At 37.6% G+C, this 144,179-nt stretch overlaps 3 protein-coding genes and 1 long non-coding RNA gene across 4 annotated transcripts; 3 read left to right on the top strand and 1 right to left on the bottom strand.

The window, feature by feature from the left end:
• Positions 1 to 23,853: 23,853 nt before the first annotated feature.
• Positions 23,854 to 27,826, bottom strand: LOC139136255 (beta-galactoside alpha-2,6-sialyltransferase 2-like). The gene is made up of 3 exons (XM_070703983.1): positions 26,641 to 27,826; positions 26,013 to 26,184; positions 23,854 to 25,542 (listed from the first exon to the last, which is right to left on the bottom strand). Exons 1-3 carry the CDS (start codon positions 26,707 to 26,709, stop codon positions 25,298 to 25,300), a joined length of 486 nt encoding a protein of 161 aa, XP_070560084.1. The 5' UTR covers positions 26,710 to 27,826; the 3' UTR covers positions 23,854 to 25,297.
• Positions 27,827 to 55,641: 27,815 nt separating this feature from the next.
• On the top strand, positions 55,642 to 96,381 carry LOC139137755 (condensin complex subunit 1-like). The gene is given in 34 exon segments (XM_070706020.1): positions 55,642 to 55,765; positions 56,058 to 56,202; positions 57,372 to 57,447; positions 57,761 to 57,819; positions 61,028 to 61,203; positions 61,520 to 61,665; positions 62,533 to 62,654; positions 63,467 to 63,590; positions 65,068 to 65,215; positions 65,772 to 65,894; positions 66,104 to 66,313; positions 66,870 to 66,960; positions 67,663 to 67,789; positions 68,515 to 68,729; positions 69,580 to 69,586; positions 70,108 to 70,193; positions 70,783 to 70,952; positions 71,532 to 71,785; positions 76,110 to 76,331; positions 81,994 to 82,126; positions 85,388 to 85,472; positions 85,928 to 86,074; positions 86,837 to 87,057; positions 87,623 to 87,722; positions 88,481 to 88,656; positions 90,015 to 90,069; positions 90,072 to 90,117; positions 90,793 to 90,970; positions 91,540 to 91,634; positions 92,307 to 92,387; positions 92,873 to 93,055; positions 93,579 to 93,711; positions 94,421 to 94,690; positions 95,167 to 96,381. Coding segments are annotated over 30 exon segments (3,966 nt in total). The 5' UTR covers positions 55,642 to 55,765; positions 56,058 to 56,078; the 3' UTR covers positions 93,042 to 93,055; positions 93,579 to 93,711; positions 94,421 to 94,690; positions 95,167 to 96,381.
• Positions 96,382 to 101,769: 5,388 nt separating this feature from the next.
• On the top strand, positions 101,770 to 106,281 carry LOC139137646 (uncharacterized). Its single transcript, XR_011553431.1, has 2 exons — positions 101,770 to 101,955; positions 104,272 to 106,281. It is a non-coding gene; the product is annotated as an uncharacterized lncRNA (long non-coding RNA).
• Positions 106,282 to 107,679: 1,398 nt separating this feature from the next.
• LOC139137754 (beta-lactamase domain-containing protein 2-like) lies at positions 107,680 to 115,604 on the top strand. The gene is made up of 6 exons (XM_070706019.1): positions 107,680 to 107,926; positions 108,859 to 109,150; positions 109,473 to 109,698; positions 110,374 to 110,543; positions 113,233 to 113,487; positions 115,255 to 115,604. The coding sequence occupies exons 1-6, from the start codon at positions 107,790 to 107,792 to the stop codon at positions 115,432 to 115,434; spliced, it is 1,260 nt and encodes a 419-aa protein (XP_070562120.1). The 5' UTR covers positions 107,680 to 107,789; the 3' UTR covers positions 115,435 to 115,604.
• The last annotated feature ends 28,575 nt before the right edge of the window (positions 115,605 to 144,179 follow it).

Raw genomic sequence — 144,179 nt, 5'->3', positions numbered from 1 at the left:
ACAATATCATGATTCTGCAGATGAAGAAGAAGAGGCAAGCTCGACCATGGCCAAGGATCCGCAGGAGATTCCGTCTCATGATGGAGAAGGCACTAGCAATATGGATAAAAAATGTGGACAAGTGCAAGAATCAGGAACACCAGAGGATAGCGTTCCAGTGGCAACCAGTGTAAGCTGTAAAAAAGAAAGACGTGACTCAAAAAATATCGGACAGTTTTTTGTTCAGGACGCCTCATCGTTACAATGCCTCGTCGATAAGGTGATTGCAAAGGGGCCAGAATCACCAGAAAGTGTATCGGCATCGAATTAATGGATGAGAAATGTTGTCAAATATACAAACCATTGGTACTCAACAACACAGGTGGAAAGAAAGAAATTTATGCACTTCAAGTTATATTTCTAATTTAACTTAAAGTTGTCCCGTTCATGTTTTTGAAAAGTGTTAGTTTTAGCGTGAACTTGCTAACTAATTGTAAGATTCATATATTACATTTTATATTTCTCGTAATGTGATGAATTTGTACCTTTTTTCCGATTAAGACTAAGACTAACTTGGGCGTAAATATGTATTGTCGCTATAGGATTGAATTTCTAAGTTTATACTTTATTTCGTTGATAAAACATAATAATCATAATAATTTATTGCACTTTAATTGTATTTTTGTCACGGTTAATATAAATATGCTGTTTGAGCTGTTATGGTTTTACAAGAAAACAATCAGCTGATAAATTGGATTTATTATACGAGCTGTATCTTGTAAACGATACAAAACTGAGTATTGTTGACTCAATAATTTTTGAGTTGTGACATTATTTAATCTATCTCACTGTTAATATCGAAAGAATCGAGATATAGTAATTTTCAGTCAGCAAAGTGTTCAGTAAAGCATTTGTCAGTCAATTATGTATTATTTGAAAAGCTTTGTTTGCTATGCAGATCTTATTGATCTTGTTTCAAAGGAGTTGTATTGTATCGTCAAAGGCGAAATAAACGCAGATGCATCCATTTCTTTGAAAAAATCGCCTAATTGAGCGTCATTATTTGTACATAAATCATTTTGCTTATGATTACGCTCATCATCATTTATTACCGTATTTATCTAATTTGTAAGAATTTTAACAGTCAATCCTGATATAATCACTGACATGCACAACTATCAAGCTCAATGTCAGACTAAAATCTGAGGTAAACAACACCAATTTTTATGACCAAGAGCAGGTGTATTAACCATGATCCGCTACTACCTACTTCACCGCGTGATCGATTACAGTAATCAGCTAAACTTCTCAAAGAAGAAAATGTCTAATGTATGCGATCGATTTGTTTTGAGATGTTAATCACCTTCGTTAGGACTTTTAGAAAGACTGTTCTTTAACATCCTTTACTCCAAATAAGAAGAAAGAAACTGTCAGGTGAAATTAGTATTGAAACTTCAAGGATTCTTCCTTTTAAATTACGGAATAGAAACACTTTTCTGTGACATTTGGTCTGTCTGACCTTGGCACAGTCTTCCGAAACATTAAGATGTAGAAAGGTATCACATATTTGTTTCATTTTACGATTTATCTTGAAACACTCACTCAGAAAACACCACATAGTCGTTCCTGACATTGCAATTACTACCGTGTGAAAGGTTTTGAAACTGGAGCACTGAACGCAAGAAACACCCAGCCGTATAACCATATGAAAATAAATACTAAAAATTTCAAAGTTTATACACCTTCAAAATAGGTTTATGGTTTGGATATTTTGCTATATTATTTCCCTTAGCAGTATATTTGTAAATCTATTTGAATTTTAATATTTATTTGTTGAAACCCAGCTACGTGTTGATTTATTCTGCTACCTATATAAGTTTTCATTTCCTCAATGTAAGAAATATTGCAAAATAGCTGGCTAGAAAATGGAGCTCTTCTTTTTTGAAAACGTACGTATGTATTTTGCCATTTTGAAAGGGCAAATAGTTCCATGTTTCGGCCATAATATATAATATTGGCGCCAAGTTGATATTTTGTTTTATATTTTCTATGTCTAAAGCTGTACCGAAGACATGCCTTAACTGTTCTATTTCAATGTCAGTACAAGTGCGTATCCCTATGGTGTACATGTGCATGTTGATTTGTCTTGCTTGACGATGCAACAGGGCCGCCAGCGCGGCCGATTTATTATATTTTCTTCATACCTCTAGCTACAAGTAAGAAATTCGTGTACCAAGTACTATGACGCACATAAGAATATCAATTTGGCCTTGATACAATCAAATATTGAGCGGTTTTGACCGCGATGTCTCCGCTAGGTGACTGGGTGCCGTACATTGTGATTTTAGATCCCTTAGAGAATTTACTGATTTGCTGCAAGATGGCTATTTTATACGGTTATTACCAAATATTCCATAACGGCTCTGGTTCAAAGTTGACAAATTTATGATGACAATGACAATGAATGTCAATTTGTTTAACGTTACTCTCCACTGTGGATGCCCGATGGACATTATGTGACGCCTTTTCATGTCCACTGCTAGTAGTTAGACTTGTTTCAACGATTGGATTCAAACTTGGTACAGGAACAATGTACTGTGACTTGTATACACATATCAGTATGGATTGCAGTACTTAAGGTTTTGAAATTTGTGTGACAAAATCTGCTACGGTCAAAACGGGATAAGAAAGTAAAAAAATCATCCGGCGGAGGACTGCATTATCAGTGATGACTTATTTATAATTCCCTAACAGTACAAACAGATGGTCGACTGTCGTCCGTCCTCTTAATTTTATCTCGGTTTTATTTTCTGTCGCCAGCAAGACTTTAGCCTCTCAGTAATATTGTCAGTGAGAGGGCTTAGTGAGGAAATTCTGGCAATCTGTTATGTACAGATGGTTATCATACCTACAATTAATTCCTTTGGACTTGTCTTCAATCATATTTGCTTATAACTGTGCTGCTTTAACTCTTAAGGGCAAATTATCAATAAGCTGCACATGTCATACTTTTAATATGAGTGGGAATAGGAAGTGGAAATGTATCAGCTTTCTATAATTATCACATCATTTTCTCATTTTTGAGGTTTTGTCAGAATTTTCATTTTTCGACGTACATGCTGAATCAATATTAGAATAGAGCAACAGCAACTGATTTACTTCATTTAATACTCTAAAAAATAAATAAAGGTCAATTACGAAACTGTAAGTATACAAGGAAGGTTTACTTGAAAATTCTTGTTTATCTGTCAGTCTTCAATAAGTGAAATCAGTAGTCATGCCTTTTTTATTTTAGTTCTACTTAGAGCGCTTCATCAGTTTTTACTTAAGCACATGCGTTGGGCGTTTGTACAAAGCAGCTTAGAAAGAAGATCAAATCTTTTGGAACTTGTTCGAGATAACTCATTGTTGAACTTCATTTTCAAATTGGGCTACTACTTTTTTCATTACAAGTGACCCTCCAATGAACAATCGAAAATTAACAATGACTCTTGGGAGACCGGTGTCGTGGGAGCTGATTAGCTATGATCAGATCATACAAACCCCGACCCTTTGACACTTTGACCATACAGCACATAAAGATTAGCTGACGTGACTACTTTTCTTCATAAATTACAGCAACATTTCTGTCCAATCAGCCGGCATCGAAAAACTCCTACTTATTCATAATATAAGCGGCGAGAGTGTTTTAATCCACGACTGTGACTAGTCTCAATGTTAGTATGCACTTAAGATTCGATGAGAGGATATTTTACAAAATTTCAATGATGTCCTTCCCTGTGAGTGTCATTGACTCAACGTTGGGGATTCACTATCTTACCCGTTTATTGGCATTACTTCATATTACGAGCACATTAGCGTATTCCTCAGATGAAATAAACATTTTACTATAACCCAAACAGGATTCGAACCCCCACACACTCACGGCAACATCGTCTAGCTGCTAGGCCTCACACAAAACCAGTCGGCTACCGTTTCCAACCCAAAAGAGTTGGTCACAGCAACCGACTAAGATGTTACAATCCTTTGCGCGACCGAGCAACACAGTGTGCATGGAGCAGACGACATACAGACACAGTACAAATACACATATAGAAATCGGAAAAGCACGAAGCTTTCTACTGAGCTATCAGACAGACTCGGGGACAAGTAAATATCCACCAGCAGAAACTGTCCACTCAGGTTAAAGAAATAATTTTTTACCATAACCCAAACGGGATTCGAACCCCCACACAATCACGGCAACATCGCCTAGCTGCTAGGCCTCACACAAAACCAGTCTGCTACCGTTTCCAACCCAAAAGAGTTGGTCACAGCAGCCGACTTAGATGTTACAATCCTGTGTGCGACCGAGCAAAACAGTGTGCATGGAGCAGACGACATACAGACACAGTACAAATACACATTTTTCGGGTGTTGTGTGTTGCAGTGTACGACAGCAGACTAACATATTGTATAGAGGTATAGGATTAACCAATTGCATTGATTTGCATGAAAAAGTGCAAGAAACCACCTTAAGTTTGTAATATTGTCTTTACTTGAAAGTTTCACAAATGACGCCCACCGAGAAGAAAATTGACCGAGCTGAATTTTTCAATAAAATGGCATGATTATTTTTGTACAGTAGAACCGGCGAAAAACACTTAAACAGGTCTGGAGTTAATCTTAGTGTTTTTGATATATTTGTCATTGTCTAACTTTACACATATTTCTTCATGTAGTCTAAAACATTGTAACTGAATGTTTAACCACTCGGCGCCACAGGATATATATCAAAGCTTATGTCTTGAACAGTTCTCTACATCTTGAAAATGCTAAATATTTACGCGAAGTGCACAAAATCCGAGGGTATGGTGGATTCCCATAGAATGTATCTAAAAAAACGTGAATACAACTGAATGAGGGTATATAGTGCTGGATACAAAAGCACAGAGCCGTGTAAATATATAAAATGCAAACATGGAATTTAAAGAAGCGTTGTTGTCTACAACTCGACTTTCAAACATTTGTGATTACTAGCTGTTCATATAGGGTCTGTTCACTTTGATTGGTCTAAGGGTTGTTAGATTAGGAGTTCGATCACCTTATTTTTGAAAATTTGAAGTTGTGAACCACTATTTATGATTCACCTTAGTGGCCAGGTCCAAGTTTTTAGCTGTTAGGAGGAAGTGATCATCGCCTCTACAGTATTACCTTCGGGAGTCCATTACTTATTATAAGATGAAGTTAGAGTAGAAAGATAAGCCTTTATTAGTTGTCTCTCGAGGGAATTTTTAGGTAACTAAAGACAAAAAATACAACAAACAGCTGAATAAATAAATAAATAAACAATCAAACATAGATTGATATTGAAAGAATCAACAAAACGAAATGCTTTGTTTATTATGATACAAAAAAAAATTACGATTTTGAATAAGTTAACCTGGTGCTTATACGAGCTCTTCGGTGTTTTTTACTGCCGTAAACTCAGGCAATAATTAGCGGCCGAAAAGTGCACCCTTTCCCGAGTGAAGGTATTCTGACAAGGAAGCCTTCGGTGTTACTGTACAAAATGTAGCACCTCATGTATACTATGACTGAAATAATTTTCAAAAACCGCAGGGTTTTTACCCTAAATTTTGACTTAGGAAAACTTTTGAGCCACAAATAACCACTTTTGATGAATCACATTGTAGAAAATACAGTTTTTAGCTTAATATTAAGCTAAAAATGTACAGTTTTAAACCTTTTTACCATTTAGCGGAAACTTGTAGAGATTTGTGCTTTGTAGATGGACTTGTTCAGGATACACCTGTATCCTATTCGAGGGTAAGCTTCCCTCTGGGACTCACGCTTTAGAGTCTGAAAAAAAATATATATAATATTCCTCAATGTTACCCCGTAATCTCAGCCCCATTTATATTTTGCTTGCTGTGTAAGTAAGGTCACAGTGGTGCTGCTCATTTCAAGTGGTCGTGAATGAACAAATATGATACGATGTGTATTTTTTATTCATAAGATTTTTTATTCGAGTCATATATAAGCAACAACAGGCGTATTACTCATTACTGGCAGAAGTGTAAATAGAGTAACATTATAATATGATCAATGTATCAGTGTTTTGGACAAGTTGTTTGTGAATGTTTTCCTCATTTTTCTATGGAAAAAAGCAAACTACGATGTGTATTTGAACGAGCGAAGTCATCGTTGTTTAATGCTCACAGTAAATGTACGTAAATTAATACGCTCAACTCGAAGTACAAATTGGTGAGATTTATATGTGTATATCGACTACAGGACGTGCAATGCGTTCGCCGCAGTATGAAACCTTATGCCACTATGGAAGTGCGAACAGTGTGCACCTCTGTCTGAACTAATAATAATGATGCACACTCCTGGAATTTGTTGGAGTGGCTAATATTTGTATCGTCATGAAAGCCAAGATATTGTGAACATGAATAACGTAACAAATGAAGTATGTGATGTTTTAACTCGTTAATACTCAGACGCAAAGTGCTACATAGCACCTGCGAAGAGGCAACCTTAAAAAATATCAGAAGATACCGAGGAAAAGTGCAATATTACAAACTGTTGCTCGGATAAACATGATGGTACATGTTATTCGAAGAAAGAGAATGGTAAGTAAACTATCGGCATTTACCATGCCAACGTATGTAATCAGAGCATATGAATGTATATTTGTTGATTTAGCTTTCGATATAAAGTATAGGAAAAAGAGCATTTATACAATTTGGAGTAATTCCTGAAGATAAAGTGCTATAATGTGACGAACAGACGTTTCAGATTTACACAATGATGGATCTGCAGCAGGAAGCTTGGCCGCAACTACATCATTAACTTTATTTTGCAAGAACTGTTCCGTCAAATTTCGTTGTGGGACCGTCGGTGTGAAACGCCGCACACATGTTCTAAGATGGTTTTATAACATATTCATGGAGCCAACCCAAGATACGATTGATTTAGTAAACATGATCTGTGTTGAATTCAATACTTGTAAGGTTAGCAAAATATGTAATAACACATCTTTCGACACACTTTACTACATATTGGGTTAGCATATTTGGGTTAATACCATACGTAATAGACCACATATTCTTCGTACAGTTTACTACATAGTCAGAGTACCAAATACTGTCACTGTATTAAATAAAACTTAAATGCACATTCATGTATACTTAATTTCGTATTCTGTTCCAGCAAAATGTAACAAAACTTAACCATATCACGTATGCAAACTTCATTTCATATTAATTTGGGGATCTGTAATAATATATTAAAATGTGTCGTTTAATGTGCCTGCATAAATACGTACGGTAAGAAAATGACGAAACGAAATGTGCAAAGCTACAGAAACGATGAGCAAAGAGATGGCACACCATCCGAAGTTGTAAGGTAGACTTTTATTGCATGCCCTAACCCATCAACCCAGATGTTCTATTATCTGAATTGGTGGATCAATCGAAACTAAAGATGGTATTCCATGTTCTGACGATGTACACTTCATCCTCTCTCTTCATAAAAGGGTTGCTACATTAATTATTAGTATGGTGAGTAATAACAGTGACAGAAAATCTCAGTGAAGAAAATCATCACCTATACCTGTTTGACCCGTGCATCTTATATGGATTCACCAGGGGTCACTAACGCCTACAATCGAGAATTGAGGGTTTGGCTGTCTAAGTTAACATCATAGCGAGCTTGGTATTACAACGTTGTCCCTACTTACGTCTCTTCCAGCGGGTCAAAACGTAGCACTTGAATGCTCCATGGAGGCTTTCTGTAACAATGTATGGGCACTCAATTACGGCAGGACTCCGAAAACTACGTAAGCCAATCTTTTGTATGGCTCTTCTTCTCGATGTTTTGCAGGACAAGTTATTTTACACGACTTCGTGACGAGAACATTTATTCATGACATAAGGAAGGACTGTAAGAGGGCGTCTTATATGGTGAAATTTATGTTTACAAGGCAATATAGCATAGCTAATGTAAGAATCATTCTGAAATCGACAAAAGGTGAGTTCTACTTACATATCGTAAATCTACGTAAGTCTTTTTAAATAGCTATTAAGTTGCCATTGCAACCAGGTAGGACAATGCAACCGAGGTATATGGAGTATATTACCCGATGAACTTTGTGGTGAATAAACATAGACATTGTTTTTTACGATAGTTTTAATGTCCTCAATATGATATGAAAACTTCCGTTGGGTAATAATTCTGTCGCTTGTATTGCCAAGGTTTCTGTTCCGGCCCTCATATCAGATTGAAATTGTCGATATATATATATTATATATTATATATTTGCATTTTTATTGTTTTTTATTGTTTCTGAGCTGTTAGTATAGTAAATGCAATTTTATTTCATAAAAATTGTTTAATATGCTTACTTTAAAATGTAAATATTTTTTTCTGGAAAATATCTACTTTCTGCAACTTTAAAATCTTCCTAGGGTGTTTACGATGTATTTGAAATTACATTCTATACTGAAACATAAATGGGAAAGTAAGAAAACAAATAGGTTAAGGCCAAAGTTTCTGTATGACTTGCTGCTGTTGGCGAAGGACGGGAAGTGATTTAAGTAACTCTTTCATGCCATGATGAAAAAGGGGTCATTATATCCTTGACTTCAAAACCAGTGTAAGAGTTACTAACAGTGAAACGCGGGGGTAGTGGCGTCTAATCGCTGACGAATCAATGAATGAACCAGCAGATATCAAAAATAAGTATGATGAAAGAGAAGAACGGCTTTGTTTGATCAGTGGTACATATGTCAATCGATGTTGTTGACATCAAGTAATAGAAAGGGACGGATACTCGCGGAAGTTTTTAAGCCATGAGTCACTGTGGAAATCACAGCGGATTATGTATCAAGCAATACGGTCAAAAATTGACTAAACTTTCGTCAACTACTTTGCTGTTTTACATTCTAACAGATAAAATATGATTAATGTTGACATATTCTGAAAGAGTAGTTATCACTCATCATAACAAACACCATGTCCTAAAGAAAATGATTTGACGTAACTTATAAAAGTAAATAATTTGAAATTAGTGGTTGTTACACGAGTTTTTATGCGATGCCTCATTGTGTCCCAACGTGATTTTTGCAGGAAAATAAAGGCTGTTAGTCATGTGACATGGTCGAACTCTAAAGATTTACAAAAAAATAGTTCATATTTATAGAGAATATATTGTTGCCAATTTCAAGTCATTTCGATTAGTACTTTGTTAAAGTTGATCCTTAGCTACTCTGAAATATTAAAGTCTCAAACCCGTGGCTTAACTTACATGCGTGTCGAAAAGTGTGTAACAAACCTTCAGCCACATAGCCTGATCAGTACGTTATCGTTATCCGTTCAAGGAAATTTGGTCAGTTTCAAGAACGCTCGCCCTTGTATCACCCCTATTTGTAACAATCAACCCTATTTGTAACAAAATTTAATTTTCAAAAAAACTTTGCCGTATATGTTGAAATATTAATAAAATATGCAAAATTGTATGTTTGAGGGCAATTGACGTGTCAACCCTTTTTGTATCAATCAACCCTATTTGTAACAAAATAATCGCAATCATACCAATCCATAATCCAATAACACTAGGTCAGAATTTGTAAGACAATAGTTGTAAACATAGACACAAAACAGCACAGAACAGACAGTAAATAGACAGTACGCAAACAAAGTCAAATTCATGAAAGAAAGATATATGGACCTCTGGCTAAAAGACCAAGAAGTGATAACAGGTGTTTCGAAAATAGTAAGCGCATCCTGCCCCACATGTGGCACACGCCATATATCAATCTGTAAGTCAGATAGGTAGTGGTCACTAACTAAGGCCCCATGTCACCGATGCCATCAGTGATCATTTGTCGAAGAGAGATATTGTATTTATCTACCAGCTTGCGATACCTGCGAAAAAAGCGTTTGAATGTAGATACGAGTCTTGCTCTGGTGTAACCTTGATTTAACAGTTTGTAAGAGAGATGGCCATGTCTCTCTACAAAATCACCATATGAACTGCATGCTCTTGCATATCGAATAAGCTGAGAAATGTATACCCCATAAGCAGGTGAGAGTGGAATATTACTGATGAGGTGTGGAAAATTGATTATACTAAAGTTGAAATCATCTCTCTTGTCATATAGCGTAGTAGAAAGGTGACCATTGGAGTCAAATTCAAGTAAAATGTCCAGATATGAAGCAGAAGAGGCCGTTTCTGTAGTTTCTTTAATCTCCAATTCTGGAGGATAAAAAAGTTAACCCAATGTAGGTTTAGTATGATTTCGGTCAGAAAACAAGATTTTTAACATTTTTGACCGAAATTGGTGAAAATTGCCCCGAAACAAACCTATCTGCACAACTCGATTATATCTTACGAGTAGGCCTCTCATACTAGGCAACCTGCACAACGAAAGTTAATCTAACGAGCATTTTCGGAAAAAATGAGTTTCGACAAGGAAAAAATAAAAATTGCCCCAAAACATACTAATATGTACATTTCATCAAGATTTCATCAAATACGGCCAAGTTTTGTAGAAAATTAGGTTTTGTTTCAAGTTGGTTAAATTTTGTTACAAATTGGGTTGATTGTTACAAATAGGGTTGACTTATAGGTTTGGTACGATTTCGGTCAGAAAACAAGATTTTTAACATTTTTGACCGAAAATGGTGAAAATTGCCCCGAAACAAACCTTTGGCATGTATCTGCACGACTTGATTATATCTTACGAGTAGGGCTCTTATCCCTAGGAACCTGCACAACGAAATTTAATCTCACGAGCATTTTCGGAAAAATGAGTTTCAACAAGGAAAACAAGAAATTGCCCCCGAACATACTAATATGTATATTTCATCAAGATTTCATCAAATACGGCCAAGTTTCTTTGAAATTTAGGTTTTGTTACAAATAGGGTTGATTGTTACAAATAGGGTTGACACGTCAACCCTATTTGTAACAATCAACTCAATTTGTAACAAAAGTTAACCCAATATAGGTTTAGTATGATTTCGGTCAGAAAACAAGATTTTTAACATTTTTGACCGAAATTGGTGAAAATTGCCCCGAAACAAAACTATCTGCACAACTCGATTATATCTTACAAGTAGGCCTCTTATACTAGGCAACCTGCACAACGAAAGTTAATCTAACGAGCATTTTCGGAAAAAATGAGTTTCGACAAGGAAAAAATAAAAATTGCCCCAAAACATACTAATATGTACATTTCATCAAGATTTCATCAAATACGGCCAAGTTTTGTAGAAAATTAGGTTTTGTTTCAAGTTGGTTAAATTTTGTTACAAATAGGGTTGATTGTTACAAATAGGGTTGACACGTCAACCCTATTTGTAACAATCAACCCAATTTGTAACAAAAGTTAACCCCATGTAGGTTTAGTATGATTTCGGTCAGAAAACAAGATTTTTAACATTTTTGACCGAAAATGGTGAAAATTGCCCCGAAACAAACCTTTGGCATGTATCTGCACGACTTGATTATATCTTACGAGTAGGGCTCTTATCCCTAGGAACCTGCACAACGAAATTTAATCTCGTGAGCATTTTCGGAAAAATGAATTTCAACAAGGAAAACAAGAAATTGCCCCCGAACATACTAATATGTATATTTCATCAAGATTACATCAAATACGGCCAAGTTTTGTAGAAAATTAGGTTTTGTTTCAAGTTGGTTAAATTTTGTTACAAATAGGGTTGATTGTTACAAATAGGGTTGACACGTCAACCCTATTTGTAACAATCAACCCAATTTGTAACAAAAGTTAACCCCATATAGGTTTAGTATGATTTCGGTCAGAAAACAAGATTTTTAACATTTTTGACCGAAAATGGTGAAAATTGCCCCGAAACAAACCTTTGGCATGTATCTGCACGACTTTATTATATCTTACGAGTAGGGCTCTTATCCCTAGGAACCTGCACTACGAATTCAATCTCACGAGCATTTTCGGAAAAATGAGTTTCAACAAGGAAAACAAAGAAAATTGCCCCCGAACATACTAATATGTATATTTCATCAAGATTTCATCAAATACGGCCAAGTTTCTTTGAAATTTAGGTTTTGTTACAAATAGGGTTGATTGTTACAAATAGGGTTGACACATGTCACCCCTATTTGTAACAATCAACCCAATTTGTAACAAAAGCAGTTTCGGAAAAATGAGTTTTGACAAGGAAAAGAAAAGAAAGTTGCCCTCAAACATACAAATATTCATATTTTATTAATATTTCAACATATACGGCAAAGTTTTTTTGAAAATTAAATTTTGTTACAAATAGGGTTGATTGTTACAAATAGGGGTGATACAGCCCTGTCCTCGTAACTACGAACGGCAGCTCCGTATGTCTGACAACCATGAAGTCATCAGCAAGGGGGTAGACTTATGATTGTTTTATTTGTTTGAGGGAGGAGTTAACAAAAGACTCGATTGTGCATAATACTGGCAATATATTTTTTTAAATTTTACAGATTTAGGTTTTTTTTTGTATTTACTAATGACATGAAAAATCATGACAGCTTCAATATGAAAATCTGTTGAGCACCAGTGTGAACAACGCCTGAAAGCTCTCGTTACGCAAGTGCAACCATAGACAACGATGAAAACTCTCGAGTTACGACAATGCACCTGTTCTGCGAAAACAAAAGTGAATACACTAGTGACATGCTGCATCTGTTGGTTTTGGTGACGGGCGCGGGACAGAAGATGGCGTTCTTATCTTGTACGAAGTAGAAGTTTATGCTAATGGCAGTAAGTACATCTTCTTCGCTCTACATCACACATTTATAAAACACCTAGCTCCAGGAAGCTCATATTTGACAAGCTTTTTATGTCTAGGAAAAAAGAAATCGGAATATTTCTTACTTAGCCCCTTCGTTTAGAAGAAAGTAGTTGGACTTCATTTCGTTTCATCCTCGTTTGAGAAAATATTATTTGTCGAAGGCAGAAATAAACCCTGTGTAGTGCGGATGTCAGGTGGCTCTGCCCATGGGTGAATTGTAGATAAAAGAATGTAATGTACTCGCTTACTAATGCGCTTGCTAAATTAAATATCGAAGCGTTTTGCTAAAAAAACAACATTTTCAGTTGTGTTTAATTACTTACGGTACGCATACGTATGTAAATATGCCGCTTATGGTCGCCCTTTGCGATGTCAAGATGTGAACTAGTAACTCGACAGGGTGCTAACGAATAAATCTTTTACTGCAATCATGATATTACTCGCTATTCATTTAGACAAAAGTGCAAATATTTCAAATTACGAGTGTTACTTTTTAATTAACCCTTTTAGTGCAACATTTTACCAGTTGTAATGGATTTTTCTGTATTTGTTTTTGTAATTTTGAAACAAATAGGCATCACATTTCAATGGCTACAGTTTTTTATCAAGATTTAGGCGAAATCTAAAAATACTTTGACAGGAGTATATTTTGTAAAGGCAACAAAAATGACTTTGGCGCTAAAAGGGTTAATCAAAACACTTGTTTCTTTCATTTCTAATTGTAAAATAGAGGTCTAACCATTGTGTGAAAGTATTTATACAAAAATAAAAAAATTTTTGTTTTAGAATGTCGAAATTCAATAATATTCAAAAACATGTGTGTCGACATGGCGTGAAAAGGTATGTTACTTGAAGTTGGAGGATTTTAGGTTACCAGTAAGCAAGGACTCGACTGCTTCTTGACAATATTGCATAGCTATGCACTGATACAAATTGTCATTTTTTGAATCTTATGTTTACCAACAAAGGATTCATCTTCCGTGTGCCAATAAGGGAATTCATCCCGTTGATAGCAACAAGATATTACAAACTAAGAAAGTTATACGAACGATTCCTTCAACGAGTAATAACGCCGATAGAATTGCCCCTTATGCGTCCCAGTGAAAAACATAATTACGCCACGTATTTGTTTTCCCAAAGGGCAGGACAATTGGCTGGAACCACGTAGTTGTCATGTTATGGTTTTCCACGAAGTGGTTTGAAAAGACCTTAATGAAAGTGTCAATGGATGTGAATTATTTAAATAATGGCATCTTTGCAAAGCACACATTTTGTTAGGCACTACAACATCTAGTGGTCAAGCTCAGCATACGTCTGTAAAACTCTATATCAATAATATCAATAATACACAAGTCTTATGTAAAATATGCTACAGTGAGGCATTGTAACACTTTCATTTCGATAAAACTTTACAAACACTAATATCTTGTCACTGATCTTCATCTCGATATTCATGTACCTGCGTCAGACCTATTATCATATTAGTAAGAAACAGAAATTGCCTGGAAAATGATTCGATAACATAACTTCTCGAGTCTCAATATTTGCTTCCTAAGACAAATACTACATATTTTTACAGAGAAAAAACGACTGCATCAATTTCATTTGTTTTTAACTGTCACCGGCTCCTAATGCTTTTTTTACAAATTTATATATAATATGTTCAGCACTAGAAGCAGTATACATTCACTCGTTTCATAATCACCATAACATGAAATAAAGCAAGCAAGACCCATTGTGTACATCAGTTCGGTAGGAAGGCATTTATCAAAGCTATAACACTACAATAGGTATTTATTATGTTTGAAACATTACTCTCTGTCACACAGTGTCATTAGACAGAACGAACGTCGCTCGAAGGTGCTCTCTAAGAGGAGCGTATAGATGCCCTCGAGCGACGGATCTTTCTGTCTAACGATGCCATATGATTTTTTTGTTTTGTTTTAGAAATCGCATACGTGATACATGGAGAACTTTTCAGCTTCGAGGGAAACACTGTTTGTTCAAACATCTATGGAACTTTGGCGACGATTGAAAATGCATGAAATGCCTGGTACTTGTGCGTAGAATATTGCGATTTTCTTCATATATCTGGTGAACAACGCGTACTAATCTTTCCTGATATGCTCTATTATATTCTTCTGTGCACCAATGCATTACAAAGATGAGCAACGTTTTTATAAAACGAGACATATTTTGAAAGAACTTCGGTATTGTGTGCTTCAAGAAACGGAGGTATGTATGTATGTATGTATGTATGTATGTATGTATGTATGTATGTATGTATGTATGTATGTATGTATGTATGTATGTATGTATGTATGTATGTATGTATGTATGTATGTATGTATGTACATGTATGTGTGAAACATAGTGAAAACAAGTTACATTTTTCAAATTAACTGCGAGTTCATTGCACACGTCTTTGACAGACAAAGCCTTGACCTCGTTTTCTCATGTTTGATTTAGCTATTATATGAAGAAAGGCATGAAATAATAAACTGCTCAAGACTGTTAGCATCATAACGTTTGCTGACCTCTATTCACGTTTCATTGCAAAATGCCATTTTTTAGTATGCAGGATCAGAATGAAAGATAAGTAAAGGAATGTATAACTTTAAAAACAACTTTGAATATCGCATTCGTCTTTATAGGCTAATCTTACTTCTGTTTGTAGAAAAGCACAAACAAGTCCTAATTGCTGCTAATATAAAACTAGAAAATTTCCCATTCCTTCGTTTAGTACTGCATTGTTTGGTTTTCTTGTTAATTTACAAAGTTAATGGTTTATATGTTTTATTATTAATCTGCCAGAACAACGCAATATGAATACTTGCACAGTGATATCAACCATCGATCTTTGGTTTGCTATTAGCATTTCCACAGACATGTGCGAAGCACATTGATGACAATTAATATACATCTTAAGCCCTTTCGTGCTTTTGTAATAGCCAATATTGCAACTATATGGGTGTGTCAGTATTCATCTATTGTTTATGCAAACATTCTGTCAATCCAGTCAAAATGCCTGAACACCTGTACCAACTGAGGTAAAGTAATAAATAAAGTTGCTTTCCTATGTTGCTACAGACAGTAATGAGTGCATGACGCTTACGGAAAAGGATAAGTAATGAAAAAGCCCCTTAGTACCTTATTTTGGAACTCCACGGTTTTTTCAAGAGTCCCGTTACTATAAATGTATAATATGTGAATAGAAAGTTTGCAGAGACATCATTTCTAGCAGAATAAATTTCCTTTTTATATCTATCGTATCCCAGGTCAAAAGGATGCAAAGAAGTGGTCTTTTCTACCTATCGGTATATCGAAATACAACTTGGGAGTGAAATATAACATTATTCCAGCAGAAGATTATAGACCAGAATTGGATACCTACGTGTTTGGTTCATTTTTCGCGTCCCTTGGCACGAATTGTGAACTACACGATAACCACAACAGATGCTTATGGCAATTTAATAGCTGGGCGTCTCGAGGATCAGAAACGCATTCTTTCATTCACATTATTCTGCCTAAAACGTACGCTATTAATGGTATTGAAAACACACAGTTGATTGAAACCCACCAAGACATTCACTTTGTCCTCGCTATCTTTAGAGTAGGCTTCGGTACAGCAGAATTGTACAGTTTCATCACAAACGGAAATGGGCCACAGGTACGTTTTCTGTATCATCCCTTTTTAAAAACAAGTTGTTTACTTTTTCGGTTGTGTTAAGTCCTCCCTGCATTGCCGGTGCTAAATCTTCTACCAGCAAGTCATACAATGAATCCTCTTTTTTGTGTCGATGAGGACACCAATGATGTAGGTATCGTGATCAATAACTATAAAAACATTTAAACGGAAAGCCATTTGATGGAAAGGGAATATAATGCATTTCTAATTTAATGATAAAGACTTTGTGAGAAATCTTGAGTTCTTCGCTTATTTTGCTGGTCATTTTCAAGTACAACTTCGGATCTAGACCAAGCTTTCAATCCATCCATCCAGCAATAGTCGCTTCGCGTGTTATAATCTCTGGACAAAATGTGCATCGAAACCTAGCAGGTGGTAAAATAGAACTTTGTACATCTGGGTTCTTTGACAGAGGAACTTTAAGTAATACACGTCAAGGTATTTTTGATTACTTATATCACTTGGCGACAAAATATGGCGAATGATGGTCAGTTTTAAACATCATAACCTTAGAAAATAATCATTCTGATTAAAATAGTATAAGGGTGCTTTGGGATACTTGCCATCAAAAACTACCAGTGATTGACCACTCACTCATGAAAGGGTGCAATTTTAACGTAGTGAACGATATCAGTAATATTTATATATCGTGTTGTTTCCGAAGAGGCATCGTTAACAAAGTCACTCTTTAGAACTATAATTTCTTTTTCATGTACACACAATTTGTCAAGAAAGTGTATATATATATATTTATATATATATATATATATATATATATATATATATATATATATATATATATATATATATATATATATATATATATAATTATATATATATATATAATATATATATATATATATATATATATATATATATATATATATATATATATATATATATATATATATATATATATATATATATATATATATATATGAAACTTGGGTTTACACACACTACCACACCTGGTTGTTAGGTTCCAAACGTATTTATTATACCTCAAACACAATGTTTCGTTTAGAGCTTCTTCAGGTGTTTTCTACAATAAAAGGTACGAACATAAAAATTACACAGGTTGAATTGTATAGGAAAACGAGCAATGTTGAGTTATAAGTCTATGAAAATCTGTAAATGTACATAAATGACAGGAGAGAGACTAAAAAATTACAATGGTTGAATTGTATAGGAAAACGAGCAATGTGAAGTTACAAGTATCTGAAAATCTGTAAATGTACAAAAATGACAGGAGGGAGACTAACCTCGAGGTTGTGAGTACGGTCAAAACTGTCTGGATCTACGCCGAGAGCTGGAAATTGGCGCGCTGAAGTCCAGGGGGGTCCCTTTAAATACTCAAAAGCTGTATGTGGGGGCGCTGTCGAAGGCTATGTAAATTTTGGGCGAATATTTAGGCCATCTGGGGACAGTGTATCAAGTTTTTTGATCCATTGTGATTCTAAATGTTTGCGTAGTTTGTCATCCAGTTTGTTGACTTGTATAATGCCAATTATTGAAATATCAAAAATTAAAATGTATGGCGACCGGGGTATCTTTTTTGTGACGCATTGAGGAGAGGTGGTTATTGAAACGAAGTCGGAGAGATATTTTTGTTTCCCCGACATATTGTTTATGGCAGCGTTGGCATGTGAGTAGGTATACGACGTTTTTGCTGTTGCAGCTGATGGCATTTCTGATTGTTTATGGTTTGTTGTTGACCGTGCTTTGGAACTGTGATGTATTGAGGGTATATTTGCAAATGTTGCAACCCCTCGTAGATTGACATTTGGTGAAACCGGGGCTGGATTCACCGGCGTTGTTAATATTCGAGCGGACAAGGAGGTCTTTGAGGTTAACATTGCGTCGATATGATATAATTGGCATGTTAGGGATGGTTTCTTTATATCTTGATGACTTATGGAGTGTTGGGAGGTTCGAGGACATGATGAATTTCAAGTTAGGGTGACGTGGATTATATGTCGTGACTAGTGGGATGCGACAGTCTCCCTGTTTGTTTTTGTACTGGAGGAGAGCCGGCCTGGGGATTGATTTTGCTATATTTATTTGTTCTCTGACGAGGTCATGAGGGTAATCCCGTTCGATCAGCGATTGTTGTAAAATATTAAGGCGTGTATCACGCCATTCTGGCTCCGAACAAATGCTACAAATGCGTATTGCCAGGCCGTAGGGGACACCTAGTTTCATATGTCTTGGGTGTGATGACTGAAAATGTAAATATTGGTGGGTATCAGTTGGTTTTTTGTACAAGTCTGTCTTGATTTTGCCATTGTCATCGGCGTGGACTCTAACATCTAAGAATGGAATGGAAGTTTGAGAGTACTCCATGGTGAATTGTATTGTTTTGTGGAATGAATTGATGTGATTAAAGAATTCTATGATGAAATTCAAATTTGCCGTAAACAAACTGTAAATGTCATCAATAAATCTATGCCAAAACCAGGGTGACACAGTACTGGATGCCTCCTTAAGTAGTTTGCTCTCCAGGTCACCCATGAAAATGATTGCATAACTGGGGCCATTTTCTGGCCCATGGCTGTGCCGTGAATCTGCAAATAATGTTGATTGTTGAACTCAAAGTTGTTGTTATATAGAACAAGTTTCAAAAAGCGTATTATACTTGAAGTTGGTGGAGTTTTGTTTTCTCTCTGATCTAGTGCTCTTTGACATGCCGCAATATCTTCCTCGATAGGAATGTTCGGGTACAGCGATACAACATCGAAAGTAACCATGGTACTACCGGGAGGGATTTGTTCCAAATTTTGAAGTAACTGTAAAAAGTGGGTAGTATCTTTGACATATGATGGTAATTTAGCAGCTAATGGTTGCAAATGGTAATCGATGTACTCAGAAATACCTTGTGTAGGATGGTTTATTGTAGATATAATCGGCCGAAATGGAATACCCTTTTTATAAATTTTAGGTAGCATATAAAATTTTCCTGGGCGAGGGTCACTACAAATGAGGAAATCACGAGTCTGTTTGGTGATATTACCTTGTTGATACTCGTCATGTATAGCAGCTTTGATAGCAGTGTTGATCTTATTTGTTGGGTCCGATTTGAGTCTCTTATAGTGTTCTTTATTGTCCAGAATCTATTGGCTTCTGTGATGTAATGCTCTTTATCCATGATCACTATGGCTGAACCCTTGTCGGCCGGTTTTATTACCCAGTCATTTCTGCTTGTGATGGATTTGAGGGCTGTTCGTTCAGATTTGGTGAGATTGTCCTTCACTTTGGTTTTATAGTTAGAGTGATCCGAGATTGCTTCGTTTGTAGTGGTGATGAACATTTCCAGAAACTGGTCCCGATTAGGTGGTGGCATGAAAGAACTTCTTTTGCGAAATGAATTATCATCATAGGTAGGTGTTTCATCACCTCCGTCGCTATGGAAAAACTCTGCCAGACGAAGGCGACGATGAAAAGTGTTCATATCAGTTTCCAGTAAAGTCTTGTTTATCTTTGTAGGGGTGGGAGAGAAGGACAGGCCTTTTTCTAGCAAACTCTTTACATAGTCTGTAAGTTGGGTTTGGGTGAAGTTGACAACGGTAGAGGCGTTGCGTTGCGCGGTTGTCGTATTGGTCGAGCAAGAATCATCTCTGATTGCTGTGATACTGACGTATCGTCTGCCTGGGGGAATTTGTACGATGAGGTACTGGACGATCAACAAAGCAGAGGCTCACAAGGAGTTAGACTGGTATGAGGAGGGTTTATTGGCTTGATTTCACCATACAATGACGTGCCCAGCAGGATCGTGTTCTGTTCTTTCTCATAAAATTCTCCCTTAAATGAGCGAAACTACAATCTAATCATATTGATTTACTAAAATGGTGGTCCATTGGGCACAGATTGAAATATATTTCCATACAATGTTAAGGTCTCAAATTTACATCGAGTGATTGGTTCGCACTTAATTAAAGCCGGTTTTGTAACAGTCCTTGATTGTTTCTTAAGATATACTTTCTATTTAAAGCAAGATATCTCCAACAAGATAAATGTTTTGCTGAATCACTGATACGCCTTGAACTTTGTTCATTTCGAAGTCCGTTAAAGTGCAAGGTGATTGACCTATAACAATGACTAATAAGATTCCGTAGTCATTCGATACATAAGAATAAATAAATATGAATATATCGATACATAAGTGTAAATAAGTATGAATATAATAACTACATAATTCTTGCCTTGTAACAGCTGTAGTGTTTGCCAGCTGTTTGCCGATTAGTTTGTGCACGCAGTCAGAATTGTAACATCCTTAGCTCGGTCATTGAACCAATCTTTTTTGAGATTGGGGATTTAGTCGAGCGGTTTGTCTGTTGTCCTCTGCGCTAGGTGATTGGGTGCCGTGCGTTGTGGGTTCGAGTCCCGGTTGATACCATCGTATTTGATACCAGTCAACTTATGGTGGAAAAATTGAACATTTTAGTAATATGTGATTGTGAAATGGGACATTTAATATTGGGTGGAAATGGTGTCTTTGATTTCTATGTAATATCTATATTAAATCCACTGACCATATGAATGTTTAAATTACTGGCTTAATACAACGTGGCTGAACGACCGAAGAAGAACGCAATACAATGCAACAAACTAAAGAATAAACGACAATGTCCGTGTTAACACGATTGGAACTAGTTTGGGATAATTTGATCTTCACATTTTTCAAATTTCTCAAAAGTGTTAGGTGCCATATAGCTGAGTGTTGCAATATTACAAATCATCATAAAAACAAGTGTGTAACTTAAAAAGAAAAGCAGATGAGCGTACATTTGCAGGTTAAAACGACCTTACTTCACCATCCAATTATCCCAAATTATTTCCAATCGTGTTGTATATAGAAACATACAAATGGCTTTGAAAGAGAGTTCAATTTGAACATATTCTATCACACCTCTTCTTCCAGTTAGCTTCTTCTAACGCAGCTGGTTGTCACAATGTATTCCTTGTGCCATGCTTGCGGTTTGCCAATCTTCTGGTATGACCTCAACTCTCGATTTGATTCAGACTGTTCCTTGATAATTCTGTTTGCTGATTGTTTCTTGCGTTATCTGGCTAATGTATCTGCGGGTTCTGAATTAGCAGATCTTGTGTCTGGTTTTGGCAGATTGATTTCTGTCTTCTCAGCAGTTTTATTCACCATTTTCCTTTTTTATTCATCAGTTGCCTGCTACAATCTCTCCTTGGTTGGTTGTGACCACAAAGCTTTTGGGTGTGGAATACTTCTTATTGACGGCAGCCGGTATCCACTTTCTGTACTATTTTGCTTTTTGGCGACAAATAAATCTGACGTCTACACGACCACAGAATTAATCACTCGTGAAAAGCTTTTTGGACAGAATGCTTCGTTGGCTAACCAGTTTACAAAAAATGCAAATTGTGCAATAAACAAAATCCAAATTCTTCACAAAGTTTTTTAAAAGCAAAATGTATATGTTTTAGTATGTTCATGTGAGAGTTCTTGCTTTTTACTGTGCTTACTCTCGTTCTATCTAACAGTTTTCAACCGAATGGCGGAGTATATGAAACTTGCGTCGCCATGTTCCTTACAAATATCCATTCGACTGATCACTGGCACGATGTACTATGTGATTCGAGATTGACTGACATGTATATCTGCAAAAAGCCGGTAATTAATGAGATGGGAATTGATTAGGTAAAAGAAATAATCAGCAAGTTAATCGGTGCTTTTTTCAAAATTACGTCACACAGTTACACAAAACGTTCTTTATATGCTGTATAATGTATTTGTCCCGCAATACATAATGTGCTGATTAGAAGTCTGGGGTAACACGTATGTTATATATTTTCATATTATATTCCTTATTCAAAAGAAATTGGTCACAATAATTACATTTAGTCACTGGAATGCCTCTAGAGAGCCATCGTTCAGAAAGCTGGGTATCTTAGACATTTATCAACAACATAAACTACAGCTTGGTGTATCTGTCCACGATGAATTGCATGCAAGCTTACCGCATATTTTAATGGGCCTTCTCACATTAGTCAGCCATTCATATAAACAAGACAAAACATTAGAAATGACTTTTGTATTCGGGCGTAAAGCAGGTGAACTCATTATGAAGTACCCTGGTACAAAGGCTTGGAATAGCATCCCAGTCGGCATGAGAAATCTTGACAGCAGAATTCTTTCAAACGCGAATACAAGCGATATCTATTGACATGCACACTTACATTGAAACTGCATAAATTACACTGTCTTTATAGCCTTTTGATTCATTCATTTCAAAGTATCGATTCGTATTTTTGTATTTCTTTCTTTTTGCTTTTCTCGGTTTGTTTATTGTTTTTTCATATAATGTATTTATTCATTCATTTATACTTTCCGGTTGAGAAAAAACAAATATTTGTGAACAGCTTTGCCCAATTACTCAGTTCGAGACCGGGGCGGACTCGACTCGTTGCATGTTGACAACTTTTTTCCCGTCTCCCCTTTTCCCACTTTATTCATTGTTCTTCTATCTGTAAAAATCTGTAATATTTCCATAAAAGAAAAATAGACTGTTCTCATACCACTTCAATGGCTTTAGTCCCAATGCCGAATGGACATTTTCTGTAAGTATATTCCTAGTATAGCGAGATGCCTCAGCAATTTGTATCACTGACACAGTCGTATTATTCAATAGGTTTGAGACAGTCTAGCATTATGATGTCACGCGTTGAAAATAAATTCGACCAATTTCTCGACATCGTCAGCAATCATTGACCCTGTAACTACGTTTGCTATACACATACGTGTCTATATATATATATATATATATATATATATATATATATATATATATATATATATATATATGCTGACATCTATACACACATCAGTACAAATGTTCCTACCCCTATGCTAACGATTGTGTTGGTTTCCTATGATAATGGCATAAGAACAGATTGCGTGCTATTCATATACTGTTTCGTAGTTTTAATTCCTTGAGTCTAGCCTGAGAGAAAATTCGGGCAATTCTAATGCTGAAGGCACAACATCTGGTGTACAGTAATATACATCATATTCAGTGATTAATTGTTATTCTGGGTAAACAGAACGCACATTTCCCATCATTGTGGACAAGCATTAGAGTTACACTTTTCGCTTTCATTTATATTAAAATAAGGGTAGCTATTTGTGATGACAATGGTGTGTATACTGCTCGGAATCTTATGATCTTGTGCTCTTCTGATTAAAATTTGTTAAATGGTTAATCTTTCTCATAAATGCAGACATGTGCATGTGATATTAAAGATAACTTTACGTAAAATAACATCTGCATTGGTTCATATCTGGATTTATGAGCTAGCAGCTATCTGTTCTCGTAAGTGCTAAGAGTAACAGCACGTATATTATTTGACTCTGATTCGGAATGGGGTCGGCTCTTTTCACTCCGCTGGTAAGAACTTGAGTAATTGGATGATAAGCCAAACAGATACGTTTCTGTATTTCAAGATTTCTTTTATTGGAACATAGCTATAATTGTAGTGTTTACACAAAAGATTTAATTATTTGTTAATTGTATTTGTCCGCATAATGTTAGTCCATTTACAAAAGTATGGATAGAACACGATTGGAACTAATTTTGGATTATTGGATGGTGAAGTAATTTCAGTTTAATTTACAAACGTAAGCTTATCTGCTTTTCTTTGTTTTACGAGTAATTTGTAATGTTGCAACATTCAGCTATAGAGCCCCTAATATTATTGAGAAATGTGAAAATATGAACATCCGATTATCCCAAATTAGTTCTAATCGTGTTATGGTTTCTTAAGAGAAATTGCATACTTGAGATAATAGTTGTCTAAAACCTGACGCACATATACAGCGAATTAATAGTTTCCTGTTTTTCATATCCCAACAGGTCTATTAAAGGGCCTTTAGTTGTAATGCTTTTTTCACGAATTTTGCTTTGTATGTCAATTTACAGTTCTTGTTATACTCTCCCATTCATATTGAAACACCAACTGTCTACCTTGTCAACACAGCGTTTATACATGTTAAATGAACTGTTATTGTTTACGTTTGAATTGAAGTCCTGCACTAATTTACTTGTCAAAAGTTAAAATACAGTCTATACATGGGAGAGTGACAAATTCACCAAAATAAACGAGATGGTCCTTTTGTAAAAATTATCACAGTATCAATGACAGTTTTAAGAATTGAATTAAAACGAATGAAACGAATATCTTTAAAATTTGGGCGGAATAAGTGTTTCCATTGATTAGTGAATCCACCAAGTCACAATTATTAAATTTCTCTTTTCTTCGTATAACATGTTTTGAGATTACAAAGTCTTTAAATTGAGGACTGGTTTCAATGACATCTATAATCTAAAAAACCGCTAAACCGCGATATTTAACGTACTATATAACAAGAACTCGATTGGAACTAAATTGGGATAATTGGATGGTGAACTAATGTCGGTTCAGGCTGCAAATATAACCTCATCTGCTTTTCTTTTCAAGTTACACACTTGTTTTTATGAGTTATTTGTAATATTGCAACATTCAGCTATAGGGCACCTAACATTTTTGAGAAATTTGAAAAATATAAAGATCCAATTATCCCGAATTAGTTCCAATCGTGTTCAAAATAATCGCCTTCGCTTTGTTTGTAATGTGAACTGTGTTGATAACTTTGCTCAGTTGAGACTGTCACGTTTTATTTTTTTATTTATTTTTTTTATTTTAATAATATAACTTATCTTTTATTCTCAAATAATCAAGGCGAAATATTTTTTTTGTACAGAAAGTGAACCAGTACTTTAAGCACAATGTCTTCGTGTTTTAGAAAACGGGGGTAGCATATTTGACTCAAACACAAGTTACATTTGAAAAACCTGGTAAAGAAACTCGTCCCTTGTTCTTCACCTCGGCTAAATCTCCACTGTTCATCTTCAACAGAAGATGGCGCTCTGCTCTGACAGGATGATATGTCTGTTTGGGCTGAGGTGGGCACTTCTCAGCAAAGTAGTGACAAGTGATATGATCCTTCCAGTTCGGTCGTACGTAACCGTACACGTCAATTTCTTCGCATTGCGGTAGCATCAACAGCACTCCTTTAAGATGCATGGATAGGAAACAAGGCATACATTAGACGGAGACGACAGTGACAGATCGCATTAAGATGTCGCACACAGTCTCCACAGACAAATGTGCGCACACATAAATTACATAATATTTCTTATCATATAACGAATTGATAACTAAAAAGCCCATGAGATATACATACATACATACATACATACATACATACATACATACATACATACATACATACATACATATGCGCGCGCGCGTGTGTGTGTGGTATTTACACAAAAAGTCTATTTATTTACTTATGTATATAGTTTTTATTTATCTATCTATCTATCTATAAATCTATCTATATAGTTTTTATTTATTTATTTATTTATCTATCTATCTATCTATCTATTCATTCACTCATCTATTCCTTCATCCATCCATCCATCCATTCATTCATTCATCTATTTTATTCATTCGTTCATCTAGTTATTTATCAACTTACCAACAAATCCCGAGGATGGAGTGTGGGGTGGGAGAGGTTCGTTATAGAACTCCTGGATAACATCCCACCCACGCCATAGTGAAACCGGATTAACGACATACATTGGGTTGTTTGGGTGATCTGAAGTCCACTTTAAGTAAGCTGTTATGAAGGTTTTACTGCGTTTCATCCACTGTAGAAACGGGCATAGATTGGTTATATATCTCCCAAATGAATACATCAAATAGTGCAATGACATGTACATCAAACAGCGGAGCTGAACACCAATTCTAAATCTTGTATACGATTAAACATGAAAGTGAAAAGACTTATAGATTAAGATTTTTGCAACACTTTGCACATTTTTATGGACACACTGAGACCCTACACCCTGACACCCAACACCCTTACACCCTACACCTTACCCCCTGACACCCTAACCGTAACCCAAAAGCCTGTAACTGAAACAGTTCTGCAGAGATTCCTACTTATTGACTTACATACTTTCTATGCGGCAATTTTGTACATTTTTAAAACCCAAAATTGAAGTAGACCACTGCACTATCCACATGCTACTATCATTACAATTGCGTATTTAGTGACGTAGTTACGGGCGCTGATTGAATGCATCTTATGACGGCAATCTTACCTGATAAAGATTTCCATTGTAAATTCCACCCGTTGTCTTCCATATCACTAATGTGGTGTCTTTCAACATGTCTTTCCTTTTCGTAAGTTGCTCTGTGAACTCTTTTTTCTCAAGGAATTGATTATGATTATTCTTATTGTCGTTTTCGTTCCGACGTCTCGTTCGAAATTTTTTACCGGAGCGAAATTAAATCTCACGACGGCATCATGTAGATCTGCAATTGTTAAAGTGATAATATCGTTAAGAGAGACAAAATAAAATTGGCTGTGGGATATACCTGCAAATAGATAAACGTTTGGAGAAAACTTCAGTCGCCCTATTTTTCCATATAATAGGATCCACCCACTCTATTGGAATCACTGAAATTTTACCTAATAATGTTTTTTCTCACTCATAGAGAAAGACAGAAGATGTCTAATGACAGATCAAAGCTTGAATTTTTCCATTGTGTTCTGTCCATGTGTAAAATGAAGTTGCTTGTTCTAATGTTAATAGATGAAAACTAGGGGCATAGGCGGTAATGTCGTCATGCTATTCTCGTCATTTCTTCGTCACGTGACTGATTATTATACATTTATGCAGAATGCATAAATGAGTGTTGTTTCAGTATGCGTGACCGACCCTGGGAAGAAATATTCATATTTATTCTATTACGGATCATGCATCGTAATTATCTGTTGGTGGTGTATGCCATACATTTGATTATATTCAGTGTGGTTCTATTCTAAAAATCAAGCCAAAATGCCAGGTCCTTTATTATTCTGAGCGATCTGTTTAAATTTTTATGTCCATTTTTATCCGTAAGGTAGTACGTATACAAGTCTCGAAATTGAAAGACTTGAACTTTATGTCAAACTTTCCTCCGGGAAATTTTAAGCCTTTGGAAATCATGAGTAAACTTCAGTGGTCACTGTGCCAAACGTTGGAAATACTCTCAAAAGTTACACCTATAGTCTTTCAGAGTCGACGGGTTGTTGCAAATGCGACGTCCGAGTTTTGAATGAGTGTTGTGCATGATTTGAGAGAATCCTCTCTGTTTAAATCCAAAAATGTATTTTCAACAACCGAATTGACATTGTTGTATGTATACGTAGGCCTTTGTAGCGGAGTTGGAAGACGACCCTTTGACTTGAAAACAACACAATAATCATATCACGATTCGTAAACGCTGTAACTGCAAAAGATCATTGAATACGATTTACTCAGAGAAGACAGTTTACTCACCGATTTCAGCTCCAAGTTCAGAATTTTTCATGAAAGCTGAACTTCCGACGATCGCACAAGTTCTATACAAGGGAGTTTGCTGATGAGAGGGGCATTTTGAAAATATTTTCGAGTCCAAGTTCTCTAATTGGGCTTGTATTTCCATCAATAATCTTGATGTAGGCTTTAGTTTTCATTGTACAGAGGGCGTCCGATGCACTCGCCGTTGTCCAACTTTTGATCTTTTTTCGAACTTTTGAAAGTTTGACAAACCTTTGCTAAACATGCTCTCATATTGATTAAGGTAAGACCTGAGTATCGGGTTTGACATGTTGTATGCATAATTTATGTCTCTGATTACATCGCGAGTATCCATTCCGTCATCCCCCCCCCTCTCGCGATGCTGACCCCATCTCCTCCCCCTCGCGATGCTGATCCCAACTTATCTTTATTTGAAATATTGTTATATTTTAGGTCGCATGTTACAGAACTTTTATAATTTCCGCTTTCCCGGAATACAGTTGTTACTGTGAAAATACTGCTCACACAAATCACAAAGCATACTCGTTCCAAGTTTCGGTATTTTGTCATAATCGAGGAGAGATGCGTTTGGTAACTGATGATGGCAGTCCCGTTACAGTCTTGACAGCATATCCTGCAGAACAAAGATATGAAATATCTGTTAATAATTTGGGTGTGTTGAAAAGATGTGCTTCAAGTATATTAATATTTGTCAGTCTAACAAAGAAATAAAAATAAAATAAATGAAGCAAATAAATGAAAAAACAAACAAACAAAAGCAAATAAATAAATTGTTTTTAAGTTGTTAGATATGTGAGAACTGCTTACTATTATTACAATTTCTAGCGGTAGCTTCATAAAGCATATTGAAATTCTGATCCTGTCAACACATTAGTATGTGTGTGTACTCAAGTGTACTGTTATCGACCGGTGATTTTTACTCTCCAAATTAAACACTCACAAATCATTTTCCTCTTCAACAATGTACAATTATTTAGGTGTCAAATAAACTCTTTAAACTGAACATCTCATTCATGAGTAACATTGCTAACATTTGTGAGTAACATATTAACAAGGTGTCCTAAAGCCAGAAAACTGACCATAAAAGAGACTTCTCTGTGTGCTATCAATACTGACATCCCTTGTTATCTCATAGGAGACATGTCTATCTCGAAAGCTGGTCCAATGGCAGGCAAAATGGAAAAGTGTGGGCGGAGTTTTAACAACCAATCAAAACAAAAATTGAAAATATTTAAAAATCGTAAAAACAGGTGTTAACAGCCCTCGCCGGCTCGCTTCGCTTACAGTTATCCGTGGGCTAGGTAGTCTGCTGGATCAATAGAGTTTCTCACTATATCAGCCTTTGAAACACGTTTTGTGACGATTTTGTGAAATTGATGAAATTAACCAGTTACCTGATTTTCTGCTCGATCTATCGATCCCATACTCGATCTGCCCGCCACTGCAACCTAAATACCCATATGTTTCACACTTTGGGGTATTTAGGTTGCAGTGGCGGGCAGATCGATTATGGGATCGATAGATCGAGCAGAAAATCGATTGATCTATATAGCAGACTACCCAGCCCACGGGTGTCTGTGGATTCGCTCAGCTCAACTGCTGAGGCACAGTCCCTCCTGAGGCGGTATTATGGTCTGAGGCGTAGCCGGGAGGGGCTGTGAGAGAGTCCATACCTGGCTGAACAGCTATGTTATCAACGAAGGATACATGTACGTCAAGCCCTCTCAATAATTATCTCTATATTCAGACTTGAAAAAATAAACCTTGCCTTCTAACTATTCGAATTCCCGTGCCGCCCACTTGTACTTGATCCACCAACGAAATCAAAGGACCGAAGGGTCAAACACAAAAGACTGTCAGAAAGTCAATCGAATTCCATTGTCGTCTGAAGATCGGTGAAATCCATGAAAAGTCATGAGTTGTGACTATGGTTAGATCTGTACTCGATCTAATTATAGTATATACACACAGGATATCGATCAGGAGACATAAGGCCAAAGTAATTAAATTCTTTGTTTTGCGTCCACTCTAAATGGGAAAAGGTACGCGTCTAAGCGGCTGAAAAACACACAAGAAAATTAACACAAGGTAATTGATTGCAGCAAATAAAATATTGTAACAAAATTTTTAGTTCAGAAAAGCTAAGCGGTTATGTCCTAAAATTTCTTATTCAAATACACTGCGTGTGTTTTTCATGAAAAACCTTAAAAACCTAAGCGGGTGGGGACGCAAAACAAAGAATTTAATTACTTTGGCCTAATTCTGTAGTATCTGCCTCGCTTGATAATAGTGTCATTGCTTTTTGTGATAGTTACTTTTTCCTCGAGTTGATCAATTTAGGAAATATTCCTTCGGATTCGATATCGTAACCTGCAGTAACTCCCCCCACGTTTCAAAGAAGTTAGTTCAATAATCTGGTTAAGCTGTTTGCAAATTTGACTAACGGTAAGGAATTTTGATCTTTGCCCGCCTTTTCAATGATTATAGAGGGTTTTTGCAACGGAGTTTTTACAATCCTAGGGGTGAATAGTAAATAATACATCTGTGAATCCAACACTCCAATCACGGCGGAATAGAATGAGTAAATACATCGATGTTTGACATCATATAGTTCACAGCCGCGCCCTGGTTCAAACATAGCCACCGCCGGTAGTTGATAGCTATCAACTACGGCGGTACCTAATCCAAGTGAGTATGAAACGGCTGCTGTCACCTACAAGTTATTTGAACTCCTATAAAGCTGCTTTGGCCCAATGTCTGTAGCCATACAAATATCAAAAAAGAGTAAAGTTAAGTAGTGAACTTAAGTAGTAAACTTCGGCAGAGTGGTGAGATGACCGTACAATTGATCATGCAATATAATCTGGTAGGCTGTTGCATACATGTAGCTTGTACATGTATGCAGAGCATCCTTTTTTAGTTCCATGGTGAAAAGATGGCCGACAGCCAGTAAGGTCTAAAAACTAAGCGAATGGGACCAGTCTAGTCCTAAGTAAGTGTATTTATATTACAGTTTCTTACCTGTCCTGTGGATATTCCAGGTGTGACGTCTTCGAGAGTGTCTTACCTGCCGCCCTACACTGACAGATTTTATTCTAAGTTACTGCGCAAACGGCATCGGTGAGGTCTCACAAACGTGAAAAGTCGTTTCGAGGAATTTGTTGCGTAATTCGTCTATATAAACTGATATACAGTATTGCTATCGTTCACAATCAGTGTTGGGGTTTGCCAAATCTAATCTTGCGTCTTAAGTTATGAAAATTCCAGACACTATGTATACAAACGGCTGCTTTAAGGTGGAGCTGGATGTTGCCAACACAATTTTTTTTCCAAGCAATATTTATCATCAAAGATGACAAGGAAACCCGCTCATACTATTATTTTCAAAAAGCAGAGAGTCTAAAGTTTAGTATGGTAGCAAAAGTTTACTCGAAGGATAAATGGGTGTATATTTGGGGTAAAAAACCCAAAATTTTGGTATTAATGATAAATATTCATTAAAATCAAACACTTAACACTATTTCCTGAAATGTAATATTTTGCTTGAAAGAAAAGTATATATAGACAAAAACTACTATTTTATTTTGCATTATCTATCCTCATTCTAAAATGGCATAGGTTGAAATAATGACACTCAAAAAAGTGATAAAAAACATGATTAGATTAGCAAAATAAAAATGCCTCTTATTCAAAATGTAAGAACTTTATTGCCAAAAAAATATTCCTTTTGTTGAATAGCATTTAAAGAACATAATGTAAAAATTTCAGATAATTTGACCCAGCTAGAGTGGAGTTAAATTCTTTGAAAATTTTGAAATCGGGAGGAAAGAGAAGCCAGAAAATCGGATGATTTGCGTATATTTGCAAAATTAACACTTCTTTATCACGCAACGTACGACAGCTTAACAAGCTAAGAGATGAACCCAACCAATATTTTAATCTTTGGTTAACAAATTAATTGAAATTTAATAAATATTTGCAAAAAGGTGATTTATGAGTAAAATGCACTATGTTGGGTGCAGCGTCCCCTTAACGCTTCAAGGACAGTATACGCTCGGACTAGGTGTGCATATCATCAACGGTTCTGCGGAACTCAGTACGGTCTACACTTTGTGTCCTCGCAATGGAATGAGTTTTTGCGTGTTTCTATCCGAAAATATTGTTCTCTTAAAAGTCACGTCGAGGTCAAACTTCACAAGAAACGAAACCATAGAGATCTGACAAGAGCCTTAAATTTTAAAGGGAACAGAATATGTTTTATTTTCTGCATTACTTACGAATAATGCAGGATATGGCTATAGTACGCACGAAATGAAAATGTACCTCGCAGGGCGAAAATGTACAGTAGTACACATGACAGCAACGGTCCATACTACGAGATTTGACTTACGTCGAATACAAGTACAACAGATAAGGGAGCCTTCAGTAATTACAAGGGGGTGGGCCGGGGGAATTGGGGGAGGGTCACTTTTTAGAAAACAGTTCAAGGGGGAGGGTCACTTTTTTAAACCTATCTTGGGGGGAGGGTCACTTTTGACAGAAGCTGATATTATGGCTAAAACTTTGATTGTCCATGTGATATTTCCTGAATAGGAAATCACCAACAAAATACGCACACACTTATAGACCGCCATGCATAGTGAATTGACATTTTGGTGAAAATTCCAAAATCAAATTTCTTACACAAGCATAGCCTTGTAACCACTCTAGTCTAATCAAGAACAATAATCTTAATAATCAAGCATACATAAATGCACAGATTTATCTAATTTTGTCCTGAAAAAAATCCTTCATAGTTTCATCATAGGCCGCAATGCATATTGAATTGACATTTCGGTAAAATTCAAAAATCAAATTTCTTGCAAAACCATTGACTTGTAACCACTCTAGTCTAATCAACAACAATAATCTAAATAATCAAGCATGCATAAATGCACAGATTTATCTATTTTTGTATTGGAAAATACGATTCATAATTTCATCATAGACACCATGGATAGTGAACCAACTTTTTAGAAAAAATTCAGAAATCAATTTCTTTCACACAAATGTTCATTTTACTTCCCTATTCAAGTAAAGTACATATAAATACATTATCAAACATATAAAATACAGATATAGCATGTTTTGTGGGGGTAAATTGTCAATAATTTGCCTGATAGACTCCATGTATTATAATTTGATATTTTTGGATGAAGCACTAAATCAGCTACATCTTGCCTTCTTATAGTTGCACAAAATATGGTGACCCTCCCTAAACTGTATGAAATACCATATCACTTCAAAAATTCTTGCGTGATAAATTGTGACTGTCCCTCCAAAAACACCAGCCCTCCCCTCTGTAATTTGTCCCTAACATAACAATTGGTTGTAAATTAGCTGATACTGTTTTAGTTATTCCCGGGGAGAATACCGCAGATGTTTTTGTTTTTTTTTTTTGGGGGGGGGGTCAAGTTTTAGAATGTCGGACAAGGGGGAGGGTCACATTTTAGACAGGAGGATAGGGGGAGGGTCACATTTTACGGTACAGGTGTGCGCGAAATTCCCCCGCCCCCCTATAATTACTGAAAGCTCCCTAAGCTGGCACAAAGGAGTGGTGCCTGGCAGAGCACAGGGTATTGCAAGCACTATTCGTTTAGGAGTTATGACCAATCAAAATGCATGTATCATGTAACTGGATAAATACCGTGAAAATTCACTGAGGGAGAGGGTTGTCGGTTCTCTGCTCAAAGGTCGTCAGGAACTCCCACGACTGATGCAAACGCTGTATCTAGGGTACGTTGGTGATTGATGAAAGTTAAAACATGTTTTTCAAAATAAATATCGTAAAATTTAAATATTGCAGCTTTGTTGACGTGATGCATCTAGATATCATGCATGAAAGACATGTATGTACATGTGCACTTCGGACGAATCCTCCCCAGCGTGACTCTCTTGCTGTGACATTGTAGGGCTTCATGACGCGAACTTGTTAGCACCTATGACCCTATGATCTTTTGATCAAAACAAACTTGCTTGTTTCGAAATATCGGCAAGTATTGGACGAAAAATATCCCGCCTGCCAATAACCAACTTGGAGACTAAAGATCGGCTCCTGTCATGAGGAAGAAGTCCACTGATGATAGACGCCTGTCAACAGCTTCGGCCAAAGTTTAAAGTATTCTCATGGTCGTTTACCGATAAGTATCGCTAATATGTTGTTGACATTTTACTAGTGCTACAAAGCGCAACAGATATACGGCGAATGTACAAGCGGGTATGCACGTCTCTTCGGCCAACCGTTGTTATTAATTTTATCGGCCCTGTAGCTAAATCTATGGTTCTCTACGGCAGGACCTGCCAGTGATTTGAAAATGGCTGGTGAGCTGAAAATCGCTCTCTAGAAATCTGCGTGACTAGTTACAGTAGGAGAGTAACGAATAGCCCCTGAAAACATTAAGGGGTGCATGAATAAAAATGTTACAAACACATTCAGTCTTTCATTGTAATGTAACAGAGAAGGGAGGAAATACAGGACATGTATTCAGTTTTGATAAGATGTATGGAGTTATAGGATAAGCTGTGTTCTCCCACCGAAATTTTCATGGCATATTGGCTAAATTTCAATATTTTTCAAACAAGATTTATGCATGTAAATGTGGCCTGCTAGATTCTTGAAGAAATGGATGAAATTCTACTCTTAAAAGGATAAGTATCTCAACTTTTTTCATGATTTCTTCTCATACATGTCTTTTCAAAATAGTACATGGTATGCATATAAACTACTATGAAGAGAACAGTGCTGTCGACAAACATGTTTGGTTTTAAAAATGGAGGTCAGTGTTTTCAACTACCCCTAATTCGAGGATTAGTGTTTTTCACTCAATCGTTCAGGCAGCAGCAGCCCACAGTCAAGTTGATGTTTCGCTGTGTTTGTTTGAGGCCGACTAAAGCGTCATGTATGTTCGTTAGTCTTCAACAAGGCCGAACCGCGATATATCGTTCACATTTCATAAAGCAAAGCCAACTTATCATAACAGCAACTTCGAGTGCACTATCCATCTTGTATACTCTCGGAGAGAAGGGCTGCAAATAGTATCGTTTCGATAGGTACCAGTTTACGACAGACATCCAAAACCGGCCCACTGTCGTCATCTTGCAACGTAGCGCAAATGTCGCAAAAACACGTTACGTCTTTTAAGGTTTTACGGTACCAAAAGCTGATCCTACGCGATCTTTTCAGCAATATCGTGGATCTGTCGAACTTTTCAAAGTCTTTTAAGTATTTTAAGCTTTCAAAAGGGCCATGAAACCTAGCAATCGCTCAGGCTAAACTGTTCGATTGGAAAGTATGTATTCATTTCCGCTAGTGGCGACGTGAAGTGCCTTTGCGTCGTCGACATTTTCTCCACGCTCGATCTCGATAGCGATATGATCCGTGTCTGTCATGCGTATTTTTTCCTACGAAATCTTGCTGCGGTAGGATAACTGTTCGATGAACCGTTTGTGTTTTGAACGCAAAAAATGAAAATCAAAGTCAAGAAAAAGTCGGTTTGAAAAAGAAGGATGACGGGCTGTATTATATAATGCAATCTGATTAAAATCAGACGTAGAGTGCGGCGACGTCTACTTACGCGAGTAGTAAAATAAGGTGGTCAACTGTGATTAATAAGAATTTTTACACCCATTTTATTCATTTATCTACATGAAGCGAAGGAAAAATTAACCATCCATGTAACTAAAGTATGACCCTGACCTATATACGAACTCACTCACGCTGGCGCAGCAGTGCATTGTCCTGAACTAAGCGGGGAAATTCCCTGCTGAGTCACACAACATGTTTATACATGTACGGGAAATTCCGTGTGAGTCATCACCATCAAACTAGCCTATATAAAGGACCCCCGTTGTCAGTCAGTCGCGGAGTCTAGCTGATGTTGAACACGAAGTTCCTATCGGTACGAACTAAATTTCATATCCATTCAATCCATAATATCGTAGATATCGCTCCAGCGGCGGACTAAATCCTTCTTGTTTTTGAATTTCTAGCGCCTGATGAATATGTCCTGAATAAGTTCTGACCCCGGGGCCTCTGTTGTTGCACCTTTTTCTTGTATTTGTGTAAGCAGCTGTTTATTATTGAACATAATAATGTTTATATTTCTCTCGTCTCTTTGCTACACCCGTTTTCCCTTGTATTACATCAATAACAACACCTGGTATAGGAGTTAAAGCTAACAGTACCGGAACTGTTGGAATTGCCGCTATTACAGCAGAGCTTACAAGAATTCCCTTAGTAATATTAAGAGCCATATCAATTCGACCCATTAATTTATAACTTCGTCGATATGCAGCACTTGTTCTTTCTATATAGTCGGCCAATTGTTCAACGCTTTCAACAACTGAGATGTGCATTTTTTACTGTATATGTAATGGATGATAAAAATAATTGTAGTAATATAGAAATACAATATGGCAGAAGGAGGAGAAGATATACCATTCCAGGATTTCGTTGATGCAAATGTAAATGATGACGATGTTACTGCTGAAACATCTTTTACCGATGATACTTTTGCAAACCCAGATCCTTCAGTGGATAGCCCACAGGTGGATATTTTAATTAAACAGAGAAGAGAACTTACAAAAGATATGGCTGAAGGACTCTTAGACAAATATAGGATAACTAATCCGGATGCGCGAACCGAATTGATTTTAAATGCTGAGATTATTAATGGTGATCTGTATTATAAAAAAATCAGAGTTACAACAGATAAAGGAAGTAGATTTTTAGAGAAATCCACATTAAAAAAGAAGGCAGGAGGTTCTGAATTCGTAAATAAAGTATACGAATGGAGTGGAGTCGAATATCACTCAAGCGCAGAGCCCGAAAATGTGAGTCATACATCGCATTCTAAAGATGTGATAGCTGATAAAATACCGGCTGAGAAGATGACGCCAGAAGACATGGGTGTATACAAAGATGAACTGACAGAGTTACGGCAAGATGCTTCTGGTAATGCAGATAAAATACAAGCTTTTGAAAATAAAATCGATGAATGGAACAATCTAAACCCTGAATATAGAGCTTTTGTTGATGAATTAAAGATGGCAAATATGCGTCTTGATGAGCTTTACAGTGAAAGAGATAAAATTATGTCAGAGCAGACAGAACTTACACCTGAACTCAGAACAAGACTAGCTAAAATTAATAATCGAATTGAAGTACAACATGATATGATCAGTGGGGCACGTGAAAGACTGGCGTCGACTAGGTCTCTTCGTGATGTAATTTCTGATCCAGAATTATCACTGAGACTGAAGCTGACAGAGTTATTTAAACGAAATGGTATTACAATAGCTGCAATACTGACTGCCCTTGGAATGACAATATCAACAATTGCCCTGGCTGTGACTAGAGGAGGAGCGGGAGCAGGGGGAGGAGGAGCAAACGCAGGTGGTTCAGGTCCGCCCAAAGTATATACAAAAGCGAAAGAAATTGTAAAGCAATTTGGTGAATGGTTAAAAACCTTGGCCGCAAAAAGTGCTGCTGCAATACCAGGTTTAATCGGTTCATTTGTCAGTTTTCTATTAAAAACAGCAGGATCGGTGGTTGGATTTGTTGGAGAACAGCTATGGATATTTTAACTGGATTAACATTAGTCATTATAAATAAAATTATGTATTAATATATCACACTCCCCTACGGCATCAACATGTTTGGTGAAAAGAATATTGCAAAGTTTCTTTCTAAAAATAAAGACCTGTTTGGTTTCTCCGTCGAATTGGAATGGTGCAAACTCCGACGAGTAAATCGACATATACTTCGAGCAAATCCAGGTGTCCGACTCAAAGATGATAATCTATATCATAACATATTAGCTTTCGTGAAGGAATGTCAAAAGACTAACTTCTTTAAGCGACTAGAATTCATAGCTGTATTCCAGGATACTGAGGATGACCAAGAGGCTCATCATCTCCAAGAATATTGGGTTCTTCGATTGATTCGCGACACAGGTAATCGATTTATCTTTCAGGCAGACGGAAATATTTACGTAAAGATGTGATTTTTTCTTCTAAGTCATTATATACACGAAGTGAAACGTAAGATGTGATTAATTTTCTTTTTTTTCTTCTACTATATACATTACACGAAAAATGGGGTACGATAGAACATTATCACCGACTTTCACCAACCGAATACCGAATGGAACAAAGTCAGAAAGAACTCATCACGTGATTGCTCATAATCCAAGTGAGGCAGATCCAGGCCAGACACTTATCATACGATGTCCGAAGTTAGAAAGCGGAGTACTCTTAGTTCCAGATACTTTCGACCTGGTTTTTGATCTCGAAGTAATGGGAGATGAATATAACCGAGTAGTACAAAATGTTGCAAAAAATTTGGTGGAGCGTATGAAACTCACATTTGAGGGTCAGACACTTTCCGATTTGAGTAAATATAACTTTATTGAATGCTATCGTGATCTCTTCAAACATAAAAAGGAGAGAACGAACATGACACTGTACGGAATTCAGAACGAAATCTAAGAAAATTAAGAAGCGGTTCGACCGATGGAGATCAAAACGTTGTGGGCGATGAGTTACTTTTCGACACATATAAAACAAAATATGCTATTCGTCTCACTCATCCCCTCGTGACAGGTCATGGAGTTGCATATCCAAAAGCGTTAGGGAGTCATATTGAATGGGAAATTACGTTGGCACCGCCCCCCAATTACTTGTCAGTAATCAGGTTGTTACAACCAATTATAAATAAAAAACATTCAAATGGAATACGAGACAATTTCTGACCTCGATCTCGCGAGGTCAACTGCTGGTTATTACAACGGTGGAAAAAGTTACCTTTACGAGCATATACATTATTTTAGAACAATCCCATTCAAAGAATCGGACACGGTTATCAATGAAAATATAAATGTACCACGACGTAGCATTAGAGGTATTGCAATACTCTTCACTAAAAATCAGAATCAGACAGAACTGAACAGTGAACTTTTCTTTAACCCCTCCATTGAATCTGTGTCTGTATCAATCGAAGGCATTACAAATAAAGTGTACGCTCAGAAGATGATACCAAGACAATTTTGGCGAGAGGTGCGACGGTATTTTGCTGAAGATAAAGATTGGTGTGAAATTGATATAGATGAGGCCGATTATTTGAAGAATAAATTCTGTCTGTTTATCGATCTGCGTAGTTTTAAAGATATTGAGTTTCATGGAAATGGTTTAAAGTAATGAACACAAAGGACGGAATTCAACTTGAGATCTTGAAGAAAGATGCCTCGTGGGGTGGCGATGACGCTCACAATGATAATATATTTGCCCACATTTATGTTATCAGTGATGCCCTGGTCTCTATTGAAAATAGTAGATTAATGTCTTTACAATTTTAAACCATGACCCGTCATTCCTATCGGCCATGTTCTGCCAGCCATTCGCCCATGTCCAGATCGTATAACTGCACACGCTTGATATCATTTGGCGCCATCATGATTTTACTACGCTTTTCACTACGGATTTCTCCAGCCTTTTTCCGTACAAACTGTACAAACTGTGCCGGCTCCGGCTTCTTCCCAGTTTCAAACAGATCTTTATAATCTTCAAAGTTCAAATGTTTTCTAACACAAACGTCTTTCACCCCTTTATTTTTTTCGTCTCCGAAGTTGGAGTTCGAAAAGCATACACTTTCGAGCGTATGCCGACAAAATCAAGAATAGGTTCACCATTCAACTCATCTTTAAATTACCTATCACTTTTTTATTAATCTTCGGAAAGTTGGGGGCGGAACTCATCCCACTAGTATCATATATAGACTTCTCACCATTCTTTTCAACATCTTCTCGGACTATATCATTGAAAGTTACGTCCGGGTCCGGGATCGCACACTGTAAACAAAACTGTCAGTATCCATGTAGGCTAATCGTATTCCAGGGAACCGTGTTAGAAAGTAATTGTAATGTGTCTCATACATAAGCAGCTTAGAAAGTTCCAGTACTGCGGCGCCGATGAAAACTGGTTTTACATATCTATGCTCATCCGTTTTCAGTTCCAGTAGGGCACTGTCGCAGGAATCGCCATCCTCTTCGGAAGTTATGAAAGTTATATGTTTCATCTTTGGATTATACTTCTGAATCTTTTACGTCCACTATCCGTGCCGTTCCAGTCCGAAACAAATTTAAAGTCTCTGTACTTTCGAACATCTTCTATTGTCTTACCGAACATTGCATTATTCATCAGCTTATAGAAATTCTTTTCAAAATCTGTCCTCCCCTTTGTCCTCATTTTAGTGTTAAAGTCAATATATTTCGCGAGACATGGAGCCTCATCGAAAGCAAGCACCCGATAAATCTTTTTCAATCTCATTCCCATCCGAAGATAGAATTCCAGCAACTTGTAGTGTAAGACGTATCTCTCTCTATCCATCACACTTGTAATCAGTCGACCGCCCTGCCTCGGAAATTCATAGTGATGCGGCGCTAATGGCAAATCGCTGTGTTCTTCATGTAATTCGGGGGATATTCTAAGTCTACTTCTAGAAAACTTGGTGGAAAGGTGGAACCAGGTCCCCACGCTCCGGAACCCGCTCCCCCCTCGGCGGCCCATTCCTCCCACTCTTCCATCGTCATCCAATGAAGTCCGCCCGTAGGCATTGCCTGACTCATTGCCCAGCCGTAGAGATTGTTTGCATCGAGATATTTTATTTCGGTCACCGGCTTCTCCGGATCGTAATTCGCGCCAGCGTAAGCTGGATGATTTGTCTGTAAATAATGAATATTACACTGGCTGATACCGCCTCGAATTCCCCTCTGTACGAAATTCATCTGCTCGGCATCCTGAATGAGCCCAAATTTATTACCTGTGTAAAGTAACATAGCATCCCATGTCAAGCCGGGCGCTGACATGTAATGGGCCGGATCTAACTTATATGCTTCTAAACATGTGTCACGGAAATTTTCGAATATATTCGCAAGAAGGAGAACGTCAGTCTCACAATAGAATTCCATATAATCACGAATCGTCTTACACTCAACTTCGTCCCATACTCTTAATGCATGTTCGTAATCGGACTCAGTGATCCCCTCTTCCGTCAATTCGCTATAAAATTCCCCCCTCTCCGGGAGCTCACCCTCTTCTAATCTGTCAACCGAGTCTAAATATTCGTAGGGGAAGGGTGTTTCTTTCGCCCTTTGAATGTCCGGGTACGAAAGTGGGGCCGCCGTCCACCCATCCTCCGGCACAGTTTTTGCCAACTTCGCCAATGACCCCATCATCAGCTGAGCACTGTCCATAAACTTTATAGAAAAGAAACGTCTCTTTATCTCCCTCTTCCCATCGACAACAATTGAGCCACTAAAAATAAATGTTTTTGAGAGACCCATAATTCCACCATTACCCGTCTTAGCTATTAAATTTGGCTCTTGTCCGGGACCATCATCTATTTCATGTAATTCTTTCAAAATAAAAGAACCATCGTATCCCTTGAGGTTGTGAAAGTAGATAGGAATGGTTCTCGACGGCCGGCATCCTTCGCAATAGAAGGTCGCCTCCTCCTTCACTACTCGTATCCTGCCGGCTCTCCACATGCAATACAGACTGGATCACATCCGTCACGCTGGTAATTAGATCTATCTTTCATCGGTATTATTTTCCAATAATACGATTTCGAATAATACTCGGCCCGTTCTTTCATATCCTTTAGAAATTCTGTAACACAGGAGAGACCTGTGAATGTTCTTTTACCATAAACAGTGGGTGGTCGCCCCGTTCCGAAGGCGCCCCACCGTTCCACCATAACATACGAAAGACAAATTGGAATGTGTCGGCCGGTCCCCTTCTCAATAATTGCCTCAGTATCTGCATAGACGACGTAGGGGGCGGGGACCTTCTTCCGATGTCCTTCGAATTGACATACTTCCTTAGGAAAAACTGGCTGGGAGTCGTCTGTTCCACAGTACACCTGATGTATTTCTAATTCTTCTGTTGACTTAAAACCTCTTTTACAAACCAGGCAAATACACTTACGTCTGCGCTCATTCTTTCGATTAGTACGAGAATTACGAAGGCGATTTAACGCAGTAATTGGCACGAAGTGACCCACCCCCCTCTCCCTCTTCACCAACTATCAGTAATATATTGGCTATTTGATCCGTTCCGCCTTCGGCTCCGCCACTATATAACACAGTTATGTCGGACGGGGGAGTGGGATCATTTCGTAGATCTGAAATACTTGAAGTTTTACCCCTGGATTTTGCTGCTCGAAGCGCCTGAATACAGTCATATCGGCGGGTGTGGGCGTGGGTATTCCCTCCCAACAGTAGTCATGGCCATAAATGGGGCGTACGTATTCCATTTTCTCCTTACCTGACCACATTTCTTTTCACGAAACTCGGGATCGCTCAACTTTATACTTGCTACGACGGCATACTGAAAACAGTTCTCGCTGCCCGAAGGTAGCACCAGATCGCTAACACAATGCTTATTTTTTAACCATCCGGGAAGTTGGACTGCGCCAGCCCCCGGCCAGCCCCGAGTAAAACTTCTACTAGAATTACTTCAAAATTAAGTATCTCCTCGAGAACGAGACCAGAACCCTCAACATTTTCAATTGTATCAAGCATAAGGTCGTAGCGATCTATTAATTGTTGCCCCACATCCGCCCCTCTTACATCTTTTGTGTATGTATCTTTTAATTTAACATACAATGTACGCGGTTGTGTTATACCAGTTTTCGGATCCGATAATTTGACTTCCATTTCGGTATAACAGAATACATCTTTCGTTCTTTGACCATACCTTCAATATCCACCAGCTCCCCGATATCCTTGACTCGCTTGACTTCAGGAAATTCTTTTCGTAAAACTGCTCCCTTGAATGCTGTATGTAATTGACTGGCCATCTTTATGATATATACTATCCTAAAAATTTTTAAAATGAAAAAATAATTATTCTATGATAGGTCATCAAAATCCACTATAATATTTTTGTCAGCATTTATTTGTTTATATATCTCACCTAATCTTTCTAAGTCGACTATTTCTTCCGCATCTTGAATTTCTGGTTTATTAGGCGCAGCACAAAATAACCTCTCAACAGTGAAAGAAAGAGCACGCTTACTTAAGCGCGGTTTAAATGCTAAGAATTCTATCTTACTACCTTTTCGGATATTACGAGGTACAATAGCAGGATTTTCTCGGACTGGCAATGGACTCACTGTTTTAAAACCGCAGTCAATTTCTTGAACCATATCAATACATGTAGCGAAATCGTGAGCCCCTCTCCCTCTCCCTCTTTTAAACTGAAATTTAAAATACGCAACTGGCTGCGCCCCGCTACCTCGCTTCTGATAAACTTTAGATGGATTGTAAAATCCGGTAGTATTCTTGGAGTGAGCGGCCAGGCTTGCAGCATAACTTTTAGCAGTGCTTGCATCGAAACTTTCACCTAGGGTACGGAATATTATTAAATCAGTAAACTTTTGAAGACTCGGTTGCCAACGGACACACACCCCATCACATGTAGCAGGATCACCTCCCGAACCGTACTTAGGTCCGATGTTGAAAACCACTTCTAGCTCACTGTCTACGTATATGAAAGGATCTACCAAAGATTCACCAAATATGAGTTTGCCGTCACTGATTTGAATATTCTCTTCTCCGGTTTCAAGTATTTTTATTGCATCTGAAATAGAAAGGATTGTCATTGTCTTATCGTATATATCTTAATAAAAATAATTTAAAAAAATTTTTCTATGATATAGTATCCTAAAATGTCATACATATTCATAAATGGACCAACTGGAAGTGGTAAGAGTTACGATACAGTAAATTTGGATCCGTATCACGTACCAAATTTGACACTAGTTTTTCCAGCAACATTGCCGACTTTTATAATGGGCGTGTCGTTGTTTCGATTGCCGATTTTCAGAACCAGTTTATAGAACATACGCTTAGTTTACAATGTCAGGCTGGGAGGAGGAGGATCTCCCTCCCTTCAGAACAATACATTATTTGTGACTCTTCCATAATTCAACATCTGACTTTTTCTCGAATCCGGGGCGTTTCCACGGAGTGGGAAGAAAAAAAGATTGTTTCTAGAGCATTTGACCATTTACCCAGTTTCATTATCATATTCAAAGATATGCCTTGGGATTATTGCAGGCGGAATGTGTTGACTCGAGCCAGGTCGTACGAAATAGCCGCCTTAGAAGAACTAGAAGAGATTCACAACAAGTTCAAACAGACTTTCTTAGAAATTTGCCACGACTACAGACTTCCATGTTTGGTAATTCATCAATCTCTTACGCCTTCCCTTCTCAAGAATATACTTAATCCAACAATTGATACCGAGACAGTCGGACCAGTAGAATATCCACGAGCTTTTGACTTTGGAATTGCATGGAGCGGCGGCAGCCAGGGATTTTTAATAGACGGTTTCAAGGAGGAGGAACTTGAAAAAGCGTACTTCCCACCTGGTCAAGAACAACTAGAACAACCTCGAGTCTCACTAAAGAACCTACACAAACTTCTTAACGCTTGTGAATCTGTGTGTGCTTATAATACTTCGTTTGACCTACGAGCACTTGACATTATGAAACCCTACGGTTCTGAAAGGGACTTTGAAGTTACTTGTCTATGGCTCATGTCAGTTGTGTACATTATACTTCAACCAGAACTTATCGATAAAGCTGAAAAAGGGGGACTCGAAAGAACGGACTGTGGTAACATGAGAAGTCGTTTTGAAGATCTTGCAAACTTAATATGTTCAGGAACTGAGGGGGTACCACCTCATCCACATACTGCCGAAAAAGATGCAGTAAGTGAACATTACTTACGACAGTACATGATAAATACTTGGCCAGGTGGGGGGTGGAAGTGGGGTGGTAAACTGACACTTTCGGCTTTCAAGAAATTAAGACTTTTTCCATGGTACTTATTGAATAACTTTCGTAAATACTTACGTTAGTACTTACGTTAGTACTTGACAAGTACCATGGACAGGAACTTACGAAGTACTTACGTAGTACTAATAACATTTTCCTCTGGCTCCCAACTATTGAAACTTTCTGGATAACCTTTCCATTTTATCAGATAATATTTCTTTCCTCTAATTTTTTTCGTCTTCAAAATTCGTTCTACTCTGTACAGCTCGTCGGCTCCCCGGGCGCTCTGAAGTTCATCGGAGTAGAAAGTGCCGAGTATTTCCTCTCCATTCAGATCTTTTATTTTGTAAACTGGTGGAGTTCCCAAGCCAGCTGCGTACACAACTTTTGAAACTACGAAAATCTCCTCTGTCCAATTTGGTAAATATCCTTTCTTGAAAGTGGTCTTGTATTTTGTAATTCGGACTCGTTCTCCCGGCTTGAATTCAGGGTTGGCTCCCCCGGCTGCCAACTCAGGACCGAATAGTGTATAAAATGCCTGCCAATCGTTCTCCTCTGTTACGTCCCTGGGTTTCATTTTGATACTTCCGTGTACAGTGTTATTGTAATTCTCAAGAAGTTCTGGTAGAATAGAAAGCCATTCTCGTGTCTGTTTATATGTAAAGTATTTCCACATCATCGTCTTGAGGGTTCGATTAAAACGTTCAACAACGCTAGCTTTTTTGTCACTGTAGGTGTGAAACCAGTGAATTCCCACCTCCTCCAACCACCCCTGCATTTTTCGGTTCGTAAATTCCCGCCCCTCATCTGTCTGAAGTTTGTCGGGCCTTCTCCCAGATTTCTTAATCACGTCTTGTAGCGCCTGCAACGTATCATCAGCCGTTTTTGACTGTATCGGCCTGGCCCATGCGTATTTGCTTAGCACATCGATTACTGTTAGCATGTATCGAATGTTACGGTTCTCTTTTGCGAACGGGGGAGGGAATTCCACGAGATCCGCTTGCCATTGAGAGTCTATCGATGTTACAAAAACGCGCCGGCCGCCCGAACCACCCCCACGAGTACGAGGTACCGGTTTATGTAGATTATAAGTTAGCTGAGTTTTTAACCACTCCTGCACCTCTTTCTTGGTCACTTTCAGTCCGCTGGCCCGTGCTGCGTCATACAATTTTTGTACACCTCCAAAACCAGTTTTCGGGTTGTAATATAATTCTCTAAGAGTACCTTCGGCTTCAGCTTCCATAATTGCTATATTATACGAAAAATTTTATGCCGTACGGATGCTGTAAACGAAATACTAGTTTACTGAATTGTGTATTTTGCAATTGATTGATTAGTGAATCTGCCTTCTGTTTTGACATCCTCATTCCATATTGTTTTATAATAGAGTTGATGTCTAACTCGCTCGGTGTGAAAAATAGTACTAACATCTGTATGTTTTCCCTAAACGGTTTCTAATACTAGTATATTGTTGAGTCAGAACCAGACAGATAATCTGTCGTGTCTTGAGCTGAAAGCAATTTTGACTAAATTGTCACTGCGCTTCTTCATATCTTTGCAGGCGCAGTCGTCGAGTACTATTAAAGTGTTTGTACCGGCCCATTCCTTATGTACGAAGGCTAGTGTATCTTCCACAGCATCGTGTTCGACCGGAAGCACGAATACGTTGTCATCTGTGAAAATGAATCTTTTATTGTACGTTTCATTGTTCATGAATGTCGGACAAATGAAAACTATATATTCGAATTTCCTTAAGTACGGACCGGTGAGGAGGTCCATTACAAATTCTGTTTTGCCAGAACCTATCGGTCCAGTTATAATCATGTTGAATGGTGGGGTTGCGAACATTTCCATCGGATCGGATCTATATACTGTAAATAAATGTAATTAATATTGCTAAAGATAACAACCCAATTTTACCATATTCGTGAATAGGGTCTGCGCCGGTCACGGCTGCTGCCTTCCGTTCCGAAGCGTTCCGAAGGGGGGGAGGGCCTTCGGGGACCGAATCCGAGTCGTGTCATTGTGAGGTGACTCTCCGGGCTCGTCCTGCCACTTCACAGGATCTCCCCCCTCCCCTCCTCCTTCCATCTCGTGTACAGCACTTTCTCGAACTTCTGTGTTTATATCACCGTTCACTCCGAAGGACATAGATTCTGTTGCGTATTGCAATTCATTATTATAACCTGAGATCGCCGGGCCCGAAAGAATGACCATCTCAGACGGTAAGAGAAGTAAATTGGGCGAAACTGCCATATCAAGTTTGACACCAGTATTCATTATTGTGTCTTGATATCGCCTATAACTGATTACTTTGTCTGTATTACGAATTTCATCTTCGAGGAGAACGCCGAATTCTTTTCGGACTTGCTCTGCGCTGCCAGTATCACCCACTATGGTACTACGAATATTCGCTTGTGCGCCAAGTATGCAATATACGTAGGCTTCAAGGCTTTCATTGAGGCGAGCGAGACCGGCCTTTGTTAGTCCGGAGTCTCCTGTCAGAGGGATGAAACTATTATATTGTCCCTCCGATCCATCATTTCGGAAGAAATAGTAGTGCGGTCGTTCTTTGTCGGACAGTACATGTTTTTTCTTTCCAAAAATGGTATGTGTATAGAAAACGCCTCCGTCGGCGGAGAGGAAAAAGTCCCGACCGTTGTATATCGCTTTTGGCTGTCGAACAGGCCCACGATTAGTGTAATATTCATATCCATAACAAGACCCTTATTTTGACCTTTTCGATAACGAAAGTCGGACTTCGTTGGACTTATATTTCCAAATTCAGTACATAGAAGTTCATATTGGACGAGATTGTACGGATTGTCGCCCGCTTTGAAGGTGGGGGTATCGTCTGGAAGTGCAACGCCCATTTCGTGAAGGATACGACGTATTGTAAAGTATACATGGAAACGGCAGAATGATCGTATTTGGGGCGGAAAATCCCCCCCTTCGGAACCAAAGAGATGGGCGAATGATATACCACAACCAGTAGTGCTACACCATACAGCGAAATTCAGTTGCTGGTCCCAATATTTCATCTTTGGGCTGCCCAGCCAGACATTACTTTCTTTAGCTGATCGATGAGTGATTACGTTATCTTTGAACACATCCCGAGGATGAAAAGTAAATTTATCTGTCGGCGTTACATATATTTCTAAGTCCATGAGAATAGGTTTTATTCCTCCATTCGGTTTGGAAGGAATATCAGCATGCTGTACTGTTGGTATGCTCGTCTTATTCATTGAAAAGCAACTGGGAATAAGTCTGTACTCATTATTCGTGTTTCTATATACATATAGATTTAAATGGAGGAGAATTTTCCCGGAATCCCTGTCGGAATCCCTATCGGAACGTTAGGGGTACTAACATTCCAGACTATGTTAATACTTTATTTCGGATTCAGGTTTAAACGAATTTTTTATTTTTAGTAAGAATAGATAACATACTGCAAACAATGGAGAATTTAATAAAGTCATCAGCAGCGGCAAATATGGCAGCGCATTCCGAAGGGGCTTCGGCGCCTTTGGTGCCTTCGGACGCTCAATCCATAATAGAGACAAACGTGAAAAAATACTCTGTGTCATCGCAAGTGGTCAAAGTAAGTTATTTTTTGGTAAGGAGTTTACAGTTAGAGAAGTGGAAACGTGGAAAGATGAATTCATAACACGAGCCTTTAAAGTCTATGAAGCGAAATACAGTTCTCTTATAAGTGATACCATCACTCAAAGTTTCATAGATCTAGGAGCCCGTGCAATAAGTCAGGTAGTTCCAATCGATGATCGAGATAACTATGCCACTGATCTTAAAAAGGATTTTATTCTAAACAGTGAAATAAAACGATTATCAGGACAGATAGCGTACACGTGGGGGCCCCTGATTGCTCTAATTTCCACCGGTTTAATTACGGGTAAACATTTAAATTTTAAAAAAATCGGGTTTAATATAGTACCTGAAATAAATGGATTCAACTTCGCCGACTCAGCAAACGACTCCGTCAGAAGCCCCGCCGACGGAGCCCACACCGCAAACGGAAACGATTCCGACACAGCGCAACATAGAGAAAGTGTCGTTACCGACGAAGCATCCAGGGAGAGTTGCTGCGGGCAAGAAATTAGCGGAATGGAACAGGAAAAACAAGGAGAAGAAACTAAAAGCAATGGAGGGGAATGGGGGGAGCGATGCGGTAGCAGACCTACCGCCTACAATGAAAGAACAGTGTGATAATAATTCACGCTGGTATAATAAATGTTATCTTGTTTTAGGAATTGTGGGAGTTTCATTGACTGCATTAGGACTATATTGGGGGCGTGCTCGACATATTTGTCCCGTTCGGCCTCCCCAGAAAGCGAAAAAAACAGAGCACGTAGCAGCTCCCTCCGGAACAGTTCCGACAGGGGAGGGGAGGGGGAGGGAGGACCCAGCTCCTCTACATTGTATGAGATGGATTAACTCCCCATATTTTTTATTTTTTATTTTTCTATTTTATATACTAGTCAGCAATCATGGATATTAAAACAGTTGTAAACACAATGTACGATGGAATTGTAATCGCAGACTTGCGATGGGATATCTTATGATCTCCAGCAAATTTCTGAAAATAGAGGTTGGCGATCCAAGTCGACCAAATTTAACTCGATTGGCAAAATTAGGCGGTGCTACTGCTGCTGCGGTTGCGACCAAAGATCTCCTTGAACAGAAAAATATTATTCCTGCAGAACCTTATACTTCGTAATGGGCACCTTCGGAATATTATTCATCGAACATTTATACTTAGTAATATATACAACGTACAACGATGATCATTTGGATTGAAAGCAAAACAGGTGAACCTGTTACTGTTAATTTTACCCTTGTATTGACACGACACAGTTTACGAAGATAAGACTGTTAGAGTGCGGACTATATAATTCATGGCATAACATAACATCGACGAATAATGTAATAAAATATCAAGAAGGTGACCAACCGAAGAAGACTAAATCAATACGTCCAGGTAACTACAATATCGATACGTTAAACAAAGCAATCGGGTTGAAGCAAAAAATTAATTTTGAAAAACATCTGCCGACAAACCATGTTTATCTAACTTTGGCTAAGATATTAAAGTCTATTTCAATGCCACAGGTAGCTTCGCCAACGTCGTCGGCTTTTCAGATAAACCTGAGAACAACCCAGTTATAAAAAGTACTATGAGTCCGAAGAAAGTGGATTTCTTAACAGTCACTAAATATATAGTTCATTCAGATGTAGTCGATGTTACTGGAAATTATGTTTCATTTGGTTCGGGTGAATACATACAGGGGAAAGTATCGAACTGTTTACAAATACTTCCCATCCGGGATACGAGAGAAATAAGTGAAAAGGTTACTTACGATTTAAAAACGGAGCAATTTCTATGCCATTGAGAAAAGGGGGAGATTACATGAATTCAATTCGTATCTGGATAACGGATCAGGATGGAAACATGATCGATTTCAATAACTGGCCAATTAGCTTTTGTATTGAATTATTGTAGTCCCGAAGCGGGGCCGGTGTAACCCTATCGGAAGATAAACCATCCCACGACCAATCCTCCAGCAATATATATCATTTCATATTTCTTTTGCTCAGGACTGGGTTGATAATAATCTGAGAATTGAACTGCCCCTTCGGAACGACCTGATGCATAGTTGGCTTGCGCCGCTGCTTCTTCAAGGATTTCTGCATCTGTATCTCTTAACTCAGCTGCAGCATGTGCGTCCTTTGCTTGATTTTCTCTTTCCCAATCAGCCTGTAGTAATCTTTTTTCTGACCAGACGTTGCGATCATGTTCAAATTTTTCTAATGCTTTATCATGTCGGACCTTTTCTTCAATAAGAGCGTCACCATTACCGGAAAGCTTTTGTCCGATAATATTTCCTCCTGTGAATGCCGTTGCATTTAATACAGCACCGAGAACTGTCATTCCTATTGCTGAAGCCATGGTTGTGTATATTACAAAGGTATTATTTTAATTTTCACTGTATATAGGTCCCTACGGAGTATGTCTGATCCAAGTGGCTTCGGTCTAGGTACAATTCGTATGCAAAATCTTGAGCTTGAAGATCTGAGTGATGTTAAAGTTAACAATAATACTAAGATGGCTGCTAATCATAATAAGGATTACGTCCTTCGTTATAAAGACCGCGAAAAATATTTCGTTTTAGCCAATGCCGCGGTGCAATCCCACGAGCATGCTGTAGAATTTTCCGAACTTAAAGACATTGATGAAACTGTAATTGACGCCACAAAGGCTTCGAATGATCCTACTCCTTTTGCTCTGACATGGGATTCGGCTAGTCAGAAATTCATGCCTTATAATGTGCCGCGTAACATCTTAGATATATTGGATAGTGAAATTGCAGGAGGTGTTGCTGAACCACCAGGAACTCCGAATGTGATTTATTTTGATAGCAATGTAAACAAATATAAATTGTTAGATTTTCGTAGTTGGCTTACTCCTACGAATCCATACATTGCACTTCTTGGTATACCGATTCATCTTAAAATTAGTCCTCTTAATACAATAATGAAGGCAGATAATACACTAAGAAGGTGGATAAACGAGGGGGAGAATTATTGCTCGTATACAGCTAGCGGAGTTCCAGTTAGATTATTTTGGGACACAACTTTAAAGAAACTGGGTCTTAAAAGTGTTGGTGATGAGGCAGCTGAATTAACTTTACAGACTGTAAATCAACAGATGACTGATAATATGAAAATACTTCAACATGGTACAGTTCTCATTAGATGTGTAAAGTTAGCTACGGGAGATGAATTTGACGATTTGGTTGGATATTATGCTATGAAAACAGATAACAGAACAACTTGTGATATTATCATAAGTATCGATAAAGATCGGGGAGGGGAAATGAGTATTGAATGTTTTGTTGGTGGGAATAGAATAGAGAACGACTTAGGAACTACATTTGTACGTAGAGATAAAAGAGTGAACACTTTAGATATCAGTACCATTCATCTGAAACGACTCATTTTGTTTGAAGTAATGGTCTTTCGTCATATTTTAAGTTCAGAGGAAATTACTAAAATTTTATCTATCGGGTGAACAAGTTAACTAGAGTCGTTCAGAAAAAATTCCACAGAAAATGTTTCTGAAAACTGTAGAATAACAGACATTGAACATGACATCACAAGTTACTAAGCAACTGGAACGGTATTGCGAAAGCGGTATTGCGAAATTCCCTACCGGAAAGTTCCTGCTGCGTCCTGATAGGGGTATTGCGCAACAGTGTTCCGGTAGGGTAGGGGAAAATCTCGTTCCGACGACTCCAACATAGTGAAAATGGACCAGCCAGCAGATAAAATTCACATCCAGAAACGAGACCCGCACCTTCGGAACTGTTCCGGTACGGGTTGAAGAGCAGACCGGCTCCGGTACGGCTCAGTCAGAATCTATCTAACAAATGAGAGAGAGAATAGAATGTCGTTCCGTTTTGCCCAGTGGGGGTGAATCATAGCTACTGTATTGCGCAAGTCCAGGACCTGACTCAGCAGGGAATTTCCCTGCTTAGTTCAGGACAATGCACTGCTGCGCAACAGCGTGAGTGAGTTCATATATAGGTCAGGGTCATACTTTAGTTACATGGATGGTTAATTTTTCCTTCGCTCATGTAGATAAATGAATAAAATGGTGTAAAAATTCTTATTAATCACAGTTGACCACCTTTATTTTACTACTTACGCGTACTGTGAATTCTCTTGCTGTCGCCTCTCACTACAGCAAGAGAATACCGCGTACGCTAAGCAAAGGGGATTCAATCTCCGATGATGACGATGATGATGATTAAATATTTAAAAATGAAGATAAATAAACATATATTTGGACTCAGTAAATTTGTTGTTATTGTTGTTGTTATTGTTGTTGTCGTTGTTGATACTATTTGCAGAAAAGAACAAGGATGCGCTGCAAATTTCAACACAAGCTAACTATACTTGTGCGTCGCAAATTCAATACAGCCTAACTATACATGTGCGTTGCAAATTCAATACAGCCTAACTATACATGTGCGTTGCTGCCTAACTATACATGTGCGTTGCAAATTCAATACAGCCTAAGGCTGTATTGAATTTGCAACGCACATGTATAGTTAGGCAGCAACGCACATGTATAGTTAGGCTGTATTGAATTTGCAACGCACATGTATAGTTAGGCAGCAACGCACATATGTATAGTTAGGCTGTATTGAATTTGCAACGCACATGTATAGTTAGGCTGTGTTGAATTTGCGACGCACATGTAGGCCTATAGTTAGGCTGTGTTGAAATTTGCAGCGCATACTTTGTTCTTTTCTGCAAATAGTATCAACAACGACAACAACAGTAACAACAACAATAACAACAAATTTACTGAGTCCAAATATATGTTTATTTATCTTCATTTTTAAATATTTAATCATTATCATCGTCATCATCGGAGATTGAATCCCCTATGCGCTAAGTAGACGACGTCGCCGTACTCTACATCTGATTTTAATCAGATTGTATATGATGTAAATTCGATGTGTAAAATGTACATTTGATTTGGTTTCATGTGAAGTGATCGTGGAAAGCTCTGTGTTATTAGTTATTCGATCGGAGCATTGAGGTAATTATAGTAAGAAACTGAGAAACCCTGCAAATGTAACATTTTGGTATAGCATTTGCTTGTGGTATAAAAACTTGCGTCCCAGCTGTGGCACGAGCGGCCATCGCTCACGCGAACTGGTTTGCGCGATCGCTCACCTTGTATACCACAAAATCTCTCTCTCTCTCTCTCTCTCTCTCTCTCTCTCTCTCGCCCTCAAGCGGTGAACACGGCCTTGAGAGAGCTCCGACTTTGGAATTGTTTTACCTAGCACTGTGAGTACTTTCTCGTCCAATCTCGATTCATCGAGACTGTTTTGTGCCTTTTTTGGTGTGTGTCACGGTTTTGATCGTGTATTGACTAGGTTTGCGCCGATTTTTTTAGATTCTGTCTTTCCCTAGGTCTGGATGGTTAGCAATATCAATATGGCTGCCGCCACGCCAACTCAAGATTCAGTAAGCGATATCGATTGGAAACTTTCTAAGCTTTCCATGAAGAAAAGCCTTAAGTTTGGTAACTTGGACGGAGTTACCTTGGATGATTTTCTTGAAAATGTAGCGAAATTTGTGAAACCTGAGGATATTTTGGCTGCCTCACAAATGAATAAAGCTGATGTGGTTTTTTTTTAAATGGTTTCGCAGGTCACACAGGTATGCACTTCAGGTGTACATGTCAATGACCTGTTTGTACAACCCACACCGATGATCCAACCAGCTTTCTTTGCGAGCAACTGCTTAGATATGGCAAAGTTCTCAACGACACTTTTCGTCACATCTCCTTAGGCTGTCGGAACCCCGATCTCAAACATGTGAAATATTTTAGGAGACAAGTCTATATAGTTCTAAAACCAACGTTCAAAGACTGCAATGGGGTATTGCAACTTCTTTATGAAGGAAAATTTTATCCCGTGTTTTAAATGTAGGATTTTCCTCACAATACTGTAACAGGAATTCCAATGTCCCCTTGTTTTAATGTTAGTAATAGTTTTTCTGCTCTGAAAAATAATTTAACAAACTCTAACGACCCATTATACTCTCCTAACCTCTCCGTAGTTGAGTTTTACATGTAACATGGATGAACAGCACACATGTACATATGTGGTTTTACTGAGGAATGCTGTTCAGTGGAATGCCAACCCCTGGTTACGAATTAGTTTATGGCACCAGTATGATACTTATCAGTGACTTTTACACATTGTGTATCCCATGGAGCACTCATGCAGCCAGATCAAGTATCAAGTTTGAGGTGAATTACCGTACAAATATAGTGTGAAATAAGTTTGGCATCTACTTGAATTGTTAGGGGTGCCTAGAAGCCCTGGAAAATCAGCGCTAGCCAAAAAATTCACTTTTTACAGCTCACAGTCACTTGAAATTATAGAATATTCTGAAGTATTGTCAGCAGTGTTCCAGGAGAGTTTGTGTTCATATCATAAAAGCCATTTTCCTGGGAGATAAAATATGATAATTCATAATTAAAAATGATCAAAATTTGGTAATGTTGAATATATTTTGAACAAAGAAAACTGAAATCTAGAAATAATTTGACAACATTACTCTATAAAGTAAGAACCTCCGTGTACAGTATGATAAGGACAGTCACACCTTAGAGATACAAGTTGAACACAATAACTGTTGAAATCCGCCTAAATTTTCTGGTAAAGGGGAAAATCCCCCGTTGATGCCATCCTGGATGAAACACTGATATTTTAAACAGGGAACGATAAAATTTTATGTTACTATGTTGTGCTTTAAATTAAGAACCCTGATGTAGGGTTAGCTCTGCATGGCAGGGCTGTGTGTTACCGGCGTTATACGGTGGGAGGCCGTATAACGCCGCGGTAACACACAGCCCTGCCATGCAGAGCTAATGTAGGGTATGAAAAAAGGTAAAATGAAGAACCTTAATACATTCTAGGGAGGTAAATGATAACTTATTTATCAATAATGATTAAAAATGATTATGTTTACAATATTTCCACAGATAGATGCAAAGTAAGAACCTTGATATGGGATATGAAAATTTGTACGTTCAGAAGCTCACATAATGGCTTTAACCTGACAATCGTTTTTGAAGTGAACTCGAAGGACCGACCGCTCATTTTTACACCACTCACGGCCCGTTCTTATTGATGACGTGGGTAGACCGAAATGCAGTACATATCATACCTCCAGCTGGACGGATGTACACATTGACCGGTATACTATTCAGCACGGCCAATAATTTTGAACTGCGCCCCCAACGGACTGTACATGAAATATCTGGACAAAACGTCAGTTTATATGATTGGTCGAATGAGTCATGACGTCATTGATTTGAATTTCACCGCCATTTTGTTTCCTCACAGCATCAGCGATACGGATTGACAGGGACAGTGGACTTACCGCTGCAAGTTGGTAAGCGATCTCAATAATTCCAGACAGTTCAACATTTTTAGAGCTGCTATAAATGTAATGAAAGTAACCGATACGTCATTTAATGTAAAATTTGCGATATCCACATCGCAGTCGTTCGCAAATTTCTGCCCGTCGAATTGTTTCCCATTTTTTCTCGCCATGTATTGTAATTGTATACATACACATACACTGGTATCGACGTTACGAGCAGCAACTGTGCATTCTCATTCGCAGCAAGCTGATTATTTACACCGTCTAAAAAGACTGTCACTTTCTTTTGAAATATTTACAGCACTCGACACGGAGTAAGTGAATGAAGATGAATGTGGAATTTGTTATTCCCTTGAATAAAGACGATTTGCGATCAAGGACAAGCACCAATCAGTATGTTGTCGATGAAGTTCTCACACAACGGCAACTACATGGAGAACTCCATGGTGAGTGTGTTGGCTTCTTGTTAATTATGTTCATGTTGTGCCGGCGATCGGTATACCACGGTAACTCCACTCGCAAATACAACACAATAAAACAATGGAGGCAAGGCCTCCCACCTCGTCGCAACAGACTCAAAAGCTGCAGCACTGTAGCTCGAGATTTTGCCTAGGTAGTGGGTATGGTCGGACGGCAAAACCAAATACCCAGGCAAAACCTCGAGCTACAGTTAGTGCAGCCACAGACAGAAGTGATTCCATACAAGAATAATGGACTTCTCATAAAAGGCCCCTGCTACTTGAAACCGTTTCACAAAATTACACTTGCATATTCCTGGGTGGAATCACAGTTAATACCATCTGGTGAATGGTCAAACTTGCATCAATCACAAGAGGTTCCTCCAAAGCAGAGATGTTTGGAAAGCAAGTAAGTGGTCCCTCGCAATATGAATGTACATCCATTCTAACAACTTCTTGAGCTTTCAAACTCTAGATGTACTGATGACAGGTCGATCTACGCTGTGTGTGCAAATTAGAAGCCCAATGCTATATACAACTTGCAGCGTCACCAACAAATTTGTCTTGTTCACTTCAATTTAGAGTAACAACATAACTACAAAATATTAACAACAACATCCACACTACTAATTCCATGTGTTGAAAACAATGGATTTGGCCAAAACTATGGTGTGGCTTTGTATGTGCAAATACAGGGGACTTGAAAATCATAGGGACTTACTGTATAACATATTCACTCTGTTTATGTTGTATTCCTGCAAGTCAACAAAACTTAATGTTGTCTTTTTTTGTTTTTTATCCTGGACAGTCTTTATAAAGTAACCCTTTACCTGCCAAGTTCATATCTAAGGGATGTAGAAATTTTGGTTACAAGTGGCAAAAATAAAAGTACAGGCAGTTACATGTAGTGTATGTGCCCATAAAGTTTGTGCAAAATATCCAGATTTTTTACTGAAACTAAATTTTCACAGCCGGCAAATTTTAGCTGACAACCGGTTGTTTTTGTCTGCTGTTGGCTATTTTCTACATCCCTGTATTTCACCATCAACTTGACCTGATGGTGAAATGTGACCTTTGTGGGTAAAGGGTTAATCAGGAATTGGCAGGTGAAGGGTTGATGAGAAAGCCAGAGTCAAGAACTTTCTTTGTTCTTTCAGACTGTAAATCTGCCTTCCGTTCGCAAGGGCCATTTATCATCTTGGAGAAATTTGATGTCTTCTACAGTATACTAAGGTGAGAGTCACAAACTACATGTTCATAAGATTTGTGAGAAAATAAACAGTCCAATATTTGCGTATCATCAGTTTATAAAACAGCATTGAAATAGGTAGATTTCTAATTCTATGTGCATTTGTGCACCATTTAAGTATTTCACACATTTTTCTTGATACTGGTACATCATATCTGTTTTACCTGAGTTTGTACTGATATGATCAAAAACGCTGTGAGCAGCCTGTGCATTATGCCCTTTTACTATATTCCTCAGTAAGCCTATCACCATGTTTTCACAATCGGCTGTTTATGTCATATTCTTCATTTTTTCCAGTCATTTTAACAACCTAGATAATGACATGAAAGAAGAGACATGGGATCTTCTCTTGAAAAGTATGTATTTCTTGTACCTACATTGTATGTTATCTCAACTGTTCCCCTTTCCACATTCTATCATATGATGTATGCTATGTTTGAGTTTCTCTCATGGTTCCAGATTTGTAGGGGTCTGCATACTTCTACACGCTATTCATGCCACATTGGTATAATGTAGATTATCAGGCCAACGTTGCTAGGCTGTGTATAGTGTTCCAATCTTGTCAGGCTTGAAATGCTTTGGTACACACTTCAATGTGTAAGTCTATGTTCCCTTGGTGTCAGCAGTTGTCAGACTGATGTACATAGTAAAAAATAATACAGAATGTAGTGGTAGTCCCTGCTTTACCTAACTATGGAATCATACCGCTGTTTTGTCATTTTGATTGGGAAAATTTTTCACGTTTTTAATATTTTATTGAAATGTTCATTTTCTCTTGTGATGTTCCAGTCCTACCCTGTTATCATTCAGTATGTATTACTGTACAGTTATGTACATCCTTAGGCCAAAAAGAATAAATTGTGCTGTTCCAATAACATGGTTTTCAAAAATAGGGTAGGTAGGTTGGCAAGAATTTTTTTTCCAAAATATTTTTATTTTTAAATATGCATTTTTCTGGGGTTCAGGGTGGTCAAACACTGGCCCCAACATTTCCAGAAAAATGTATCATTCATATAAATAGTGTGTGAAATTAACGTCGGTCCGACGGTCCGAGACCGACAGATTTCTCGTCGGGCCGAAAGTTTTTAGCAACATGTCGGTCCTTATGACCGACTGGAATTTGGAATAGATGATGGAAATTCTCCGTCAAGACCTGTAAGGGAACGAGCACAATTAACGGCGGGGGGGGGGGGGGGGGAAGAGAAAATATGTGGCGCATATATTTTTTACAGGCCACCCCTAACACCAGCAAAAATTTTAGAGGCCCCCCCAATCACCAGCAACAAAATTTTTGTGGTCCCCCCTCCCCAAAAAGAAAGATTACATAGGTACAAAGTTGTACACATATATATAATCCTTATAACTTTAAATATATGCTTTAGTGAAAACAACATTCTTGCATTCTTGAAATAAATAATAAACAAATAAATATATAAATAATAAACAAATAAAATAACTTTACTTCAACTGAGTATCTGTATGATGTTTTCAGATGTTGGGGACTTAAAAGTCATGCACCTATCAATGTTTTCCACCGTGGGAGTGCGGGGCAACAGGGGATATTGATCGCACTTCGTGTCCTGGTAGACGCGTTCAAAACATAAACGGTTCATAGAAGAGTTTAATACAAAAACCTACTACGAGTACAGTGCTGTTGCCTAAACACATTTGGTTTTGAACATGCAGGTATTTTTACCTCCATGGTTTTGAACTACGCCCAATACAAGGATAAGATGTTACACGACAGCCCAATAGTGCTACCTGCAGTCGACAGTCAAGTTCACGTTTCGCTACGGTGGTTTCTGGACCACTAGAACATCTTGCTTGCTCGTTGGTCTTCAACCAAAGTTCACAAAACGACTGTTAGCACGATATATATCGACATGATAACAAGTGTACATTTTATAAAACATAGCGGCCTTATCATAACAGTTTTGTCGAGTTGCACGATCCGTCGTGTATACTCTCAGAGGCCGAGAGTAGGGCTTCAAATTGTTTTAATGTATACCGTTTTACGACAGGCATGCAAAACTCACCGTCATCCTGGGCTGTACGCCTAAATATCGCAAAAAATTACGGTTTTTTAGGATTTTACGGTATCATTAACTGATCGTGTCGCGATCGTTTTCAGCAGTATAGAGTGTCTGTCAAACTTTTCAGAATCATTTTAAAAGGCGATGGGACCCAGCAATCGCTCAGTCAAAACTTTTCAATCAGAAAATATGCATTCATTTCCGCGAGTGGCGACGTGTGCCATTCATGTTGTCTGGCATGCAATTTCTATTATCGAGAAAAAATTACGATACTTGGCCTTTTAATTAAAAGTATAACTTCACCTGTTTCTTCATGAATGCAACAGAGGCCACATTTAAGCAAATTTATTTTTTGAAAAATTTTGAAAGTAAGCCATACGTCATATCAAAATACATACCAAGTATTTTCTTCCTTCTGTTTTACATTACAATTAAAAAGATGTAGTGATCAATGTTTGCATAAACAATTATTCATACACTCCCCGTACTCATGACCGTTTTCAGGGTACTAAGGTATTCACTCACTTCTCTACCACTCACGTTGGCTAATTTCAGAAGTGATTTTCAGCTCGCCAACCATATTCAAATCACAATATCACATGCCCAGGTGTAGTGTACAATTTTACACAGCCATATAGAGAACATCATCTCCCATAGACTGTCATGAGAGACAAACTGTCTCGCTTTCATCACCCACACGTAGTCAGTGCATGAGCCTGTATTTGACATCATTTTATGGTCCGAAAGTGGGGGATTTGACATGGCTAGAAAAAAAGTCAAATTCTCCTGTTAGTCCCATAGCCCCCTAGACTTCTTGTTAGTCCCATAGACTGTCATGAGAGACAAACTGTCTCGCTTTCATCACCCACACGTAGTCAGTGCATGAGCCTGTATTTGACATCATTTTATGGTCCGAAAGTGGGGGATTTGATATGGCTAGAAAAAAAGTCAAATTCTCCTGTTAGTCCCATAGCCCCCCCCCCCCGTGGTCGAAAACATTGATAAATGTGTGCGCAAGACAGTGAGGAAGATGAGGGCTGTGATCTTTTTCAGATTCCAGATCATGTAGCTGAATGATGCATTCACTTACACTATTCTGCAATCTATGTGAACAATAGTCCTTTTGTATTAAAAAAAGGACATGAAAAATTAAATATTACAACATTCAAAAGTAGAGTATAAGTTGAGAGAGTGTTTACTTTAATGATCGTTAACAACTGCATTTATTGAGGACCGGCAGTTTTCTGTAAGGACCTGAAGCTTTGGCTTGGTGCAGGCCCTTATGACCTGAAGCATTTTCTCTTAATTTCGCACACTGCATATAAAAGGAATAAAAACATAAAAGACATCCTCATTCAAACAAAAATAAAATGCCAAGTAACGAAGACATGATCCGTGTTTACGTAGCTCTAAACAGTTCAGGGTCTGCAGGTGAAAAATAGGGTAGGTTGAGTTATCAGAACAGCACAGTTTTTTTTGTTTGGCCTTACAGAGCCACTACAGCCTCTGTATGTTGTATTCTTCCTCACAGTGCAAAGTAAACACACGACTGCACTGTCATCAGCAGTCCAGGATGGCGGTATGGACTCTCCATCCAAACACAAATTCCGGAATGCAGTCAAGATGATTTCATATCTACTCTGTCAGTTTGCTGAAACCTTAGAAGCGGAATATACCAAGCCATCCACCACAACACTGACAGGAAAGGTATTCCATCGTCCTCTCATTTTTACCACTTTGTTTCAAACCATTTTTCTTTAGAGGCAAACTTGCTTTATAAAAGGGACATTTCCACATTGTACATTGCATGAAAGAAAAGTGGCAGTGGTAAAGGATGTTGAGAAATTTTATATACTAAAATGCCATATCAGCATAGAAAATAAGCTATGATAATGAAACTGCACGTCCTAAAAATAGCTTGTTTCATTATACTTAGTGTCTCATCCTCAATACTGTAACAGTTCACTGGTACTTGTAGGTAATTTGCACATTATTTATTTTCATCTCTGTTTATCATTATCAGGGTCGCAAGAAATCTTCAAAGAAACCTGTCAGTGGTCTTGACTGGGAGAAAGAACGTGAAAATTTCATCCAGTCTGTTTTTCAAGTTGTCCAACTTCACCTATCTCGCGTGTGGGAACCGCCTGTCGTTGAAGAAGAATATGTCAAGTAAGTGGTGCCATGTAGGAATTGTTTGTACATTTTAAAGACATAACACAAAATTTCAATAGTTTTCAAGAAGCAGAAATTCTCAACTCCTGAAAAAAGCAGGGTTTTGTCGTTATTCGGTATAGCGGTCAGGTTTGTCTTAAGATAGGGGCTCAAAGTGTCATTTGAATCGAGTTTGATGTTGTTTTAGTCAGATCCAGTTTCTAAATGACTCTGAGCTGAAACAACGTACATGTGTATTGTCATACTGGCACAAGATGCATTCACACCACTAGACAACCTCGCAAACCAATCACAGCTAGTCTTCCTCAGCCTTCTTTTAACATCAACTGATGGTGCCATAGGGATGTCTTTCATGTGGAAGGAAAGAGCTGCATGATTGGCTTAGTGGTAGATATTATCTGTTTGTTTTTCAACTGCATGATGACACATACAAGTAGTTTTGTTAAAGGTGGCAAGTAGGTTAATGTTATGTACTGGGGTACCGTATTCATCATACCAAGGTTCCCTTTTGTGTACCGATGTACTCAGATTAGGGACAACAGAAATGCTATTTGGGTTCCAAAATTATTTAGACATTCCCCTAACTCAGCAAAATTACTTTTAACTGTGTGATACAGATTTCATTTCAGATTTCGCACAGCCATTTACCTTCAAATGATGATAAGCAGGCTGGCCAATGATGGGTATGTAAAGCGTGCCTTGGCAGCCTACTGTACTGAAAAACAAAAGCCACTTGCAAATTGTGTCGGACAAGATACTTTAACTACATACATCAGAGACTTTGTTACTTCATGTTAGAGTATTTCTCAGAGCATGTTGAAAGCTTCCCTTGTTGAAAATATTCTATTTTTTGTCTTTTTATAGTTTGGTTGCCAATTGCTGTTACAAACTTCTTGAAAACCCAGACGTCTCCAGAGACAAAACAACAAAAGAGGCTATATTCCGGATACTTGGAACACTGGTGAAACGATACAATCATTCTCTCAGTGAGTACATACACATGTAACACAAAACATTCACCCATCCTTTGCATTATGAGTGTCCCATCATCATTAACCCTTTGAGTGCCAAAGTCAATTTTTGTCAACTATACAAAAATATACCCCAGTCAAGTTTTTTGGTTTTGCCTAGATTTTGTTTAAAAAGTGTAGCCAATGAAATGTAATGTCAATTTAGTTCAAAATTATCAAAAAAATTACAGAAAAATTCATAAAAATTGGTAAAACGTTACACTAAAATTTTTGAGGAAAAAATTACAGCACTCAGAGGGTTAACACAGTGACCCACTGTTATGAACTTAGGTGGTCTTCTCATCAATCGCCTGTTTTGAAACACGCTTTCCTTTGTGAATGAGCATGGCAAATTGTTTATCTTTGAATTTTGAACTCCTGTTACTATAGGCAGTCACTAAAGTCTTTCTTCTTAAGGAAGTATGAGGCTTAAACTGAGAGACTTTAACTTTTTCACAAAACTTTCCTCAGAGAAACTTGCAACCATATTCTCTCCAAATCAAGAAGGAAAACCAGGGCCACTGTACAAACTTTGGTACCAGAGAAACAAATGATCCAACATTTACTGATATTTGAAAATCAAATTGTTGCTATTTTTGTGTTAACTTGAGAGTGAAAAAATCCATTTTCACAAACTAGGAAAGTGAAAACTTAATTGACTTTGAGAGCTTCAAACCAAGCCCCCACAAGCAGTATATCAGAAAAGAATTGTAAAAATTTTAGCATTTGAATATCTGTCCCCGAGGGCGCATTCTACCTTAACTCATAAAACTTGACTGTATTTACAGGTGCTAGTTTGAAGATCATTCAGTTACTGCAGCACTTTGAACACTTGTGCTGCCCTCTAGCCCAGGCTGTTGACATGTTTGTCAATGAGTTTGGTGTCAAGAGTGTTGTCAGTGAAATCATGAGGTGAGAATATCATCATTGTAAGATATGCTAAGCATTCAAGGAACCAATGATACATGTATGTGCTGACATAAACATTGTACCTTTTTCCATACATGTATGTTAGAACCTTTGTCAAGACTGTGTCATAGAAAAATAGAACAGCAATCTGTAACAGCTCTTTAGTTTGCCTCTAGAGGGCACTGAAATATATTTGACTTTCTTGTAAAAGCCTTACAATGCAAGATTGATGAATACTTAAGGTTCCAAGACAAGAAATTGACCATTTTAAACTAACAATGCTCTAGTGTTTAATAAGCTCAGAACCCCCGTAAATTGTATATTTTCAGAAAGCCTAGATATAGGGGAACATTTCGGTAACCATAGTGTCACCATTGTTTACATAACTATCACGTGACAGGTAATTGCATAACCTTTCAAAAATCGGTTTTCCCTATGTCTTGTTTCAGTGCTTTGAGATATGTGGCTGAAATTCATGTGAGTGCAAGCTATCCTACAGGTCTTCAAAAGAGTGTCTCAGAATTTTTTTAAACCTTCTTAAACAGTTTTTATGCCAGAAAAACTTCCAGAGCAGTGAATTTTACCATAGTTGATTTCTTTAAAATTGTGCTCCAAAAAAACTAAGCAAGATATAAAAAATCTGAGACACGCTTTGAAAGAGCATTGTAACAGCTTGCATTCCAGCAAGTTTGAGTCAGATATTTTGAAGTATTGAGACAAAACATAGGGAAAACCGACTTTTGAAAGGTTATGCAAATTATCTTGTCACGTGATAGTTATGTAAACAATGGTGACACTGTGGTTACCAAAATGTTCCCATATATGTAGGCTTTCAGAAAATGTATACTTTACGGGAGTTCTGAGTTTATTAACCGTTAGAGAATTGTTAGATTAAAAAGGTCACATTTCTTGTCTTGGAACCTTAATACTTATGCAAACCTATAATAGTTTAAATCTGGTATTTGAATGGACCGTTACACAAACAGAAACCCACGTGTGCAAACACGCATAGAAATACATGTATTTCTGTATTTGCTGGTACACATGGTTTGTTTGTACTGCCATCACATGATCTTCTGGGCGTACTGAGTCTGCAGAATGCATCGTGTCCTTTTTTTCCTGGAGTTAAACATACCATTTAGCATTATCCTAGGGGGTACTGAGTATGTGTCTGTTTATTCACTGTTGAAGGCACCCTTAGACAAGCATAGTTTTCTACCATTAGGAAGATAAGGCCCAGTGCTCTTCAGATCTGCCTGTAACCTGTTCTCCCCAATGCCCTGTGTACTGGCCCATAATCACCGTTTGGGTTAAGGCAAAACCTTGGTGGAGGTTGGATTGAAAAGTTAAAATACTGTCAATCTTATCAAAGGAAACGAAAGAAGAACTTCATCATAACTACTGTCCGTTGCAGTATTTCTTTGACCAAAATTTGATGTTTCATTTTCTGATCTGGTTCAACACTTACCTTTCCGTACAGAGAGATTGGTCGCATGGACCCCAAGGATTTGGCCAGGGACAATAGTGGCACCAAAGCCTACGCAGCGTTCTTGGTTGAGATGTCCGAGAGAATCCCAGCAGAGATGCTGCCAAATATCAGTGTTCTTATATGCCATCTTGACGAAGAGGTGAGTGGAGTGTTTTTCAAAAACCAGTACTTCTTGACAGAGTTTAATATTGTTGAACACCTGCCCTAGATATCTCCTGTATCATTAAGCCAAATTGACCCTCCACTGGCCAAAGAAATTATCTTTTACTCTATAAAATTGCATGTAAAATGACCCTGGTACATATAGCAGTATATACCCTGTATATACCGCTCAGTGCTGATAGCTGACTGATATAGCTGACTGAAAGAAATAGCCAAGAAATTTCAAATTAGCACAAAGACTTCAGATACATAGGCAGAAGAGTTCAGTGTCCATCTGTACATGGAAGGTTTGAACTAATACAAATAATGGCATCTGAAAGGAAGTCATTTATTATATTCAAATGCCCCAGACATACAACCAGGGTTGCCCCTGTTATATCAATGCAATCTTATCAGAGGACATCACATATGGTACAGGGGTTCCCACACTATCTTCCCAAACCTTGGCAAGACACCGAACTGCTTATAAGGTTCATCTCTTCATACATTCATGCATGCTTTGGTGATCCCTATCTCTCATCATTGTTCAACAGTCCTACACCATGCGTAACGGTGTTCTCAGTGTAATGGGAGAAATTGTGATGAGAGTCTTGAGCAAAGAAGACTTGGAGAAGAAGGATAAAAGTGACAGAGACCAATTCCTTGATATTCTAGAGGTAAACTATATGAGCTTCTATTTTGGTTTATAAAACCGCTGCATACAGAAATGTTTGGTAATATATCATAATTTTCACTGCTATGTATATGTACAGTCTAGCTAAGCTGTCAACAGAAGAATGAGGATATGGTTTGTAAGTTGAACTCAAGTTGAACCCCAAAAATGTTTTATCTTCTTCTTGATATATTTTATTACTTTTTGACGCAGGATCACATTCATGATATCAATGCATTTGTGAGGAGTAAAGTTCTTCAAATATGGTTCCGAATCTGTGAAGAGAAAGTGATACCGTTAAACCGATATAAGGATGTCATGAGCCTGGTGATTGGACGTCTGGAGGACAAATCCAGCATCGTCCGGAAAAATGCCATCCAGCTAATCAGTGCATTCCTGTCAGGAAATCCGTTTGCTGCCACGGTAACGTCCATAATCTTTTAAAATTTTCAATGTCTGTATTTGGATGATCATTTATGAGCATTCTGCATTTCCATATGAAATAGCGCCCTCTTTAGTCAAGAAAATATAACTGGTAGTCACATGGCAAACTGACCTGCAATTTAGCAATTTATTTGCATAAATACAATAAAGTTTGTCTGTGATTCTGCATGATCTTGAATGATTTGTTGTGGTGCAATGCTAGTTTTGAGCACAGTCCTTTCAGTTAGGGGGCTTTAAAAAGACAGGAAATTTTGGAATTATTGTGTCATGTGATTTGCGATACGAAATTGAAGATTTGTATGTATGAACAGCTGTGTGTAACTCTAAACCAGTGTCAGAAATGCTCTGTTTAAAAAGATGGATTTAATAATTGGTGAATTTGTGTCCCTGTGTACAAGTATTGATATTATTGTCAACATTGATGAACCTCATTGCTGGCTGTTCTTTTAAATTTTCTCATTTACTTTTTCAGCACTGCAGTTTCATTGGTGCTGGAATTGACATAAAAGCCAGTGCATTTATTCTCTGTTCACAGCTTCCAGTTGAAGATCTGGAATCTAAACTTGAAGATGAGAAGAAGAAACTTCAAGAAATGATACCAGACCAACCTGTTGATCACATTATTGGTGAGTGATGATGGTATTCTGAGTTACATTACAGATATCATGATCTGTTACACTGTACAATATCGACAAATTGCAATTTTAGAAAATTAAAACCCTTTAGCTATCCATCTTGCAAGTAAACCCAATGTATTTGAAGTTTCTACTTAAGGTTCCAAGACAAGAAATTGACCTTTTTAAATTTAACAATTCTCTGGTGGTTAATAGGCTCAAAACCCCCCGTAAATTATACATTTTCTAATTCTAAAAGCCTAGATATAGGGGAACATTTTGGTTATGTAAACAATGGTAACACTATAGCTATCAAAATGTTCTCCTATATCTAGGCTTTCTGAAAATATATAATTTACGGGGGTTCTGAGCTTATTATCCACTAAATAATTGTTAGCTTAGAAAGGTCAATTTTTAAGTTGAGCACAAACTTGGTTTCCTTTCAGTCAAATCAATGTGGAAAAGATGGACAGTTTTGATTTTTTTTTCTCATTTTTTTCTTTCACCTTCCACTATTCCATCAGAATAAATGTGGCTCAAAACTAGAATTCATCTAAAAAAGTAAAACAAGTTTACATCCTCTTTCTAGCCATAAATGCAAAATTGTGCAATGCATGAATAATACATATATGATAGCGAAACAAGTTTGAACTAAAAGAAACAAAGATTGTATCTTCTTCGTGGTCATGTTTGTGATTTTTTTGTCTTTGTCAGGTGTTGGAGTGAAGGCTGCGTTAGCTTGGAACAAAATGGAGGCAGACTTGATCTCTACCGTCAGAGAGCTGTCCCAGTCTGACAATACTGAGAAACAAGAGATAAGTGGTGATGCAGATATTGACAGGTATTTCCAATAAAAATATATTTCATGTCGTCACTGACATTTTGTCCTAGATAGCATGTCATATGACAGGACTAAGCAATTCAACATAGCCATCATTGAGTAAAACTTGTTTCCAAAATACAAATGTTGCAAATTGACTTTTCTGAGAAGCAAAAATTGATATATAATTGATGTATAATTGATATATATTTTAGGTGACTTTGCCACTATTCATGCATGTGAGCGTGGCAAGTATGATCGTAATGTTTCCGATACTGAAGAGGGCACTCTATCAAATGCATGGTGTCCATTTTGAAAAGATCCTCCAAATGTGAACATGTGTTTTCATAAAGTGTATCTTGTCAGATTACTAATTAGATTTATATTTTTAATCTTTTGTTGACTCACTCATTTCTGCATTACTTGTTTAGAAATAAACCATGCCCAACACTGACAGATTTTAGCAGCAACATTCCAGTCATGAATTTGAAGCAAAAACATCCAAGGAATATCCATGCTGTTTTAAACCAGTGTAAATCTGTCTGATGACACTACTGGAAATTTGGTGAATTTCAGGACTTTATTGAAATTTTCCATGCGTCAGTCATATATCAGTAACTTGTATCAAAAAGCGGCGTGTCCTTGAGGTTCCGCTGGCTACCACTTAAAAAAATAAACACCTTTCTCCATCATTTCAAACAAGTTCAACATGTTCTCCTCTTGTCTCCTACTTTCCCTACTTACAGCCTCCTGGACGGAATACTGAAGTTGCTTGAGGAGTCTCAATATCAGAAAGCTGTTTTGTTACTACAGGCAGCCATGGAAGAGTTTCCGGGCAACGAACTCTTCCGACGACCACCTCCGCCAAAGATATCATTTAATGAGGATGGTGATGGAGCGGAAGTTGCTAATGACGATGACGGTGACAATAAGAAGGGTGAAAAGAAGGAAGATAGTGACAGTTGAGTAATTTAAATATATCTTCTTACTTCTTAGACTTGAAATATTTTGTAATGACTGGTCACTCCCAGTCATAGCATGTTTTCAATACATCGTCTGCATTAATTTTAGACTTCATGGCATTTCATAATGCAGAATGATACGTGATGGAATTTTGTTCTTTCAAAGAGACTATGTAAAGCCTGCTGAGCAAAATTTCATTCGAGGCTGTTCGCTCAGTTAGTTTACCTTGTTTGTGTACGATCATTTTTCTGAGTTTATGTCTTAGCAAGGCATTGAGGAAAAAATCCAACATGTTTGATATTTTTGCCTTGCGAGGCAAATTCCTCACCGTGTGCCCCGGAGAAAGTCATTTTCCTCATGTCTTTTTGACTAAAGCGTGCGTGTGGCGATCACTTGACAGTGCAAAATATGAACGATCGCAGCCTGGCCCGTAGCATTGAAAACACAGTCGCTTGTGGTTCAATACACGGCGAAGGCTGCTGTACACATTAGAAAGATAGGTCAATCTATCTTTTTTGTCATGTATTTTGATGGCATTCACCGTGAATCGAACCGCAACTGATTGTGTTTTCAATGGTACGGGCCAGGCTACGGGCAGTCGGTTTGCATTGTCTTATGATCTCCACACACATGCTTTAGTCAAAAAGATGTGAGGAAAATGACTTTCTCCAGCGCACACGGTGAGGAATTTGCCTTGCGAGGCAGAAATATCAAACATTTTGGATATTTTGCTCAACGCCTCGCGTAGACAAAAACTCATGAAAAATCGACCGCACATGGGAGTAAACTATCCGAGCAAACAGCCTTGAATGAAAGTTTGCTCAGCTAATTTCTCTTGTGTGCAGCAGGCTTAAAGTAGGGCAGAATGAATACACTGTAGGTGATTTGATCATCCAACGACCACCTTGTCTCTGTATATGCTTGACATTGATTGTCACTTGGGGTTTTTTGTCATTTGTCTTGTCACAAAAGCTAAGGTAAAATGCCTTTTTTTAAGTCATTAAATCAATATTATGGAACTTTTATATCATGTGTGCCAAATGTAACAAATTGTACATTATTGTAGGTTCAGAAGAACAGACCTATACACTCAGCCTTATTCCGTGTAAACGGGTTCACAATCTCGATCGATAACAGTAATTGTAGGCCAAACCATGGGATGAAAGGGTCATAAGTAGCTCATCAGCATATTATATTATGTAGACACGTTGTATATACATGTGTATTATGTCTCTGTAAGCAAAGCTTAATGTCTGTCTGCCAACTTCTCTGTCAGCAAGTTTAAAGAAACTCAAATAACTAACTTTTCACGTGAAGTTGTGACTTTATATCCAGGTATTTCTATTTTTTTCTATTTCTCTCTCTCTGTAAATCAGTCCTCAAGAAAATGGCACCAAATCAGAAAATCAGTTGAATACTGATGAGCAGCATCTTCTCAATACTCTAAAAGCAATTTATTTTGGTAAGTCAAGTAAAATGTATAAACAAACATTATTTTATGACTTTTGCGTATTTTAAAAGGAATATTTCTATTGACTGATGAGTGTTCAATCAATCATATAATTCATGTTTGAACAGTTCATAACTTAATGTATCAAAAAGGAAAAGCGGCAAGAAAAATGTAAAACCAAGCAAATTGCTAGTTTACTACATTCCCAGTAAAGGGCAAGCAGCTTTAACTTTTGGTGAGTTTTTCACAATCCTTTTTTTGTATGACACTTGAAAGTTCTTGTTCTACTCCCCAAAGCATATTGAGATACACAGTATTCAGCTTTTCAACTCAGCAGTTTTGTGTAAACAGTATTTTTATTGTTGACAAGTGAATTCTGGTCCAGACTAGAATTCAAATGTAAACAATAACACAACATTTTACACACATATACACATTGTTCACAAGCTAAATAGTTGATGCCTCAATTAGCTTTGTAGGGAGTTGAATTTGTCATACAAAACAAAAACAGTGTAAAATTCATCAAAAAGATCAGCTACTTGCCCTTTAAATTTATTTCTGGTAACTCACTTATAATATACAAATGACTGGTTTGATGTAGGTTCTCAAGAAGATGACGAATCTGCCTTCCCTGCGCCAACTGAGTTGATATCTGATCCGCAGGCTATAGCAGAGAAAGTACAGGGAAGTCAGAATTCTGAAGAAAGCAGTGACGTAGGGTCTGTTGTCAATGATGTGTCTAAACAACAGGTCCTTGTCATGTACCTGAAGGTAAGTATTCGGACATATTGTACTTACACCCCATGGCAGGTGATGGAATGTAATATGTTGTATATCACATGTTATGGCTTTACTAGAGCGCCCCCTGTGGTGGCATCAATAAACAAAAGTAGTTGAGTTTGACATGTGATGATGGGCGGAGTGAAAGAAACCTGCTTGTTAAACAACCCTGCCATCTTATAGTACACTGTGCCTCATTGACAAAGATCAGGACTCGAGTTTTTACACAATTTTTAGTCCACCTCTTGTTTGGGCTCAATTTGAAGCTCTCGGGTTCAGCAAAGTTTCGTCATCTTATTTTTGTGAAAATAGAAAATTCATTTTTACCCCTCTAGAGTTGACACAGTGATGGCTGCTGTTTGAATTTTAAGTGTTGGTAAATGTAAGGTGACATGTTTCTTCAGTATCAAAATTTGCCCACAGACCCTGATTTTCATTCATGATTTTGAACCATTTCATTTTAAAGTTACAGAAATGAATGTTTTAGCAAAGTTTTAATTCTTACAGTTTCGAGTTGTGTACTTGCACTACATTAAATTAATTGTGATCAATTTCATCTGATCATTTTAGGACTGTGTGACCTTTGCTAAGCAAATAAGGACTGCTGTACCATTACTATGCAAGCTTCTCAGTTCAAAGGTCGCCAGTGATGTCATGGAAACGGTGGAGTTTTTTGTGACTGCCTTTGAGTGTGGTCTGAGCAACGCCTTGGAAGGAGTACGGCACATGTTGACACTGATCTGGTCCAAGGAACAGGGAGTGAAAGACGCTGTAGTAGCAGCCTACAAGAGATTGTATCTCAACCCATCAGGAAATTCTCAGAGGTTTGTCTTATAGGGCCAGTAGCCGTAGCTTGTATTTGTTTCATATATCAATTGCAAATTCTTGTTCCTTTCCCCAAAGCATGCTGAAACACGTACTATTTAGCTTGTCAACACAACTTCTATACACATAAAATGCACCGTTAATGTTTATATTTGAATTCTGGTCCAGACCAGAATTCACATGTCAATAATATAATATCAAAGCAGTTTGCACATGTTCAGGCTGATGACTGTGTTTGGCAATATGTCTTGAGGAGTAGAACATGATACAGTGATTGATATTAAAAAACAAAAATGGGGGAAAAATCATTAGAAGTTACAGCTACTGGCCCTGTGTCAATGTGAACTCACTGTATTCCCTAGGCTGTAGACCATAAAACTATTGTTAAAATCTTCTATGTTTACCATCTTCGACAGCCAAACTTCTCAGACTCCTGTCTTTTTTTTTTTTTTTTTTTTTTTTTAATTTATAATAATATTTATTGAAATTTTTGCAACCAACCTACAAAAAGTTGGTGATTGAATAGGTACATATTAAAATCGCGTCATACACAACAAGCAGTTAAAATACAAAAATGCTTAAACTATATACAAAACATTAAAAACACGTTCGTAAGAAGACAGGCAGCTAAAATACAGAATTGCAAGTACTATCATACAAATCAAGACCTCATTGGTAGTTGTATAGAGCATATGGTATAAACTATTTTTAAAACGCTTAGTCCGGCATCTGGGAATACTGTATTGTTTTGAATGACGGGTCCTCCTTGTGGAGATTGGGTTGAGCAAATAATTCAACTTATCATTACCGTTACACGTTTTCCTAAAAAAAGTTTGACACAGTGTATCCCTTCTCTGGTGTAAAGACATGTTATTTTGAATACAGTCTTGATATTGCTGGTTTGGAAAGATAATCTTAAATGCTCTTTTTTGAACGGATTCAAGGAGCTGAGATTGTTCATTTGTGAGTGCATTATGCCACAGAGGACAAGCGTATTCAACCACAGGGCGGATAATTGACGTATAATACATCAATAACTGTTTGGTATTCAAACCCGATCTCTTAAGTAGAGTAAGAAAGTACAATCGTTTCGATGCTTTACTATAGATATAGTTGACATGGTCTGACCAGGAAAGAGTGTTGTTAATCATTACACCAAGGAGTTTGTGAACAGATATTCTTTCAACGACAGTATCATTTATACTGATAGGAGGAATATCATATTTGTCTTTCTTGAAGGTTACTATCATGTCTTTAGTTTTGTCTGGATTTAACTTCATGTTGTTTGCATTAGACCAGTTATATGTGTAGTTCATTGCCCGTTGCATACATGTATTTGATCCAGTTGGCGTAATCTCTGATAAAGTAGTGTCATCCATGAACTTGTGTGACAGAGTTTGTGGTTTCAAGTCATTAATCATAATAAGGAATAGCAAGGGACCCAGCCATGAACCTTGGGGCACTGATCCATTCAGAATAGCCCAGTCAGAGACTTCTTTACCAAGAATAACACGTTGTTGTCTATGACTGAGGAAAGCAGCAATCCATTGAACTAGAACTGGTGAAACATCCATATTTTCAATTTTTCCAATTAGGATGTTATGGTCAATCAAATCAAAAGCTTTGGAGTAGTCCAGCAAAGCAATATGGATAGTATTTCCTTGTTCAGCAGCTGAGTACCAATGGTGAAACATGTCGATTAAGCAATGTGTGGTTGAAGTACCTTTGACTGCGCCATACTGATTTGGATCAAGCTTTCCCTTTATCGCTTCCAGAAGCCAGTTACCAACAAAAGATTCCAATAATTTACATAAAACAGATGTAAGAGCGATTGGTCGCAGGTCTTTAGACAAATTACGCGGTGGATTAGTTTTGGGGATGGGACAAACATTAGCTGTTTTCCCCATTTGGGGAACATATCCTTCCCGAATAGAGCTGTTAAAAATTGCACAAATGGGTTTGGCAAGTGAGTCAGTAAAATCCCGCAAAACCCAATTTGGAATGGAGTCGGGACCTACTGCTTTGTTTACCTTGATATTGAACAACTTTTTCTCAACTTCGTGTACTGAGATGATAAACTGACTAGGTGTTTGATCCTCATATTTGGATACCCTTGAGGGATCTAGTGGCTGGAGTTGTGCACTGACACTTTGGAAAAATGAATTGATTTGGGTGGCTAGTTCTTTGGAATTGCCATTACAGACTTCGTTTGCTAACCCCTGAAGACTATCTTTCCCTTGTTTACCTTTCCCAATAATTTCTTTTGTATGTTTCCACCACTGTCTTGGGTTTGTGCTGTGTAATTCTTCGACTTTGCCGAGGTAAAAAGTAGATTTCAATTTCCTAGTTAGACGGTTGATTTTGTTTCTAAGTCGTTTGAATTCAGCCATGTCACTACGGTGCCATGCAGTTTGTCTTTGCTTAATCAAGTCTCTGTACTTGTCAGAAATCCATGGTTTGTCAGTTGTGCATCTACGGGAAATTCGTGTTGGCAAGTATTCATCAATAAGGGAGTGGATGGTATTGTAGAAATAGTCAAACTGTTCCTGACATGTTTGTAGATGATATAACGGAAACCAGTTCACTTGCTGCAGGTTGTTGGCAAACGCGGCTTTGTCTTGAGGTCTATTCGATCTAACTGTGGCGTTGACAATTTTACCAGGCTTAAACTTCGATTGTGGTTCTGGTAGACACACAACGGTGTTATGATCAGACTTGCCGAGGGGTGGGAGAACTATAGGTGTCTTGTATAGATTTTCCATGTTGGTGAAGGTTTTTCTAGTATAGCCGTATCTCTGGTTGGATTGGAGACAATCTGTTTGAGTTGATGGCTTCGTTTGATGTTGCCTTCTGGAAGCTTGTTGAAGTCACCCAGGACAACAATACCACTGGATGGGTGTTTGGAAAGAATATAGTCGAGTGAATTAATAATATGCCTGCTCATCTGGTTGTGATTGTCTCCAGGTGGGTGATAAATAGACCCAATGGTAATGTTGGAGAATTGACGCGGAAGTCGCTTGGGTCTCAATGTGATCCAAACCGATTCAAACTCATTGCTTTCAAGTTCAGGCCAGATTTTAAAGGGTATGTCAGATTTAATATAGTTAATTATTCCGCCTCCCCTTCGCCCTTTCCTATCACGTCGAATCATGGTATAGCCGGTCATATCAAGGGCTTCGTCAGGTATGGAATCTGAGCACCATGTTTCAGTAAGGCAAGCTACATCAACGGCATGCATCTTCAAAATTACTTGTAGCTCGTCTAATTTGTTGGTAATACATCGCACATTTGTATTCAACAGATGTGGCAGCTCCCATCTGTTGGTTGGAATAGTGACAAGGTTGCTGACGTTAGCAGACTTGATTTGATTGGTTGACTTACTGATAGCACGATGTCTTTGCAATTACAAGTAGTGTATGATCTTAATACATGAATATTCATCATTGATAATGAGTACTCATAGTCTGATTTGCATAGACTTTTCATAGATTAATCCTTTTTCCCAAGTTGTATTTTATTTCTATGGTTTGTCTATGGAGCCTGGTAGAAAGAGGAGTAATCTGATATGTCCCATTTTCCATGCATCAGATTTTCAAAATGAAATGTACTGCTATGGCAATTATCAGTGCAAGTTATAACTTATCATTATTGTATGATAGTTCTTCAATTCTAAAATACTTTACTTTGAGCCACTTAAACGTTTTACTTTGTTTCATTCTGCTCACAAATAATGGCAAGGTACATGAAGCCATGTTTAAATCATCAGTCCTCTGTTGTCATTCAGTTGTCTTTGTCATCATTCCATAACACTTCCACTCGCTGCAAATTTTGGTGAGATTAGACTACCCACAACGCTCTCTTACTGTCATTGAGTCTTGCTATACAAGAAGCAGTGATCACCTAATCTTTGAGCAATAACCAGCTTTATTTTATAAACTTTAAACATATATCTTTTAATTCGTTCAATGTGATTCTTTCAATCAAAATTAACGAAATCCTTGTAAAGGGTTACCTTCAACTTTTTAATATAGGCAGTGTTTGATAGATCATACTTTAACCTGTTCAACCCCATTCCTCGTAAACTGGTCCGCAATCACCATTGATAACAATGGGTTTTGGACTAAACCATAGTGGTGAAAGGGTTAAGTAGTGATGTTTGTCAGAATCTTTGCTTTCACATTGAAGAAAGTTGTAGATGAAGACATCTTTTGATAAAAGAGGTTCAAGTATGATAAAATGTGCATTGCAACAGAAGTGTCAATTGTACAGGTAAAACGTTTCAATGTATAATTTCTCCATCCTTCTCTACATCTCACTATCCAGAGCCATGGCAGTTGCCGTTGTGAAGAACTTGACAGCTCTGACCATAGGGGCCACCGTGGGAGAGTTGAAATCCTTGGAAGAGCTGATCTCGGAACTTGTCAGCAACCAAGAAATCAATAGCCATGTGATTCAGGTGCTGTGGGAGAGATTCACCATGAAGATCCAAAACACAACGGTTGATGAGAGTAGAGCGGCCTTGATCTTGCTGGGAATGGCTGCAAAGTTAGTGTCAAGTCAAAATTGTGCTTTCTCAATCAGAATACAAGCTGTTACAATAGCATATACCTTTTTTTCTGCCAGACAGTATCACTTGCGCATCTGCAAAGTCGGTACAAAACAGTACGTGAGCAAAAATCATGTGTATTGTCACCCTCTTGACTTAGTCATGTTTTCAGTATCTATGTTTTCAGGGGCTTTCAAATGTTCAAGTTTTTGTTAAAATGCGCCATATGGGACATACTGTGCTTTACTAGTTCAGTGTTGTCCTTAGAAGCCGGGTGCCGGGTAAATAACCCGGCTGTTTTGCATTTTTTCCCGGCTACTTTTAACGTCATTAGATTACTTTATAGACCTGTAATTTTGGGATTGCACTGCCAGCTGTTAGACGGCACACGCGTACGATTAGCAGTTTCGCGACCCCTTTCCCCGCATGGTACCGCACAAACATAAAACAGTTTCTAAATACCCGTTTGTGGCTTCTTGAGCCCGATCTTTTATTTGTTAAATAGTGTGATTGGCTGATGGACGCGCCTATTGTGTTGTCTTTGTTACGAGCAGTGTAATTGGTTTGATTAGTATGAAGGTCATCTTAGGTCATTTTTAACGATGGCGTCAAAAAGAAATGTGGCGTCGGCCACTGGCACCTTGCCGATGGAATATTTTACCAGAAGAAAGCCCGTTCGAAAGGTATACTTGATTCAAAAAGATATTTAGTTTATGTATGAAAAACTTCAATTTCGCTGAACTTGTGAGAAAAAAGCGCCGAAAAGATGTGATTTTGATCGACGATTTGAAGTTCACGAGACTGCAGCTAGTTTTCCGCCGCCGCGCCGGCTGCCAACGTCAAGGTCACTACGAATATGATCTTCTCAACAAATCAAGTTATTCTCAGAGCAATACCGACGCATTTTCTAGATTTAAAAAAAAATGAGCTAGAACTGATTTTTTTAGAAGCAACTGTTTATTTGAATGGGTATTTTTTTTCATTGATTATTTTTACGTACTAGAATCCACGGTGACAGGCATGTGTGTTGCCGACCGGCGCATCATCGTCACGGCTCACGGCTTCACCGTGACGCTAATCCCCTGTTGCTTATAACAGGACAATACGTCGTGGATTCCGGCATGGGTTCAATTTCACTGCGCTTCTCCATGTTCTCCATGTTGGGTTGCCCGATAGTGTCTTTCGATGGACCTCTGAATCATTTTTTTCACGGACTCGTGGAGCAAATTTGAAAGAAAATAGAGTTGCTTCCTTCCGACGCCTTGCAAAACTGCTTTGATCAAATTTGGGGACAGCGAGACGCGATGATCGTGCGCGGTTTGCATTTAATTTGTTGCAACATTTCTGTCAATCACTCACTTTGTGTCATAAGTTTCAGAAACTATCGCTAGCCTGAAAATTAGCAACTGACATGGTAACGTGCCTCTGACTCGACGATGCCGATTTTTCAGACTACACTCAGAGAATCCGAAACTTTCCACATAAAATGAGTGATTGACAGAAATGTTGCAACAAATTTAATGTTAAGCGGGCACTCATCTCGTCTTGTTGTCGCCTAAGCTCAGTCGCGGAGAGTGCTTTCGCAACCGTTTGCGTATAGAAAACTCATAACAATGAAAAAATGCGTAGAGACTCAATCCAATGCGATCGACTCTCTACGCATTTTTTCATTGTTATGAGTTTTCTATATACGCATTTTTTTTCGTAAATGCGAACACTGTTACAGTGAATTATCTTACCGATGTTGTTCTTAAGAAAAGCGAATGTGTTTTGATTAGAATAGAATGAGTTTGATGGTTTGGGGAAACTACTATGTGGTAATGAAGAATGGGAAATGAGCAATGAAATGAGCAGACAGCGGGTGATTTAAGATTAAATGTTACATCTTCACTGCAAATAAAACCATAAGTGTGTCATAAATAATACAACAAAACAAAATCATGTTTGTTTGTTGTATGTGAGCCACGTCTAAGACACACAACAAAAGTACTGTTTCAGTCTCAGCTAAATGTCACCTCAGATGCCACCAGAGAAAACCATTTCCACTCCAAAATTTCATTTTTCGCCCCCCTCTCGCGCTCTCCCCCCACCCTTGTTCGCTATGCTCACTCGCCGCTCGGTCGCTTCGCCTCGCAGTCCACCCGTCTACTTTCTTAAATTACCCGGCTACTTTTAAATATAAGGACAACACTGCTAGTTGAAACCAACTTGACTTGTTGGTGATATGAACTTTGCAGGATAAAGGGATACTGTAGCAACACTTCAAAAAGTAGGCATCACTGTGTTTTCTTTTGATCTTCACTTTCTCATTTTCAAGAAAATTATCTTTCTTTGCACCCAATGAAAAGGCTTTTTTGGAGAGATATGGCGCCCTTTATGTTGTCCCGCGGAAACATTTAGCTGAAATTGGTTAAAATGTTGTATTATTAGATTAACTAGTCTTACTGAATAATAAAACTGAAATATAGTAAAAACAATTTGACAGATTTTAGACAACACAAGTCCCTGTATTGTAATATATTAGTTTTGTGATCTACTTTTGAAAATATCAGAAAATATAGCAACGTCTCAATGAATAGTGGTTTTATAAAAAGAAAAAGTTTGGCCAAATTTTGATATTTCCATTACAATGTCATGATCTGAAATCTACGTTTTCTTTAAACTCTCGTAAATTAAGCCCAACAATATATAGATTTCGAATCAAATGAAAAAAAATGGGGTCACCGCACAATTTTTTAAGATATGGGCATTTTTAATACAAAAAATGCTACACTGAAGTGCCCTCTAGCAACGGATCCCTGTTTAGTGTGATATATTCGAAACTTTTTTAATAGGTATTCAATAAAGTTTAGTTCACTTAAATACTGCAAATAATCCCACATTTGTCACACTTAAAACGGGCCTGTTACACAAAGTTTGCTATCTTTGTGTGAACTGTTTTGACAAACCAGATTTGAAAGTCGCATCTCAAAGTAATTGTATGCTATATCGCGACAAAAAGACCACTTCTGGAAAGAACGCTCACGGAAAGAACGTTCGTACGCGTGCGCAGATACGATGCGCAGTACGAAAATTCGCATTACCCGCAACCTACGTTAAGCAGTGACTATTCAATTTTTTTGGTCGGGGGGCATCAGACCCATAATTTACAAGCGAAAGGGGTGTTTGTATTCACACAGAAATATATTTACAGCGGAGGCGACTGGAAACTAGACACCCAATTTGCAAATTACCCAGCTGTATTGCTGGCCATATAGTGAATTCACTTGGTAATTAGCGAGTGACTTTGTTAACTTGCCAGCGATATCGTTTTTCATTTCAGTCAGGTGCAGACACTTTGTGCAAGCAGGGGGTATGTTGCCATAAAGCTTATCTGGGTTTGTATAATTCAGTATAGGGGTGGCTGCTTGTTGCTTCATGGGATTCAAAATGAATAAAGATAATAATAATATCTGGAATAATATCATACAGTGGAGCCAAAGTAAACCACTCAAGAAAGATATTTCATCAAGCTACATTTGGTCTCATTTACTGCTGTCTGAATTTCAACAAAATCTCCATCATGTTCATGAACTGCAAGTGTTGTGTTATGAATGAGTGGTTTCTTCCAATAGAACAGCCAATGATTGGATAGGCGAGTCCCAAAACCCGGACCGAGACGAGTCGAGTCGAGACCATAATGACCCCTCAGGCCAGGCGTTGTAAATACATCATATATACAACACTACAGAAAGCTTGCAGTTTATTGAGAGTGTCAAAGATTGATGCACAAAGCAAGATATAGCACAAAGATTGGAACAACTGAAAAAAGATTTGTTGAGGTTTTTCAACTTGAGTTCAAGGCGAGCTCGAAACATGCGAACTGCTTCTGCATTTTGGCCTGAGCGATAAGCGCCAGATTCAGATTCTACTATGATATCTACTGTGAATTGAAAATAGGTAACCTTGTATTAGAAACATACATAGAGGAGATTTAAGTAATCATTTTTTAGAAATCAGATTCACCATTTATAAACACATTATAGGAAAGTAAACTGAGAGCTCAAATGTTTAATTTTATTACAGTGGCTCTGCACCATATTTCTACATTACCGCACGGTTTGGTGGAGGGACTGTGATTACCGTTAGTACATTCATGTATATGTGTGTGGAATTTGAGGCAGCCTCAGATTAAGATTCAGATTAGGAGGGCTATGTAACCACTGACTAGAATGTACGAAAATGAACAAGCATAAGTCGAATGTAGGAGTGGGATATCACTTCTTTGACTAACTAAGACAGAAGTGGAACAACGTCCTTTTTCCCGTGGCATTGATACAGATGCTGCCTATGTGCAAAAAAAACGTAACTTTTCTATCAGTAAGATAGGAGGTCTTTTGGTCTCGTCTCGACTCGTCTCGGTCGGGTTTTGGGACTCGCCGATTGGATATGACTTTTTGGCAGCAAAACTTCAGAGGCCGATGATCAGTCAAAACAATGTGTCCCGGGCAGACTGTGTGTCTGGGGAAATTGAAAACAACTGCACTGCAGACAGTCTGTCTGGGGAAATTAAAAACAGCTGCACTGATCTTCATATAACTAACGAGACACTGTGATAAGGTCAAAATATGTACAAGAAATTTTGTTTGGTCTGCAGAGGATAAATTACAGTGACACCAGTTTTTCCTTTGATTATGGTATAGGTAGGACAAATAAGTTGTCTGAATAAGACTAGTGCATGAAGCAGTGCGTGGTAATGTTATCTCAATCTTCACCACAGAGTGCCAATCATAAACTCTCATTTATAACCCTTGGAAGAGCTTGTTTTTCATTTGTACAAGCAAAATTTCTGACTGCATCAAGTTGGCTTAATCAACAGTAAAGTGGCCTCCAAAGTTGCAGTGTCTCTACAGTTCAAAGTTACATGTATTAGCCGAAATGATCACTTCTCCTGGACCTCACTTTAAACTCGTTTGGGTAGTTTGGGTGTAAACTGAAACCACGAATGAGGCCAGACAAAGAGTCTCCACATGACTACACCCCACTCAGAAGGGAACCAGCTGCACTATTTGGAAGAAACCACTCATTTACAACACGTGAAATCGACACAAACAAAAATAATTTTATTGAAATTCAGAGAGCTGTAAATGAGACCACAAGTGTAGATTGAAAAATTATCTTTATTTTAGTAGTGTAGTGTATTATATCCCCATTATATCAACACAAATATCATAATCTTTATTCATTTGAATCCCATGAAGCAACAAGCAGCCACCCCTATGCTGAATTACTCAAACCCAGATAAACTTTGTAGCAACATACCCCCTGCTTGCACAAAGTGTCTGAAGCTGACTGAAATGAAAAACGATATCGCTGACAAGTTACCAAAGTCGCTCGCTAATTACCAAGTGAATTCGCTATATGGCCAGCAATACAGCTGGGTAATTTGCAAATTAGGTGTCCCATTTCCAGTCGCCTCCGCTGTAGAACTCATTCCCTATGTGTCTTGTCCTTGTGTGTTGTCATGCAATTTTTAAAAGATTGAAAATTGACAGAGATTGTTATCAAAAACTCAGAATTATTTTGCAAGACAAAATCTGTGCATTATTACAAGGTAGCTTTGAGTACTCTGTTTCGTAAATATTGATTATGCATGCGATCTTTTTTATCTGCTATATTCAGGGGTGACATCAACATAGCTCGGAGTAACATTGATGTTCTGGTCAACACTGGTCTTGGAGAGAGAGCCGGCAATGATTTCATGCTGGCAAGGGATACATGTGTTGCTCTGATGAAACTGACATGTAGGAAGAAGGTAGGAAAACAATTACAGACAGTACGTACGGAATCAACAAATTTTGCACCGCAGTCTGAGTGTATATACAGTCAGAAATTGATAGTTTGTGTTTGCTCTTGACTTAACAAATGTATGTGATATAGAAATGGTATTATACGGATGTAGTGCTGAAGTTAAGCCCAGTCAAATCAAACGATAGACTTTCAGGGATATTTTATTCCCAAATGAAATGATGTCATCTTTGCCGGTGTCATTGATTGGCTGTGATATCTTCTCTTAGTCAGCCATTGGCTAAGAAGTTCCTTTCGTATCTGTCAGCAAAACTCTTTGAGGTTTTTTATTTGTCTCACAATCAGCACCAATCAATACATCATGCTGCATGTTTTTCAACCCAAGACAAATGCCAGTCCCCAGCCGCAACAGAGGACAAAATTATCTGTCAACAGTACATTAGGCTTGTGAAAGAACAGTTCATGGTTCTCCACAAGGGGATCGTCCACCCTCAGTCTGCACGATGACCGGGCTTTTCCGGTACCATTGCATGACGGGTAATCTAGGCAAGAATGGCGTCTTTCAGTGGCGTCATTGAAAGTAAACAAAAGCAAGCAATATCGCCAAAATAAAGACGTGGTTTTCTCATAAACTGAGATATATTTTCACTGTTTTTGAGATGGTAAGTGTCGGCTATAGGTCTGAAGAATATTGTCGACAAATATTTTGGCAATATACATATTTTAAAATATATTTCATCACTTTTCAATCGGATAGCTAAAATGACTTGATTTTGAACGAACTTAACTTTCAAAATTTGTAATTTTGGTCTAAAGACACAATCGCCAAACTATGCCGATTAAACGCACCCCATTGTCAATGTAAACGTAAAATAAAGTCATCTGGTTCACTAGGCACGCGATCGTCGGCAGAAATGGAGCGAATTCACGTGTGTGAATATACGGCAAAATATGAAAATTTTGTCAATTTTGTGGCATAATCCTGCTGTTGAGGACGACGCTGCTTGAAAAAGGCTACAAGTGTCACTTTTAGCATAGCTTCCACAATACAGTAAACGGGTGCTAAAGTCCCTCCCGCTCGGCTGGTGACCTCACTGCACGAAGAAATGGAGGGTACATTTTCTATGGGGTTGACAGGACCTCTCTTTGAAACTTTGTAATTTTTGGTCTAAAAATCATGTAGACAATCTAGTATGAAAAATAGGCCTTTAGGTATTACTAATTGTTTAAAAATGATTAATCGTTACTGTGGTTCATTAAAATGTGTTCTCAGCACTGTTAACTTTTTAGCGAAACAATGAAAAACCCTAAAATTTTCAAGCCGATTATGTTCCACCTAAGTACCGTCAGACTAATGCAAACCTCTCCAATCGGCAATGGTTTACTCCTGGCAACATACAGCTTCATATTACTCATCGGGGGCTTGCCCCCTCGTCGGTAATTGCTCTGATTGACACGATTTCGAGTAACTTGCAGTGAAAACCATTGATTGACACATGTCAAATCCAAGTTGTAAGGGCGCGAAGCGCGGTACTAGCCAATCCCTTACCACTTTCTTGAATGCAGCTTTGCTGATTATTATTGCCCTCAAAGTATGACTCATCAGCTATGCCTTAATAAGGTAAAATAGGCGTAGATAATCAAGAAAACCCAGGCTAACGACGTGGCGGGAAAATCGCATATGTTGTAAACAAATGCTCACATGACATCTCAAAGCTGCGCCTATTGGTTGAGAGGCTAGACATAATGAGGTCATGCATAATGAGCTGTCGTGTATTACTCGCTTGTGCATGCTCATTCCACCGGCGAGCCACTCGAAATACAAGAAACTTCTGAAACTTGCACAATACGGAATAACTCATCAGCGTATGAGTACATTTTCTGTAGTAGAGGTTGCTAATTACAACTGCATTCAGAGGTAAACTTTTGGTAGCCCGTATTTGTTGAAAAAATCCTGACAACTAAAATTTCTGTCGATCTCACAACTGGTCTACGTCTGCGATCGCAGGCAGTGTTGCAAGTGTTCGATCAAAGGGTCATACTGCTGCCCGTCACTGCCCGACAGGCAATTTACCTTCCAATGTGTGTAATTAGTCGATATCTCTGTACCACAGCCCATTACTCTCTGTAAAACCAAACAAAATAATAGTCCTAGCGGTCGATTTTCCAGCGAGTGTCAACGATCATCTGTGGTATGCCCATGCAACGATGATCATATCCCGGTATCCACACACTGCCCGTCAGGAAATTATATTGATGACAGCTTTGAGACAGGATTCAGTCATTGTGAGTAAAAACAGACGCATATAGTTTGTAGCTTTCTATAAACGTGGCAGTACTCTTTGGGGGCTGGTACACATCAGCAGGGGCTAAACGGCAGCTCTTTGGTGTTTAGACATCGAATCTTGACAATACGGCATGCAGTCGACGGGTAGTTGGACCGGTCGGGAAGTTTTGTGATCGCTATATTTAGACCTTTCAATCTAGTTTCGTTCAGCAAAGCCATTTTGTACCTATCTTCATTTCTACTCTAGAAAGATAATTAGCTTTAAATTTGATCCGTAACTTTAAGAACCGTGTGAGTTTCTTGTTCTAATGTTTTGATGTTATAGCATCGACAGCGGTCAACTCTCGTCGAAGTGTCAACCATTTATGCGCAGGGTGGGAAATTTAACTGTCATAGAACACGTGCATACTGAGGTTCTCAACGTCTTCAAATCATCAAGAAAATAGTTATTTTAATTAAATAAATTACAAATAATATCAAATTATTGTAAAATATCTTCATGTGATAACAAATATCAATTGTTATTTATACCTTAGTGATTGAACCCACCCATGAAAGAAAATGGTTTCTGACATGATGTCACACATGCCAATCACCCTCCAATACCCAATCAAATCGCTAGTACCGGCCACACCTCAAAAGCCGGGTTATCGTGCAGACTGCCTCTGTTTTTGAGCAACCTATTCATATGTTAACAACTATATAAAAGATATCTTCACAACAACAGAATAAGCAAACCACAGATGCTCATGTGATTGTTAATGTCACCATTGACCTCTTCACTACAGCTGCACAGTTGTATTTTACTTTCCATTCATATCTTCTATTTGTAGATGTACTTTTATTTCCTAAATTTGACCAAAAGTTTATTTTCCCATTAGCATTGGTACAAACGTATGTAGTCATCTGGCCACATTAGCCAGATGTTAAAGTTGCATGTAATTGTGAACTTGTTTGTCTGTTTTTGCGTTCTTTGTTCAGATAAAGGGCTCTGTTGGTGAAGAACCACTGAAATTTCCAATGGACCATGAGATGTTCAAAAGATTGGTTGACCTTATGGTCAAAGGTGAGTGGTTATAGTGTTTCAGAACTGATATCCTTTTGTAAAGAACAGTCAAAACGTTATACTTGTTTCAGAAAAAAATCTGCCCCTGTTATTGCTGTTGAAGTTTATAGAGCAAAGAGGCTAAGGCCAAATAAAAAATATGTGTGTTTCCAGTAACCCTAACTACCCTATTTAAAAGCCTTTGACCCCAAATTCATTTTCAAGAATCATGCATGATTTTGCTGAATTTTGCCGTTTTTTGAATGGTCACATTGAAATAAAAATAAAAGGATAAAAAAGTTCCTGACCGCTTTCAAACAATTGCACAACTACAGACGTACTGACATAATATTCTAGAATGAGAAACATGGGCATTCTACAGCGAACTTTTAGTCAGCATGTCTGTGTTTGGTTCAATCCAAGTCTGGTAAATAACCTTGTCAATTTAACTTTTTCCTATAAATTTTATTTTTAAGGAATTGAAAAGTTGGATGACAAGTTCTGGGTACCAATGGCAGAGCAAGCTATCAATGTCATTTATGGACTTGGAGAACATCCTGATATCACGTGTGGTGATCTCATCAAACAACTGATAAATGTTCTCATGAAGACCATTGAACAAGGTATATATTATAATAATGATAGGTACTTATACTGGAGAGATTGTGATTCAATCATCAATGGCTCTACTCTGGAATAAAAAGGATGCGGTGTGTTCTACAGACTCAGTACACACAAAGAATCACATGATAATGGTACAAACAAACCCACATGTATAAGCACGTATGCAAACACAAATGGGTTTGTTTGTATGGTGGTCCATTTGAATTCTGGGTATAACCTATTAGCTGAATTAGTGATTTAAATTTCGTGGTACAGTTGACGGCTGGCACTGATATTAAATACACGTCTGACAAATGTTTTATTACACTCAACAGTATATAACAAAACATTTTACCGTTTTTGCAGAATGAAATGACAACTAACCTTTTGAGCGCTGTAATTTTTCCAACCAAAATTTTAGTGCAACATTTTACCAATTTTTATGAATTTTTCTGTAATTCTTTTGATAATGTTGAACCAAATGGTCATCGGATTTTATCGGCTGCAGTTTCTTATCAAACTTTTGGCAAAAATCTTTAAAAATTTGACTGGGATCTATTTTTAAAGGTGACAAAAATTGACGTTGGTGCTCAAAGGGTTAACTACTTGTGTTTTCAAAGAAAAATAATCACAAAAATTCAGAAAATAGAAAATTTGATTCATGTGGATCTTATAGTCTCCTAGTGTTCTTCTACAAAATGAATGGTTATTTACAGCGATCATGTTCTCCCAACTTTAATACTGTTGTACACGATCTCTGTATTCTTCACCTGTTTGTGAAGGTGGCGATGGTGACAGTGAAAATGACAACAACGATCTAAGTTGCCACCCTGTGCTGTTGACGCGACTCTTCTCTGTGATTGGGCACGTGGCGTTCAGGCAGCTGTACCATCTTGACGTCAGCATCCTGACTGAGTTGAAACGCAGGCGCACTATCAAAGAAAATGAGAGAGAGGAGGCCAGTGCTAAAAAGAAAAGTGATAAAGAGAAAGACAAGACGAAGGTATTGTAGTTAAAAAATGTAATTTTACCTTTCAAAGTGAAGAACTAATTACAAAATTCACTTGGACATAAAGAACCAGACCACAAAGGAAATATTTTCTAATTTTCAAGGGATAGTTGTGTAACTACAATTTTGGAAAATTTTGTAATTTCTTGTGCTCGTGCTCACAGTACATTCACACATCTTTGACACTTGTCCCAATTTCTCAAAATCTTCAGTCTAATCGGCATAATTTTACAACCAGAATGGCAGATGACTTCTTATTGATTTTACTTTTTATGATAGAATACAAATGCATTAAACTTACTTTTTGGAGTGCAATTGATTTTTTCTATCAAATTTTTTCAAGGTCGTATGTGCCTCGAAAGTGAAAGACTTAAACTTTTGCTCAAACTTTCCTGAATGAAACTTTCGACCATTCTCTTACTAAATCAATAAAAATCGGGGGTCACAACGCAAAGTTTGGAACTAGCTAAACAAAATACCCAACATTTTGTGATATTTGAAATTCAATGGCCGCCTTTCCTGTGTTACGGTGTTGATTTATTTTGTTTCATTTTCACAGGATCCGACGATGGAAGAGGAGATGGGACTGGCTGGAGCTGTGGCTGATGATGCAGAGGCTGAATACATGAAGAAAGTACTGGATAATGATATTGTTACAGGTCAGTTATTAAATAATGGAATCAGAACGAGACATTTCTTTTGTACATGTAGCACATAGCATGTCATGTTTCTGAACTCCAGGAGTCAGAAGTGAAATTTCTTGAAATTTCCGTGCCTCATTGGCAGACTAGTGTATGTAATGTGAATATTCTTGCATCAGAGACAGTAGTGTCTTGAGTCATTATAGCATCATTGTGTCTGAGAGGGTAATGTGTCTTAGAGGGCAGTGTATCTGAGAGGGCAGTGAAGGCAATGTATCTGTGAAGGTGATGTATCTATGAGGGCAATGTATCTGAGAAGGTATTGCATCATGATCTGTGAGGGCAATGTATCTATGAGGGTAGTGTATTTGGGACAATGTATATTTGAAGTATAGGCTTGTGGACAACCATCAGAACTGACTGTGCAAATTGCATGTAACCATTCTCTGAGTGTTGCCATCAACAAACCCGCTTGTTCCATGCTCCTGTCAAAAATGTTAAAGCGATGATCAGTCAATTGTTTTAGAATACAGACTTGTAAAGGGATGTAATTAGGATGTGCTATCTCAGATGATATACTGTAGTGTGCATACTATTTACCATTTCAATATATCTTTTGTAAAATGTGGGTATATTTACGTTTCATCGATGTTTCAGCATATTTACCAGGTACACACTTATTTAAGTCTCATTTCCAAATACTATAGTGCATACATTACAGGAAAAAACAGTTTGTTTGTTAAGTTTTCTTTTGTGTGTGCTATTTCTATCAACAGGCACAAATCTCTTAGCTCTGTTCACACCGTTGATCCTGACCATATGCTCTAACAGCACCAAGTACCCCCATCCCGAGCTACGAGTCTCAGCGACCATGACCCTGGCCAAATTCATGTTGGTCAGCTCTGAATTCTGTGAGGCTCATCTTCAGCTGCTTTTCACACTTCTTGAAAAGGTGAGTTTTTTCTTTCTCAGAACTGATAAATACTATTTACGCTGAGCAGCACTGATACTTTGATATGCTACTACCCATCACAAGCAGAGTATATCATATAAACCCTTTCACAGATATGGTTCGGCCCAAACCACTGTTATGGATGGTGATTGTGGAGTTGTTCACAGAAAACTGGGATAAACAGGTTCTAAAAGCTACATGAGCTGTAACTTTAATGTACAATATTTGCCATTTTTGTGTTCTGATTGATGAATAAAGTTTCTTGTTCTACCGGTATTCCTAAAATTAAATCAAAATGCCTTGTGTTCAACATGTCAACACAGCCTATATGTCTGTAGTTTGGCTTACTGTATCTCTTGATGACTGAATACATTTAGAACAGCAGTAACATTGCATGTTGCGCAAAATATATTTTGTTTGCAAAGCAGATAATTTATATTTCAACTTACTTAAAGGGGCAATCCTCAATCCCAGGCTTAAGGGATTGAGGACTGCCCTGTTTAATATCTGCCTTGCAAGCACACAATGCATTGTGTTTGCAAAGCAGATACTTTATACTTCAAGATACTTAAAGGGGCAGTCCTCAGTCCCTGGCTTGAAGAATTGAAGACTACCCCTCTAAGTATCTGCCTTGCAAGCACAAAATGCATCGTGTTTGCAAAGCAGATACCTCATACCTCAAGATACTTAAAGGGGCAGTCCTCAGTCCCTGGCTTGAAGAATTGAAGACTGCCCCTCTAAGTATCTGCCTTGCAAGCACACAATGCATTTTGTTTGCGAAGCAGATACTTTATACTTCAAGATACTTAGAGGGGCAGACTTCAGTCCTGGCTTGAAGAATTGAAGACTGCCCCTCTAAGTATCTGCCTTGCAAGCACACAATGCATTTTGTTTGCGAAGCAGATACTTTATACTTCAAGATACTTATAGGGGCAGTCCTCAGTCCCTGGCTTGAAGAATTGAAGACTGCCCCTCTAAGTATCTGCCTTGCAAGCACACAATGCATTGTTTGCGAAGCAGATACTTACACCATATTACTTAAAGGGGCAGTCCTCAATCTCTTTCCCCGCATTAACTCTTGTTGACATCAGGTATTTACATGGTGTTGGTTCTTTTTATTCCATTGAAATTGTCATCAAGTTGGATAATTTGCTTTTAGATAAAGCTAATAAACATTCTGCTCCTTAAGTAGGGAAAATGCAGAAAATAAATTTGTTTCTTTGAATAACAATAACTGAATATTATCAAAAGAGCGAGCTTTTTGTCCATAGAAGAGAACTGCACCTTTTCTTTACTTGAACTGAAATATTTGATAATTCATAAACCTCCTGTTTTATAATTTGTGTTTACGTCTGTAGGCACAGGAACCAACCATTAGAGCAAACACTATCATTGCTCTGGGAGATCTGACAGTGCGTTTCCAAACCTAATTGAGCCGTGGACACCAAATCTCTATGCTAGGTAAGTTGTTTGTTTTGTTTATTTATAAATTTGTTGTTCTTTAGTTATTCATCATATATTGGCAACCAATTTAGAAATCCTGTCATACGTTTAAGGTAACAAATGCATGAATTTCTTGGCAGGAAATTATAAAATAACTGAAATGAAGAAAACTGGGAAAACTGATTATGCAGTATGATAGTATTCATCTGACCATTAGTGATGCTTTATCATATGGTAGTTAGATTACATGTTGACTTTTTACACTGAAGATGAAAATATCAGGTTCAGGGGACCCCAAAATATGGACACATAATATTGGAATGCAACACGAAAAGTTTAAAAATTGGATTTAAAATATCCCCAAGAAGACATTATATTTCTTTGTACCTAGCCAATTTCATACTTGTATGTGCAACACTTTGTTCAAAGATTGCCACATATTTCAGGTTTTTCTGTTTAATGTACTGTAACATCCACCAAAACTCTCGATTTTTAAATGGTGCCTACTTGATATGACATCAAATTTGTTAGTTATAGAATATTATAAACAGTAAATTAACCACAGCATACATGTTTTCAGATACATGTAACTGGATGACAGGTTCAGAAAATAATCTTCATCAAAAAGATACTGCTTATGTCATATTTTATTGAGAAAGTTACATAAGATTTTGATGTTGTTCGATTTTGCAGACTTCGAGATGAATCTCCAACTGTTCGTAAGAACACCATGATTGTGCTGACCCGACTCATCCTGAACGACATGGTCAAGGTCAAAGGTCAAATCAGTGAGATGGCCAATTGCATCGTGGATGGAGACGAGAGAATTTCCAACATGGCAAAAATGTTCTTCCATGAACTGTCAAAGAAGGTAAAACCTGTAACTTCTCAAAATCATCAAAAAAATTATATTCTTCTTGTGTCTGTGATTGTGTGTCTCTGTCCAGACCGAGTGACTTATAATATATTCTTTTGAACTTGGAACAGAGCTTGATTCTCAGGTTGTTCCAGGATTGGGTATTTGGTAAGGAAGATTCAAAGGAAACATGAAAAGGGAAAATTGACAATGATTTCTAACAAACTTGTTACCAGAGTTACTACCAATAGGTCTACTCTGGATCAAAATTTCACACTCCAACTAATGCAGAGTTCTGTGGAGAACAATTGTTGAAGACTGGATGTTGTAGCGATACAAACAAAGACGTGGATAAATGCATGCACAGGAAGACACATATTTCAATATACATTTTGGCTTGTGATTTCGTTTGTACCTTGGAATTTGAATTCTGGGTTTAACCCAGATGTACTGGTTTCTTGTGTTTTACATGTTTATCAGTCTATTTGTGAAGCCTCTTATACATCACTGTGTTTCTTGCAAATCTGACATGTTACTGTTACAATGTATCACACTTATTCACACTGGATATTCTGTACTTGCAGGGTAATGCCATTTATAACATTATGCCGGATGTGATCAGTCGTCTGTCAGATCCAGATGTCGGTGTAGCGGAGGAAAACTTCAAAACTATCATGAGGTAAGGCATGTCTATCACAGTGGGCAGTCAAAAGAAGTAAGCCAATTTGATGGCTACAGACCTTTCTAAACTCATTTCAATGTGATTTTACACTTTTCAAAATTGTAATGCGATATACACGCCCATTACTACACCACAAAAACCAATATGACTTGCCACATATTTATCAATTTTTAATTTGTCAGCTAGCTGAGTGATGGGTATTTTAACACACTTTTAGGGGCAAACCAAGAATCCTAAGTGATATACAGAAAAAGTGTGAAAAGCTGGGTATTAGATGTGAGAAGTTCAGAATTGAGTTTGAAGGAAACAATAGTAATAATCTTGCAGAGCAAATCAAATGGGCAGTCACTGTTTTTTTTGCCCTGCATACTGTACAGTCCACGTTCTTGTTAGATCAAGCATAGGCCTGTGTACGGGAAAAACAATAGTTTTTCTAAGGATTAGGAAACTGTGCAGAGGATGTTGGAGCTACAGTATCATTTCCCTTGTCCTATGATATGAATCCATTGATACACAAGGCAAACTGCAGTATGTTGGAACTCTGATTACGTTCACTGGGTTTGAGTCCTAGTCAAAAACCCTGCAGCAGACAGATTCAGATCATCTATTAGTATTATTTCAAGTGTGGACAGTCTATAATACAACTTGTTTGACCCACTTTGTTTCTAGGTATCTGTTCTCCTTCATTCAAAAGGACAGACAGTGTGAGAGCTTGGTGGAGAAATTGTGTCACAGATTTAGAGCAACAAGGTAAGCTTGGTGCAGATTTCAGAAAGAAATATTGCCATGTCCCAACTCCCAATACAATTTGAGACTTGTGGAGACATTGTACCACTGACGTAGATATGGAAGTACAAAGTCCTCAACTCCAACTTTTGAAGTTAAAGTGATGAATTAGCCACCTAGACATTTCTCAGCTTAATTAATACTGATTGAATCATGCTTGGCCGAATGCAGTGCTATCACACTGAGCAGTCGGATCATTGGAATTACATTTTTGCTGATCTTAGGACTACCAGATATTGATACTTGTTTCTCTTTCACACATTTGCATGACTAGATATAGAAGTCTGCCATGTGCTGGAAACACCCAGGATTTCCAACCATTACAGTCATTGCTGTCAATCTGGAAAAAATGTTTTTCCTCTCAACTACAACCTTCTTGTTCAGGATAGTGGCTAAGCGAGAGATACAATGTAGATCGCCTAATTTTATTCCGTTTTTCTCTTCACCAGAACTGACCGACAAATACGTGATTTGGCATTCTGCCTGTCACTGTTAGACTACAGTGAACGTTCCATCCGCAAACTCCAAGAAAATTTGCTGTGCTTTGCTGATAAACTTGCAGAGGACGATGTGTACCACAGTTTACAGTTATTATCAGTAAAACAAAGAAGTTTGTGAAACCAGAGACAAAGGTAAGTTGTACCCTCATTTTCAACTTATTAACCCTTTCACCACCATGGTTTGGCCCAAACCCATTGTTATCATTGGTAAGTGTGGGCCGGCTTCACAGGGAAATGGGTGTGAACAAATTTATCCTCTTTTTCCCAAGTTGTATTCATTTCTATGGTTGTCTATGGAGCCTGGTAGAAAGAGGATTAAACCAGTACACATACAGATATGCTTGTACTTAATCATGGTATATGGATTTAACAAGAATGAGTGAGCTAGAAATCTCTTTTTGCTATCCAAGAGATTTGGTCAACTTTGATCCAAGTTTGTCCAGGCCTGATTTCTTTCACAGCTGAATTTCTGCAAGCTAAAGCCAGACTTGAGTGTGATAAGAACGAATTAGTGGTCAAAAGGACTGTAAGCCATGCATTGTTATCACAGTACGTTGATGTGTCTGTATAGTTTTCATAAGGTCATAGGACCCTATTGCTGGGAAGTCAGGTGAAAGGGTTTAAAAAGAGGTCTTGTTTGTTGCATTTTCAACAGGCTCTGGTTGATGAGCTAGAAGCCAAGCTGGTAGAATGTCACACTAAAGGAATGAATGATGAAGAGATTATACTGAAGGCATCACAGGCCACTGCAGCTGCTGGGAAGGGAAGAAAGACCGCCCAGACACCAGGTGAGAATTCTTCCACTAGTGTGCTGTAATCTAATTTTTGAATGTTTATACTTAGTGTAATGAGTCAGGGTTTGCATGTTCCTGTGAGCGTCATGCATTTTATCATGGTCTTAGGAGTGAATTGCAGCCTGCAAGTCAGCCAAATTCACATTGCATGAATACCAAATGACTGTTGGATTTACTGTATGTTGTGTTCTACAAAATTACCAGAGGCATTGTTCCAATAAAATAGTGGTTTATTTTAGATGAGGTGTATTCATGTTTCAGCTGTCTTCAAATTCCTTAGCATTTCGTAAAAAGTTCCAGGTTTAACAGACATGAATGCATGTTTACGTAGCAGTAGACATTGTAAAAGAATTAGTCTTGTAGTGTACTGGCATAGCACTCATCCATTCCATCCATCTTCTCCTTGGCCTCTGATCATGATGCTGACCCCAGCCAAACTTTATTTGAAATTGAAATATTACTATACTTGAGGTCCCTAGGTAATTATGTTACTCGCAATGTTACAAACAAATGAAACAATGAAATGTTCAGTTTCAGTGTTGTTTATTTGACACCTAAATGATTTGAAGTTGCTGAACAAGAAAATTATTTTAAGAGCTTTATAATCGGAGTGAATCTTGTGCACACAGTAGGCATAATTCTACAATGTCTGTCTCAGTTGTCTTAGGGTATGTCTGAATGTTTTTTTGTTACTTGTATCCAGGTAAAGGTCTAAAGGGCAAAACACCTGTAGCGAGACGTCACACAAGATTAACGAGAGACTACGAAGATGACAGCGACGATGACTTTGACAAGCGACGACAGTCGGGACACCCTGCTGCAAGAGGGGTCGGAGGTCGCACCTCGAGGAAGCCCTCTGGTGGACAAAAAGGGAAAAAGATAATTCGTCCATCTTTCTCATCTGATGAAGACAGTGACCTGGAGTTATTTGATGTAAGGGAAGAAGATGATAGTGCAAAGAAAAAATCAGAAGGTATGAAATTATTATCCATTTGTGGATGTTATAATCATGTTCCTTTTCGTTGGTTGATTTTGAGAGAAACTGAGAAAGCGTAAGCTTATTTCAAAAGTTCAATTATAGTGTGAAATCACCATTAAACAAGAATTAAGAATTATCTTTTGTCTCATTTGTGGTTTACAATAGACATGAATTAAAAATTGAAAATTTAATATGTTTAAAGTGTTATTTTGACAGTTACAGGCAAGTTCTAGAAATATTGCAGCCTTGTTGGCATCGTGAACCCTTGTGTCAGGTGACTATTTGCCCTTCTATGAGCCAGGGCAATAGTCAGTTGACCATTTGCCCTGTATGTCTAAGGGCAATAGACACTTCTGCCTTGGCACAGACCCATTTAAGAAAATGAGAAAGAGAAATGCCATTGTTGTGGACCATAGCTATGCATTAACTAATTATGGTATTTTTCTTATCAACGTCTCTGAAACTTCCAGGCACACCGAATGAAGACAGCAGAAATGGTGATGAAAATATTGATCCAAACACGCCACCGTCTGCAAAGCAAAAAAGAACAGGAAAAAAGAAATTACTGGTCATGTCCAAAGGAAAGAGTGGAAAAGATTCTGAGATTCCTACCTAGTTCAGAATTTAAATGAATTGTGAAACAAATTACCTTTTGTATTTTTCAGAGGTAATCAGATTTTTGCTAAACAGAGTAGTTTTCTTTCAAGGTCAGTATCTAATCCATCTAATCATGAGTGTGAAATTTTTTGTTTTTGTTCATCATAAGTATTTTAGAAATATTTTTATTAGCTACACTCAATATATACATATATGCTTCAGATTTATTTCTGTCACTGCCATGTTTGATATTTGTATTACATTGTCTCATAATAGGCATGATGCATATTTAATGCATAGTTTATCATCAATATGTCAGGGACGTGTTAGATTTATACCTCACTGCCAATATTTTACAAACATGTTCACCATTGCAAAGATCACACAATCTTGCTGTATTCAGATCAGGAATACCGAGTAGTCATATTGAGAACTTTAATGAGAAACTAGCAAGCATGGCTTTTCAGCCTCATGTTTGGTTCTTGTCGTGAAACTTACACACTTCTTTGAGTGGAGTCTTGTTTATTTTCTGTCCTGTCCTCTTCATTTCTTTTATCAAAAACATTATGTAACCATCAACTCCCTACCCTTTCACCACCATGGTTTGGCCCAAAGCTATTGTTATCATGGCAGTTTAGACTTGTTCACATGGAATTAGGGTGAACAGGTGAAAAAGAATTCAGTCACCTCTACTTCTAGTGGCAACCACTGATCATGGGAAAGCCATTGTGAAACCAATACCATTACCATATGGTGCTGGTGACATGCTAAGACGTTGCTGACATGCCGCTTTTACCATATATGGAGATATGCAAATATGTGGTGACCGAATGCTTTACAAACGGAGACTTTGTATGCATCATTGACAAAGTTAGATTGGCATAAATTGTTCTGTATATTTCCTTTACGATTGTCTGAAATTGTATTAAATCATGCACTGGTTTAAATACGTTTTCTCCTTTCCTGCAGTTGGCTAGTGGTGTGATATGTATATTGATTATTTGACTAAAAATTGACTTGGGAATTTAATGAATTGAACCATGTAATATTTTTTACAAAGCATCAATAAAACTTTGTCCTTGTCATTGTTTGAGGTGTGTTTTTCAAAAACAGATATTGTGTGGCAGTGCTGCATAGTCCAGTCAAAATAGGGTTAGACCCACCACAAATTGCAACAGAATATTTTTCTTCAGAATGCATTTTAATGAGGTACCCAGAACAACATATTAAAAGTTTACTCGAATCCACCTTGGGGAAATATGACTAATTTGCATAAATCAAATATGGCGGCCAACCATCCGACAAAATAACATAATTGGCCATATATCACATGTTAAACAAGCTATTTCAGTGATTTCAAAGTCTGACACTAGTAATTTGGCTCAGGGAATCATTTTGGAGGTATAATATTTCATATAGGCACTTCATTAATTTGCATAATTCCAATATGGCGGCCAACATTCCTACAAAAGACATTGTCGGTCATATACCACGTATTAAACAAGCTATTTCAGTGATTTTAAAGTTAAAAGTATATTTCTTAGGCATGGACAAACGATTTTCGAGATGCAATGATTTGCATAGGTAATTTGTTAAATTGCAAAAATCCAATTTGGTGGCCAACATTCCTACAAAAGACATTGTCGATCTTATACCACACATTAAACAAGCTATTTCAGTGATTTTGAAGTTTTAATATTTTTCTTAGGTATGAAGAAACACTTTTAGTGGCTCAATTTTTACAAATGCCCTTTGATAATTTGCATAAATTAGATATGGCTGCCATATTAATGCCCCATGGCTTAATAGCTTCTAATATAAATAAGGGTTTGGTATAGTTTTTAGCACTAGGAAACTATCAAGAAGAAACTGTTGTCCTTGGACATTCATTTTTAAATTTTTGATTTTTCTGTATATGGCGACTGTTAATGATTGTTAGTCTTCTGAATAATATATTCTCTTATTGAATATGACATTCGATTCATTTGTGTACGGCATTTTCGTAATTGTAAGGGTGTTTAACACTGTACAGTGTCAAAACATGTAATCTGTAATGTTTACTGTTAAAAAAAAGAGACGTGTTCAAAATCTTTAGTTTTTAATTTAGACTGAACCCTTCTTATAGATGGGTGCATCCTTATAAGATCCCTGGACGATAGGCAAGAAGTCATCATACACAACAGCAAAAATACAATAAACACAACAAAGCTAAAAAACAGAAAAAATGATATGACCAAAATAAAAATAAAAAATCAAGTTTTTAAGAGTCTGACATTGTTTGCATCAGCGCTAAGTTTTAATTTGTCTGTATTGTGGCATGTATTATTTTTGGTCACATTATTTTATTTTTCTGCGTTGTTATTATCTTTGTTGTTGTGTTTGTTGTATTTTTGCTGTTATATGTGATGACTTCTTGCCTATCGTCTAGGGGGATGTACCAAAGATGCACTCGTCCATAAGGAGGGGTTCAGTCTAAATTATAAACTAAAAATTTTGTACACGACTTTTTTAAAACAATAAACATTAAAGATTACATGTTTTAACACGGTAGAGTATAAAACACCTAGGCAAATCACAAATAGTGCCGTACACAGATGAATCCAATGTTAGATTCAGAAAAAGATTATTATTAGATGACTAACAATCATTAACGGTTGTCATATTTAGAAAAATCACAGAAAAATTAAAATTGCATAACTGTCTTACATCTCAATAGTAAACGCATATCAACATATAAGTATTTTAATCCGTTCGGAAGTCATATATGTAAGTCTACCAAATTTGCTTTAACATTCTTTTCAAAATACAATATATTTATGGAGTATTTTAACGAATTCAGGTATCACAGACACCTATTAAAATAAACTTTTATTCGTAAATGGATCGTTATTGTAAGTAAATTTATATTATATATTCCACATTTTTAAAAATAAATGTTCAAAGACTTAAGGTGGAGCTGCACGTTGCCAACACATTTTTTTTTCAAAGGAATATTTCTCATCTAAGATGACAAGGAAACCCGTAGAAACTATTTTGTGAAATGTAATATTTCACTTGAAACAAGAGTATATCCTCATTCTAAAATGGCATGGGCTGAACGACTGACACTCAAAAAAAGTGCTTAAAATCATGGTTAGCAAAATAAAAATGCCTTTTATTCAAAATGTAAGAATTTTATGCCAAAACAAACTAGCTGTTTTCTTATGTAGCATTTCAAAACATAATGTGAAAATTTCAGGAATTTGACCCAGCCAGACTAGAGTTATATTCTTTGGAAATCTTGAAATTCGGGTAAAAGAAAAGCAGGAAATCGGGCAATTTGCATACATTTGCATTCATTAACCCTTCTTTATCATGCAACTTACGACTGCTTGCCAAGCTAAAAGGTTCACCTAACCAATTTTTAATCTTGGTTTAACAAATTAATCAAAATTGGACGAATATTTGCAAAAAAATTATTTTGAGCAAAATACGCTGCATTGGGTGCAGTGCCCTCTTAACATTTTCTCGATATTGCTATTGCTAAAAACTCTACAAGAACCTTATTATATTAGACACTATTTGGGCCTATATTTGGCTGCCATATTTATTTTCTGAAAATTATCAAAGTGTCTTTTAAAAACATTGAAGAAATGTATTTAAACTTCAAAATGGCTGAAATAGATTGTTCAAAACATGATATATGACAGAAAATGTCTTATGTAGGTATATTGGCCGCCCTATTGGATTTATGCAAATTAACGAAGTGCCAACGCGAATCATTGCATCCCAAAAATCATTTGTTCATGCCAAAGAAATATACTTTTAACTTTGAAATCACAGAAATGTCCTTTTTAACCCTTTGACTGCTGTAATTTTTACACCAAAATTTTAATGCAGTATTTTACCAATTTCTGTGAACATTTCTGTGCGGTTTTTTTTCATAATTTTTGACCAAATGGATATCATTTTTAATTACAGTTTTTAATCAAAATGTTGGCAAAAAGCAGAAAAATTGACTGTTGTACATTTTATAAAGTTGACAAAATAGACTTTGGCGCTCAAAGGGTTAATACATGGTATATGACAGAAAATGTCTTTTGTAGGTATGTTGGCCACCACATTAGATTTATGCAAATTAACAAATTACCTATGCAAATGATTGCATCTCGAAAATCGTTTGTCCATGCCTGAGAAATATACTTTTAACTTTAAAATCACTGAAATAACTTGTTTTATACGTCGTGTATGACCGACAATGTCTTTTGTAGGAATGTTGGCCGCCATATTGGAATTATGCAAATTAATGAAGTGCCTATATGAAACACTACACCTCCAAAATGATTCCCTGAGCCTAATAACTAGTGTCAGACTTTGAAATCTCTGAAATAGCTTGTTTAATATGTGATATATGGCCAATTATGCTATTTTGTCGGATGGCTGGCAGCCATATTTGATTTATGCAAATTAGACATATTTCCCCAAGGTGGATTCGAGTAAACTTTTAATATGTTGTTCTGGGTACCTCATTAAAATGCATTCTGAAGAAAAAAATTCTGTTGCAATTTGTGGTGGGTTGGGTGCCAAAATCTCGTAGATTGACTGGACTAGCATGCTTCCTGGTCGGAAGTTGTTTTACTCAATTTTTTACAATACAGTCAACCCTTTATTCAATAGTTACATAAAAATACAAAGAAATAGTGACCACTATAGCATATGGAGGTGGCCTTTCCATAGAGGATGAGTTTCACAGTCATGGTGCACAGATGGCAAAAGCTCTATCACCGTATGTATGTATGGCATTACTTTCAGTGTACTTTGTGTAGCAAGTGGTGAATTTGGGAAAAAAATATACACCGTAATACAATTCAGTATCATAAATCTCTTGAAATTCATGATTGATACATTGAATTTTTGAAACAATTGTGATCACATATAAAAGTTGTCAAAATAGACTCATTTCATACTTTCAGTGTAAGCATTTTTTGACAGAGGTCATTAAGGGTCAGACATGCTGACAGTTTAGTACCAAATTAGATAATTAAATGTGGCCACTGAATGCACGGGGGGGGGGGGGGGGGGGGGTTAGCTGTTCTGTATGGGGCCCTTAACATGTACAATGTAGGAATGCCATAAGGTGACTCCTAAGACAAGATTTACTGAACTGGTAAGCTGCTTGTGGAGTTGATCAAATTTTCTCATATTTTTGAAAATAATGAAAATTCTCTATAGATCAGATGTGGATAGTGGCAATTTTGAATTTTAAATACCTATATTCTGTTGGTAATTTTTGCTTCTTTGATACCAAAGAGCACATGATATTAGCCCCTGATTTATGTTCTTGATTTTAAAAGAAAATAATTCAAAGTTGATGAAAGTTTTAGCGAAAGTTTAAATATTTATGTTTGGTGATAATGTATGTACTACCTCCTAAAGGGAACAGAGTCACAGTCTTTTGATATTTGTGTAATTTTTGTTTCATTCTTTTGGCGCCAAGCTTTCTACGCGACATTTGGTGGAGACGTACAGCAGCAATCTTTCTGAAGCAATATCATATTGTCGATGGACATGTGATATCAACTGTCAACTGGAATCCTACTGAAAAGTTAGAAAAATGAAAGGTATATGTTACATATCAGAGCAGGCTGACAGGAAATCCTTATAGCTTCAGTCAAAGGTTTGCTTGTTTTGGTTATCAAAATGAATTGTATCTGGTGTAAGACAAAACTAAGCAATACAATTTTGAAAAATTGCTGCTCCATGCTAACTGTTCAGTCACGACTATTTATGAATTCAGGAACTCACTTTGATATATAGGCGTCTGAATTCATGATGTACTGTGAAAATAAGATTTGGTAGTTTTTTAGGTCCAGTATTAGAGATAAGAAGTGCTCTGCTGTGAAATTAGCTGACATCTCCAAAACAAGATTACGCACCATGTCGTTTTCTCTGCAATCTCTTGTTCTCCAGGCATATGTCCATAAAATTAAGAGTAAGCTTATAATTTTGTTTTGTTTTTTGTTTTTGTTTTTTTTTTTGGGGGGGGGGGAATTTTTAGCTACAAACGTTTTGCTCGATATGTTTTGCCTAAGACTCTAATCGTACGAGTGCCAATAAACAAAAATAGTTTTTACTGAAACAAGGGATCCTTGGTGTGACATCCCGTGCATTTCGGAAAATTTTATCTCAAATAAATGTGATGTACGCTTAAAGGTATTTGCCACAGCTACCATGGAAAGAGAAAATCTAACCAATCAGAGATTTTAAGCGGGTGGCCGCTTTTTTAAAAACAGCGCCCTCACATGGGCATTATGAATACCAAGGAACGCCGCTTTGACCATGTATGGGCATATTTAGATTACAGGTGACTCTATACCTTTAACAACCAACAGACGATCAAGACTGATACAAAACTATGTTTTGCCCGTCGAGGGCGCTCCTTGTCGCAATTTGTCGATTTGCGATATTCAAATTGGCAATATTCAAATTTGAGCAACAGGTGGCAGCTGTTTTTACGGTGAATGGCGATGATTAGTCGGCGACGTCAGTGCGTATGCTCTCGCACTAAGCGGAGCGACCGTCTAATTATCAATCGATTTATCGAAACTGTGATGCCGTTGCACGTGTAATGAAACCGCAGTCTCGCATTTCTGAACCTCCATACATTTCGTGACTTTCCAAAGGTAAGTTCCTTTACCCGTATGGTTTGTATAGCCAGTCTGTCTCGACTTTTTTTCAAAAAAACATCATGCATACGTGGCGGAGCTCATTGAACAAGTTGCTGGTAGTGGCGATGTTGCAGGCGTTGGTATTTTTTAGGTAAGGCACTGCAAAACACGACGAAATTAGATCAAGGGAATAATGAGCCACCCATGGCACAGCAAATTAATAGAATTGACGGCATAAGGCTACCATGTTCTGCGAATGATTGCCTTAACCCCTATCGAAGTTATTGATACGTCACGTTAATTTGGAGCAAAAATTTACATCATTCCGTGCCCATCATGTCAACTGGATGTCCGAATATTACTTGGAAGTCGGGCATTTACAACGCTTTTAGGTCGACCCTTTATTGTGTTGTAATTGTCAAAATTAGCCTAGAATAAATTTCCGGTTCCATTCATTGTTTTGTCGGTAAGAATTCTATGATACGTGTCCAAAATATGCGGGGATGATACTGGAGGCAAACAAAATGCAATGATGCGACGGAAATGTTGATAGTTGAATAGAATACATCATGATGCAGACGTATATTTCATCGCGGTTTTTAAAACTGCGTCAGATGGTAAATTTGATGGATATTGAACCCTTATACCACATAAAACGCGGAGGAAGTGGGTTGTCATGTGGAGACATCGTGCAAGTCGGAATTTGGGAAGGATATAAATGATCAGGTTAATTGTCAATAGGTTCGATTCAGATTCGTTATTCCTCCTAGTATATATGCATTCTCGGTAAAACAAGACAGCTCTACTGTAAACTATGTAAACTTATGAATAGTGCTGACATTAGTGTTAACGTAGCTTGCAAGCTCACAAATGAATTATTGTCAAACATTCAAAAAAGTCTGATGAAATATTTGTACTCCATAATTTGCAGACGCATTACTCATTTGTTCAATGAACGAACATTTGTGATGTCACAAACCTTGATAGTCGTTCATGGAAAAAAAGAAAGCAACCAAAACATTTCAAAACTGATTAAAGGCTTGTATGGTATCATTCAGAATCTTAGGAAGTGAAATCAATGCCAGTGAAGGTAAAATTACCGCCATGTTTGACTCAATGGCTGTAACTATAATGCAGCATGAAGCATTTCGGGTTGACATACTTCGCACTAGTGTAATGTGTTTGTACTCAGACTGGTACCGATGTGTGTGTTTGTGTGTATATTCTGGTGTGTTTGCTCGATTCTCATCGTCGAAGGCGAAACATTAAAACGCGTTTTTGTTTTTTTGTTTGTTTGGGTTATTTTCATTGAGGTGGGGACATATATTCTGATAGCAAATTTGAAAATGATAAACACAATAGATAAAGCATGCGCAGTTCTCCCATCTCTCTAACCCTAATCTTTCGTATGCGACAGATTGTCGAATTCCTCAGCAGTGAGAAGCAGTAACCATATAGACAATACAGACTGACTCATATCTACGTCAATATTTGAACTCAATCGCCAAAAGTGATTATTGGCGCTACAATTTAGTGTCGAACATTCCCTGGATCGACTGACAAATTCGAACAATATTGAAATTGAAGGTTTCAAATACTGTTTTGATAGTATGCTTTGGAGGAGAATGTTCAGATGCCGATCGCACCATACGTGGAGCAGTTTAACCATTTCAAAATTCATGTCCCAAATCAAAGTCAGTGGCTGCCTACCATTAAACGCATGGTCGTAATTTTAAGCCATGCGACAGCTGTGCAGCCTGGCAGGGCCGCATGCAGCCGTACGCAGAATTAATGATCTGATCCGCTCTGATTGGAAGTGACAGTGTTATTACTAAAACAATATCAGCATTACGTAATTTGTATACAAATTGTAAAGGATGGCAAACGAAAGTAGGAACAGCTATTTCAAATTAAAATTGCAGCAGCGAATTCGAATGACCTCAAAGTAGCATGCATATATCATAACACATTGCATACTTCATATTCGATCTGGAATATTGTTTCGACGACATTTTTACCAGAGCAAAACTATATTGGCTTGTCCCTATTGATGCATGTTTTTCTACGCATAAAAGGTAGCCTATGGTGAACGTGCATATGTTGAAATCCGATAATGCTACGCGTCACGCTATGTATTGTCTGCTGACCTGAAAACGTCCCTGTGTCTGCACAGTTGAAACGAGAAACCCTGGCAAATGCGACTTTCGGAAGTTTAGTGACGTTTTATTTTCATTTTATTCCTGTCGCGCTATTTCAGTTTTACTTACACGCTTCTAAAATTGTACTTGTCTCAAAATGTGATGGTATGTATTTGTTGTTACTTTTTCCCAGGTTGTGATACTCTGCGAGCGTTTTCAACGTAAACTTATGATCGGCCCTGCATCGGTGTTACTTACTTGCCGAATGTTGCCAACTCAACGACAGATCTCCACGAAATTTATGGATATGTAAGAGCACAATTGGATGTCCACGCCATGGATTACCTGTGAGGTTTTCCTTTAACCGCGTAAAGTAATTATCCAAGGTTTCAGCTCTCAGCCGGCAAATTTCGCGACTTTTATCATAAACCCGCAAAAGACATCTATTCGTTTATTAAGTTTTTCTTTCCTTTTGAAGATTGTACTCAGCGCACATTTTGCCAACAAACATGAGTCGAAATCACACTATCCAGGGTGGAGAGTACGAAAGTCTGGATCTGGAAGAGGACATGATCCCGACCGACAGCGACACCAACGGCTGCCTTTGTGCTAAAATTGACAGCATAATAGCAGAACCTAGGGGCTGCAGAAGAAAGACAGACTATCTAGGGATGGTTGCCGCGGCATTTTTAGTCATCGGAGTGATAGCAATTATTGTTGGGTACTTAATTCCGCGACACTCGAACTTGAATCCTGACCTCACGCCAGCACGCGAGTACGAGAAAATTGAGACCTACTACGCTACCATCAGCAAGGGGGCGAATATTAGCATCATGATCGGGCTCGTGTTTTTGGGAATTGGTGGCGTCATCATGTCCGCTCTGCTCACCTGGTCGACGATTGAGAACTGTCGACGGAGCGCCAACAAAGACCGTACAACGCCGAGGATGAAAGCCCCAACACCGGAGGAAAACCGTGAAGCCAGCAGACGACTGATGCAAAACGATGATGCCGAACAGCATTATGGGACAACTGAATGATGCATTTTCACCCTCGCGATATGAGCGTTGAACTACCACCATGTTACATTATGGCGAGTTGTGTCTGATCATTCTAGGCATGTGTTTACGCAACATTTTGTCTTGAGAATGTACTTTCCAAAAGCGTAAAGTTCTGATACATGCTTCGATACAAAAAGCCGTTGGAGTTTCAAAGCAGCCTTCAAACGACTCCGGTATCCATTCCAGAGCCTTGTCCATTCCCTAATAGGCCCCATATCCATACCAGAATTTGCTGAGAAACAAAATTAGGTTTTCCTTTGTAAGGCAGAACGAAAATTAAACTACGCGTTTCTATTCTTCATGAACGTGATACTTATTTTTCTGAGCTAGAACTGAATAGTACTAGTTGATACTTCGGTAGCTCTATTTAAAGGATAGTTTGTGGTTGCGGTAAAAAATTCACAAACCATTTGACCATGCAAATTATATTCTATAAGCAGTGACCTATGTTAGTATGTCTAACTTTCTTTGAAGACAGACATACAACTCCCCATCACAATGCTAGGCCTGTAACTGCTATAAATGCACTGGACTAATTACTTCAAGGCTCAGTTCTTTTTATCTTCACATTTCGAATTAAATAAGTAAGTTAAGCTGGTTAGAGCAGACCTTAAAAGCGATGTTCAAATATTTCATAAGCCATCATGATGTAATACAGTGTCTGTGTCAATGATCTCTTGAGAAAGCTGGCATTTTCAAGTCTTGAATACTTATTCTGTCTTTTTGTTCTGATGACAAGAATGTAATAGAGACGTTTAGGCCCCCCTACAGGCAAAGAAAGACAATACCATATCCTAACCTTACTGTATCAATAATGAAGACTGGGACCATGGGACTCTTTTGGTAGCTCCATGCTGGGACGTACAAGCAAGAAGAATGTAATGTTGCTTAACTCTAGCTGCTAAGAGTAGCATTCAGTGGAGAATTACGACGAAGACATTCTTTGGTTTTGGTTTTGACTATTCACATACCTGTTGCATTTTTGTAAATCAAGGTTGAACACTGCACCTTGGAGCACTAAAATATACGATCAGCTTTCGCGTGCTCTTTCGGCTGCCTAATTGCGCAATTTTGAGTTTGACTTTTGTATTAATTTCAGAATATAGCTGAGCGACTGATTAAACATGAAACATTGATACTTATTGGATGAATGTGTATCATGTTGATGTATACATCTATTTGTGTTTTCATAATGATACTGGAATCAGACTATGTATGCTGTATTCGTCCGTTTGATTGATGTATTGTGCAAGACATTAAAAGCATCAAGTGCGTGTGTTTGTGCGTGTGTGTGCGCGCGTGAGAGACAGACAGTCAGAAACAGACAGAGACAGACAGACAGAAATAGACAAAGAGGAAGACAGACAGAGATATGGAAATAGAAATGGGTGGATCAGTGTCCACATGCATTTTAATAGCTCTTTTTTTGAGAGTGTATCAAAGTTTAAGGTAAGTCTCTGAAGGCATATTAAGCAGGATTGTTTGAACAATCAAAATTTTAGGAAAATTGTAAGGACTAGCCGAATGGTTATCAAACTGCTCAGACATGGCTATCACCAGATACAACGCATGAGAGACTCAAGCAGGAATATCTATTGCTTGTAAATTTGAATTTTTGTTTGGAAATTCATCGTCTGAGCAATGTTTGTACAATTTTTGTGGGCCCTTTGTCTTAAATGCATCCAATTGACGACTGTTATCGCTGGAAGCACCGATAATCCTTAAAATGACACAAAACGATACCCCTCTCCAAAAGCAAGAACTAATTTCTTCAGTCTTTTTTCCGTAATTCCTGAAATGCTTACGGTAGAATATACACGAGTTACGGAAAAATGATACGATTCCAGAGCAAGGAAAAATTAAATTTTTTAGTTTTGATTTCTTTAGGGTTTAATATTTTGTGTGTGTGTACCTTTGTACCACTTTTTAGAGTCTCTTTAAATATTCTGACTCATAAAGGAAGTCTTTCAGGCCGAAGTGATACTAAATGGCATTATCTGACAGTCTGTATAGGCCTACTTACTGTCTTTTGATCTTTGACCTTTTTCGGCGGAGGTGGTGAATTGTATTAGTAGCCAGTAGGTATCAGTACAGATTTGTTTTTAAAGTTGAAGAAGTACAAACAGCTCCTTTGCATTCATGATGTCAGACACAATATTATGAATGCAAATACGGTATACCTAAGAACTTTGGCATTGATATAATTGTTATCTCGTTCGATTTTGAACAAAAAATTCCCATAATTATTTAGTTTTTTTGCGATAGTGTTGGGATTATAATATAATCCAAACATTTCACCGACTGTTAGCAGTTATTTCTTGACATTGTATTCTGTAAACAGCGTGAAGATCAAAAAAGGTAGGCCAAGTCAATGACCAGTATTTATTTTACAAAGTACAGGTGACAGTACGGGCCGGCAGTAGTACTTTAGCTCACTTTAGCAAGGTATGGTAGCCCGCCCTCAACGTCACTACCTTCGAGTCCTACCGTCTTCGGCTACTCAAGTTGCAAGAAGCACACGCACATGAGCTATTAAGCGATCCTGTATGAATCGTGTGCATCGCGTCGTGCCGCCTAAGCAGACCAAACAGGCCGTATATCTTGGCGCCGTCGGGACGGCCGCGAAGTGAGTGTACGCATAACAGTCAACATGTTGGCATACGTCTTCCTGGCTGTGCTGGTCGTAGCTGTATTTGCAACTTTCATGTACTTTGTGAAACAGCAAAGGCGCGTCAGAATCGATGGCAAGGCCGAATCAGCCTTTCAGGAGGTCGTTCGTGTGTTCAGGTGAGTGGCAGCGGATGTTTTGATAATGCTGCGTCCGGTCCGGTCACTGCCATTTTTTGTAGGTATGGTGATGCACATTAAATCAGCCATTCGACCATATATCACATATTCACAGAGCTAGGAACATTTCGTGTGCTGCAACAAGGGTAAGCTGAACACATCAAGGTTGTAAATATTGTGTGGCCTGACGCATCCCGTCTCACATTTGAACCGGAAGTAAAACGTTTATGATGTAATTACAATGTGCGATGCTGGCAATTGTGGGAGAAAGCCTTTTGATAACACCTTCGCCGATGATGTTACAAAGATTGACGGGAGCCGCTTAATCCTCAACTAGTTTGTTGCATGTTTTGTCGGGGCCACGCCGCCATGATTTCTTGAGGTTAGGGGTGCACCATATTTGGAGGCCGGGGAGGGGGAGGGGCCTTGAAGAGGTTTGAAAACAGAAGTTCCAGTAGATATCAGTGAACTAAAAAATCTGCCACAGACAGACAGCTTGCCATCTTTTGATCCTTGCCTTACAGAAGTTGGCAGGAAGTTGTATATACCAAAAATACTGAGACTTCACTGAAGTCAATGTTTCAAAAGATTCTGTGGCAGACTCTTCTCAAAAAGACCACACTAATTTGTCATATTTCAGGGCTAATATCATTATCTAAACATTCCCAGAACATGAAAAGGATACTTTTGATACATGTACATGTGTTAATATATGGTATACAAGTTATAATTGTAACACACTTTAGGTAGTTTGAGATATCATTTCTGTTTTCCTCTAGTATGATTGCAAGTCCTTTGGAACTCCTGTAATATGACTTTGGAACCTTCATAAAATTTGCTGGAATATTACCCTTTAAAATAACACTGTTCTCTGAGATGTAGGAAGTTGTTGACCTGCAAGTGGCTAATTTTCCTGTACATTTATTTTTCAGTGAGCAGCATGAACAAGGAGTAGAAGTGGGCTCAGCTTTTGCTGTCTACTACAAGGGCAAGAAAGTAGTTGACATGTGGGGTGGCTACGCATCCATCATCCCAGAAGAACCATGGCAACAAGACACGATGTCCACTTTCTTCTCAGCAACCAAAGGTGTTGCGGCACTGTGCATCGCTGTTGCAGTGGATCGTGGGTATTTGGACTACGACCAAAAAGTGGCCCATTACTGGCCAGATTTTGCTCAAAATGGGAAAGAAGACATAACACTAAGGCAGATACTGAACCATCAGGTAATGACCATGAACTTAGAAAATTTATGTTTTAGTAAATAAAATTCTTTAAACTGACTTCAGACTGGTAATTGTCATGAACTTTTTGACTTTCTGGCGGAAAAAAAGAATGTGATTCTTGATTGGCATTAGGGTCAAGGTTTACTATTATTGTTTAAAAAAAAATTTTCAAGATCATTATGGACTTGTTTGTGGTTTCTACACAAATTTCACTCACTCAACCCCCTTCCCTGTAAATATGTCCATTATTACAATTGACAACAATGTGTTTTGGCGAAACCATTGTTGTGAAAGGGTTACATATAAGTTATTTCATTTCTAGGCTGGTGTACCAATGACACAAACTGCCATGGATCTCGAAATGCTGAAAGACCATGATGCAGTTGGTGAGGTGGTCGCTGCATCCGAGTTGCTATGGAAACCAGGTACAGCCCATGGTTACCACTCCTTGAATTACGGCTTCATCCTCAGCCAAGTTCTTCAGCGTGCAGACCCAGAACATAGAACAATGGGTGTTTTCTTTCATGAAGAAATAGCTAAACCATTCGGTAAGTTCATGTATTCCCCAATTTTCTTTTGAAAATTACAGTTCGCACTCACTCTGGAAATTATTTCCAAGTGATATACTCATTAAAATTCATCAGATAACTTCTGATTAAGTGATAAAGAGTTGCACAGAACAGGAAAATGTAGGCATATGCCAAAATAATGACTGACATTTCTGAGAAACAGATTCACTCCTATTACCTCAAGGTGGCGCCCTCACTTGCTACTTTATGCATACTGCGGGCAAACTTTCATTCTTCATTTGGTGTTGTATGTATCAGGCAGAGTTTGGTCGTCTACTCTCAGTGTGTTGAAATACCCAGTACTCAGCTTGTCAACACTGACTGTACATATGGTCCTAGAGTTTTAGTGTTGAAAATGAAATTCAGGTCCGGATGTGAATTCAATCATCAACAGTAATAATACATATCACTCAGTGACTCACTGCTTTGACAAATCAAACACTGGGTATTTCAAAACACTATCGGAAGTAAACCGAAAAAAACTACATGTAGTTGATACATGGAATGGTAGGAAGTAGATTAAACTGTAGTTGATACATGAAACAAAAAACTTAAAAATATTGTCAAAAGTTGCAGTTACTGATCTTCAGGGCAATGACAAAAATGACATCAGCAAAACAACAATTTCTAATGTTTTACACCAATCAACTGCAGGTATTGAATTCTACATGGGACTTCCCAAAGAGGAAATTCCTAGAGTTGCCAGTCTGGTTCCTCCAAAACCTCTCTATAGTATGCTGCGAATGCTGTTTAGTTCAAGATACAGAAACTTCATGCGTTGCCATGTTCAACAAAGAGAGTATACCCTCAAAGGTGTTCAGAAATAATGGTAAAATTACAACAGTAAGTGACATCAGACTTTAAAAACTTTTGCGGGTATCTTCATTAGAGGAGGTCTAACTTTAGCACAGATAAGCAAGAGGCAGTACCACAATTTATTTGGTAAAGGATTTAACTTCAGGGAAAATGCTCCTTGAGTACAGATATTCAGACTCTGAATCTCATACTATTTTTTGCTCACGTGTTCACGCACGTGAGCATATGGTTTAGCCATGTCTGTCTGTGTGTCTGTGTGTGTGTCCGTGTGTCTGTATCCCCATTATCTCAAAAACGGCTGAACGTATTTCAGTCAAATTGGTAGACATCTTCAGAATTCAAATGGCTAGAACTGAAAAGGTTTTGGTGGGCGTGGCTTGCATATTAATGAAGTTATCACAGTTTAATTTTTGTGATACATGGTAGTCTATGGCAAGCATGATGACCATGGTTTCTGGACATCTCGACCCCTAACGAACTCGACCCCAGTCAACTCGACCCGCTACCAACCTAACCTGGTTAGACCTTATAGCCTTGCTCCTTCATGCCAAATATCAAAGTCACAGGTCTTGCCAATTTTGAGAAGAAGATTTTTAAAGTATTATTTTTTGATTTTCTATGACCTTTGACCTCCCCTATCCTATGCAGCTAAGCTATGGCAATGGCTTATTCTGGCCTATGTTAAAGTCCAAGACAGCCAGCGTCTATTGGACAATGGCCAGTAGGGGACCAAATTGCTCTCCACAATTTTGGGGATTCCACTTGACCTTTGACCTTGGCATCTTCCTGCAACTCATTTATTATGTGCATTTCTAATTCTGAGCTAGCCATTAGAGCTAGAGGTCTGATTTTTGGTATATAGGGATAACTTAGCAATACAAATTTTGGCAAAATGTTATGTGACCCCGATGACCTTTGACCTTAAATATGAGTATATGTCCATAACTCAGTAACCACAAGTGCTACACCCTTCATATTTGGTATGATGGGAGACCTTATGACATCACATCCTGTACCTTATTAATTATGTGCATATCTAATTCTGAGCCAGCCAATAGAGCTAGAGGTCTGATTTTTGGTATATAGGGATAACTTAGCAATACCATTTTTTTGACAAAATGTCATGTGACCTTGATGACCTTTGACCTCAAATATACATATATGGCCATAACTAAGTAACCACAAGTGCTACATCCTTCATATTTGGTATGATGGGAGACCTTATAATTGGATAGTATTAATATTACCAAATTAGTAAAAATATGTTGACACTATTTATTGTAAGATTTGTACGGCAGGATTTGTAAATAAAATTTGTTTTTATGATTTTACATGGGTTTATATATCAAAAAATTATTAGAAATTCTTTCAAATTTCAAAATGTGATTTTTCAAAAAGTACTTCAAATACAGGAAAATTGTGCCGTACAAATCTTATCTGTAACCTTGTTAATAGGCTGTAAAATTCCATGTCCATATCTCATTTCAAAGTTGGATTAAATTGGTATACAATTATGTAGAAAAACTGTATTCTGTCAAAAATGTTGAAAACAAGCCATATTTGCACCCCTCTTTTGAAGTCATAGAGCAGTTTTTTTGGTTAATCTCACTTTTGACACCTCTTTGACACTCAAAGAATCTAAAAATGCATTTACAATAGCAGTCACTCACTCTGAATGCCAGCACCGCCTTGTCAAACTTTCCTGAAAAACAGCAAACAATGACTTTCCCTTTTCAAACATTTTATTAAAAGCTAGGGGGCCTCTACCATAGTTAATACACTAAGTACTCCCCAACTTCTTCTTATTTGGTCAGTTTTTCAGAAGTTTTAACAGGCTATAACTTTGCAATGCCTTTGTGCCCAAATGTCTAGTTTTTTCTATTCCACAGGGAATGTTGACTACTTTTATATTTTAATAGTTTTGTTGAAATTTATAACTGACGCTCTAGCCTTTCCAACCACCTTAAGTCAATTCCTAATTTACATATTTAATGAACTTTGCTTATTAGGGATATATACTGGGATTTACTTGATCAAAGTTGGCAAAACATGACAACATTGATGATGATACCTGGTTAAAACATATCGAAAGTCATTTCACATTTTTATGTCAGCTAATTTACAATTTGCATATCTAATGAGCTTTCACAGCTCGGCATATATGGCTTGAAGGACTTGGTCAACGGTAATTACACTGCTATATAAAATGGTGATACAATGACAGCAGTCAAAGAACTTTAATATTTTTATTTCAGCTAATTACATATTTGTATACTTATGACCTTTGAGAATTAATCGGCGGTGATTATTGTTCATTATGTTGATCATAATACTTTCAATGAAGTTGCAAACATGTGGCAAAGGTTCAAATTTACACATACTGTATGAAACACGTGAGCATTTTCAGTTCATATCTGGTGTAGAGATTCATTATGAAGCTTACAGAGTGAATAAAATCTTCACATGCTTAGTTTTATGAAGATCAGGAATTTTATTTTCCTCATAGAGATAACACAGGTATTTGGCATGCTGTTAACTGAATTCAATCTACATTTGCTAGGTCTATCACATTTGCTATGCGTACCGGTACCCTCCCCCACCCCACCCAATATCCTGGAGAATAAGATGGCTTTAAAGAAGAAATGTTTTTTGAAAAATTCAAAGACAGCTCTTCTGTTTTCTTCACTATCTCTTCAGTTTCCAAAAATGGCAACAACAGAATTTCGTTGCAGTGAAGTGCCATCGGTGAATGGCATTGGGACAGCCAGGGGCCTGGCCAGACTGTATGCAATACTGGCAAATGGTGGAGAGCTGGATGGGAAGAGATTGTTATCACAAGAGGCTGTTGAGACGATCATGACAAGCTGTACTGAAGAGAAACTGGATACAGTGATGATGACGAAGACGAAGTGGTGTCTGGGATTTCATCCACATTTTAATGTCATTTCAGAGGTAAAAAATCACTGTGATTTGCAATAATACTTTGTCTAGATCAAAAAATACACAGCAGAACTTGTACTGGCACAGTCAGTAAAATTTGTTCTTTCAAAAAGATTTCCAACTTACCAAATCAACGGAAAAGCATTTCAGTGTTCACTGTCTGAAAGCAGTTGAGACTTGAATGTCTGCAATCAAATGAAAACACTGTGTTTACTAGCCTTTCCACATGTGCACAGAGAGTTTATGAACAACCGTTTAAAAGGGACAAAGCCACCATACTTTCTAATTATTTCAGTATTTTTTGTTTCATGTGAGCAATTATGATGTTCAGCGTACTGAATCATGTTGAATTGTCAACCATCAAAGGTCTACTCACACCTTGCATGTACGCATAACATGTAAATACCTATGCTGATGATAAAATTTCTGGTATGTACCATAAATTATGTCATCAAAGCATTTTTACTGTCTTATCTAAGGGCAAAGATGGAGTATAGACTTGAGTATAGACCTGATGGTTGACAATTAAGTGTGTTTCAGTGAGTTGAAAAACATGAACAGTTGCTCAAATGAAACAAATGTAACCAAATAATGTGAAGAGATAGTGATTTTTTTCCTCTAATGGAACTAAATCTCTGTGCATCACTCAGCTGTCCATCAGTAGTGAATGACAGGACAGAGTGTTAAAAATTATAAACACATTCAGGTAGAATGCACCTCTGGCACAGATATTCAGGCTTGCAAACTTCTACAGGACATTTTTAGTCTACCACTTGTGGGGCTCATTTGAAGTTGCTGGAGTAAAGTTTTTGTTTTTTTCCCCATAGGGGGTTAAAACAGTGATGGCAGCCATTTTGAATTTCAAGTATCAGTTAATATTGGGGGATTTGTTTCTCTAGTGCTAAATTTGCATGGTGACCCCTAATTTGTATTCTTGATTTCAAAAGAGAATGGTTTTATGTTCCCTAAGGAAAGTTTTGAGCAAAAGTTAAGTCTTTTAGTTTGGAGATGTGAATTTCCCTAAAGGCATATAAACTCATCAATGACTTTACCGTCTCTACCTGAAGTTTTATTATAATATGCTTAGCTGGAATCCGGCAATCTGATTGGCTGGAGCCGGGGTTTATATTCTCAACAAGAAGACCTGTGCGCCGCGTAACATTTTGAGCTCGCGCAAATTTCGAACGCCAACTTGAGAGCTCAACGCGCCATAATGTCGAACAAGTCTATGGCTTCAGATTGATTTTGATTGTTAAATTTTAGTCTAGTGCAGCTTGACAAACCAACAATGTAGAGTTTCTGTAAGCAGCGGAGGCTATGTAACAACAACATTATTTTTTAGTTTTTTTGAGCTTTTTTTGAAGTAAAATTCTTCAAGTTCGATGTCTAATCGCGATATCGATGCGTTGCGTAACCGTATTTTATGAATTCAACTGTGCACGCGCGCGCGTTCTGAAACGTTCTTTTTTAGAGTTTGTTTGCTGGGCGCTCCTGAACTCTCGTTCCAACTCCAGCCCTAAATTAGGACATTGTCCATTTGTTTTTAACTTTAGCATATTATAATGAGGTTATAAACGGTGCGCTCGGGTATTTGGTAGCGGATATAAGACCTCTGGGTTGAAAATTAGCATATTTGGGTGAAATAATCACCTCGCTTCGCTCGGTGATTATTTCCCGCCAAATATGCTAATTTTCACCCCAGAGGTCTTATATCCGCAACCAAATACCCTCGCTTGCCGTTTATAACCTCTAATTGAAGCATTTCCACATTCATTGCAGGTCAATCTGGAGAATGTTTATGGACACAATGGGTACGGTGGACAAGGTGGATTTTTTGACCATCAGAAGACACTATCATTTGCATATGTCACCAACAAGTTGTCACCGTACGCAATGGGTGATGACCCACGTTACATTAACCTTGTGAAAGCAACCTACGCATGTATCAATAACTTGTAGGTAGTTTAAATGCACTATGCAGCATGTACAACCATATCTGCAATAGCAACTGCCAGAACCATTGTTGTCATTTTCAAATTCAAATTTGATTTCTTTATGTAATGAAAGTTTACTCTATTTTTATATCTCCATGTGTGTTTTATAACTGATGCATCCATATCTGTAGTAAATGTAGAAATATATAAAAAAAAACTATGATTGTGTCTTGTCACTAGTCTGTAATATTTGAAGTTTAATTCTCGATCACAGAGATTGAACACAGTACAGGGACATTTTTGTGTTGTTGATGATAATTACATGTAAGCTCAGTGTAACCATCTTTATTTCAGTGCAAAAGTTACGTAGTGATCAATTGTCTCTGGATTGAACTTTGGTGATCCAATTCAGCGATAGATTACAAACCATTCTGCATTGTGCATGATTTAACTGTAGATGTAATGGTAGTTTTTAGGGAATCACGTGTGGGAGGGTACATAAACTCATTTTGAGTGTCGGCTGGTGAATGATGGGACTTCACCAGGAGATCCCATCATACATAATTGTTGCTTCAGGTCACAGAGGTTAATCCTCTTTCTCTCCGGCTCCATAGACAAACCATAGAAATCAATACCACTTGGGAGAAGGAGGATTAAAACAGAGAAACTTAAGAAGGGTTTATTTTCCGAGGTTGATGGTAAACTCTAATAGGATTAGGAGTCCCAGACAGGCTCCTCATGGCTCTGTTAAAGCAGAACAAATAAAATATCAAAAAGAATTAACATTTACAATCCCATCCTAGACTTCACATTTATGTTGAAGTAGGTTTTATTGGTAACAGATCCCAAAGGTTATACAGCTGGTCGTAAAAGTATAACACTTAAATAGTACAGTTGTCAATTATCATTTAACACTGGTAGTATTTTACTCCATTTACAAAGTGTCTCTAGTCAATCGCTGTAAATTTATGTTCGAGGGGATTGTAATGCTGATAGGAAGTTCCCACCCAAGTTGAAATGCAGCTTAACCAATCCACAGTACCTCCACAACTTGTAGGGACTGTGTGCTCAGCTAACGGCCAGTCTTAAGCGTATTCTCACTATGAGAAAGAAACCTGTGACTGTGACGAGAAAGTGTCACTTTCTCACCAATGGTTAAACTGTTATTCTCACCGCTACCGTGTGAGAAATTCTGGTTCTCTTGAACCAATGTTGAGAACTGTATGGCAGCCCACGTTTAACCATGTGCATGCTGATTGTCACTTGGTGCTACGAGAACATATCACCACGGTCCCTCTACGGCACCGTGCTCTCACTGTTCATTGCTGAGACTTGACTGTCACTGGTGAAATGCAGTCTTGAGTCTCGGACGTTGAGGGCGCACGTTGAAGAAGCCAGGTCCACCAATTGAGGTTGGTGAAATGCGCTTTGCGACTGTAAGGTGTTAACTTTTGAGTTTGATAGTTCGGGTAAGTGTTCCTAAAGAATTCAGAAAAGATTTGCATCATATAGCCACTGAATCTAGAGGAACAGGGAGCCGAGATACACCATTTGCACAGACGTTATGGTGTGATGAGGTTAGGCCAGCATATGGTCTGCGGACAAAGAGAATCTACATCAGAGAGCAATATTTTATTCAGAACCTCTGAAAGAATATTGTTTCTTTTCTGTCCAAATCATGGTCGCCGTTTTTCTATGTGGAACCGCGAAAGTCTGTTGTAGAGGCCTTGTAATACTAGTAGCACACATGCCAACAGGTAGAGTCACAGTCCCTCTAGAGGGACTGTGGTAGAGTGTACAAGGTTCCTGTGCGCAGAGCGTGTTTTGCGCATCACAGATATCCCTGAACGCTTTCTCGTGTCGCTATTAGATTTTAAATTTAGAAAAAATACTTCTTAGTCGTAAAAACATTTTACCCGTAGTTTTTTTTCTATCAACACATCAAAGTCACGTTTGGTTTTTTTTTCTTTTTTTCTTGTTTGAAATTACGTAGTCACAAACGGCATAGAGTTCGAAACAGAAAACTTGGATTTGTACACCCATGCTACACCATCAATATCTCTGCAGTATTGAATCTTTCCTGTTGGCGAATAGCCTCCTCATCTCATTAATTCTGCATTAATTCCATTCATTCATTAAATATACTTAATTTATCGAATGGAAAATGTCTCAAAATTACGATAACGGGCCAGTATAATTTTACGATGTGAAGTCTTGACTTTGTTTAAATCTTTAAACGACTGCATGTTCTGTAGTTCGAAACTAGGACTGTGTGCAGACTAACGCACCTCGGGAACAGATATTCGGACTCTCAAAACTTTTACAATTCTTTCCTGATATGCAACTTGTGGGGGTTCATTTTAAAGCGCTTGGTGTAAGAAAACTTTTCATCTGGTTAGTTTTTTACGAAATTCGAAAATTTATGCCATAGAGTTAACACAGGAATGGCAGCCATTTTGAATTTTAAGGTAAATCTTGGGTTATTTGTTTCTCTAGTGCCAACATTTGCACGGTGGCGCCCGATTTTTATTCTCGATTTTGAAAGAGAATGGTTGAAAGATTCTCTAAGGAAAGTTTGAGCAAATGTAAGACTTTCACTTTCGAAGCGCATACTACCTTAAGTGAACGGTCATAAGGTTTTCCGAAGAGTTAATAGGTATCCACCGTTAGGGGCGGAATTTTTGAATAAAGGCGAAGCGTTTGTAAAATGTTGAACTTATCGTCTGAAGAGACCCGGGCGTTAACATGAATGCTGCACAGATACATTGCCGTCGGGCACGTGGTGAGAGATGAATACCTGAATATTACAGTCGCTTACAGACCAAAACGTTCAACGTCTTTGAAATTGGAATGTCGTCTGATTGGTAAGATTTAATCATGCGAGTCTTCGTGTTTTCGTGTGTCGTGCCCAAACCAGGTGATACCTCGACCATTTACCGCTTACGTCAAACGAACGTTCTAGACGCAAAACATTGACAGCGCTATAAATAGAAAAAAAACCTCCCGGAAAACAGATTCATACTCTCTAGTACTGGCTTTTTAGAACGATATCTGTTTACAAATTAAGGCACGCTGTCATGATCGACGACGTCGAAGCGCTTGTTTCGATTTAGAAACTCGCGAAAGATTCCAATCTCTCCATGATGCTTCTCTTGTAATAAATCTGCAGTGCCCCGATTAAGCTAACAATTTCACAATGTGATTTTAGCAAGTTTAGATTTGGATTTGGATTTTTACGACATTCTTCAACTTGTAGTCTGCCGTACGAGTCGATTTCACAGGCTACGAGTCAGACTCGGAATCCTGTTCTTGCATGACTCCAATTCCCTAAAGAAAAATGTCTTTGTTGCAGTTTTCTGTTTTAGACAGATATCACGAGAAGATACCTGATCTGTAACTATTTCAATCGTTACCTAGCCTAGGTCGACCAAATGCAAGTCATTGAACCACCTAGCTCAATTCTCAGCACAACTTACCGCACATCATAGGACCAGAGCGCTAGATAAATAAATAAATAAGTAAATAAATAAATAAATGAATAAATAAATAAATAAATAAATAAATACGGTGTAAGAAAAAAAATTAACTGTCCGTCAACAAGTCCTCAGGAAGTGGGTATCGGTCGGGAACTTTTTTATTTTTATTTCAGTGTGATCCATCAAAAACGCAGCAAATTCGGTAAAAATCATGCATGATTTTTGAAAATGAGAAAAAAGTTAGGGTCGGAGGACTTGAAAAAGGATTGGTCGGGTCACCGGAAAGATATTCATGATTCGGCCTAAATAAATAAATAAATAAATAAATAAATAAATAAGCTAACGAACAAACAAACAAATACCATACTCAGCTTGGGCGGTTTTTATTTTTGCCTGTATACATTTTTCAACTACATTAATTTTATCTTTTCTGCAAATAGTGAGCTCTCGTGTTGTTGAAAATAATAATGATGATTTCGACTCTTTTGAAAACACGCGTACAATTCGAGTCGTTGAAATTATTATGCGTGTTTTTTTCTGGAAAGGAAAAGGTCACTTAGATTTAGGAAGGTATCAGATTTGACCTTTGCTTTCCGTTTAGTTTGGTAGATGCCTGAATTCAATAATTACCTGTTCACGTACTACATAGGGGTAACTCGACCGATTGCAACTTTAACGAGAGACAACAGCAGTTTGAAAGGAGGCCATTAGCAATGACGTCAGTAGATATAATCGATACAAATGAAGTTCGGGCATAAAGTTGGTAAATTTATCAATGTAAGAATAGGTGAGTTGACAAGCAAAATGGATATTTCGACTCGCTTCGGGAACGACTCCATACACACAGAAAGATCGCATGCTCGCAAATATCAAAAGTTATGCTGTTATTCTTTTGGGGCAACATGATCGCTTTATTGTAGTACAGGTCGAGTTACGTTCCTTATCATCGATACAAACTGCCCCTGTAATTTTGTAAAACGTGCATGCCAAAAGAAAAAAGTTATGAAAACATGACATTTGTCAAAGCCTCTATCGTTTCCTGCTGTGTGAAATTCTTTGCTGGGTACGGTCGGATTGGAATGATGGTAAGTGGGAGTGAAAAACTGTTCCCTTGTATTGGTTAACCATCATCCGGCATTTCCCAAGCTGTAAATTTTGAATGTAATTCAGATTTACAGCGCGAATCAATTATATTTTGAATCTGAAGTTATCACTATACCTGTACACTGGCAAGGTCAAACGTACAGAGTCGGGCTGTGTATTCAAAGTTCGTATACCTTGTTGATAAATTATTCACCGATGAAAATTACAATTGAAGGGTGAAGGTGATGCGTGACCGATGATTTAATGTTAAACCTGTCGAGACACTATTTTATTAGCCACGAAAGTAAGTTCCAGGAACAAGTGTTCTTATAACAGTGCCAAAATTAAACTGAGACAAGTTACACGTCAACGAAACCGATGTAAGCCATTACCAAACATATCCCCGCTGGGTACAATTTCAATTCAGACGACATGAAATGACGACATGAAATGGTCACCTTTCCGTGATTGTTCCAACTTTGTGTGGCAGTACTCCTATTTGTCATGAGTTTTCGTGGGGAAAGTTGCTACACAGATCGTATTTATTTCCTGTCATATTCGTACAAGGCAAGGATTCCCAACATAGCAGAGTTAAGGTAGAACGCGCCCCAGGGACAGATATTCGGACTCTCAAACTTTTACAATTTTCTGATCTAGCACTTGTTGGGCTCATTTTGAAGCTTTTGGTGAAAGAAAACTTTCACCGGTTTAGCTTTTGAAAATCGCATACCCCCTTCCCATAGAGTTAACACAGGGATGGCGGCCATTTTGAATTTCAAATATCGGTAAATCTTGGGTAATTTTTTTCTCTAGTACCAAACTTTGCACGTTGACCCCGATTTTTATTTTTTCTTGATTTTGAAAGAGAATGGTTGACAGATTCCTTGAGTAATGTTTGAGCAAAAGTGTAAGACTTTCACTTTTGAGGCGCATACACCCTTAATGTTGAAAATATTGATCATGGATGAAATTGTGTTCATTATCGTTTTGCTTACACGTTCTCCCAAATGGATTGCATCATATTGGATATATCGGGTTCACAGCATGTTCCCTATGTATACATTTGAGTTTAAAATATAACCTGAACTATCTATTTTCATCTGGTAGGCGAGCACACCTTTCCTAGCTGTCGTGTAACGATTTTTTCAGTAACATTAGTACGCCACATACAGTAAAAGTGTATATTCTACTCGTTATCGTTTACGATAGTTAATCTACTTTTCATTGCAAGTTCGGCCTAAAATTAATGAGTGAACACAATGTAACAGGTCTACTGTACTGTAGATAGGAATTTCAAAGAGAACGTTTTGGAAAGTTTCAAGTGAAAATGTAATTATAGGGGTGAGACCTGCGCCGCGGTGATAGTTGTTGGGACGCCCAGACCTTTACTTATTTGGTTTGCTGCCTGAGTGTATTCATCAGCTCACGTGTTCACACACGTGAGCTAATGTCGCAGCGATGTGTGTCTGTCTGTCTGTCTGTGTGTGTGTCTGTCTGCCTGTGGACCCGATATCTCAAAAACGGCCGATCAGATCAGAATCAAATCTGGTGCATAAATTCCGTTTGCAAATGGTAAGAACTGATAAGTTTTTGGTGGGTGTGGCTTGCATGCTTTTTGCTCATTTGCATTATGATTTTCCGAAAAACAGACAAACATTGAGAACGACTGCACAAAATTTGATGAGATTTGCTACAAGGATATATCGGAGGTGAAAGATATAAGGGTAACATGAAAGACAATTGCTAATTTGCATATTTAATAATCCTTCCTAATTCGGGATATAACTGAATTGACTCGATCAAAATTGATGAAACTTGCTATGTGCATTAAAGGTACTATGGTATAACATTACTTAAAGTCACTAAGCATTTTCACCTCAGCCAATTCCTAATTTGCATATTTAATGAACTTTCCTAATTAGGGATATATGATTAACTCGACCAAAGTTGATGAATATTGCTATGTGTATTATAGATACTATGATATTACATTATTGAAAGTCATCAAGCATTTTCACTTCAGCCAATACCTAATTTGTATATTTAATGAACTTTCCTAATTAGGGATATATATCTTGATTGACTCAACCAATGTTGACGAAACTTGCCATGTACATTGCAGATACTATGATACAACATGAAGTATTTCTACTTCAGCAAATTCCTAATTTGCATATTTAATGAACTTTCCTAATTAAAGGTATATATCTTCATTGACTTGACTAAAGTTGACAAACTTGCTTTGTACATTGATGGTACGTCGATACAGCATTATTCAAAGTCATTACGAATTTTTACTTCAGCAAAGTCTAACTTTGCATATTTAATGAACTTTCTTAATTCGGTTATATACCTGGATTTACTTGATCAAAGTTGGCGAAACATGCTATGTACAATGGGGATACTAGGTTAAAACAATATTGAAAGTCACTTTGCATTTGCATGTCAGCTAATTTAAAATTTGTATATATAATGAGCTTTCACAGTTTTGCATATGTAGCTTGAAGGACTTGACCAAAAGCAAAAACACTTAATATATAAAGCGGTGATACAATCACAGCAGTCAACGAAATTTAATATTTTTATTTAAACTAATTACATAGTTGTATACTTCATGGCCTTTAGAATTAATCTGTGTTTAACAGTGTTCATTAAACTGATCATAACACTTTAGATGAAATTGCAAACATGTGGCAAAGTATAAATTCTTACACAACTGGATATATAATGAACACGTGAGCATTTTATTTCATATCTGATTTTAAATGAAGTCTTCACTTTGTTTGTTGCTGTCGTTGTTTTTTGTTTTGTTTTTTTTGAACAAGAAAATTTCACTTTCCCGGGAGAATTTACACAGAGTATACATAGCAACCATTTGGAACTTCAAACGATAAATCTTCATTGGTAAATTGTTTCCCTCTAAACTTTACACGATCACCCTGATTTTTTTTCTCGAACATAAAAGAGAAAGGCTGAAACTTACCGCGGAATGTTTAAGCACATGTGTAAAACATGTTACGATGACCGTATAAACCAACAATTTCTCGGAAAGGGTTATTATCACGCGGAACTACTATTAATCACGATTACCTTCTGCAAGTGTACACCCAGTCTGTGTTTGTTCGATGAAAACGAGAATGTAATTACAGCCATTTTCTTTTTAGTTTTTGTTGAGAATTATTTTAGTGTAAAGACACCTGTCTGTTATGAGTATGATGCTCATATACTGTCTTCTGCGTGTAAAGAAAGCATGTTGATATTCTTGCATTGGCCCTGTCAGCATTGCTCTGCAAATGAAGGCTAAATGATAAATGACTCTGCCACAGTTCGAACAAAATTTGTTTCGCCTCCAGGCAAATAAAAATGCACCATTATGTCACCCAGAACAAAATTATTAGATAATGACCACAGTTTTTTTCCCTTTTGTGGACGTCATTTTAAAACCTAGCATGTTATGGAAAAGTAGAACACACACAGATATATATATATATATATATATATATATATATATATATATATATATATATATATATATATATATATATATAATCAGTCTTTTTCTGTAATTCGATCAACATGCCTCTCTCTCTCTCTCTCTCTCTCTCTCTCTTCTCTCTCTCTCTCTCTCTCTCTTCTCTCTCTCTCTCTCCTCTCCTCTCTCTCCTCTCTCTCTCTCTCTCTCTCTCTCTCTCTCTCTCTCTCTCTCTCTCTCTCTTCTCTGAAAATACGCATGTAGCAAGGATACAATTTGCCGGAATCTATGTATGCCAATCCCTTGCTAACAAACCCGTAATCAGCCTTTGCTCATCGCATCAGACAAGTTAATTCATTTCTTGTCAGCTGTGGTTTATATTTTTAATGTAGTTCCAGTAACAGAATATACATCTCACCCAACCCATCCTAATTCCATAAGCAAGACAAATTGCATTTATTTGCCGTAAATTTTCAATATGATACTCTGGGCGCAATAAATTACCATTGAGAAAGTTGCTAGCTGTAAAACGTGTGCAGAACTAACCATTTGTTTTCAATCCTCGAAACGGGATTCGCTGTGTTATTACTTAACATCGTACGCTTTAGTACTGCGCGTTGTAAAGACAATCCGGGTATTTTGTACTTAATATTGCCTTCTTCCGTGTATCAGACCTGGACAGAAGTCTGCCAATAATTATAATTACCACTTCTTCTCTTGTAAATATGATGGCATATTTGATGGCTTTGCGCGTTTCTGTGATCTCGGAAAATCTCGTGTGGAAATATAAACTGTCCTTTAATATACAAACGCCAAATAGCCAGTGGAGTCTCTTTCTGTGTGAAACTTTCAGCTTGAAAGATTCTGAGAGACGACAAGTTTTGCGAGGGAAAGAAATATTCATCCGGTAAGCTGACGCAATAAAACATGCGGAGATATTAATTGCATTTCTAAGTGTGATTTGCTATCAGATAAGTAAACCTAGCGTTATTCGATATCACATATTCGATGCTATAGCGCGCGACATCGAAAAATTTGAAGCTCCTAGTCCATACATTGGTCTTTTAGGCAAGAATATCTTCCAGACATCTTGGCGCGCAACGATATTGTGTGGATAATGTCACATTGTCCAGATACTGCGCGAATAGACAGAAAAATTAACCATGTAGCGATGCAGAATTGTGTTCTACGTATTTTGCTTACACACGTCTGATGTCAAATTGGTAAGAATTATCTTCCTCTGGCAGATGCACACACCGTATTTCTTTATCCGCATTTTGTTCGCCGCAAAAGTAAATCACTGTCTACTTTTTCATGTACAGAGACGACTAGGCTAAAAGGACAAGGCACACAAAAAGATACCAGAATGTCAATTTTATCGAAGAAAATTGCCGTTAGCGATTACGAAGACTTAACATTGAAAATTTAAAGGTTGTGGGCGAGATGACGGTGATGGAGTCGCTGGCATAGAATATTGTCAATGGAGAAGTTTTGCCGCATAAACAGGCCGAATTCAATTGACATGTACGAACAATAGAACGTCGTTACACAGATTAAGGCAGATTCATAGTAGTAGAGGGTAATTTTTCCTCAGCATGAACAAGAAACGCTGCCCCGGTTTTAAATAAAATGCGGTGGGAGCGGAAACACGGGGCTTCCTAATCGCTGCCAAGTGCCGGTGGGGATACAGAGCAGGCGGTTGTCAAAAGATGCAATCACCGACGGCAGTAAGTATTTGAATGGTGTAAAATCAAAACAAGAGTACTTCCATACTTCGGGTCGTACATTTCAGATAGTTAGTGTCGAGAACTGATACCTCATCTTGTCGTTAGAACCTAAAATTAAAATTAAGACTCAACATCAAAAAGAAGTTGCCGTAATCTCTTCGGTATTTTAGCCTGAACTCTGGCGATAGTTCGGGGTTTTTTTTTGCATTTGCCGCCAACAAGATTTGCCAGTTGGAAGGAAATTTGTGTGATAGCGCACCTTCCTGTAAAGGATAATATTCCATATGATATGAAACAGAAAACACATTGTTTCAACGAATTGAACTCTATCGCCACTGTGGCCGGCAGCCCGAAAAGTATCAAAGGGCGTGTGTGGAAATGTTTACAGGGTATGGCGGTGAACAGGTTAAAATTCAATGACACACTTAAAACTTTAAATATGAATAGGTTAATACAGGACAATATATATACCGCGTCTGGGAATATGTTCTTTTAATAAAACACAGATATACCGGTTTGTAGTACGCGACGAAAGTGAATATACTGCCGTCGCCGATATTCGCAACTGCACAATGAGTCAAATGAACGCTATACACTGTAACAGAGGACACGTCGTCTACTAAATGATTGATTCATGTATTTAATTTGTTATGAATATTAATGTAATGATGCTGATAGTATTTACTTCCTTTCCATCCTGTTTTCTCAGAATTTGCAAATTTACGAGCGAGCATGTGTCATGTAGAGTTTTCTTAAATGTACATGCATACAATGAGGTTCGTGTGAATGACCTATCGTATCAGTTTAACCCTTTGAGCGCCAAAGTCAATTTTTGTCACCTTTCAAATTATACGTCAGCAATTTTTTTTTTCGGATATTTGCCAAACTTTAAGAAAAACTGTAGCCAATAAAATGGGATGTTCATTTGGTCCTAAATCATAAAAGAATTTCAGAAATTGATAAAAGATTGGTAAAATGTTGCACTAAAATTTTGGTGGGGAAAATTACAGCACTCAAAGGGTTAATTAAAGTGGCGTTGCACATAGCACAGCATATTTCACACAAAATTCATTCACGATTCAATAATTTGTTAACCTATGACTAAAATATTGATTGGGTTCACCTTTTAGCATGATAGAGCAGACGTAAGTTGGCTGAGAAGAAAGTATAAATTGATGCAAATCACCTGATTTCCTGGCTTTTTTCTCTCGTTTTAAACATTTCAAAAAAATTTAATTCCACTCAGGCTTGGTAAAATTTTGTGAAGTTTTCACATTATGTTGTATAAATACCACATAACAAAACGACATTGTCGTTTGGAAATAATGTTCTTACATTTTGCATAAGGGTCATTTCAATTTTGCTTGTCATGATTTTCACCACTTCTTTGAATACCAGTCTTATAACCCCTACCATTCAGAAATGAGAATAGATAGTTCAAAATAAATGGGAATTTTTTTCTTCATAAACTCTAGTTTCAAACAGTATAAAACAGTATCAAGTTTTTGACTTTATTTTTTATCATTAATACCAAAATTGAGGTTTTCTACCCCAAATGTGTACCCCTTCATCCTTCGAGTAAACCTATCATACTATACCTCTGATTTCCTGCTTTTTAAAATATATAGTATGAGGGGGCTTCATGTCGTTTTGGATAAGAAATATTGCTTCGAAAAGAGTCTGTTTGTTGAGCACCTCGGTAACAGATATTCGGGCTCACAAATATTTATAAATCATGAGCTGTACACGTTCAATAACTTGCTGGTGTGCTGTTTTTTCGGGCTGCTTTCGAAGCTCACAGATTAAGTTTCACCGTCTTGCTGTTATCGAAAATTTAAATTTCCCCATAATATTAAATGAGTGATGGCAGCCATTTCGATTTCAAATATCGGTAAACTTCAGGACATTTGTTTCTCTTCTGTCAACATTTCCACGGTAACCCCCGATCTTTATGCTTGATTTTGGAAGAGACTAGCTTGACGTTTTGTCGAGAAAAGTTTGAACAAAAATTTTGCTTCTTCAGTTTCGAGGTGCGCACTATCTCAAGGCCACAGAGTGACGATGCCTTCCGCTTATGACGTCAGAGGTCATTCTCCATAGACAAAGCATCGTCAAATCCAACTGCATGGTTTAACAGCGGCACAATTCATTTTCAAGATGCAGTCTCTACGCAAAAAAGAAAAACGCGTAAGACAGTCTGACAAAAATGTGTAAAAAGTGTATTTAAGTGAGGCAGAAGCTACTTGGAATTGTAAGTCTTATTGACTTGAATGCCGCCCTCTCATGCTACTGTGAATCGAATCGTATCAAACCACTTTCATCAGGCTTATTAGTCTTACTTAAAGGGAGAGGGTCGTCGGAACTCTGCTCAAAGGTCGTTTGGGACCCATACGACCAATGTACACACTGTATCCAAGGTACGATGGTGATTGATGAAAGTTTAAACATGTCTGTCACAATCTACATCGTATAATTTAAATGTTGCAGCTATGATGATGAGGTGCATCTTGGTATCGTGCACGAAATACATGTTTGTCAACAAGAAACTCGCACAGGCGCAGTTCCGACGACGGTTTCCCTTTAAGACTTATCTCTTAACCTTATTTGTTTACCAAGCCTCCGGAGTCTGTGATTCTACATTTCCTCTTACTTAGTGTAATTTGTCATTTCTGCGTCTCGAGTCTCTTTTCAGAGACTAGTCGCATTACTTACAAGTGTGCTTGATGATGATGATGGTGATGGTGATGATGGTGATGATGATGCGGTGATGGTGATGGTGATGATGATGGTGATTTGGTATACTGATATGCAGTTTCTTTTTATCGGACCTTTATTCTATCGAAAACTGTGTGAAAGCAAGATTTATTTAGTCCAGCTTTATTTAGTCCATCATCCAATGGGTGCTAGCCCATTTACAGAGATGAGGTACCCATAACCCACCACCCTAATGGAGCACTGAGGAGTAAAGTGCCTTGCTCTGGGGCACAACACCCAGCTAGAGTCTTGAATTCACCGTCCTCCGACAGTGAATCCGATACTCTGGATCTACCGGGACTTGAACCGGGTCTCGAACTCACCACCCTTCGATAGTGAGTCCGTTACCCTAACCACTGGTCCATGATGCCTCCTAAATAGATGTGGCTTCACCCAAAATGTCAAATCATAATACATGCAGTCTATCGGATAAACTATTGACAATATTTCCCCACAAAACAAGCTATATATGTACATTAATATATGTTTGATAATATATGTATAAATGTACTTTGCTTGAAGTGGGAAGTAAAACTTGCATTTGTGTACAAGATATTAGATATTTGGATTTCATCGAAAATGGTAGTCTATGAGAGAACTTTGAACATTTTTTAACTATAAAACTAGCAATATTTTTGCATCAAGAAATTTGATTTTGGAATTTCACTGAAATGTTGATTCACTGAACATGGTAGTCTATAAAAGAACTATTAACAATTTTTTTTCCAAAATAAAAGTAACAATATTTGTGCATAGACCTTACCACATGTCCCTGGTGTGTTTGTCTCTTGTCTTTCATTAGTTTAACAGCTTAAGGTGTTTAATGTGGGATACCACTGTATCTTCTTTGCTTGTGAAGCTTGTCGATAATGTGTATGTATTTAAAAGAATCGGTGTATTCAAGAAATATCACAAGGACGATCGAAGATTTGGCCGTAAAATCAGCTTCTGTTAAAAGTGACCCTCCCCCAAAAATAATTTTATAAAAATTGACCCCCCCTTCGACTGTTTTCTAAAAGGTGACCCTCCCCACTTCCCCCGGCCCACCCCCTGTAATTACTGAAGGCTCCCTTACCGACATCGACTCTTTAGCACAAAGTATTTTCGATCATCTGAGATATGGGAAGACATTTCAGAAACGTGCGATTGGTTCTCATCATCATCCGCGTGTTCGTGTCCGTGAATTACTTGTCAAACCGAAAGAAGGGAAATGTGTCGAGAATCAATCAGTCGATGTATTTAGAACATATTAAGACAGGTGTTTTGACAGCAACTTCAATTAAATGAAATCTGACGTTCAAGGAGGTGTCGGTCAGTAGGGAAAAAATAACAATTTGGATATTGATTGCTGCTATATCACACCGCCAGACACGGCTAAGTTGAAATTATGTGCAGTCAAGCTTGTCAACAATCACAAAATCACACCCCATTGATTTCCTCTGTTCGAAGCTCTTCAGAATCACGACACTTAAATGGCAGCATCTCACACTGAAATGCTTCATCGGCCACGGTTGAAAAAGTTCTCAAAGTCGCCCGTTTCTGGAAATGCTGATTTACGTAAAGGAAATTTCGTGAAATAGAAGTTTGGTTATGAAAAGGAACACCAATTAAAGGGAAACGGTCGTTGGAACTGCGCCTGTGCAAGTTTCTTGTTTACAAACGATGTATTTCGTGCGCGATATTTAGATGCAGCTCATCATCATAGCTGCAACATTTAAATGATACGATGTAGATTATGACAGACATGTTTAACTTTCATCAATCACCATCGTACCTTAGATACAGTGTTTACATTGGTCGTATGGGTCCTATACGACCTTTGAGCGCAGTTCTGATGACTGTATCCCCTAAGTATGCTTTATCTCTATACATACTGATGAACTAGATACAACCTTCCCGGAGAACTAGGGACTGACGTTATGTTATGCAGAAGCGCTCGAGAACCAGGGATTTAGGAATGCTGCTTAAATGAAAATTTTCGCAACAGAGATAACTAACTAAAGAAAGAAAGAAAGAAAGAAAAACAGAAAGAAAGAAATAGAATTACTTCACTGCGAAATAACTATGATGGTTGGTATTTAAAGTAATATCTAACTTTTCACACTCATTGACGCCTTTCTTGATCAAATTGTTTCAACTTCTGATGGAGGTAAACATAAGAATTTCGTGAATTCCTATCTCAAAGTAGTAGAGAGGGTATACTTTGATAAAATATCATATTAACTCTTTTTATCAGTTTTTTACCAAGTCAATTTTCGATGAAGTGGACACGATATCTTTGAAAGTACAAGAAATTCAAACCAATGAACAAGTAATAAGTGTTATTTTGATGTTTTGAAAATATACATCCATACACAGCTATGGACAGACTACTCATGCAATCAAATTGAACTTCTCGAGCATACTCTCACTTGCAAGTTCACCAAGAATTTAGGATGCGTGCAATTGTTAGAGTATCTCCGAGTCGGCGAGCGCGAGCTGAGCACTGCGGTTATTGCATCTCCCTTCATCTTAGGGACGGACCATTAGATCTTGGGAGGGGGGTGGTCAAAAACAGAAAAAAAAATTTTCAGAGCAAAAAGTTAGGAAAAAAAAAATCTTCAAACTAGTTTGCAAAATAAAAAAAAAAAAATAAATCAGAAGACAAAGGCGTAAAAAAAAATCTGCAAAAGTCTTTAAAATTTTGAATTTTTTTTAGATTTTACCGACAGAAAGCAACTTTCTGTATTTTTTAGTACATCCTCCAGGCACATTTTTAATTGTAATTTATACATTTAGAGTATCCCTTATACTGGAAGTTGTGATTATCTTAGCTTTTCAGGACTTTTGTATTCTGATCACTTGAAAATTATGAAATTATAGAGCCTGTTTTCTACTTGTTTCCTGCGTACAAACCAAGCAGGTACACTAGGTAAAACATTGAAACTATGGTATGGTTGTCGAGACAGAAAGTTGTATTTGCCTTTTAAGATCAAGTAAACAGATGCTGGCTACATCAGTTTCATTTTTTTCACAGCATTTTATTGCAATGATGAATGCAAGAATGGGTGAACAAGTAGAAACACGTCAATAGTAATAAAAAAACATATCAAGTCATTATGTATTATTTTGCTTTTAAAAAGGCATTTTCAATTCTTTTTTCTCAAAAAACAGCCTCAAAAAAAAACAGCAACACATGTTTTAACATTCAACAATACACTACGTAGAATGCCATCTATCCAACAAATCCCAACACAAAAAACACACATAAGGGTTGAACTTTGAAAGTTTCTCGATAGCAAATACTGAATAAATCTGCATGAATAATCGTTTTTGTGTAGCAAATTTCAAAGAAATTGGACAAGCCCTTTCAGAGAATACAGATTTTTTGACCATGAATGGCATAAATTGCCCTAAAAAGACAAATATTGAAATTTCAACACATCTATACACATCCAATCAATTTGGACATGCTGCTACAGCGAATTAGATGTTTTGATCAAAAAAGTCCATCAAGTGCTCTAAAAACACAAATATGCAAATTTAAACTATATTATTTAGCTTATTTTAGCTTCTCAGCTTGTCAAAATCAATTGTAAATCATGAGATATGCATGATGTTTGGTGGGGTGAATGTAGGCATTTCACCACGCAGTAGAAAGGGAAGCCAGGAAACCAAAATAGTCAATTTTCAAAGCTTAGAGGAAGCTACTGAGGAGCAAGAAGACCATGTTTCAGAGGAAGATGTGTTATCCGAAAAAAATGCTCCCAAAGTGCCACCAAATAACACCATTTTTATCTCTTATTTTCAAAAGCTCCAACAGCAGGAGGGGGGACACCCCCCTTCTGACCTCCCCCCGCCAAAATACTCCCCAAGTGCCACCAAATAACACCATTTTAATCTCCATTTTCAAAAGCTCCAACAGCAGGAGGGGGAAACCCCCTCCTGACCACGCCCGCAAAAATACTCCCCAAGTGCCACCAAATAACACCATTTTAATCTCTATTTTCAAAAGCTCCAACAGCAGCAGGGGGACACCCATCTCCTGACCTCCCCCCCCCCCCGTGACCGCTTCGTGGCCGCTTGTGGTGCTTGGCACCCCATCTTTGCCCTCTTTATCTTCAGACAGCGACGAACTAAAAAAAAATTATAAATCTGAAAATTTACTCTGAAAAAAAAAAATTTTCACAGCTAATCTCAATTGGAAAAAAAAAATTTCAGAAATTTACAATAGTAAAAAAAAATTTTCACAATTTCATTGTGACCACCCCCCCTCCCAAGGTCTAATGGTCCATCCCTTAGCTGTTTGTTTGTTTCTGATCAATTGCGCATGCTCAATTCAACCCTGTGTTTAGCGAACAGTTATCCAGTCATCTCCAGACATCGGAGGTTCCACGGGACCGCAATGCTTCTGTAACTAAAGATGAACACGTCGGTTTAATTGAGATTGATGGCTTTATTAAGAAAACGGGAACTATGCCCAAGCTCTCTGATATTGTGTCTCTAGGAATGACTTTCATTTCTAAGTATTACAACTCAACTTTACTTTCTTACGTAATCTACTTTCAGTCTTGAAGGTAATACTCATTATATTCTAATAACAAAGCGTCTTGTGATACAACGAACTGCTGAATCTTGGTTGATTCTGTAAACTCATTTAATGACGGTATCTTTAGCACAATCAAGGGATGTTGTCACGTAGGAACATTACATGATGCAGCTTCACCAGACAGAGATATCGAAAGTGTAGTACAGAGTCGTTGTACCCTCCACAAGTTTTAAAATACCAGCGTCCTCGCTGGACCAGAAATGTACCAATGACACAGTATCTTGGTGTCGTTCTCTAAAGGACGTATGTAATAAACTCAATTTACCCGCAGTTGAAGTTCGTTTACTGAGCAGGAGAACAAAGCTGTTGAGATAACAGATAATGCGCAAAACGGAAACACTGAGAAATGTCGTTTTCCCAGAATAGTCATTAACTATTGAATGGCTGCTTCCGTCTGAACGTTGTCATTCGAGGCGTAAAGATACCATACCGGATTCCCCTGTGAAGTAAAATGTATCAGCCGATTATTTATACCTACCATCTCGCTGTTACTTAGAAATCATCACCGGATGTGATGTGTCCCTCCGCACTCTGTCCCCTGCCACACTCTCTCCCCAGCCACAAACAAACAATGTAAACGACTATTACCTTATCAGAAAACAATTGACACAGTTTATTAAAATCCGGGCGATAACCAGGTCATTTTGATTCGCAGAAATAAGTGTTGATTAACTGATAAAGAAGAAACAAAATGAGAAATGAATACAAGCTAATGGTCTTATGGCCAAATCCGGAATGATTGGAAACCTCATAATTTAAAAACCTCTCTTATTAACTTAATCTATCTATCTATCTATCTATCTATCTATCTATCTATCTATCTATCTATCTATCTATCTATCTATATCTATCTATCTATCTATCTATCTATCTATCTATCTATCTATCTATCTATCTATCTATCTAACTGTCAAGTCAGTCACTATCTACGAAAGATATACACACATACACACGCGCATATATATATATATATATATATATATATATATATATATATATATATATATATACATATATATATATAATATATTTACAGACAATAGATAATTAGGTAGACAAATTTACAGACAGGTAGATAGATAGATAGATAGATAGATAGATAGATAGATAGATAGATAGATAGATAGATAGATAGATAGATAGATAGATAGATAGATAGATAGATAGATAGATAGATGGATAGATAGATAGATAGATGTAAATTAAGTTTCATGCATCATGGTATCATCTGACACAGAACTTACACAGAATTTAACACACACACATTTATATATATCATATATATATATATATATATATATATATATATATATATATATATATATATATATATATATAATATATATATATCGATTGATCAATATTTCGATGCTAGCGTTGAGGATTTGGAAAAAATATGACAGCTGACGTCAAATACGACCCTTTTTTCTCACTAGAAACTTGCGTGCAAGTGACAGCTGAGTGTGATAATTGTCACTTTCTTGTTGCTGAGCACGGTTGATTGAAAGAGATTCTTGATCGCTGATGTGGAGATGTCAATGTAGTGAGAAAATTACTCTGAAGTGTCTTGTCACTTCTTGGTCGTTTTTAGAATATCAACGGTCGTGTCACCGGACCCGAAAAGAAACTCTTGCATTCGACTTTATCGAGTACTGAGTATTGTGGTTTTTTCCATCACTACTTTATTTTTCTCACTAAAGGTATACATGTATGAAAACTACAACAAAATACAGAAAAAATCACATGACTCTACGCAAGCAAAATATCAATTTCCTCAGCCTGAGCTCTTTGATGCAACTCGATTCTCATAGCAGTTACAGAGTAAAATGTATATTCAAGACAACAGACATGGTATTGATGTATAGACCATTTCACCATGATAATAGCAAAATTATAACTTTTTCCAATTTCTTTCGAATAATATCCTCTGATCAAATCTGCAAACTTTAACTCAATTGGCATTCACAACATCTTACTTTTTACTTTTTCCTTAAAACTCCATATTTTTTGCGATAATAAATTCCAAAAATCTATTCTTGTACTCAGTATTGTTACTTTTAAACCGGCGAAATATTACTACTCTTACTTCTACAGATGATTCGAGATCAGTTATCGTTTCCCACTGGATAGTCAGTCTGAAATTTGTATGATGTAAGATGAAAGTGTCCGAATATCAAGGTCAGAGAAATATTTTGCGCTGTAGATCAAATGAAGAAGAAATTGTTAAGCAAGAATGATACTGCAGTATAGTTAGGAAATAGTGTACAGCAATCACATCCCTCTGCCCTTAGGGGGTCGATATCTCCTTCACTGCCGGCAGACTCCTCACTGTCTTTTACTGTCACCAACAAAGGGCAAAATCTTTACACTGTGCCACAAGAGATGGATAAAAAGGAGCCATACCACTAATTTCAACCAAGTTAGGGGGTCTAGAATATCGTTGCCTGCGGCTCCTCACTGCTAAATTTTCTGTTCAGGCCTCAGTGCTCCTCAGTGCTCCTCACTACGCCTCACTGCTCCTCACTGCCTAAATCCGCCCGTTACGCTATTATTACTATATGATGAGATTTCTTGTTAGAAAAATCGATAAGTGATATGTATTTCCGTTGCCCAAATAATGCCACACATCGAGGCTGAAATGTGTATATGGACAAAATCTGTACAGTTTATAGGATCACTTCTGTTAACAAGAGCAGTTTTGACACCTAACTCATATTTGCTGAAAGAGCTCACCGCGAAAAGGTTTAAAAACCAGGAAATCGGGTCATACTTAGTATTTTCGCCGATAAATTTTTTTCTAATTTTTGCGAGTTTGCTTCACTCTTTTATTTCAACACGTATGGTTGCTATTATAAAGAAAAGACACTTCATCGTTTTTTGTTGTCAGTGCATTAGGGTGGCTTTAATTTTGGCCCGAATTTTCCGATTAGAAACTTTCAACTGTTCCCTTTCGAAACCAAGGATAAAAATCTGACACTAGACATTTGAAAGATCAAAGAGTATCATAAAATTTTGAGAGGCCGAATATCTCCTCAAGGCGCATTGTACCTAACTTCTGTACAATGCCTTGTAGTGTGACAGATGCTTGGTTCCCTACAGTACATATGTTTTAAGTCAAAACTAAAAGGGCCTCCATTTCACGCAGGACTCCCTTTCCTTGAAAAAATATTTTGAAAAGCATTTTCTAAGATAAGTCAGCGCTCTGTTGCTGTGATCGATAGCAGCTCCCTGGAAAGATGGTCTCGTATTTGTCACATCTTACCGGGAAAGAGCTGGCATATGCGAAACCAGAAGGTGGTCAAGTCATCAAGATGTCAACAAGACGACGTGTAAGTTCAGTCGTTTGATCTGCTCGTGTTAAATTTTCGCTAAAATGCAAGTAAAAACATAAGTATCGACGAGTTTGAACAAAATTGGGACAGGTCACCGGAATATGTTTGATGTGAAACAAGAAAGTTGCATCATTTTTGAAAATGGAGAATAATTGCTAATTTATAACATTAATATTCTTCTGTAGAAATTTTACCCGGATACAAGCACGGTGAATTTACAGATAGATGATAATAATAGCCTTCGTATCTTAAAAGTAAACTCTCTCTCTCTCTCTCTCTCTCTCTCTCTCTCTCTCTCTCTCTCTCTCTCTCTCTCTCTCTCTCTCTCTCTCTCTCTCTCTCTCACACTATTTTAACTTTGTATTGCCCCACACCATACAAAAATAATCAAATGTCACCATGTATCTCTCCAGAATTCAATGAAATGTGAAAAGGAACACTGGCATCAACAAACACACAAGCGTTCAATTTGTATTTGAATCGCGAGTTGTTGTGTAACTGTTTAAGATAGGATGAATAATTAAAATCTCGGTTGTCCATGCGATTTGGTCTGTGATACTGAAGAATCAAGAGCAAAATGCGATATAAATGTCTGGATAAAAATATTCAGATGCACAAATTATATCAAGAAATTTGATCACAATGTGTTAATCGATTTGTTTCTTCCATTTCCCTAACAGAATATTCGCAAATATTTATACAACGAGTGGGAAGACCGTATAATTACTATAAAGCGACAAAGCCGTTTGCCAAGAAACATCAATTGCATGCATTGGCTTTGCAAGTATCATACTGGAATTTGCATTTGTGAAACATCCTTAAAAATCTTACCTTATCGTAGAACGAAACAAAATGCCACAGTGAAATTACACACTAGACGTTTATTTTCACTTTATGATACATTTTCATGTTTGTAGAAAACGGAAACTCCATTAAACTTAACTGTAATTGTTTTCATGGAAATGAATAAATCAGATATAATTGTTTAATGATTAATCGTACCTTTTGACTTTACAATAGATGACTAGGCATCTAGCGCTATTCATTGTGTAAAAAACTTAAGCAGAAGACTGTTCTTTTCTTCAGAAAAAAAGCGCAAGAGAGGTGTTCATGTACACGTGTACGACAACAGAATTGTAAAAAAGGCAATAAGCCGAAAATCTCGATTATGAAATCAACAAAATCTTTAGATTGATTGAGTCGGTGGTATTTTGATAAAATTTGTTGACCTTTTGCGACGGATTTTAGCAATTTAAAATTACCCCGCATCAATCAAGACATAAAATTTAATCTTAATAGAATCAATCATATGTTATTTGGTCGTCTGCCATGGGAATAAATAATGCAAATATTTTCGTTTCATTGTGCTATGTCTGCTTCATTTCCATTTGGACGAAGACACTGTCAAAAAGCATATCACAAATGTGGGTTCCACTAGGTCAGTGACTGAGATCACCAATGCAATAGTGTGGCTGTGACACTGTCAAAAAGCATATCACAAATGTGGGTTCCACTAGGTCAGTGACTGAGATCACTAATGCAATAGTGTGGCTCTTGCAGATCTCCTTTCGTATGATGAATGGAATCTGAAAAAGAGAAATTGAAGATCGTTCTTGAATCCTCAGAACGCTTTACTCGAGTCTCAAAATCCGTTCCGGTGCATTGTTTTCGAAATTTTAAAACGACCTTATACGTTGACACTCGATAGCTTATTATCTGTGTGGAGATGTATAGCTCGATTCAAAGCAAGGTCGTGCACTTCTTCAACCATACACCTGAAGTAGGACTGTAGCTCACGTGCGAGGTTGTACTGTAGTATACATATGTTATTCTAAAAAAATCTTTTGTGAAAAGCAAAATATGACAATAAATAATTAAAGAAACTTTCCTAAATGAAACTTTCAACCATTTCTCACAAAATCAACACCCAACATCATTTGCGACACTTGAGATTCAAAATGGCCCCCACTCCTGTGATAACTTTATGTGGGAAAATTAAATTTTGATTTTTCAAAAAACAAAGACGGTTAAAGTTTTTCTTTCTCCAAGAGCTTTAAAAAGAACCCTCACAAGTGGTAGATCAGAAAAGAATTGTAGAAAATAGAATGTCCGAATATTTGTCCCGACGAAATTCTATATTTCTGAGATTTGTTATGATAAACCCGTAAACGATAAGTCAGTCGTTAAATAGACCTTTTGCTACTATGGTTAAATCTTGATTATTACTGCTAGGCGATAACCAAGCTCGAAAACCCCTATAACTTTATATTGATCGAACCTGATATCGGTTCTGAAGGCTTAAAATTTCAATTGATGGGATTCCTAACCAGTATGAAAACATTCTGTAAACGTCTTCGAAATTTGTATTTGACGCTAGTGAAAGACCGCCGACATTGACAACATTCCGTGCTTTAACGGTGCGGTATGTTATTGATCTAAACGTGAACAGTCGATGGCTGGTACTTCTATAGGTTCCTTGTATTTTTGTCAAATATCGCACTTTTACATACTCCTAAAATATCATCAGGCCTGTGCTCGACATATTTTAATATTGATAGCAAGTATACAGGTGTACAACAGGCATTTTGATAGGTTGATAAAATGGAATCGGGTCCGGACATTGAATTATGCATGTAGCACACGAAAAGAACTCAATATGAGGGTTGCAGTGGTTGATTTTTTTGTTAATGATCTCAAATTCACTTTATAGTAATCAATATTCATGGTCGTGTTTGCCACTTTTAAACTTTCGTCATGGGAAACAAGGGAGGGAGTGGGAGTGATCGGGTTGTGGAAGCGCTACAAGTTTCCCTTGAGTATCCAAGGTCTCCATTTGTATGACGTCCTGATATTGAAGATAATAAGTGCTTTAACACCAATAAAGTACCTTAAAGGCCCATGAGCTGCAACTCTGCGAAATTTGTCCAACCTCCAATTTCCTCAGATATTCATTGCAATCTGCAAATTGAACGATATAGTCATCAACCGTGCCTCAACAACGTTTGCTTGTAGCAGAATAGGCAAGAAATTTAACACATTTTTGTTCATTTTATATTTCCCGCCATTTTCAAAATATTGCCATGTTACGTGAAAAACAGGGAATTGTCTGTCAAAGTGGAGTGAATCCCTTCCCCGTCCTTTCTGTGGGTTGCACCATGTTGTATTTGTAAAGATTCAAATGTGTACATGCACCATTTACGCTGTTTATCATGTAGTTGTATGGAGGTGACCATATTTGGGTGGGGCACCCGTTTATTATTTATCTTCTTGAAACCTCTCCATGCAGTCCCACTCAGTGGGTAATTATACTTGAGTAAACGTCTCTGAGTAAGAACATTTCTATGAACTAATTTTAATCCAAAAATAAAATCATGAAAATAATGTCAAAAATTGCAGCTCATGTGCCTTTAAGAGAACCGCAGAAGAAGAAGTAAACGACAATGTGTGGGGTTGCTTCGTTGGAACAAATCTACACAAAACCAAATAAATAATAGGTATGTTTCTCATCGTAGGTCCCTGAAAAATGATGCGGCGACGCGGTTTTTAATTTTTTTTTATTTGATCAAATGAAATGAAATCCAAATACCGACATGAAAAAAAATCAGAAATGTTTACATGCAGATGTCATTCTGACATCCGCCATAATGCCGTTGTGATAACTGAACTGTTCAGAATGTACATTGTATCGATTTTCTGCCGTTCATAACACACTGTCATATTTTACGTAAGTGAAGGGATCGAAAAGGGATAGCACTGCTGGTCTAGATCGACTGGCGCGAAGATGAGAAAAACTATCCCGCTTTTTGCCTAACCGTTTGATTAGAAGAAAACAACCTCCACCATGCGACTTAACCAAATATATTTACGGGCGTGCACTATACTACGGACTGCGCATGTCTATTGCCATGGTTGTTTTCACGTTCAGTGCGGTTTGTAAGGATTCTCATAGCAGTTAATATTGTCAAATTCATACTTAAACATTTTTTGGCCGGTCTGTTGAAACACTTCTAATAAATGTACATTTATGATGATGATACAGGCTACGATTTTATGTGGATAAAGCAGAATTGCCTCTGACTTAAAACAGGCCAAGATGCGGAAACAGGCCAACATAAACTGCATGGGCTATTTATCGACAGCTAGTCAGTAAGCTAGGTGCCGGACTGCTATCATATGAGAATATATTACTCTAATATGACGCAATACGTTTATGTGCCATAACTATCACTAATGTAACATGCAACAATTACACTGAGAATGTTCTGAACTGTTAACGTATACGTTTTTGGTTTCGGGGGATAAAGATTTGGACCCTAAAATTTTACACCGGTTCTCTGGTCTACCACTTGTATAAATAAAGTTATGTGAAAATCGAAGTTTTTATTTTTCTTCGTAGAGCTAACACAGGGATGGAGATCATTTGAATTTTTAAGTGCTGGTAAATGTTAGATAATTTGTTTCTCTAGTATCCAAATTTGCTGGTCGGTCTTTGATTTTTTGCTTTATTTTGAAGAGAATGGTTCAGAGTTTACGTACAGAAATTAGCAAAATTTTAAGTGTTTCAGCATCGAGACGCGTTCTACATTAAGTACTGTAACTCTTAAAATGAAGTCATGACAACACATATTACCATGCCCTGTCCGTCGCACTTTAATTGGTCGAGCTGAACCACGTGACTGGCAACAAATACACAGTAATGGTTTGATTACATGCCAAGGAATAATATCAATATCGTAACTTTACAGCTAAAACGTAAATTGTAATTTTTACAAAGATCACAATCAATCACTAAATAAAATGCAGCACTTGTGGACCAACTTGAAGTTTAGACATTTTCTTCGGAAAAAATATCCGAATTTGCATAATCTTTACAGAGTGTGTGACAGTGCGTCGCGTATTGCACAAGGTTTGGGGTTACATTGTCTTTCGCTTGGGAAATTTTCGTAAATTTTGACGGTTTTCTTGGGTTGGTTGATAATGTTATAAAAATAACAGACTCCGCCCTGACCATTAACATTTATTATATTACCATGCCCTGTCCGTCGCATTTTAATTGGTCGAGCTGAACCACGTGACTGCCCACAAATACACAGTAATGGTTTGTTTACATGCCCGTGAATATGAATAATATCGTAAACATGGTAACTTTACAGCTAAAACGAAAATTGTGATTTGTACAAAGATCATAATCAATCACAAAATAAAATGGAACACTTTTGGGCCAAGTTTAGACACTTTTTGTCAAAAAAATCTCCGGATTTGCCAAATTTTTGCATCGCGCGCAATACTCACTGACAAGTTCTGGGGCCCCGTTGTCGTTCGCACGGGAAAATTTTGGTAAATTTTGACGGTTTGGGGGGATTAGCTGATAATATAATGGAAATAACAGACTCCGCGCTGACCATTAACGTTTTTATGGGCGCGGGCGAGAGGAAAGCCAAAATTAATGGGCTCGGCAAGCCTCGCCCATTAAATTTTGGCTTTTTTCTCGCCCTTGCCCATAAATAAAGGTTAATGGTCAGCGCGTCGTCCGTTATTTCTATATTTAAGGGCCTGGACGAGAAGAAAGCCACAATTAACGGGTTTGGCTGTAAACGTATTTGGTTTTCCTCTCGCGCTCGCCAATAAATAAAAGTAAATGGTCTGGGAGTCGCCCGTTATTTCTTTATTAAAAATATACCGGTATTTATGTCTGAGTACATCGTACCTCTGCTACACGATGTACGACGACATACATTCTGGCATTTTGTAAAGCAACCTTATTACTATTCACCTTTTTATAACCTGTACACCAATTTTACTACAAAAGTCGAAATTTAAACGTTTTGAGGATGCCCATCGCGCGATCGATAGCGGAGTGGGAACGCTTTCAATGCGTCTGTTGAGCGCATAGAACGAAATTTCAAGGCAGGCCAGCGCACGTGGTAGAAATTGTAGTTCAGCAGTATAATTTCGCTCAAATTCACAGGTTTTGGACTGACCATTATTCACTGCGTAGCGCACTGAATGTTCAGATGTATATTTTTTGTAAAAATGTAAAGTCTTTTCTTGTTTTGCCCCGTGTTGACGTAAAGGTGTTATTAGGTCAAAGGTCTAATAGTGTCCAATAACACCTAAAGTTATTGTACACAGCGTCAAAGTTTTTAGACGATGCGTCCTCTGATATGGCGAAAGACCATAGGTTACAGACGCAAGTGTATGATAATACTAGTTTTTTTCCCCTCTAAGGTCGTGGTGGTTCATGGGCGTATTACCTGTAATCACGCAGCTAAAGTTTGGCATCGACATCGAATAGCACTGATGAACTATGGGCAAACCAAATCTGAGTGTTATTCTGGCTAGAATCTCTCCAAGAGAAAATGCAACGTTTCATGTTTCCTTTAGTTTAATATATGGCCTAACTCTTATCTTCCCCTAAATCTGATTTCTTCTTTTGACCTGTTTATCGAATACCGTGTCACCCAGTCGACTTTTACGCGCACACAAGATTGATAATTAATGAGGGTATAATGAAAACATTGGCCCGGCATCTTCAGAAGCTTTGAGGTGTCGCTCCATTGTTGACTTTGTCAGATTGATTTCCAGACTGCGCCCACAAATTATCAACTTATATAGTGTCTGCAGACAGTCATGCAAGGAAGAGGATTACCGACTGTGCATCGGGGAGGCAGCTAGGTCTGAGTCGGAGATGATTGAATCAAGACTCGATAGTACATCATATGAACCGTTAAAAAGAAGCTTTTGTTGATTATTACCCACAAGTCGCAAAGCCTGATCGACTCTTTCGTGTCTGTATGCATAGTAATTGTAACGCAAACTAAATGACATGAATATGTACTTTGACGTACAAGTGACAAGTCCTCATTAAAATTTGATTGGTCGACGGCATATGTTTCCATTTTTAATTTCAAGTTCTATTCGGCGAATATACAAGAAAATAGAATAGTTGTAAAAATGGTTCTTTGATGACAATTTGTTTCACAATAGTCACCAAAAAACCTTATTAGATTTCACTCCATGGAATAGCCGTATTTCCTTCAAATTTTAAGTGCCGTGTGCATAATTTTCATTCGTGACACGTGACGCTCGAACTCCTGTGTGCTCATTCTTAGTACGTAAAGATTCAGGTGGCACAGTTGTTTTGATCTATATCGCTGAAAAAGATGAAATATAGGTTCATATGGAGCCTCTAATAAGAAGGCCTCCTCAGCCGTCCAATTAATCCTTTACGCATTGACGAGAGCAATTTTCAAGGCCATATGATTTCTGCAGCAGTTCTCGTAGTTAAAAATGCTTTTGACATTTGTTCTTCATCAAATTTTCCCGTTCTTCCCCAGATTGCAGAATCAATAGAGTTGCTCAAATTTCATTTATGCTTCTTCTGTATTTTCAGGACAAACAGATGCATTGATGAAAATGCGAGTGAAGAAAGATGAATATATTTATGAGCTTGGAAGAACACAAAACGAGGAAAAACTTCGACCGTTGCCACTGGACATTCGAAAATTATCTTATCTATTTTTAACATTTTCTATCTATTAGTGGCATATGAGAGCGTTCACATTCAAGGACAATGCATATCATAAAATATGTTACGTTTACCACAGTGTGTCGTACGGGGACCATACTTGTAACATTTAATAATATTTTTACTATTTTTTTCAGAAAAACAAGAATGTCTTTCCTTTTCCCCAAAGTCTGTCCGAGCAAATACAGTTCTATGTATTAGAATGCAATGATGTTGTTGACAAAGAAATTACTACATAGTTATCAACAGCATAGCATCACTTACTATTCAAATACATATATTTCTGACGAGTTCAGCACCAGGCATTGTGACTTGTTTCCGTGCATTAAAGAAGAAACAGTATCTTACAAACACAAAAAAAAACCGACACTGTAAAATTATATTAAAAGTTACAGTTAATCGAGCTGTTAATCTCTTTCCTTACATTAATTATTCATTTGCCTTCGGTAATATCACTCACCGAAACGAGTCTTTGAATCAGGAAAACCCAGAAAGTATGTGATTATGAAAGAAGGTCAATGACGCTGAATACATTCAAGCTTGAACGCAATCGAAATAATATTGATGTTTGTTTTCACCCACGGAGGCGGGGGAAGTGCGTGCATCTACATGAAATTAAACTTTGAAAGACGTCATATCCAACCATTGCACTCATATCAATCAAAAACAGACACTTGAAAATAAATCTCCTAATCTTAAAAGTAATTATCAAGAGCCATATTTCCGATAAGGTAAAATAGAGAAATCCATTTATTAAAGGGGTTTGAGATCCGTTAGAATAAAGGGGGCTACCAAAGTGTAAAGTGTATT

This window comes from Ptychodera flava, chromosome 7 (genome assembly GCF_041260155.1).
Source record: "Ptychodera flava strain L36383 chromosome 7, AS_Pfla_20210202, whole genome shotgun sequence".
In the NCBI taxonomy this organism is placed as follows: Eukaryota; Metazoa; Hemichordata; class Enteropneusta; family Ptychoderidae; genus Ptychodera; species Ptychodera flava.
The sequence above is the reverse complement of the archived record's forward strand: the minus strand, read 5'-3'. Positions and strand labels throughout refer to the sequence as shown.

Excerpts from the sequence above, each read along its gene's own strand:
- LOC139136255 (XM_070703983.1), bottom strand. The coding sequence starts at position 26,709 with ATGTTGAAAGACACCACATTAGTGATATGGAAGACAACGGGTGGAATT. Across the intron at positions 26,185-26,640 it reads ACAATGGAAATCTTTATCAG|TGGATGAAACGCAGTAAAAC; the intron begins GTAAGATTGCCG and ends CCGTTTCTACAG. Across the intron at positions 25,543-26,012 it reads TCCATCCTCGGGATTTGTTG|GAGTGCTGTTGATGCTACCG; the intron begins GTAAGTTGATAA and ends TGCATCTTAAAG.
- LOC139137754 (XM_070706019.1), top strand. The coding sequence starts at position 107,790 with ATGTTGGCATACGTCTTCCTGGCTGTGCTGGTCGTAGCTGTATTTGCA. Across the intron at positions 110,544-113,232 it reads CCCTCAAAGGTGTTCAGAAA|TTTCCAAAAATGGCAACAAC; the intron begins TAATGGTAAAAT and ends CTATCTCTTCAG. Across the intron at positions 113,488-115,254 it reads ATTTTAATGTCATTTCAGAG|GTCAATCTGGAGAATGTTTA; the intron begins GTAAAAAATCAC and ends CATTCATTGCAG.